General features: G+C 44.8%; 1 protein-coding gene across 17 annotated transcripts; it reads right to left on the bottom strand.

Moving 5' to 3' along the window:
• Positions 1-29,121: 29,121 nt before the first annotated feature.
• On the bottom strand, positions 29,122-108,072 carry LOC142566859 (uncharacterized). Of its 17 annotated transcripts, none has more exons than XM_075677767.1 (10): positions 107,505-108,072; positions 63,726-63,774; positions 61,382-61,402; positions 53,341-53,406; positions 46,257-46,286; positions 41,249-41,281; positions 36,788-36,808; positions 35,212-35,232; positions 33,054-33,095; positions 29,122-29,245 (listed from the first exon to the last, which is right to left on the bottom strand). In XM_075677767.1, the coding sequence occupies exons 1-9, from the start codon at positions 107,628-107,630 to the stop codon at positions 33,067-33,069; spliced, it is 396 nt and encodes a 131-aa protein (XP_075533882.1). In that variant the 5' UTR covers positions 107,631-108,072; the 3' UTR covers positions 29,122-29,245; positions 33,054-33,066. The 17 variants fall into 17 exon arrangements, with proteins under 17 accessions (XP_075533882.1, XP_075533881.1, XP_075533885.1 ...); XM_075677766.1 differs by having other exon boundaries at positions 33,062-33,095; XM_075677770.1 differs by having other exon boundaries at positions 36,788-36,805.
• Positions 108,073-144,179: the final 36,107 nt, after the last annotated feature.

Here is a 144,179-nt window from a genome sequence, read left to right as displayed (position 1 = left end):
GTGAAAGACATCCAGCGCAAATATCTCCGCGCAATTACGGCAAATGACGAGCGCACAAGCGCACACAACACAGCGACAACTTCGGAACTTTGCAAATTCGAACGTGCCGAGGGTAACACTGAGCTTAGTGTCACACATTACTTTCCCCCCTCCTCTGGCTTCTGGATTGGATTGGCGCGGCTCGCTACGTGCTTGCGCGCGCTTTTCCGAGCGCAGATTGCTGTGCGCCTGGTTTCTGCACTAGGCTCTTATACAGTTGCTTTTTCGAGCGCAGGTCGGTGTGCGTCTGGTTTTTACACTAGGCTTTTATACGAACGCTTGTGGCTGCTTTCCATTCGTCGCGGCTTGGTACAGGCGCACAGACTTGGTGCGCGCCTGCTTTTTGCACTAGTCTTTGAACACATCGCTCGCTGCTCGCACTTATATTTAAATACGAAGTGAGCAAAGTGAGCGTCGCTTAGCGCGGAAGTGCTGCGCCGCGGGCGTACCGTATGTAAGCGCGCAGCAATGCCGGGAAACACTCATGCAAAAGTAAAGGGTCAGAAAACTGCGCTTTCTTTTCCATTACTTTGTCATGTACCTTCACACTGGGTAGCGCGTAGCGATCGCTTGTAACAAACGCAGAAATGAAAACTGCGCTTTGTTTTCCATTACTTTGTCATGTACCTTCACACTGGGTAGCGCCGAGCGATCGCTTCTAACAAACGCAGAAATGAGTCTTTGCAGCGCGTGTGGCCATTAATTGACTCCCACCCCACAGCCATGTGAGGTGCGACTCCAGCAGCGGTGCAGTTACTCTGCAGCCGGCGGAGAGGAGGTGGCGCTTCACTTTCTGCCAATAACTCTCTTTTTTTTTTGCGTGTGCACGCCCGTGATAGCTCGTGAGGTTGTGCGGGATGAGCTGCTGGCGCGACCCCCACTCGGTGGCCCCGGGAGGATTGTGCAAATTGATAAATGCCTCCTTCGCGGCAAGCGAAAATACAATCGAGGCCGCCTGATGACGGGCGACAACGTTCCGCCGAGCCGCCAAAATCACGGCGGCATTGCAGATCGTGGACCATGGGTATTCGGCATGATCTGCGTGACCACCGGGCTGCTCCGACTATTCAAGTTCGACAGACGAGACGCGGCGACGCTAGGCCCCATTATTGCAGCCTACGTTGAACGGGGGACCACCATCCACAGTGAATACAACTGCATGCCGAACTTAGTGGATGCTAACGGAGCGAGCCTCAATCTGCAATGGGAAACTAAACCACAGCGTGAACTTTGTGGACCCAATCACGGGCGTTGACACGCAAAAAAATGGAATGTTATTGACATGCAGAAACTGAAGCGCCACCTCCTCTCAGCCGGCTGCAGGGTAACTGCACCGCTGCTGGAGTCGCACCTCGCATGGCTGTGGGGTGGGAGTCAATTAATGGCCACACGCGCTGCAAAGACTTATTTCTGCGTTTGTTGCGATCGCTCGGCGCTACGCAGTGTGCAGGTACATGACAAAGTAATGGAAAACAAAGCGCAGTTTCCTGACCCTTTGCTTTTGCATGAATGTTTCCCGGCATTGCTGCGTGCTTACATACAAGGTACGCCCGCGGCGCCGCACTTCCGCGCTAAGCGACGCTCACTTTGCTCACTTCGTAATTATATATAAGTGCGAGCGGCGAGCGATGTGCTCAAAGACCAGTGCAAAAAGCAGGCGCGCACCAAGTCTGTGCGCCTGCACCAAGCAGCGACAAGCGATCATATAAAAGCCTAGTGCAAAAACCAGACGCACACCGATCTGCGCTCGAAAAAGCAACTGTACAAAAGCCTAGTGCAGAAACCAGGCGCACAGCAATCTGCGCTCGGAAAAGCGCGCGCAAGCACGTAGCGAGCCGCGCCAATCCAATCCAGAAGCCAGAAAAGGGGGGGGGAGTAATGTGTGACACTAAGCTCAGTGTTAAGCCTGTTTCACATGATGCGATTTTCGTCGCACCGGAAGTGCGATTTCCGTCGTTTGCGATGAAAATCGCAGTCGCAGTGCCGACCCCCCGATTTTCGGCTGCGACCAACCGGTTGGTCGCACAGTCGCACCGTCGCACCGATCGCTGCGATTTTCCGTCGAAATTGCGCGGAGATCTGTCAACGGAGCTATTTCGCCGGTTTGTTTTGGAAAATGGCGTCTTGCAGGACAAGTGCAATGCGCGGAGAGGTGGATCGTCGAATTCGGTACGTACGCGAAGGGAGAATAAAAAACTTGTACCGCAAATTACATTCTCCGATTTCTATGCGTTCGTTGACACGCTACACCGCAAATGAAGCGCATTTTCACGTTTGCTTCGTACGCCTTTGCGAGTTGTCAGTGCTAGGAGGTGTTCGATCCCCAGCAGACGACAAGGTCGTCACAATGTTCTTTTGTTGAGTAGCATGCAAAAATCGCGCTTACGGAGCAGCTTGAATTATTTCAACCTCGGCAAGGGCAAATGACAAGACAGCAAAGTACCCGAAGTTTCAACGTTGCGCTGAACGCGGTACCGTTCAGTTGCATTTTCTTGTCGGTTTTCAAGCATGAATTTCCCGATGCATCTTGGAAGCTTATCTTTTCTCTTATTAAATTTCACAGAGCACAAGTGTAGGCTATCGTAATGAATTTGCTACGATAGCATTAAATCCGTGGCTTGAATAAAATATTACATGCACGTTAAGTTGCAACTCCAGAGAAATTCTCCAGAGAAGAGGTGCACGCACCTCTTCTCAGGAGAATTTTTTTTCTTGCACAGAAACCAATATACATTGACTATGTTGCGGACTTTGTATCCTTACTGCATCTGTCTGAACACTTGCTCTGCAAGGCAATTAACTGTACAGCTAGTATATTAAGTAAACTGCTTGCTATAGTGGCACAGTGACAACGTACCCTCCTGCACAATCATGTAGAACTCGTGCAACAATGCGAAAAGCAGACGAACGGCCTGTTCTTGTGGGGATAAAACAGTATAAAACGACACGCTGAAGAAAAGTAAATCAAAACTGCGCAGTGAAGTCAGCCAGTAAAAGCAGTTCTTGCACGTTCACAGCTGATCAAGTATGCAGAAACATTCATGCCTTACATGTTTCTAGTAAGTTTCTAATAAGTTTCTGATCACATATATTAGTGTGTAAACCCATATAACGATATCCGCTGCGATTACTATCTTTATAAGTAATGAAATACCATGCTACTTGCAAGAACATATATCACCCGACGATTTTAGAACAAATTTCTGCATTTCAACTACACACAATATGTGGTTTATTCAATAAAAGACAACAAACTGGGCTTTTTTGCAATGACAAACTTATTCCAAACTTTACTTACATACAGGTGAGAAAAAGGAATTATAGACAGAAATATTGTTTTTCAATTTGTTCTCCTGCCACTGTGGCTATAGCATTCTGCTGCTAACACAAGGCGAGGGGTTGATTTGCCAGCCATGGAAGTTGCATTTCGATGGGAGTCGTAGGTGAAAAAAAAAGCTCTTGCACTTAGATTTAGTTCAGCACCTTTTATTGAACCCTTCCACTTCAAAATACTATTGCATAGGGGGGCATGCTTATGCAAAATTTAACACCAATAGAAAAGCAATAGAAAGCAAAGGGCAGAATTGTAAAACAACCATCTTTCGTGATAATTCGAGTGTTCGAGTGATAATTCATTGCATCAATATGTATTGTTCAACAGCACTGCACAAATAAGCATGATCAGGTACAGCAAGTACTCTGTCAGGAAGCTGGTTCTACAGATGTGTAAATCTCAAGGCATGAATGCTCATACTACGTCGCACACATGGTACAAAGAAAACCTTTTTCAAGAGCTGTCCCTTCTGGCAGATATGAGTGGGCCATAAGCAGCAGAAACTTTATTGCAGGACATTGTGTAATACCGCTTTTGAAAGAATGAAGAGAGTGAAGAGGCTTTTAACAGCAGTACCTCATGCTGCTCTAATAAGAGGAACGATGAGCAAAAACATTTCTGGTAGAGCACTTAAACAGTAACTTTCTGAAAGAGAGAAAATTCCAGGTGAGAGTTGGAGGTACATTTGGCCCACACACACCAACAACACGGGCATACTACAAGAAACACTACAGCCTATGGTGTATTACAGTCTATGTGAAAGCTATCTTATACAGAAATCAAGAATGATGCAACAAGCCCTCGACAACACTGCAGACTTTCTTGGCCAGTCTGCCCTCTCGCTTTCTGATAAGCCAGCTCATATCGACGTCGGAAAAAAAGAAAGACTAGAATCAAGAACTACCCCAGATTGCACATTGTGATCCACATAGCTGGACAAATATGCCCGCAAGTCAACATCCACAAATCCTCAGCTAGTGTAAGCCCATGATGGCAGAGCTAGCACGTGGGTGAAACAATTATGCAATGCCTGGACGTAACTTCCACACCTGGTGAAAAGAATAATCTCAAAACAATGGGTGTGGACGAGTGGATAGTATAGAAAATCGCAGATGCTGTGCTTGTGTCCAAGGTATGGTACGGTATGAATTACCAACAGCACATAAAGACAAATTATCGAATACAGGCATCGGGTAGTAATAACAGGTCTTTCCAACTTTACCATGCTTGAAGACCTCTATGAGAAAGAGCTAACAAACAAGCACCTAGACAGAGTAGAGTTGCAGCCTGCAGCACAAATTCTTTGTCTCAGGAGCTCAGAACCTCGTCCCAAGATACTATGCCAGCTAGCATATGAGATGCAAAGACGACTACCCCTCCCTTCCGAAACACAACCTCGGGAGTACCTGAACTTGAAACACAACAGGCCCATACCGTGAAATATGGGGGCAAACAATTAGGCCAGGAGACTATATGCAACTGCCAAACGCACAGAGGAGGTTGCTAATCATGAAGATGCAAGCAAACATAAGGCACATATGGTACACTGATCTGGCAATAGCAGTGTAACAGTAGTATGACTACATAAAACAAAACCCCATATAAGTGAGTACCATTCCAGGTCATCCTACACCTAGAAAAGTTGAAATGAAAGCAATCAAAGCAGCACTTGTAGTGCAGATTACACCCTGCACAACACCCTGCATGGATTCACCAGAAACTGTATGGGCCTGCACATCATACAAGATTGTCAGGAAAATCAGGAGATTGACACGCGACTTGCAAGCACATGGCCAGAAATTAAATTGCAGGATACATAGCCATGCAGATATTCCAGGACAAGTGGGCTTAAAAGCCCGACATAATAACTGAAAACTAGATGAGTTTGTGTGTATTCATTATTAACTAAAGCGCAACAGATAGACAACAGACAAGAACGAAGCAGTCTATGTGTTCACTTCGTTCCTCTCCATCGCATTTCTGTTGCACTAGAGTTAATGAATTCATAAGGCTGCACAGGAGAAGAACGATACCTTTGCCCAAGGGCCCGATCTCACATCCAAATCCACGCGTGTGCACACACACAGACACACAAATGTTGCAAGAGTGCATAGCATGAAGCAGTATCAACAGGATGACACTACATATGGATGAGGACTAACTTTCAACTGAGGTTCATTTGTAAAAATGTGGCGAGTATATAAATTACCAGAAAAAAAAACGGACGATGAGCAAAACGAGAACAAGGTGAAAGCAGGAGCCAACGTTTCGACAAGTGGACTTGTCTTCTTCAAGGTCCACTTGTGGAAACGTTGGCTCCTACTTTCACCTTGTTCTCATGTTGCTCATCGTCTTGAATTTCCATCTCCCGCCTTCCCCGAGTTTTCCCCAGAAAAAGAAAGACATCTTTGAAGGATAGATAAAAATTGGTGCTTTATGCAGCCAAACATAAATAAAAATGCTACAGAAAGAAAATAGAGAAAAATTCCAAGTGCAGGAAAAAAATCATTACAATTGCCAATCCTGCATGTCAGCACCTTTCAAGAAACACTGTTGTTATTCCAATAGACAGACGGACAGCTTGCTTATGCAAGCACATTCTTCCAGTTCCATGCCATTGGGAAAAAAATGAGTTTCCTGGAAGGTAGCCACATGCACACTTGGTGATCACAATGTTTTTTTCCCCTGGACTTGTATATCTATATGTCTTTTCTCCCTTTCCTGCTTTTATGTTTGGTTTCATCAAGCACTAGTCTTTATCAGGTTTTATTGCTGTACTACTTTCTGGTAACCTTTATAGATCACTGCATTTTCACAATAAACCTTCTGATTAGAAGTTAGCGTACCCTATTCTTACTGCTTCACACTATACATTCTTGCTACATTGGCCAAATAAAAGATTTTATAAGGTACACAGAAGCATCATAAGGGCTATTAAAGTGACTTGTTGAAGACTAAAAAAAATGAATAGCCTGGCTGCAAATGGCACCAGCGAACACATAGGACGAACAAGAAAACCGAGATGATCTAACAACCAAAAGTTTACTGTACACACTGAGTAAATGCTCGCTCACAATAGACTGAACATACACAAAAAGGAGAAGCAAAAATTCATGTGTGTTTCCTGACAGGAAATGCATCCATTTCTAATGGAGGCCGTGCTGACAAGATTAACCCAGCATTTTTAGATCTACAGCTTCCGTAATTTCTCTAGGCAGCCGATCTGCACGGAATGCTAGCTTGTTCCTCTACAATGCAGGCTCAGATGTGGAGAGTGCATTGTAGAGGAAGAAGCTAGCATTCTGTGGAGATCGGCTGCCTAGAGAAATTATGGAAGCTGTAGATGCAAAGGCACTGGGAGAATCTTGTGTCAGCATGGCCTCTGTTACACTTTCAGAGATGGATGCGTTTCTTGTTGGGATCTGTATGGACACACATCAGATCGTGCTTCTGCTTTTTGTGTAAATTCGATTTATTGCTTGTCGACCAGCATTTACTCGGCATGCTCAATAAACTTTCACTTGTTAATACACCTCATAATTGTCTTGGTCTCTAGCAGAAAGGTGTTCATTCTTTTTACATTGAAGCTGTATATGCCTATGCGAAACACTCATGGTCCGATCACAAAAACCCTAGTGTGGGGGTCTGAGCCATTGTTTAAGGGGGTGTGAGCCATTGCATTCGTCTTGCATGATGGACGGAGAAATTTCTTGTTGGGTAGACATAGAAATGCTTATGCATTTCAAACATACATTTATTTACGTATTATTGTAGGGAAGGGACACAGAGGGTGATGGGGTTAAGACAAGATCATGATGTCATTATTATCTCGCAGCAAAGGGGTGGTGGGCCATTCACTAGACCGATAGTCACGTCGTTTCTCTCTATCAGCAGAGCGAGCGTGCAACAGTCTCTCTCCGACTTCCCAATAGGTTCAAAAATGTGTCCTTGTATTTAATTAAATGAAATGTGCAGCCCGGGTACGTCACTTGGTAACTACAGTGCATAACTGAGTCATAAACATTATGATTAACGCATTACAAAACACAAGTGCGTAACATAATTCAGAAATACTTTGATGGACTCGCTGGATTAACACAATGAACCACTCATTGCACTTTCCATGATGGTGATCTTGCAAAGTGCGATGTGTGGCATTCCAAATAAACAATGTGATAAAGCCAAGCCAAACATGTGCATAACCTCATTAAGAAACACAGACATAACCAATAATATAGAAAGACTTGAATAAACCATTGGAATTAACACAGTGATAAACACCGGGGCCGCATATTTCAGCTTCGCTGGTTTACCGTCTGTACAGGGTGCATGGGCAGTAACTTTTTCTGTTATTGTTTGTTAAGTATTGTATAATGTTGTCCCAGTAAAACATGTTGGGCTAGTTGGTGCAATGTATTGGTACTGCTTTTTTTGCTGTTTTTTTTCTCAATGTTGTGCCCTTCTTCCTTTTGTAACAACGTTTTTATTCTCCCTTGCATAATACTCCAACCTTGCAGCCTGCGAGGTATATAAATAATTAAGTACATACGCACACCATTCATTCATCTGCATACACCTCGCACCATTCCTTGCTCAACAAATGTCACTCTGTTGATGTCTCGCAGCCTGCATCTACATTAAGAGCCATTTGCGTTTGCGTATGGTTTGTGAACAGTGTAATGCATAAAGATTACATGACATTAAGGTTGTGACTTATGTGGTGCATAAGCAAACCTTGCAGAAGATGACATGTTGGATTATAAAAAGTAAGACAAATTTTATATATCGCGGTTACTTTAACAGCATTTAATTGACCACTTGACAAAAAACCTCACTTCGCATAGATTCCAACACGTACACTGAATCTGCAGTTTTTTGTTTTTTTTTTGCTTATTAATGTAGTTGTTACTGCATTGCCACATTGTAGATTTGAAAACAAAGTTAAATAAATTTGTTTGTTGCAATATAACAATATGTGTAGATCATTGCGATTGTAACACCAGAACTTGATACAAACGTGCACACTATAGGATGCAGGCAAATGCTCAGGACAAACTCCAGAATGTTTGCATCCTGATACTTATGAAAGTGAACGGTTTTATTCCATGGCTGTCAAAAGAGGGAGAGAGAAAACTTAATTGTGTTTGTGGAACAAAAACGCATTGATAAGCTTAGATATATAGTCATTGCTTAACACTTTCGAAATGAATAATTATAGCTTGCTATCGACATTGAAGCAGCCTTTCGACAGCAAGAAAAGGAATCAGTTTCTCCAGCTCTGAACATTGAATTGCAGGAAATGCAAGCAGGCATAAAATTCTGCCAGTATAATCTGTTTAGGAATACCAAATTCGAATAAACATTGAGACTTGCATTTGTACTTTCTCTGGCTCAGCAATCTAGTTTGAAATGACTCCCATAAGCACGTCGTAACAATGTTTATCTAATACAGGTTAAATGCATGACTAGCTTAAGAAATCTGGATGATTGCTGTAAATTACTGTGAAGAAACTATAATATCTAATAACATTAATAATATAATAATAATATTTATTTCCACAAAACAGGCTAACCGGGAGAGAAGTGCGAGGCTGAGCAGAAAGTTGAAAAATTCTGCGGCAAGTGCGCCTGCCGTGGGCCTACGATCCTGCATTATGAATAGCGCGTATTGATATGGTCTTGTTAGAAGTTCCGAGTATACTGCCAGCGTGAGACACAGGACAACAAAGTGGACGAGAAGCGTGTCTTTTAGAATGATATGTCACAACGTACAGGTTTCTACAAAAGTGACGGTAACTGCTCGAAACATTTGATGCGTCGGCTTTTGCACCTTTAGAAATATTTAGAGAGAGCTCCCATACATATATTCGCAGCGCAAGCACGGCGATGGACGAACCAGGATAGCGCTAAGGTTGAATTTCACAACACAATTTTCATTCCACGTCGTAATCACACAGATCATTTGAGGCTTCGTTCAGTGGCACACGCGTGCTTTCGGGTTGGTGCTTCTTGTTGCGTTTGGCGTGAGAATATGGCTAGTAGCAGGCACCACATATGCGCAATCACGGGCAATATACACGCATCATTTCTTCAGAAGCTGACGCTGAGCACGGGTAGCGCGAGGATCTTGTTGGGCTGACACGACGACTTCGTGGCAGCCGAATTCCGAATACTGCATATGCGGTGAGGGTAGCTATATGAAATGGTCGATAGGTCATCTTGTAGATTGTTGTAGCGCAGGCAGAACGAAACGGTCATAGAAGGCAGATGAGACAACACACGGCGCAGAACCACCTGCGAACAGCTGTTTACGTGCGCCATGTCGCACTGAACTACCGAAACCGCCGTCGCGCACTCGAAGACAAATTTAAATTAGTAAATGTATATTATTTGCTTCTAATCAAGAAAAGTCAATAATATTATACTGAAACGTTCTATTCATTACAATAAAAGGATTATGCAGCGTGTGCCACGAAACCTGGCAGTAAGCAGCCCTGATAGTCGCACCAGTCGCATTGTTGAAATCGCAATCATGTGAAATGAGCCCTCTAAAAATCGCATTGCGACGCCTGCGACAGCACCGATTTTCGTCGTTGCAGTCGCAGCATGTGAAACAGCCTTTACCCGTACCGAGACCCAAGCAGCGTAACCATCCATCGTTTCTGTTCTTCGCTCCCGATGCGTCAATCTCTCTTCCTTGGGGTCTTGTTCCACTCTTGAGTACAAACCAAGAGATATTTGCGGCAAATTAACAACTTTTACAACACGGCACGAAAAATTCCGGCTGACTACACATGTGCAGCTCCGTCTGCCACTCCTAACGGACGCTCAGCGCGCGCTGCCCCCTGGTGCCGCACTCTGTGAGCGCGGAGAAAAGAACAGAATCGGTTTCGTTTTCGCATTTGTGCTCTAGCTACTGCAACTGCAATATAATTGCTTGACAATTAATTGAATTCTAAAAGAGGAGAACCCTTTCTCTCCCAGAAGTTAGTGCGTTTTATACAAAGGGAGAGAGAATGCAAGAAGCAGAAAGGCAGGGAGGTCAACCAAAGCGTTGGCTACTGGGGTTAGCAAATCCCTGTGCTGCAATGAAGTGCAAAGCAATGCACTGTGATGCGTCCATAAGCTCTAGTATTGGCCTCGAGCTCCACCACTGGAAAAGCTGGCGCCACCGTCGGCGTGACGTGCTAGGAGGGATCACGTAGACATAGCGGCCGCGTCGGCTGCTTCGGGAGCGCCGAAGCGAGCTGAAAACGAGTATGAATTCCCTCATACGCTGCGGTCCTCATTTAGTGGCGAAATTTTCCCGCTTCGAATGTCTCCTTTACAACGCTTGAAAGCACTACAATAGGTAGTGGCTGCCTTTGAAGGCGCGCAACATGGTAGGCTACTGCTCGGTGACGCAGGGCCGGACGCACGTAACGGAGGCCGGTGTCAGCCTTATTCACACGTAGCCGCAGGACAAGAAGCTGCGTGTAGCTTGGCTCGCGAAACATAGAACAGGCAAACAGTCATCGGCTACAACTCGGGTATGCAGCAAGCACAGACGCGAGGAAGATTTCTGCTACGGCGCCCGGTCTGCGATGTTCTGAAAACGAGCACTGAGACGCTCGCCCGAGTCTGCTGCACGACTAATGTTATGACGGTTTGGTCTATCAACTTGTCGATGCTATAGATACTAGCAAGTTCAGTGGAGTGGAAAGGTAGCGGTAAGAAGCGCACTTAAAAAAAGCATGGCATAGGGTCATGTTTGTGTTATGAATTAATGCACTGGATTACAAAAAAGGAGCAGCGGGAAATTGCACGCTGAGAACACCGATAAACATACAGTGCGACGCAACTCGAAAAATAATATTGAAAAGTCAAAGAATTTAGAAGGAAAAAAAAAAGATTGAATCGTCGCGACGGCACATCACAGTGCCCGTAGGCGTCGAAGTCTCTACAATGAAGTTATTTTTGAACAGCTCTCATAGCTCCCATGCAACAATGGTTGCTTCTATACTGTCAAATGCTCATATTCTGTGGCCTAAAGCTCATGGCACGGTGCGAAAACGCGCACGCGGAGAAAGCGAAACAGTGCGCGGACAAGCATGCAGACGCGCAGTCGGTCGTTGCGAATCTGCGCGATCGCTGTATTGAGGCTTCGTTCTGTTACGCTCCATTTAGTTATACAAACACTATAAGAACGTATTTCACATAGCTTGCTCTCAGCGTTTACCTACCTTTCACGCAAGAAGCTGGTTCGGGAGACTCCATCGCGGCGACCGCGCGCAGTGGCGTTCACTGTACGTATTCGGTAAAGCGATAGCGTCTGTAAACGATTGTGTGCTTTCAGTTGGCCCAACGTTATTATTTAGACAGTAAAAAACTTCTCTCGTTTCGAAAGTACTTACAGAAATGTCCGGGAGAGCTCGCGCGTGGTGTTTTCAGTGAGCGCTGACAGCAAAACCTATGAGGAGCGCGCCGCGTGATCCCTCATACTACCCCAGCGAGGCGCTTCCGATAGATGGCGACTCCGTAACTCCTCGCCGCCAATAGTGATAATTTGGGCTCGTTGGTGCATGTAATGAACCGGTAAATAATGAGTTGTGTCATAACACTACCCATATATAAAGCTCATGGATCTAATGGTGTTGCATTCTAGGTCAAAAGAAATAAAGCTTGAATCGTGACATCTCGGCACTGGGCATTCTTTCTTTCCGTGCTGTTTTTTTCTTCTTTTTGAAAGTACACACAGTACTAGCACGGTAATAGGTCCTTCATCTTCAGTCATCTTCCAGTAGTTTACACACATGTCGGTGCATGTTCGCGCTCTTCATTCTACCGTACAAGAACGAGCGCGCTTACCGGTCTTGTTTCAAGATGAAGCGCATAATGTTTGCGATTACATCTTATCGCAAGAATCAACACATGAACAGTGAAGATTATGCGTAATCGATTTGTCTCAATGAATGGGCAGTTATTGTCAGAGACGAGATATTTTGTAAATATTATTGGAATGAGATAAACCAACTACATTGCAGTTGAGCAAGGCAGTTTGACACTTGGGTTAATTGCTTGCCGCATTTGAAAATTTCATCCGACCGTTGTACTTGGATCTATAGGCCGCCAGTCCCCTTCGAGACCATTTGCTGCAAAATTTAAACGCAGTTACGGTCATTATACCACTCCCTGCGTTTCGGTACTGATTTAGAGTGCGCACAATTTTTGGCGTATAAAGCACCAATGTCATTCCCTGTGCACCAGCACCTGAATGCTGCGTATGTTCACGACTCTTCATTCACTTAAACATATATGCTGTGTTATTAACTACAAAGCGCTTAATTTGAGAACATTGCGAGAACACGCATATATTTGCGCATGTGATCAGCGTTACAAGGCCCATATGCGCGGCAAACTGCGACCGCAATATATATAGAAGATGCGTATATATATCTATACGATCTGTTATTGCAGCTTTTGGTAGAAGGCTAGCTCTCACATTTTGTACACATCTTCATAATGCGTGCAGTGTGCGTGTTCAATAAAATATTGTTAACTGAAACTTTATGAGTACGAGCGCTCATTCAGACAGCTTAAATTCTCTCACAATAATACGGATGTTCGCATAACAAAAATACGCAATTCTGTCTGTTTCGTCCAAAACAGTGTATAGCCGTTATATGATTACAGTGAAAATGTCCGTAAAGCTTAAAACGGAGAGCACTTTCCGTATATTAACGGCAGATTTTGCCGTATTTTTGAAATATGACATATTTTCCGTATATTTACCGGCAGTTCTCCGTATAATGACGGAAATCCTCCGTATAATGACGGAAAATTTTCACAGTGTAGCGTTAGCATCTCGCGCCTTTGCAAGCGAAATGCAGGTTGCAAAAGTGGCTGTCATTCACAAAGGTGGTGCTACCTCGGATATGGCTAGTTACAGGCCTATTTCAATTCTTCCTATATTATCCAAAGGTCTGTAAAAGATTATTTGCGTGAGAATTCAAAATTTTCTAGCGAAACATTTAGTTTTATTAGACAGTCAATTTGGTTTCAGAAAACAAAGGTCCACGGAAATGGCACTAATTAAGCAAAAAGAGATAATAATAAATGCGTTTGCGGAAAAGCTCCTTGTACTCGGAATATTTGTTGATTTTTCAAAAGCATTTGACATCCTTAATCATGATTTACTGCTACATAAACTCAATTACTATGACAATATAGGAACGAGCTTATCTCTAATTCAATCATGTTTGAAATATCGTAAGCAAATGGTCTCCCTTAATCACGCTATATCAATCTCACAACCTATCTTCTCTGGTGTATGCCAAAGCAGCATTCTGGGGCCGCTATTATTTAATATGTACATTATTGACATATTTTGTGCTCCTCTTCCTGTACACATATTAGCGCATAATAGACGACCTCGCAATGCTTGCCTCAAGTAATAGAGAAACTGACCTACTAATACTCGGCAATCTGTTATTAGAATTCCTGCGTCAATGGTCCTTTAAGAATTTCCTAAAAGTAAACATTACCAAGACGAAAGCAATGTTATTCCGAGCTTAAAAGAGAACGGCGCGTGCAATTCTCGACCTTTGGTTAGCAAACAAAAAAATTTAGGTCGTGCCAGTTGTGAAATATCTTGGTGTTGCTTTGACCGAGTCTCTTAATTGCGATAAACATATTGAGAATGTCTGCGCTAAAATAAACAGAATAATTGGCATCCTATGTCGCCAGAAACACTCTTCCCACTAAAGTGAAACTATTAATGGACAATGCATTTATATTGCCAGATATAACTTATTGTCTCATGGTCTGGGGGAGAACCAAGCAGAACCAAATGAGAATTCTAAGTGCTCAAAAACGAGCAATTAGAATAATAGCTAATGTCTCGTGATGTACCCATACGGGTACCTACTTTGCAAGGTTTAATATCATGACAATATCAAAGTTGTTCCCATGCAAGTTAATCTCTCTGTATAAAAACGCTGTTTCCACTAAGAATGAGTTCCTTTTATCAAGTGTCAACCTGACTGGTTGGATTCTATCCTACAATACACGGAACGAAATGTCATGGTGTGTACCTTTCGGCCGCACAACATACGGTAAGCAGTCACTGACCTATAATTTGTCTCATTATCTCAATTTTCAGCAAAAGAACAGCATCATACTTGAAGAGACTGGCGTAAATTAGTCAAACTTATTGCCATGTTTGAATGTATATAGCTCGTGATTAGAACATATATATAGATTCGTGTACCTTCATTTTACGTGCATTGTATCTCGGTTGATTGTAAATGAGTTTCCTGTGATTAGAATATGTGGAGTGGTTTTTCTGAAATAACGTCCAGTGATAGTAGAGGCGTAGCTTCATGAAAATATCAGATGTAGATATTTTGTGGCTGTATTTTCTTGCGAGTGCGCTCTTCCACTGCTGTTGTGATCAGCTGCTGGGCCATACACACCCCGGCAGAGGATGCAGGGTGGCTCTCAAGCTGCAACAACGCAGCTTTTTGCCTTGCGTCCTCTCTCCGTTGTTGCCGACGTAACCTTGAGAGAGCAAATAAAATATGTTGTATATTGTAAATATCCTTTGTGTATAGTCTCCAGTCCTTAATTCTTCGTTCGCGTAACAATCTACACACACACACACACACACACACACATGTATATATATATATATATATATATATATATATATATATATATATATATATATATATATATATATGTGTGTGTGTGTGTATGTGTGTGTGTGTATGTGTGTGTGTGTGTGTGTGTGTGTGTGTGTGTCCAGCACTCCACTGGCTTCTGCTGCTCGCCTGACCTAGCCGGGAAGTGCTAGTTGTGCCTCTCGGTCTTCGCTCTCGAGCCGAGTCTCCCGCTACTCCCGGTCAAAGATGTTTCTCCGCAGGACAGGTTCGTTGATTTTGGGGGCCGAGTCCAACTCCCACAAGATGTGGGCGAGAGCGGGCCTGTCTCCGTACGACGGGCGGATATAGGGGTAGGCCGTTCCGTGTAGGGGACATGGACTGTAGTCGACGTACATTTGGATATGTGTCTAGATTCTTCGCAAATTGTGGGAGTCGCTGCCATCCAGATCTGGATGGGGAAGCGCGCACTGCCGTTGCTCGCGACGCTGGTGTTCTAGGATGTCACGCCGTCTGTCGGGAAACTGATATTGGGATTGGGGTGGAGGCAGAATAGCCGCTTGGTAGTTAAGTTAGGGAGGTGCGCTAGCCGCTCCTCTCGTTACCTGCCAGACCCTCATGATCTGGGCGCCAAATTAGTTTGTGCTTGTGAGCTATCTTACCCGCTAGGATTTTCTGAACGCAGCGGGGGACACTCCCCATCATAAATAGCCAGCATGCTACCTGAGAATCTGTGACTGCTATCGAGGGTGAGCCTAACATGCCTTTGGTACGGAAAGTGCCAGGGCCATCGTCATCGCCTCTGCCGTGTCCTGCGAATAAGTGGTTGAAGTTGCGCAGGTTGTGAGACCAGCTTCGCTGTCGCTACCTACTGCCGCCAGTGCGTATCTGTGTTTCCCACAGCATGCCTGCCGTCGGCGAAGACCACCTCGGAATTATTCGCTTACCGTTTTTGTAGATTCTGCACTCGCGTTTGTCGGCGGCCTCGATGGATATTGGGGACTCATGTTTTTGGGGGCGGCAGCAACTGCTATGTTCTCCCGCACTTCATTTGGTAGGTGTGTTAAGTCTTCTTTTGTGTACGGCGGATGTAGGGGGAAGCCCAGCCTGCTTAATATTACTCTGCCGCAGTTGCGGATGCTCACGGTTAACAAGGAGACCTGGCTTCTTTGCCACTGCATCCAAATTTCGCTTGGTTAGCGGGGGGGGGGGGGGGGGAGGGGGCCTCCCACGCAGCTGTGTTGTGGAGATGAAAGGACGAGGAAAAGCTGTGACCACAGAGTGAAGAAGTTTGGAGAGAAAGGACTTGCGCAGTAGGGCTGGTTTACATCGCATATAGCGTTTGTATTTTGTTCAATGTGAACCCAAAGCACATTTACTGACTGCTCGATTGGGAGGTGCAATCAATCATAACACTAGGTGTGCAAACGCGTTATATGCCAAGCGTTACATTTCTCACATCTCGGCACACACAACATTGGATGTAAATATACTTGCACCGCGAGACGAGCGGTGCCTGTGTCGTGAAAGTTTGATGGAAGCTGTCGCGGGTATAAATATGATCGAGCGTGAAAGAGTGACGATAATTTCACTTCTTTCATGGAACAAAGTGAACTTAATTTTCGTGTATTGCATCAACAAAAACAATATCATTACATGCGTGACAACCACATATACATATAGCGTCTACATACCGAGAAATAGCGGATCTGCATACGTTACATGGTATCTACAGTAATGTAACATCCCATATGTCAACACATTCCAGCATTAACAGGAACATCCCCAAAAAACGTTTCGCGTCCACCGATTGTCCGAGCTGTGGATACGCATAGTATTTTCGCCTGAGCTCGTGATATATTTCAAGCAAACAAATATTTCTTTTTCAAGCAACGGTGTAGCCAAGGGGAGGCGGCACAATGGAAACGTGCCCACCCCTTCCCCTCGTCACCCCGCCTTGAAATTGTGAATTACGATGCTACCTGCCGGTAGTCCCCCAACACTGACCCCTAAGTCTAGTGTGTGCCGTTCCCCGCCTCCCCACACTAACGCCTAAAAAAAAAGTATTGCTACCTCACGGCTGTGAAGTCTTGCGGTATGGCTCGTACTGAGCGTAGTAGCTGTTGGCATGTGAGATCAGCTCAAGAGTGATGTATACTCTGTAGTCGGCACTGTTTTGGCGGCTGTCTACTGCACATTTCAGTGCGAGTGAACTTTGGCACATCTTATATACTGCACGGCGGAGTCACCCGACAGCAGATTGTTCTCGGTGGATGTCAGAGAGGTATGGAAATTGTTTGATCAGACGACCTTCGTGATATTCGTGATCATCGCAATGCTCTATGGGTACGTTTGAGTGATTGCGCAGGTACACCCGTTATTCTTGAAGGCTATACAAGCCCCAAGTACTTGGCTCCAGTGGCAACTTCAGATGCTCGACACCTGCTTAGGCCGGGCCATGGAACACAGTCAATCAGACTTAAGATCTTAACAAAGATCTTGGCGCTTCTCGGTCTCTATCCTTCTTAGTGTTTCCGTGCTTCATACTTTTCGGCTTTGCGCCGGGAACAATATGACTACTGAGTCTAAGCGCCAACTTGCCCAAGAACAAGTTCTTTTTGATCTCAACACAGGCTCCACTGAAGCCAGATGTACCTGAAAACTGTACCCGTTGGGTGACAGACAATAAGTACGCACATACATTTGCAGTTTCTACATAATGCAGAGTTGCCAGCTTTTATTTGATTTTCATTTATCATCATTATCGCCAACATCACGGTTATCATCATCATATCTTTATGTCCACTGGAGGAGGAAGCCTTATTGAGCAATCTCCAATTACCCCTGTCTTACGCTAGCTGATTCTAACTTGAGCCTACAAATTTCGTGCGCCTGCACGACTAGTAGAAGTACTCACGCTATTAGAGTGGGAGGGCTTGGGAGTTAGGATCAACGGCGAATATCTCAGCAACTTTCGGTTTGCAGATTACATTTTCATGCTTAGCAACACTCAGGATGAATTGCAACAAGTGATTGAAGACTTCAACTGAGAAATTGTAAGAGTAGGGTTGAATATTAATATGCATAAGACATAGGTAATGTTCGACAGCCTAGCAAGGAACAAGAATTCATGATTTGTAGTGAGGCTCTAGAGTATGTGCAGGAGGACATCTATCAATGTCAATAACTCGCAGAGGACCCTTATAACGAGAACAAAATTTACAGAATAAAAATGGATTGGAATCCATACGGCAGGCATTGTCATTACTGAATCCTGACGGGGAGCTTACCATTGTGGTTGAAGTGAAAATTTTACAGTCATTGCAACCTACCGGTGCTAACATATGGCGCATAAGCTTTGAGGTTAACAGAGAAGCTCGAGAACATGTTAAACACTGCACAATGGGCGGTGGAACGAAGAATGCTAGGCGTAACGTTAAGAGACAGGAAGAGGACGGTGTGGATCAGGGAGAAAGGGGATAGCCGATTTCCGGTTGTCATTAGGAGAGAAAAAAAATGGAGCCGGGCAATCCCTGTAAAGAGTAGGGCAGATAACCAGTGGAGCATTAGAGTTACAGAATGGGTGCCACTGGAAGGGAAGCGCAGTCGAGGATGGGAAAAAAGTTATGTGGAGGGATGAAATAAGGAAATCACCCATGTACTTTGCGGCAACCTCTCTCCCCCAACAGCACGAAGAAACATTATAGGCTTATTTGTTTTACGTGTTTATAGTCAGAAGTGACCATTCCACCTACTAAAATCACGCCAGAACGAACTAGTTGGGGCTCACCAAAATAACAACACATCTGTGTCTCGCCTCCTGGCGAAACACACATGCGCTTGTGTATGTCGCCTCCTCTGTGCTTTACTTGGTTTGCGCATGCAAACCAAGTTAATGAAGATTCAGCGCCGCATTGATGCACTACAATGTCAAAGATGGAAACTGGGCGGCAGCGAGACTACAGGAGAGAACGCAGAATTGAGCGTGCATCTACTTTTTCGCCCTCCAGATAAGTCCGGAACGGAATCCACCCGTGGACCATTGTGGCCTGCGACTGCCTTGAACTTCGCAGCGTGCTACCGTCGTTGCCTTCGCGGGGGGCGTGTGCCTTCACTCAACGCTTCTGCGTCTGCGCCGGGAGCCAACTGAGACTACAAAAGCCGTAGTCGTCGTTGGAAGCGGTCACTTGGCGGCAGCGAAACGACAGGAGAGAGCGCAGAATTGAGCGTGCATCTACTTTTTCGCCCTTCAGGTTGGTTGGTTTTCATAGTTCAAAGCTTGTCCGAATGTTTCTTTCCCTTTCGCACTCGCTGCTGCCAATAATTTCTATCGTGTTTGGCTGGTGCTGCATGTGAAACGCCATGACTTCGCGTTTTGAAGAAATAAGATAGGAGTACCGAAAGAAAATGAAGAAATTCAAGAGTAAGCTTGAACGCGATGTGCGAAAAGAACTTCGCGACTTTGTGAAAAGCCTTGAGAATTTTAACGGGAAGTTTGAAGTGGTCACGAAAAAGAATGAAACCCTAGAAAAGGAAGACCTAAAAGGTAAAGAAAACCAACGACACTCTCATGACCGAATGCACTAAAAGGAAAAAGGAACTAGAGGAGCAACAGCTCAGGATTACAGCTGATGAGCAATACTTCCGGAACGGCAACGTCGAAATCAAGGGACTGGAGGAGAGCAAAAGTGAAAACCTTGTACAAATAGTGTGCCAAATCGGAACGTCTGTTCCGCATGAGGTTAAACCGGATGACATTGAAGTCGTGCCCACGGTGAAAACCCACAACGACCAGGCGCCAGCTAACATTGTCGTGCGGTCCGCTGCAAGCGTGACGCCTTTCTTGAAAAGGAGAAGAAGACAAGGCTTACCATGAACCACCTTGGCCACTCCTCAGATGAGGCCATTTTTGTCAACGAACATTTGTGCCCACCATTGAAGCGGCTCCTGGGCATGGCCATCGAGAAAAAGAGAGCGTCCTACTGGAAGTTGGTGTGGGTCAAAAATGGTAATATTCTCGCGCGTAAAGATGAACATAAAGACTCCCGAGTTGTTCCAGTGACATGTGCACGGGACATTGATAAGATTCAGTAAGCCTACATAACTGCATTTCTTTACTCGGTTCACAAAGGATTGGCCGTTCCACCCGATGACGTAAATAAAATATTTGTGTTAGAACATATTAAAGGATCCACATGTTTCCATTTGAATGTAATGTCGCTACGAAACAAAGAAGATCAGTTATGTATTCTGTTAAAACAGTTTCAATTTTAGGTTCCACTTCATATTACTAACTGAAACATGGCTTACTTCAGAATGTGACACTCCAAAACATGAAAATTCCGGCAGTTTTTTTAAAAACAGGAATAACCGAAATGGTGGGGGATTGCTTATGTATGTGAAAATTGTCAGATGCGATTTAACGGAAAACTTTTCGCTAATGACGAATGACGTAGAGAGCCTTGTTGGGCAGTCCTGTGATCATATGTTTGCTGTCGTGCACCGCGTGCCTGATGGGAATTTACTCAATTTTGTTGCCTACCTTGAAGATACGTTCATGTATGTAAACCAAAATGAACTGACACTTGTCCTTGGCGAAGATTTTATTATTAACAAGTTGGACACATCCACCCCGCGGCACACGTTCCAGACGCTTTTAGATTCGAATGGTTTTCACTGCACTGTTAACACGGCAACACGCATTACATCGGCCACAAGCACATTAATCGATCTATTCATTACTAATTTAGCACCGCATGATAATGTGGTGTTCTCGCCTCCCATATTAGCGATCACTTACCTATATTGCTGCTTATTAGGGCGCCGCACCAGAGAATTGCCACACAACTTTCAGATAATCGGAAAATTCAAAACATTAATCGAATCACGCTTCAAACATTTCGCTCTAAGCTAAAAAGTATAGATTGGGACCCTATATAACACGCGGATACAGTTGATGAAGCGTAGGATCCATTCTTATGTTTGTTTAAAGAAGCCTACCATGAGTCTTTTCCTTTAATTACTATAAAAAAAATCCAGCCGATCGCGCAAACCTTCGATTTCAAACTTCTGCCTTAAACTGATAAATAAGAAAGGCAAACTTCATAGAAAGTTCTTGTCCACGAGTAGCCCTGATGACTGGGAACAATTTAGGCAACATAGAAACAACACAACCGCCTTCCTTCGTAACGCGAAAAGGGAATACTTGTTTACATTTTTCAATTTCGATTGTAATGCAGAGGCATATGTAGTATGGAAAACGATAAATGAATTATTGAATAGTTCACCTGCGGCTCAAAGTGCTCTAGAGTTAAGCGTAAATGGTGTGCCTTTGAAGGGCAGCCAATTCGCTGAAGCATTCAATAATTTTTTGTCAATCTAGTCAACACTTCGCACTATCCTGAGACTGTTAATCAAAACCAGAGTAATAAAAATAGTATATATCTGAACCCTACGAGTGTGAATGAGGTTATAACGTCATTTAACCTGCTTAAATATAGTAATGTCTGTGATGTGGATAACGTGCAATTAAAACCTGTTACGTATACCATTTGACAACATTAACTCTAAAATATTAAAAAACACTGCATCAATTTCCAGTCAAATTCTTTGCCTCCGTTTCCAACATTCACTATCATCTGTCTTGCTCCCTACCGACTGGAAAATTGCCAAAGCCGTCCCTATGTTTAAAAGCGGTAACAGAAATTCACCCGAAAACTATCGTCCCATTTCACTGACACGCATTTGCTGTAAATTACTCGAACACATTATCGCTTCGTGCATTTAGGGTCACCTCGAAGATAACTCCTTCCTTTTTCCTGAACAGCACGCCTTCCGAAAAGGATTTTCTTGTGATACTCAACTGCTAGAATTCACGATTGATTTGCATTTTAACATGGACGCTAACCTACAAACTGACTGCATTTTTTTTAGATTTTGCTAAAGCTTTCGACCGCGTTGCACATTCCCGTTTGTTTTCAAAATTATCTGCTATTTGCCTACATTCTTTTACACTGTCATGGATTTGTAACTTTCTTTCTTTCCGCCAACAGTTTAGAACAGTTAGCAATTTTACTTCATCACTCTGTGACGTAACTTCAGGTGTACCTCAAGGCATCGTTCTTGGCCCTTTATTGTTTCTCATATACATTAACGACCTGCCTGCTAACATATATTCTCGTCTACGACTCTTAGCTGATCACTGCATCATTTACCGCTCCATTAATTCCATGGATGATCATCTCGCCCTCCAAAGTGACCTTAACCTAATTTCCACTTGGTGTTATCAATGGCAAATGACACTTCACTGGAATAAATGCAAGGTTATCGCTTTCAGCCGCAAGCGTACCAATTCTAACTTCTCGTATCTCATAGATAGCATGGTATTGTCTGAGGCGTGATCATACAAGTATTTAGGTATTCATCTCACGCGTAATCTTTCATGGGCCACGCATGTCAACACCATTCGTGCGAAAGGTTCCAGGAATCTGGGGTATCTGCGCCGGTACCTGCGGAATTCTCCTAACATGTTCGAAAACTGGCCTATCTAACACCTGTGGGGCCACAGCTAGAATATACAGCATCCATATGGTCCCCCATATCAAAACTATTTAATAAACTTGCTAGAATCCATACAAAATAGAGCCGTTCGCTTCATTTCACATAACTACAGTCCCCTTTCGAGCGTAACACAGATAAAACTTGATATCTCTCTTGAGCCATTACATATTCGTCGTTCAATCGCTCTTTTATGCTTATTTCATCAATACCGCCACTGCACCAGGCAATCTGCGTTACCTCTACAAGCGCCGTCACGCATTTCGAGCCATTTACATAATGATAGCAGCATCAAGCGCATATACGGAAGAACACAAGCCTTCAATTCATCGGCCCTTCCACGTGCCATCGTTCTTTGGAATGATCTTCCCGATAATATTGCATCCATATGCAACCATCAATCATTCCATGATCAGCTGCACGAATACTTTCAAGTGACATCCTGACGTTAAACCTTCTCTTGTATAAAATATCGCACTTTTTGGTTATTGTGTTTCTGTTAACCCCTGCTTTATTTTTTTTTTTCTTGAGCCATGTGTCAGACATTTCTGCTGTACTTATATACTTCAATTATTTTGTGTACTTTGCTCCTATGTTTGTTGCTGCTTTTTAGTACTAGCCCTGTGCAATGCTTTCCCTTTTCCTTTTTTGACCTGCATAGTTTGCGTTTCTTATAAATACCTTGTTCGTTTCCCTTACTCAATGGCCTCTGGGTACTGTAAGGTATTGTAAATAAATAAATAATCAGTGTGTACACGTCATATCAGATTGGGAGCTATTGTGGTTTTCGTGACGTCGCGTGACAGGCAGGTGAAATGGGGTGGTGCACAAAACTTTTTGACCAATCGCGAAGGGCTGCTTGCAGAATTGGAATAGAAAATTTTAGAATAGCTTTACGTTACAGCACCCCTGGTAAATCACCGTTAGATACGTCATCGTACCGCCCCATCACCCTGGCTAGTTGCATAGGGAAAGTAATCGAAAGAATGATTTTGACGCCCCTGAAATGGCACCTGGAAAATTACAACGTGTACCCAGGCGCTATGGCTGGCTTCCGGCGTGGGCGCTCATCCATAGAAAATGTCATCGATTTGGTCACGTTTGTTTCACATCAAAAACGTCTCAAACGACTCGCTATGGCATTATTCCTTGACATAAAAGGCGCCTGTGATAATGTAGCACATTATCCATTATAGAGGCTCTGATTGAAGCCGGAATCAGTGGCTGTGCAATTTTTTGACCGACAGACATTTCTTCGTGATGACCGAGGATGGCGACACGACTCAATACCAAACACTCCGTGGAGTACCGCAAGGCGGAGTTTTCAGCCCGACGCTATTCAACCTAGTGCTCCTTGGCCTAGTCAGATGCTTGCCCAACACAGTCCAATCTATGCTGACGACATCTGCATTTGGGCGTCTGCTGTAACACGACTGCAGGTACGAGCAAGACTACGAAAGCTAGCTACGTTAACATCACTGTACTTGCGAAAACGGAACTTAGAGCGGTCTTCAGAGCAATGCTGCCTTGTTACATTCATTCGGAAGGCAATGAAGCTTTACTCTGCATGTGTCAATGGGCAAGCAATTGCAAACGCACGGAAGCACAGCTTTTTAGGGGTAATTATCGAACGTGACCTATCATGGGCCCCGCACGTTTCATACCTAAAGAAGAGGTTAGTGACAATAATGCATCTCCTCAAATTTGTCGGTGGAAAGCCATGGGGCACATCGGTGCGGTCAATGCTGCAGCTTTATAGCGCCTTGTTCCTCGTTTTCGCAAGATACAGCCTCCCTGTGCTTGGTAACACCTGCCAAATAACTCTACGTGTACTCCAGGGACTACAAGCGCATGCCCTAAAGGCCTGTCTCAGTCTTCCGAAGTGTGCGTCTACAGCGGCAACGATTGTCATAGCTCGAGATCACCCGAGATCACCCACGCAGTGAAAAAACTTTCCGCACTTGCGCGTAACGTAACATTAGTTGAATAGAATTCATCCGAGTTGACAAGTGCACGCCTTCATACCTGGACCCTAATTTACAGCTCCGTATTGCGCCCGACCTTGAACGACGTAAAGGCGTAAAGGCACCCTTCTAGTCCATCCATGGCTTGGAGTCGCATTTTCAAATGCGTACCGTTTTCTTACCGCAATGACCGACAGCCCACTTTGTGGCTTCTACGGGTACAATAAAACAAGCGTGCACCTTTTTTTGTGAGTGCCCTCGTTTCACGCCTCAAACGTTCTCAGCCACCCTAGACAAACTGGACAAGCGCCCAATAACAGAAAACAACATCCTTGGAAACTGGCCTACGCGAACATCAGCGCGATCCGCCATGAAGGCGCTGCTGCGGTACTTAAAAGACACAGGACTTTGTGACAGCTTGTGACTGTACGCTCTGTGACGTAGGATTAGACGGTGACACGGCGTAACACTAGGAAAGGCTTCGCAGACAGCGTGACAGTGCCCACACACAGAAACAGTTCGTCTGTACCGTGTGTACGTGTGTGTGTGTATGTTTTTGGGATTTTTCTTTCTTTCTTTTTCTTTTTTTTCTCTCACCTATAGCATTCCTTTGCCCCTCCACCAGTAGGTGGTAGCCAACCGGAGTTAATATCTCGTTAACCTCCCTGTCTCTCCTTTGCCTTTCGCTGTCTGTGTCTCTCGCTCTGTTTCTTCCTTTACGAACGAGCCCAGTGTCCTCTGGTCAAGTTTTCAGCTTTCTATAGTGACAACACGTTATCTATACAAAATGCGAACACACCTACAAGGCAGAAAATTATAACACATTGCAAAATATTTTATTTTAACAGCTACAGCAATTGTCTTCGGACAGGATGCCCTGAGGCCGACTTTCTACTTTTTACACACACAGACGCACGCACGCACCAATCCATCCACCTACTGTCTCCCTCTCTATCTCTCTCTCTCACACACACATACACACATAAGCACATACACGCACGCACGCACGCACGCATGTGATTGCGTTCTGCTAGCAAGTAGTCATATTAAAATAGGGGGTCAGTGCTTTATGCTATAGTCGACTCTGCATATCACCGGCTTTCCATTTTCGCTAGGCTTGTCATTGCTACATACGTATTTGGTGCCTCTGCATACCCCTCACATACACACTTTCTCTCCTATACGCATCACATGTTGACTTCCTATTGCAGGCTCTAAATGCATTCTTGCTTTGATTTTAGAGCAAAAACTTTTATTTCTCACCTACGTAATAATGTTGTTTCGCTATATTGGTCCGAGATTAGCAGTACGGAGCTTCTTTGCAGCTGAACAACGTCAAAATGCCAGATGTACCAAAATGTATAGTTCTGGCCCTTCGTCCTGCGTTTGGTCACTATAGCGCGACTTACACTACAATGAGCTTTAGTAATCGCTGCTTTAAAGTCACTGCCGAAGTAATTTTTGCATTTTCGAACAAGTCCTGCCTCCTAACTAACGGTACACGTAGCCTTCTCAAGTTACTACTAAGCGTTTGAGGCGACCACGGGAGTTGCATTAAATTGCTCGCATTAGTGCACAACTGAATAGAACAAATTTTGAGCACATCTATTCGATCATTAAACCGATATGTCCGGAATCTACATGTTGAGATACCTCACTGCCTCAAATAGAAGGCCAGTCGTAGTGGTGATATGGACTAAAAAACTGAGGCCGTGTTCAGACACAAAAAGGAATTACATTACAGAAAGAGAGAGAGAGAAGGAAAATGAAAAGCAGGGAGGTTAAGAAAGTTGTGCTTGGTTCGCTACCCTACACCGGTGAAGGAAAAGTAAGAAGAAAAAGAAAAAAAAGGAAAGGGAAAAGAGGTGATGTGGGCTCACACAAGCAAACGCAACATGTAGCGTTCACCGTACCATTAAAGGCCGTTGCACAGCCCAGTCGTCATTCAAAAAGTGCAGCAGGATCTGATGGCGTTCCGTGCGGTTGACCATAGAGTCCATTTGGATCCAATGTATTTTTCTCCCGCGAATCCTTTACCTTCAAGTCGGCTTAAAGCAGCATGCGAAGACTGACTTTCATTATCAAAAAATATTAGTAGACTAGAATATGTACTCTGTATTACTGATGTACAATTACGCTAGAAGTGTTTGTAAATGTAAGTGCCAGCCACTCGTGATGTTGGACATGTTACCAGCAACGGCGGCCGGCCAACGGAAAACATCTCTTACGACTTAGGGAATTCGGTCCCGGCAGAACTGCTCGGTGCGCAACAAACAATCAGCTTCTCTAATACAAGCTTGCGCCGTCACAGAGAGAGCATTGGAAATATTCGTCTCGCATTACATTAGGACGCAGTGTCTTGCAGTTTGCCTTTATAGCAGATAATAGGCTTTCGTGCACTGGAGTTGCTACATAATTCAGCTTATTGATATGTTTGCCTTCACGCTTAAGGAGAGTGCGTAACAAGAACTCTTTGGGAGCAGTCGGCATATGATGATGGCCGCCGCGGCCGTAAGGGATTTTGGCATATTGCCACGTATAAATATAGTATTCTGCACAAATGCACAATAAAGTGCCCGAGAGGAGAGCCGCGGCCGTATAGCTTAATTGCTAGAGCGTCGCACGGCTATAGCGAAGCACGTGGATTCAGCTCACACCGGCGAAAAGTTATTATTAACACCCACTTTCACATCTCTTATATAATTTCTAAATTTGCATTCGAAGCAACAGTTAATTTCACCTATGTTTTCCTTGGCGGAATTGTTTGTTGGGTTGTTGAAAGTGTTGAAGTGAATGTCTCGTTCTTCGCGAATCTTCGGCGCGCCCAATATACGGACTGTGTAGTTTATAGGCCGTATTTTTGATGCTCGTTAGGCGAATAGTTGCTTTGTGCTTGCTAATCACGGCCACAGCGAGATTTTAACCATGCCGTCAGAAAAAATAAACAGTGCCTTTCTTGCAAAGCGTGCGAGTTTGTGAGCCTTAGCAGAAACAACAGCCTTCTGCCTGCGATAATCACCATATAACTGCATGTTCGTTTATGTGCCCTCACAATTTAGTAACCACGGGATGAGTTTCATTCATTCATTCATTGTATTTGTTCTTCACAACATGACGTAGACATTGTGAAAGGGACCAAGAATAAAAGCCGTTCCATTACGGCTTCAAAAAAGAAATCTTTGTCCCCTTGGCATTGACGGAAACGAGGCAACACAGGCCAGAACGGCAAAATGAAAACAATAATAACATGAAATTTTTTCTAATGGCACGGGGCAAGGTTGAGAACAGAACGGAAATAACACATTCAACACAGAGACTTTTCTGATGAAGCAGTGGTATCGACAGGGCCTTTTGTTTGTGAAATATATATATGCTGTATTTTAGGAGCATCCGCATGTGAGATAATAAAACAACGAGTTCATTCTACGTACGTTTACCTCTGGAACATCTGTTTCTGCTTTGATGTGTGCATTTAGCAGTCGAGGCACGTTATTCCTCAGCACCTGAAATCCCTAATCATTGCGACATTTTTAAACTTTACAGCAATCAATTTGTCTTGTGTTATAGGCCGCCTTGCCTAATAATTATGGGTCAAAAATATGTCTGAAAATAGCTTGCAATTTTCCCTAATGGTGAGTTTATATTCAGGCAAGAGTTTACATTGGTACATATTAGTTACTGGAATTACCTTTACGTTTCTGAAAATTTGTTCAGTGGAATGAAGTGTGGGCAGATCACTTACGATTTGAAAAATCATTTTACAGATAAGCTCTTAAGGGCTACTTTCCCCACTGTGGTGTCCGTGTGTAGAAAAAAATCCCGAAAATGTGCAATGCCGACCCGTGGCGGAGGTGCAGTTCGGCATTGAGGGGCCCACATACTCGCTGGTCATCCTTCTTCACAGAGTGGAGGGGCACTGACTTATTTTTCTTTTTGCATTCTTAAAAGTCTAGTAATGTTTTTGTCAGTCGCTGTGCGCCGAAATAAATTAGAATAATTTATGTAGGACCAAAATAAGGCATACTAGATAGCTAGTTTTGCAGACATCGGAAAGGCATAACAATTTCGTTTAAGTGTACCTATTATGGAAATTTTTTTCTTGGAGATATTGTTTACGAAGTCTGCAACGTCTTAGAGGAGTTGCACTTCGTTACAGGACTCATAAGTGCACGGTGAAGCCTATATTGAATGACAGTGGTGGGAATAACGCTTACTTAAAAAAAACCCACACTTAACTTAACAGGGGTTGTCCGTAAGTATCCTTTCCCGATGTCTGGCGGTCTTCGATAATAACATGTCCAATTAGGATTGACTGGCATTTTCTCTTGCGAACAATTCTGACGTAGAAGGTTTTCGCAAACACGGACCCAGAGATTTCGTACACTGTAATACATTCTTCGGAGCCAACCATGAGGGGATCTCGTAAGCCGCTCCGAAATAATGCGAAACAAACTGGAAAACGCTCTCACCTTTGTGAGATCGAAATTGAACGCCGGAAAAGTGCCACATAGGCTGGTGACAGCTATAATTTTTTTCTTGGGATTGTTAGTATGGGAACAGAGGACTGAAATGAACTCTCATGCACTGATCATTTTCCCATCCACCTTTATTTATTGACTTGAAAGAATATGACGGCTTATCCCAATGGAGCCTGAAAATGTAAAATTTCCAAAACGCTTGACAGCTCTGGTGCAATTGTCGTCTATGTGTGCCTGAAAAAGATAAAAAACAGTGTCTTAGGAGAACTTGTTGCTGCGGGCCGTGACGTGAGCATGCTCCGGTGTTCATGTTTTATACGACACGTGTGACCCTGCACTCTGTTAAAACAAGGCCGCTGTGACGTCATGGTTTCTGCCGCTCTAAGCCGTTCCTTTCTTCCGCCCTTCGTGCGCGGCCGATCCTGGCGTTAAAGGTGGGACGAAGCACGGAAAGGAATTGCGACGAAATCGTAACAATAAAGTTTGCCATTACATGCTACATTTTCTCTGCACAAAACATGCGGTGCAGTGGCGTCTGTGATGGACAACTGCCAGCTTGAGTGCTGAGTATTTTAATGAGAAACGACTGAAACATACGCGGCTCGGCTGATCGATTGGATTCGAAAGCGTGCAATGCCGGTTCCACCTCTCCGCCTGAATAAAATTTCGTTTCCTATCTTATATCTGCAATACGCGATGCGAACTTTCACTCGCTGTCACGCAACAATAGTGAGCACAAAATTGCGCTGGGCATTCGCGATAGCGCCAAATGAGAGTAGCCAAGGTGCCACCAAACGATAAGCACTGCTCAGTCAACTTTTTTACAGTGAAGTTGTATATGCCTAGGTTCTTGAAAAAGCTGCGTGCGTCTATCGAGCCGTGTAGCTTGACAATTTCTCCGCATACGTGGGCCGATCCTAAAGACAGTGCAATACAAGGCCCACCCGCGGCGGAGGTGAAGCAGTGCGTGCCCTCCGAGTGCGGTGAGATGTTCTACGTGCCGGGATTCGCCAATCAATGGTGTCCTGCCGCACTTTGCAACAATACACGGGTATGTATGCCTCTCGATGCCTCGTCATCTTCGGAGGCTCAACATCGTGGAGGAGCGGCTATAGTCGCGCCTCGTGTCCTATTTATGTGCATACGGCGTTTGACGCACGGCAATGGACGCCAGTAAGGGGTCTGCATACACAGGCTCGCTGGTCATCTGCCTTCACAGAGTGGAATGGCACTGAATTTTTTTTCCTCTCTGGTTCTAGATACGTAATCAAAATGTATATGCCTTAGGCCAGAGCAGCAACAGCACGCTGCATTATTTGGGATATACGTATAAATGGCAGCGGCTACTCTGCTGAACTATGGCCAGGCGCACGAAGCATGCAGAATAGATCAGAACAACCTGGTCAGTGTCTTGAGGGCTGTAATATTATGCCAACAAGGAAGCGCTTGGATTTCGTCGTAGGAAGACAAGGACCTATTTTCGCGGCTTTATTGTATATAGCTCGTGACTGCCATAAAATTCGACGTGTATTTCCCCGCTGTGCGCTTGACATTCGAGAGCACCTGACTTTAGTGCGGTTGCAGGTGACGTCTCAGGGATCCAGCAGCGCCTTTGCACGAAGGCATCTTGACAAAGGATAGGTTTCACCACTCCCATGCGTCCGACAACAGTGAATTTAAGCGTGTGTTTCTATGTGGGCACGAAATGTAGTTAAATGGTGAGAAAAACGCGAGTAACGGCTGGTTATACGCCCATCATTTTAAGGCATAGTTGATGCAAGGTCAAGTGGTTCTCAATATTTGACCCACCGCTTCACGATTTACGTATAGAAATAAATGATAAAAGGTCATGGTTTTCCATAACCGGCGAGAGCACAAATAACACATACGCATTATGTTACACTCGGACACTGGCGTAGAATCGGTGGCGCCACTACGCCACAGTTATGGACGTGGCGTCTCCGTTCTTGTCAAAATTACACGGTAAGGGAATTAGCAGTCTGTTGTGTGCAATACAAACGGTACCGTCAGCATGACACTTGGTCACAGGGAAGACATAGAACATAAGCCATAGGCATGAAACACAGCTCTCATATGACTTTTTCCAGCGTGCGAAAATATTAACAAATAGTAAAGGACATGGGTAGTGGAAGGAAAGTAAGCGCATTAACGAGATGGTTACGTAGGCGCGCGTCTTCGATCAGGGCGTAGTGCTTGATTTCTAATAGCGGTAGGCTTTCTACACTTAAGCCAACGCGGCCCAATGCGAAACTAAATGGTGTTGGATCTGCTACGTTAGTTAATTCCTGCGATGATACCACCAAGCGACGCCTCTGTCTTGTTTTTATTTATTTCTTCTATGAATACTTCGTGAACCAGCGGCGCCAATAAAAGAAAAACAGAAAGCACCGGCGACTCTTTTCCGCGTCATCAAATTTGAGACGCAGGACTAATATGGCCGGTAAGTAGGCCGCATTTGCAACTGCGACGAAATTTGTAGAGAAAAGTAGTCCTGATTGCTTCGTGAATGGAATCAGTACATTGGCGTTTACAATAAAGTTAACAGGCGCTAGTATAAAAGTTTAAACAGTCAGTTTAGCAATCTTATACGATAAATTGTATACAGCGCCACGTAACTTTTCAAGGGGTAGCATGACTATATAGCAGACTAACAGCAAGAATTCAGCGACGATTAGCATCAAAGCGTCACAGATATGACACAAATTTTGTGTTTATGATTTTGCCTCGCGTACGGGCCCTCAGGAACCTTCAAGGGGCATTTCCCTTTTTTCGGCCAGGTGTGTCCTCTATCATATTGCAAATAAAATTGTGATTATTTGATTGATTGTTTGATTTGTGTAGCTGCGTCTATCACTTTCACGTGAAATGATTTTGGAAGGGATTTTTTTAAAATTACAGTCTTCCTGCAGCTGCCAAAAGTGTGCATAATAAGTGGGCGGTCCAAGTTTTTCGAGTGACATAGCGCACCACAAGCGCAGTGCGTCGTGTGCACCGTGCTGTGCTCGCGCGCTCAACTCTCGTGAGATTCGTTTTTAAAACGCTGACTGTGGCGCTGCGATGTTCTTGGTTTTCAGTTCTGCACCCAAGTTTCCGCCACCTGAACATATAATAAGCCGATGTCCTCCATCTTCACTCTTTCTTCCACGTTTTTTTGGACAAAAGGTACAAGTAAAACTGGCAAACGCGTTGATCTTGAGAGCACCGCTACATCGAGGCTATTCTCCCTCGCGAGGAGTGCCATCTCAGGTGGGGTCAGCCTATTTTGGCTAGAGTGAGCTACCAATGACATAGCTGATTAGTTGTATTATTCCATAATGCAGTTTAACGCCTAAAAGCAACTGTGGGTCTAAGAGAGGCACAGATAGCGGAGCGCTCCGAATTATGTTTTTAGCCTTCTGGGATTCTTCAACACGTACCTTCAATATGTGAGCGTAGAACTGACTGCAGCGCAGTGCCAGATCTATCAATACCATCGCTTATGATGAGAAGCGCTATGGTAGTCATACTGCATGATTTTCAACGCGCAGGCTCTTTTCTGCGAGCCGAAATATCAACACACGGGTGTTTCTGCAGCTCAGCCTCATACGCCGCTGTCGGGATTCGCACCTGCAATCTTGCGCTTAGGAGTAAAATGTTGTCCTTGCTCAGCAGCTGAGCGTCCCTTATGTATAGCATATGCTTCTACTTTCACACTTACACCGTATTCATTTGCAGTATTAAGTAGCGTATCCTTGTGGCCAAGTGTTATCTTGACGTTGTCACTATCCTAACTGTGGACAAGTGGTTATGAAGTTGTTAGCATTTATATTTTTTCCATGTTTTCTGTATTAAAGTGCGAATGCAAGCAAGTAAAAGAATGAATAAACAAAATAATAAGCTGCGTTGAGGATCATTGCTAATGGCCACTTTATTTAGTTTTTTTTAAATGTCACCTCAGCTGCTCATCACTGCTCAGCGATCATCAGTGCTGATCCAACTCAACCAAGTATTAGAGGGAGCGCGAGTTCAACGGCGTACAAACCTCCATACCTCGCTCAAGCCTTGGGAGCCGCCGTGACATTCGCTGCAACAGATAATAAAGCGACACTATTAAATTATGGGATTTTACGTGCCAAAACCACTTGCTGATTATGAGGCACGCCGTATTGAAAGACTCAGAAAATTTCGACCACCTGGGGTTCTTTAACGTGCACCTAAATCTAAGTACACAGGTGTGTTCGCATTTCGCACCCACCTCGTGCTCCGCAGCCCAACACCATAACCACGGAGCAACCACGGTGGGTTATAAAGTGGTACAAAAAATTAGGCCGTCCAAAGGACGAGTAACGCAGTACGGAGAAACAAAATAGAAGAGGAAGCGCGGGGATAACTTACAATTAAGACCATTTTTTTTTCGCGCACCAAATGACCAAACGAACGCTGTTTATTTTATTCAAGGCACGAGGTATAACTGCTATAACTGGAACGTGGTATAAAGAAGCACTTGCAAGTAATTTTATTTTATTTACGTTGCTGATATATTTTATTGCGTCACCGCCACGTATTTCTTAGCGCGTATGACATTTTACTTTGGGATGCAATTGGTTACTCGCTTCTATTTCAGTGCTCTTCGCGGAACGTCGCGGCAAGAATCTGCCACCAATTGCTGATCATCGCCACGTGACTCGCCAACACCACCGACTCACTGCGCCTGTTTTGCGCCCGGCGTATGGCGACGCGCGCACTTCTGCAGCCGGATGCGTTGTGCAAACTGCGTAGATTATAGATACTTGTACCGTCCGTAGAAAGAAACGAGCAAACCAAAATAAATAACTGCACTGGTTTTTTACTCCACATCCGCCATTACTTCAATACGACTCCGATATGAACGTACGCTTACGAAATACACCACTGCTGTAGAGAAGATACGCCGCCGGGAAGGCGCTCCGCGAGTTAAACGCGATACCGCATGGCGGCGGCTCCATGCTGAGCACAATGCGCACAAAGGCAGGAAAAGGGTCCCCACCGGTGGCTCCACGAGTGCCACGCGGTCCGAATAATGCGGTTCAGTTGCGCTGACAGCGCAACGCACCGTTAGCGCCGGCGTGTAAAATGGCACCTATTCTACACAATTGCTTCCGCGCCAATTTTCAATTTATTTACAACAGCTCTGGGTAGTAGTGGAGCTGGTGGGACGCACGCGTGAGTCAAGCGTGCAGTGCGGTTCGCTGTTAAAGGCAACACGCTAATATGCGGCTCCCATTTATGCTGGCACTCCTGCAGAGTTGAGCCGAGCATTGGAGTGTTCCGAACTCCATAGACTGAATATAGGGCCCAGAAAGGTTCCCAGTGTCACCAACCACAAGTAAGCTGATAAGAAGCAGCAGATTTCTTGTGGTTACATTACTTGTGGAAATAATGCGATTCCCACGGGTTTACATTACTTTTTTTTTCGGTTGCACTTGCACTGATATTTTGTCTCTCTCTTTTTTGAGGTTTCTTTCCAAAGTCGTGGTTTTCTTGCGATTGTTGTCTAAGTTGATAGGTAGTTCAGACACCGCTCACTAGAAGACGACGGAGTGTGAAAGCAACGTTGATTACTTCAGTTGCTCTTAGGACGTCTTAGCAGTAGCTCGATCACACACCCTTGATGTAGCGCAGAAAGCTCGTTTCTGCAGGTACAAGTGTTTATCTTATATTTATCTCAACTTTATTGAGTTCTGGTTATTATCTATAAAGTTAGTTTACTACATGCCTATGTCCAATACTTTCGTATTTCCAGCCCGTGTACAGGAATATTCTCGAAAATGGAGCTAAATATAAGGCGAACAGCTATGCTCGCCAAAAAATTTGCCACCAGTGCCTGTTTTGTATTTAGCGAGGAGGAAATAAAGAGAGAAGGCAGGAATGTTAACTAGAAATGCGTCAGATTGGCTACCCTACTCCGAGGGACGGGAAAGAAGGACGAAGAAATGCATTATTAATAACAGGCTAACGAACGGCACTGGTCTCTAAAGTTAGGGAACTGATATTTCTAACTTAAGAGAGCACGTCCAAAGTGTCTCGATGGTCTGAAAAACAACAAGAAAACTAGAAAAAAAAATCTAACGAGTGTAACGCACACTTTCAGATAACGACGGGTTGTCTATGGAAATATATATATGGATACGGCAGCTGGTTTGAGGATCAGTAATACTCACCAGCAGCAGCCTTTGGCGCCACTGGGGGAAATTGAAAAAGAGAAAGCAAACGTTTTAAATAACGCTACATGAGACACAATACTGTTAAGCCGGGGTCACGCTTGGATGGAGGGCGCTACTTCGTATTTATAAGAGAGGCAGCAACATTGAATATGAACATTCAGCGCATCTGGTGCTCCCGAGTCGGCAAAAGGCGCTGGGTATGTCCATTAACACAAGCAGAGAAATAGAATTTTAACCTTTGCAATTTTGAGGCTGTATATATCGCACGTGCGAGTTGAAGCTTAGCCACCATCTTCGTATATACATTTGATTCGAAGAAAAATGGCCTCGTGTGTATTATATGTAGCCTCATATGTATTTCGTCCTCTTAAAATTTCTGTCGGCAAAATTATTGAGAAACGCTTGCGGAGATGCCACTTGTGGGTGTGGTAAAATCGTCATATATCGCGCCGGTAGAATGATGTGCATGGAAGTATGGAATCAAGCAGAACTTTGAAGTCGTTGTAAGAGAGTTTTGGTGTTGTGTTCTGAAAAATTTTTGAATAGTGCGCCCGAAGAAAGGGTCGATATGCAACTATGCGAATCGTATGTTTTAAAGCACAGTCACGGAAAATAGCAATTTTGTAAGCAGGAATATTGCCTCGCCAAGAAGTGCCTGTGAAAGTGGTTGCCGAGTGGTTTCGACTACCGCAATATCTTGCTTTTCAATAAGGATAATGTCCATTCGTTAGTTGAGTTTCTGCCATCGGTGATTTGCTCTTCTGCCGCCTCGTTTATTAGTTCGCCCGTTGATTACACGCACTGACCCGCAGCAATTTTTGTATGTGGCGTTCTCATTTCTTCCAGCACTCCAGATTGTGTTCAACGAAGGGGCCTAGATATTGAGTATGAAATGAGAAATCCAGGCCTATCTAGATTCGATCGCCAGCTTGTGCTGGAGCTCTTCAGCATGTGGATCATGCCAGGAAAATAAAGACTATTTCAGGTGCCTTTATTTTTTTCATACACAAGTAACAAAGTTAAAGGTAACGCCTTTAAGAGAACGAAAAAAGTTTCTTATTCATGCTGCGGCTGTGCGACCACGCCCTTCATCGCCGTCGACCAATATGGCTGCCGCGTTAGCACGGCTGCGATGCCGGTCGTGTAGAGGAGGATAGCGCGTCTGAGTGGCGGCGCCAAGCTGCCGCTCTCCGGGGCCTTGAGCGGCCAGCCTCAAGGGCTGCTGTGACCGCACAATCTTTCGCCACAGCGTGACTGCCAGTGACTGTTGAGTGAGGGAAACTCGTCAGAGTGATTCGGCATGTTATATCGCCGAGAAAGTTATGCCCCAAAAATGAACAATCGGTATGACGAACTTCTTAGTCGGGAACTCCGCAAATAGCGTGCACAAGATCACTCAAGTCACCTGATGACGCCTTATGTGCGATACTGTACAAAGCAATGCGACAGAAAAAGATTCTCTCAGCAGCAAATCTTCCAGTAAGCAAGAAAAATGATTTTGGCAGGCTGTAAATGTTCACTGTTTTCGAGTTAGCACCAGGAAATGAGGCAAAGGTCCCTAATAATAACATACCTGATGCCGTACCATTTACTGCTGGAAGAAACGAAAGAAAGTGTGATCAAGTGCGTTATGGATAGAGGCACTCACTTGTAGATATGTTCCAAGCGCCTAAAGCATGCAGGCAGTGATTGCAATAAGCAACCAGATTCGTAATGGGGTGAAACGTACCCGTAGGGGTGCGAAAAATCTGCGTGATAAATGCTTAACAAAGAGCGCGACGGGCAGCAACAACGTAGTACGGAAATAAGTACGTGCAGAACGGACGACCAGGCACAGTTGATTGTGCAGAGGAACAACGGCACATCATTGCTGTTAGTAAGGGCACCGTAGAACGTCGTCAGCAGCGTGACGAGGTTTTGCGGCAGTCACTGTCAATACTGTCCGAAGAACGTCCACAAAACGGTTTCTGCGTACTTTCATACTCCGCCAACGTGTTTCGGAGTCAGGCCTTTGAGGCGTATAAAATGTTCCTGCACCTTCCTATCAAATCAACGCCAAGCCACCTACTTCTTATTCGCAGAGACTGAATCAGTTGGCTGCCTTGTAAAAGAAAAGCTTCTTATAAATTAGTCTTTCTTGTTTGGTTGCTTTGCTTGCTGCGCACGCCTCTATATACAGTGTGTGCCTTTTCTTTTCTAGGCTAATAGAGAATTTGTGAAAATCACCAGCGGCAGGTAGTATAATTGTAGACATTGAACTGTTTTACTCCAAGAGGCGGCATTACTTGCATGAGAAATCGAAAAGCATAATCCCCTAATTGAGAAAAAATATCTCTAAACATATTTATTAAAGGGACACTAAAGGTTACCAGAAAGTCAAGTTAAAGCGATAAAGCAACGCTCTAGAACGTCTAAGGCGTCAATATAATCGCGAACAGAGCTTTAGTAACCGAGAAATTGAGGTAAATGCACGACACGATTGGAGACCCCCCACCGACATTCCGGTACTAGTCTGATGACGAAAGCACTCCTCATCATATTTTATGTCACTAGTACTCAGCTACTCGTATTAAAAAGATCGTTTCATTAGAATAAAAGACGGAAGAAAATGCTACTTGTCTACTTCTATTCGGTTCTAAGAAAAAAGAATTACGTTGCCCTTGAGTAGTATGGGTGATCGAAAGGTTTCGTTTTCGCTTGACTCTGCGCGCTCGACTTTACCCCGCGCGCGCTTTGGAATTTCAGTTGTTTCTTTATCGAGTCGTCCTTGTTCCAATGCAAATTAAACTTGCATTGGAACAAGCAGCGAGTCCATGTGATGTCGTGGGATGCGCGAACGGTCCGCGGAACTTGGCCAAGGGCAGTTGCAGCGGCGAATCCAACGTTACTTATCACTGTGTGCCAACGAGTGAACCTCTCCGTTCGGAGTAGTTAAGTGCCGTACCTGTCACAGCGCACTGGCAAAGAGCCGAAAAGTCACGTAGTGTGCTCGCTGCACTTTCGCCCAGAGAATTACGAGTTCAACGCCGACTTACTGAAGTCGCGTGAAGTGCCTTTCAAAGCTCGCCGTCGTCGTAGTAGTGCGCAACGACGCCGGCAGCGCGAGCCCTCAACAGCAGGTCACGTTCATCAGTGCTTAAATCGCTGAACTCGAGCCCAGCATCGCAATCTAATGTGTCGTTGTCAAGGTCATCCATTGCAACGAGCGTCGAAGTTGGCGTCATAAAATAAAGAACCAGCTTATCATCGTGCGCTTTCCCTTCCGCTAGCCACCATAGTTCCGCTTTCGCGCTGCTGTCGTCTCTGTGTTGGTTCTGTTTCTGGCCGAGCGTTTGCGTTTTGTGCAGAAAAGCCGTAGCGCCGTCTGCGGGAGCCGTTTTACTCACCGATGGCGCAACGTCACTATGAGACCATGACGTCAATACTCCTCGATCGGAGGGCGGGGGATTTGAACGGCGCTAGAGCTACGCGGACGCTTCAGAACGTATTTTCTCTTAAAATAAGTCTCTTCTTCGCACGAAACAAGCGTTTCGAGGTTTCTGGGGTGGTATTTCAACAGTCCACGTTGACTTAATGTTAACCTTTAGTGTGCCTTTAATTATTTCATGGCGCATGTTGCAATTTATGAATTACAGCCGGTGAGTTCGCAAGTCCACTTAGAACGAATTTTAATAATAATAATATTTGGGGTTTTACGTGCCAAAACCACTTTCCGATTATGAGGCACGCCGTAGTGGAGGACTCCGGAAATTTTGACCACCTGGGGTTCTTTAACGCGCACCTAAATCTAAGCACACGGGTGTTTTCGCATTTCGACCCATCGTAATGCGGCCGCCGTGGCCGGGATTCGATCCCGCGACCTCGTGCTCAGCAGCCCAACACCATAGCCACTGAGCAACCACGGCGGGTAGAACGAATTTTCAGGATGGTACCAGTCTCGCGGTATTTACTGATGAAATACATGGGCATTCCAGTTACTTTTGAGCGAGAATGCATAAAAGAGCATTTTGTTAACAAAGTGGAGAAATAGTGCGTTTTTACCGCAAGCATCGCGGCGCATATCTCGAAACGCCTGCGATCCTTAGAATTCGCTCCAAGTGGATATGCCTTGCAATTTCACGGGCTACAAATGCGCCCTGTAATAAATAATGAGAAAGTAATGAATGTTTATTAATTGTTTGATTATACATTTTGATTTCTCGTGCCAGTAATGTCCGCCGCTTTGGATAATCGGGCTCAATGACTACAATTAAGCTATCTGCCGCAGGCGATCTATAAGATGTCTGTATTGTATATATATATATATATATATATATATATATATATATATATATATATATATATAGACATACGTGAAACACCTTGTCTATAGAGGGTGTTTCAGCAAGCAGTTTCAAAAATTCCTAAAGGTTGCATGTAGCAGATAATTCTACTTCATGAGGTGCTCTACTCAAAGCAGCGGACACTACTTGTAAAAAAAAAATTGATGTGTCTAATTGACTAATAACCAAAATTGGCTAATTCAGTATTTATTAGTTACCTTATGGTCCACATTGCAATTTACTCATTCTAGCCGTGGAGTTCGCAAGGGGGATCGCATACGCTTGGAACGAATTCTCAGGATTACACCCGTTTCGGGACATTAATTCCCAATATTTGCGGAGAAATGAATCGCCATTCCAGTTAGTTTCTTAACAAAATGTCGTATTATGCATTCGAACACGAAAGTAACTGGAGTGCCAGTGCATTTCTCCGCAAAGTTCGCTGAGTAATCTCTCGAAAGTGGTGTCATCCTGAGAATTCGTTCCAAGTGGATCCGATCCGCCTTGCGAACTCCACGGCTCGAATTAGTAAATTGCAATGTGGGCCATAAGGTAATCATATAAAAGCTTCATTGGTGAAGTTTTGTTAATTAGCGGATTAAGCATTTCAATTTTTGTGCGCCTCTTCGGGTAGACAAGCTCATTAACCACAATTGTGCTATCTGCGGCAGGCAAGCTTTAAGAAATTTCGAAAATGTGAAAGTGCTCGCTAAAACACCCGGTGCAGCATTTGCACAATGAATAGGCATAGCTGGAAGTGCCGTGCGGGCCTTACTGTGTCGCCTTCTCTCGTGCATTGTTCGCCTTGCCATAGCCTCTGCATTCTGAGTAGTGGCATTATGGAAGTTTACCGATGTCTGACAGTCAAATTAAATCTGCAGCGCACGACAAGCGGAGGCTGGAGCACTCATGCTTGCACATGCTGCGCATGCGTCAGAATGAAAACATCGATCCATGTGCGTTCCCGCGGCCGCAAAACACTGGCTGTCGTTCATAGGCGGTGCTGCTTCGTAACACATGCCTGATCACATGAAATGTCGCGCTCAATATGAACTGCAACAAGCGAGCCGTGGCAGCGATGCGAGAGAGGGTGTCGCCATTTGACCAATGCTTTCCGCCGTCTGTTTTCTTCGTGGAGCGCTAATCCATTGTCCCCCCGAGCAGTTACCGCTATAAAAAATTTAAAAGAAAAGGATAAAAAATTTAAAAGAAAAGAAAACAAACAAGAATTGCTACGAAGCAAGGGCAGCGTGCGCCATGACGAAGCACGTTACGCTAAGCGCTTATGGGCTGCTCTGTGAGCCACTGTAGCACCGCAAAGATTGCATGCGGGTATGCGCATTCCTGGAAGTCTCCGCCACTGTTTTTTTTTTATTTTTTTGCTGTGGTGATGTGCTGCTAAGCACGAGGTCGCAGGATTGAATCTCGGCCACGGCGGCCGCATTTCGATGGGGGCGAAATGCGGAAACACCCGTTTACTTAGACTTAGGTGCTCGTTAAAAAATCCCAACTGGTCCAAATTTCCGCAGTCACCCACTACGGCGTGCCTCATAATCAGATCGTGGTTTTGGCACTTAAAACCCCATTATTCTTTTTCTCCACTTTTTTTCTCGAAAGCGTAGCTGCTGCCACAGCTCGCGTGTTGCAGCTCATATTGAGCGTGATAGTACGTCAGCACGAAACTCGTTCACTTGATCAATGCACCAGCGTACCACTAGCGGCGGCTCCTGCAGCTGGTACCAGCCCTGGAAAAAAAAAAAGAGTATGAAGTGTAGAATTAAAAAAACATCAGCACAGATGACTGAAAACTTATAAGCGCGTGCTGAGCCCTTTGTCTGAGCCGGCGTGGCGTTGAGCGCCAGAGAAGAGCTTTCAAATATTTGTTTCAGCTGCGCCAAACATTAACTTTTGCCTAAAAGAGGACGCAGTGCACCATTTAAATATACTACGAAGCAATACTGACTGCCGAATGCCATGTCTAAACAAAATTTTAATACGAGTGATCGTGTTTACCTTGAAAAGTCTGGCTGTCAGGGCGAGGTAGCGTGCTCTAGAATTTCATGTCCGCTGTGCATGGGATCAAACTTAGCAAGTACATTCTTTTATTTAATGTCGCACTCGATCCATTACAGTCGACGACGTTAAGTATTCGAAAAGTATTCAGTTTTTCGAGCGGTAACTATTCGATTCGAGGACTAAATAGAATAGGACAATATGTGATTCGCTATTTGAAAGGTTCCAGTAATCGCGAAACTCCACAGAAAAGTAGATACAAGACAAACGCTAACACACAAGTTAGTGGGTTGGCGCTTGAGTCTACTTCCCTGTCACTTCTAACTTTTAAAACACCACGCCCATACCGTTGTAACGCCCATACCGAACCATGCCCAAACCGTTGTTGCGGATTGTATTATGGCATTGTGCAATGTAAAAAGACAGACGTTCTCGCGATCATATGTTGTCAGGGCAAAATCAGATTTGGCCAAAAAGCTGTTTAAGCACTGGCGACCGTAGGGCACAGCGCTGAGTGGCGAAGATATATTTAAGCGAGTTGGGTAGATCGTTCTAGGCCGTCGTCGGTATTGTGCTTAGTCATTCCTTGGCAGCGAGGACGCATGGGAACGTCGAGGTCGGATAGCTTGCCTTAAGACGAAGCTTTAGCTCGGGCCCAACTCCGACGCGGCCTATTCAAAAACATGTAAAACGCAAAAACATTTTTATGAGATAACCCCTGGACAGATTTTGAAGAAATTTGTCGCATTTGAAAGAAAAAGTTAAATTCTAGTGACTGTTGGAAGCGGAATTTCGATTTAGGGCTTGAATTTTCTTAAAACGATTTTCAAATATTTGACCGTTAGAAAAAAATAGAATAACGAAGTTTACAAATTCATAGCTTTGCATCAAGAACTGATATCGCGGTTCTGTAAACGACATTCATTAGATCATTCAAAGCGGACAAATTCAGTATGTCATTTTACATCTTACCTGAATTTCTTAAGTTGGTTACAACGGTTTTGCAAAAGTTGTATTTCCCTATGATTAATTTTTTTTATATTCATGTGTAACATATCAATTTTTTCCGCTTTAGATGTACTATTAGATGCAATTCACAGAATTGTATTATCGTTTTTAGTGGTTAAGTTACAGAGTTGTAAACTTGATAGTTTCGTTTTCTGAAAATTTCCGATTTTTGCCAATTTTTAATAAAAAATTTACAATCTAATTCAAAACTTCGAAACGAACAGTCACTACATTTTAAGTTTGTCTTTTAAATGCAACAAACCTCGTCAAATTTGGTGCAGTGGTTGCCGAGAAAAACGAATTCTCCTTTTACATGTATTTAGATAGGAGCACTCGAGCTAAAGCTTCCTCTTAAGCCGTGGTCTGTCCAGAGTGACGCAGTTACGAGGCATGCTTTGGGAGATCTGCCATCGCCCTGCATTATACCTCGGGCCAGACTGAAAGTTCACGGCGGTTTAAGTGGATTAGCACCCTTTACGCCTTAGCGAAAGCAATAGATCACGCCCTCCATCTGCCCTTGCTTGCCTCAATTCCCTGTCGCTCAAGAAATGCTCGCACCAAGTTCGCATCAGATGCTGTCGTGAACGGGAGACTGTCGCCACGTCCTGCGCCGGCCTCTCGTGAGGGAAACTAGTCGAGTGGCGACGGTCTGGCATGGAGAAACCACGTGCCACCGTGAAGGGATCTAATCTGCCGTTACTTTGAAGCATCGCGCCCGCGGTTCTAAAATTTTTCTATAGGGATGCCCATTCCATGCGTTTGCGACATTTATTTTCACGTTTAGTTCGCGTGCCACCTGAGGTGCAGTTAGGAGAAAGCTCGCTCCGGCTTTCAAATTTCACCCGCGCGCGATTCCACAATAGAGCTAACGACGCAGACAATGCGGGACATTCGCTTGTGTTCGTCGACAAAGTCTCTTGACTTGGTTCGCATGGTCTGCAGTTTTCAAGAGAGAAGGAACACCTGGAATGATTCTGAGTCTTTATTCCGCCTACGACAAGGTGACTTGGCTAACAAACGAAATTGTTCTAAAAAACGGGCACATATGGAAACTAACAGAGAGTAAACAAGGCGAAAACGTGTTGGTACAAATCTGTTTTATATATAACGATTTCAGAGAAGACATGCCACGCTCCCGCGGGTCTCACGACGTGAATCGCGACAAGGTTTTTACACGCATTAGCTAAGCTGTCGCATTGGCGCTTGCCCACGACATGGCTGCTCGCTTGCACATGTATGACACATTTCAGTTAGTTAGCAGCACGGGATAAAATGGGAATTTAAGTTGGTCGTGTCTCTTCTCCAAGAGAGATATTCAGACGATGCTTGTTAACCTTATCAAGCCAAATGTAAACGTGTTTTCTATTGTAACTGTGGAAATGTTGTTTGTGAAACGGTCTCCGAGACGTGTTCGGGCCGAAAACTTGGTCGGACAAGGGCTCACGGCAACCTCGGGGCACTTTCGCGTGGACGCTTACGAATACGAGCTGCTCGTACTTAGTTGCTACGAGAAAATCATTGTCCTCAAGTGCTCATGCCGATCTCGGTGGGGTCATCAATGCTTGCGCGAGACTTTGTGAGAGTGGTCTGCGAGCACTTGTCACTTATTTTCCTTTCGGAATGGGGCAGTCTCCAGCCATTTCGAAACAAATTCAATTCCTTTCGGGATATTATTACATCTTTAATGCATACACGTAACTTTGACGCGATGAAATTACGCGGTTTTGTGACGTCGCGTGACAGACTGGCGAAGTGGACGCAGGCCAGAAGCGTTTAACCTATAGTGGAGAGGTATGCCTCAAAAGGTGTAGAATAAGAAATAATTATTTTCTTTTCTTTGATCTGATCATTCGTAGTCAGCCTGTACACATCATATTAGATGGTGACTTTTGACGGTTTGGTGACGTCGCGTGACAGGCAGGTGGCCTGGAATAAGCTTGACGGATCGGCGAGCGCTGACTGCAGAAATGGAAACAGCTTGGAATAGCTTTAGCTTATAGCGTCCCATGGGCCAACTCTGCAAAGCGATTCGTTCGGAAATGTGGCTTTCCATTGGCCGGCTGCCTTCGCTAATACTATGTCCTTCATCAGGATTGGCTGGCGTTTGCTCTTAAGAAAAAGCTTTAGCTCGGGCCCAACTCCGACGCGGCCTATTCAAAAACATGTAAAACGCAAAAACATTTTTATGAGATAACCCCTGGACAGATTTTGAAGAAATTTGTCGCATTTGAAAGAAAAAGTTAAATTCTAGTGACTGTTGGAAGCGGAATTTCGATTTAGGGCTTGAATTTTCTTAAAACGATTTTCAAATATTTGACCGTTAGAAAAAAATAGAATCACGAAGTTTACAAATTCATAGCTTTGCATCAAGAACTGATATCGCGGTTCTGTAAACGACATTCATTAGATCATTCAAAGCGGACAAATTCAGTATGTCATTTTACATCTTACGTGAATTTGTTAAGTTGGTTACAACGGTTTTGCAAAAGTTGTATTTCCCTATGATTAATTTTTTTTATATTCATGTGTAACATATCAATTTTTTCCGCTTTAGATGTACTATTAGATGCAATTCACAGAATTGTATTATCCTTTTTAGTGGTTAAGTTACAGAGTTGTAAACTTGATAGTTTCGTTTTCTGAAAATTTCGGATTTTTGCCAATTTTTAATAAAAAATTTACAATCTAATTCAAACATTCGAAACGAACAGTCACTACATTTTAAGTTTGTCTTTTAAATGCAACAAACCTCGTCAAATTTGGTGCAGTGGTTGCCGAGAAAAACGAATTCTCCTTTTACATGTATTTAGATAGGAGCACTCGAGCTAAAGCTTCCTCTTAAGAATAATTTCAGCGTTAGAGCTATTTGCGAATATGGGTCCAGGTGGTCAAGCGGCTGGGCGATAGCTGCTAGATAACAGCATACCTGCTTGCTGTGATGCTTGACACCATGCGCGAATTGAGAAGATCGAATCGGTAATGTGATTTGGAAAGAAAACGTGATTAGTTCTATGCGTGGCCAGCACCGTCATCGTTCTTCGTGGTGCCATGGATCAAAGCGCGCAGGCCTTGTAGCATCTACGCGATGCCGGACTGGGCATTAGGCGAAGACAAAGTATAGTTGGGCGCCAAAAAAAAGTTGCGCAAATGTCAAGTATGATGAACATGTGTAAGAGACATAAGACAAGCTTTAGGCGTGATCTCGCGTTATGACTGAAATTTCGAGTTTTCGTAACTTTGTTCTGAGTATACGTAAGACGTTTAAAGCGACTTTGGTGATCTCTAGAGAATTCAACGCCAGTGAAATCGTGTAATAACGCTCTATGCTAAAGTACGGTATATATCTTCCCGGTTTCAAATCTTATATAATTATTTTGAATGCCACCAACGGCCCTTGTAGTGGGTATCATGTCCGACGTTTTATTTACGAAAAATAGGGAATTCATAATTTGGGAGGTCGCTTTATTCTGAGTCAATAAAACGATTTTCTAAATTGGGAAATTTCGCTTATAATGCAAGAATCGTTACGGTGTGGCTTTATTTTTCTTTCTTATTTTACTTTGGAACAACTTCAAGATCAGATACCCAGTTGGATTCAGGCAAGTGGGCACTGGTTCGCAGATATCCCTGCGTACAATTGGAGACGACTAAGGTGTATTGCTAACTACGCCCTGATTGAGGAACTTTCAAGAAAACTACCTTTCGGGTTGCACGCTGCGGCGTCAACGGCTGTAACGAGAAGAAAAACAGCGAAGAGCATCATCATCATCAGCAGCAGCAGCACCACCACCACCACCACCAGCAGCCTATTTAGGTCCACTGCAGGACAAAGGCATCTCCCTGCGATCTCCTATAACTTCTGTCCTGCGCCAACCGATTCTACCTATCGCCCGCGAATTTGCTGATTTCGTCGCATTACCTAGCCTTCTGCCGTCCTCTACTGCACTTCCTTTCTCTTGGTACCCATTCTGTCACCCTAATGGTCCAACGGTTATCTAATCTGCGCATTACAGGACCTGCCCAGCTTCATTTATTTCTCCTAATGTCTATTAGAATATCGTCTATACTTGTTTGCTATCTGATCCAAACCGCTCTCTTTCTGTCTCTTAATGTTATGCCTAGCAATCTTCGTTCCATCGCTCTTTACGTGGTCCCTAACTTGTTCTCAAGCTTCTTTGTCAGTCTCCAAGTCTCTGCCCCATATGTCAGCGATGGTATAATGCACTGATTGTACACCTTCCTTTTCGATGGTAATGGTAAGCTTCAAGTTAGGAGCTGGCAGTTTCTGCCGTATATGACCAAACCCTTTTTTATTCTTATGTGAATTTGATTCTCATGGTCAGAGTTCCCTGTGATTAATTGACCTAGGTAAACATACTCCTTCACAGACTCAAGAGGCTGACTTGCGATCTTGAACTCTTGTTCTCTTACCCGGTTATTTATCATTATCTTTGTTTTTTTTCGTAATAAACTTCAGCCCCACTCTTACCCTCCCCCTGTCGAGGTCCTCGATCATTTGTTGTAACTCGTCCACAGTGTTGCTGAATAGAACAATGTCATCGGCAAACTGAAGGTTGCTGAGGTATTTTCCGTCGATCCTTACTCCTAAACCTTCCCAGTCTAATAGCTTGAATATTTCTTCTAAACATGCAGTGAATAGCATTGGATAGATTGTGCCTCCTTGTCTGACCACTTTCTTCATAGGTATCTTCCTACTTTTCTTGTGTAGAATTAAGGTGGCTGTGGAATCTCTGTAGATATTTTCCACAGTATTTATGTAAGCGGTCTGTACTCCTTGATAGCGCAATGACTTTATGACTGCTGGTATGTCTACTGAATCAAATGCTTTTTCGTAATCTATGAAAGCCATATAGAGAGGCTTATTGTACTCTGCGGATTTCCTGATAACCTGATTAATGACATGGATGTGATTCATTGTAGAGTATCTCTTCCTGAATCCAGCCTGCTCCTTTGGTTGACTAAAGTCCAATGTTGCCCTTATTCTATTGGAGATAATTTTGGTAAATATTTTATATAATACAGGGAGTAAGCTAATGGGCCCACAATTTTTCAGTTCTTTAACGTCACCGTTTTTGTGGATTACTTTAATATTTGCATTCTTCCAGTTTTCTGGGACCCTTGCAGTCGATAGACACTTTCTATAGAGAGCCGCCAACTTTCCTAGCATTAGGTCTCCTCCATCTTTGATTAAATCGGCTGTTATTCCATTAGCGCAAGCTCTTGGGCCAGTTGGTGCATGATGAACTTGAAAAAGGGGGGTACCGGCGAAACACAAAGGACGCGCACACAAGGAAAAGGCGTTAGACACGGTTATTGACTATGTTAGATGTTATCCCATCCCCGTTTCATGCTTTGCAATGCCCTTCAGACCTCATATATAGTTATAGGAGGAGTCTCCGTATACTGTTCATTATTGTTTCTTATAGAGCATTCCTGAGTCATTTGGGTACTGTACAGGTCAGTATAGAGTTCTTCCGCTGCTTTTATTATACCTTCGAGATTGCTGATGCTATTACCCTCCTTATCTTTCAGTGCATACATCTTGGTTTGTCCTATGTCAAGTTTCCTTCTCACTGATTGCAGGCTGTGTCCATTTTTTACGGCTTCTTCAGTCTTTCTCACGTTATAATTTCTAATATCGCTTATTTCCGCTTTGTTGATCAGTTTTGACAGTTCCGCGAGATCTATCTTATCTCTTGAGTTGGACACTTTCATTCTTTGTCGTTTCTTTATTAGGTCCTTTGTTACTTGGGAGAGCTTGCCTACTGGTTGCCTTGGTGCCTTGCCTCCGACTTCAATTGCTGCCTCTGAAGGCAGCCTCCTTACGGTTTCATGCATTACCTCTATGTCATGACCATGATCATCTCTCTGTTTTAAGGCTGCACATTTCTTTGCAAGTACCAGCCTAAATTTGTCTTCTTTTACCATTACTGCCTATAAGTTGATCTGTTCTTTCTTGATCAATTTTACACTTTCTCTGCTTAAATTGAGGTGAATCCTGGCCCTCACTAACCTATGATCCCTGCACTTTACCCTGCCTATCACTTCTACATCCTGCACTATGCTGGGATCGGCAGAATTTTCGAAATCAATTTCATTCCTTGTTTCACCATTAGGGCTTTTCCAGTCAGGTTGAAGTTAAAGAAAAAAAGTAAGGTTTTACTTATGAACCTCGGGCCTCACGGGAAAGAAGGAGGAACATTATTATTGCCCAAACCGTTGCGCGGTTTATTCCTGGGTGGTTCTCTCTGACAGGGCTTCACTGGCGATCGCGGCTCGCCGGGCCTGGTCGAGGGTCGCCAGTTAGCTTCCCAGGTCCAGTTCGGACAGTCGCGCCTCCCAAGACCACGTAGTGAGTGTGTGTGCTGTGCCTCGTGGGGAAATTGCGTCGCCCGGACGGTCGGTGCATTCGTGTGTTATATGCGTGAGTGTCGCTGCGTGGTCGCTACACCAGGAACATGTCCGGGACGTATAACTGTCTGGGGAGATTGCGTGTAGACGAGACAAGTGTGGGTATGTGTAAGTTTGCAGGCGGCGCCAGTCCCTTGCCTGGAGTTTATTGAGAGCTTTGGGTGGGGGAGCGTATTTTGTTCTTCCGAGACGTTGATCCTGCAGTATTTGTTGACTTGTCGTTAATAACTCGTGGGTCACTGGTCGGTCTGTCGGGGTCTGAAGAACGGTGTGGTCTGCCGCTTGGCTAGTGAGACCTAGAGCTGCGCAATCCGCCTCTTCGTTGCCCCGCAGGCCTTCGTGCCCTGGGCACCAGACGATACCTTGGGTCCATTCCAGTGAGCGCCCCAGGATTCGAATGGCTTGTATAGGGAGTGTTCCATTCATGTATAAACGACACGCCGCTTGTGAGTCCGTGAGGACGCCGGCGGACCTTCCTTTGCTCTCGGCGTCGCGAAGTGCGAGAGCGATCGCTGCTGCTTCTGCTGCTTCTGCTGCTTCTGCTGCTGTGCTGCATGTGGCGCGGATTGAGGCAGAGGCTACCAGACTCCCCTGATTGAGAACGGCGATTGTGTATTTGTGGCCGCAACGTGACGACGAGGGATACGGGCTAGCGTCCGTGTAGTATGTATCTGGGTCTCTGAAACAGAGTTTGTGCAACATGCGGGCATGCGCTGCTCTTCTCTCTTGATTCTGGGTGGGGTGCATGCTCTTGGGGATAGGGTCTACTCCAATGTTCTCTCTAATGTAGTTAGGCAAGAGCTGTGTTTCTTCTTTGCAGTACTGACGTGTCAGCGGTACCCTAGCCATTGAAGAAGGTGTCTTCCCTGTTGAGTCTAGTTGAGGCGCTCCCTCTGCTCTATGAGCGTGACACTTGCTAGCTCCTCAAAGATGTTGTATACGCCTAGCGCTGGTAATTTCTTTGTGCTTGTGCTTGACGATAGCTGTAAGGCCGTTTTTTACGCCGTTCTTATAAGAGTGTCCATGCGCTCTGTCTCGCTTTTTTTTTTGCTTGACTTGATACAGGAGTGCGTACGTGACACGGCTGATGACGAGGGCTTGTACCAGTCTTAAGGTTTTGCGCTCTTTGAAACCATCTTTGCTGCACGCTACTCTGGCGATGATTGATGCGATGCTTCTTATAACGCGAGTTAATTTCTCTGAGGCTATCTTTATGCCGTTGTTCTCCTGGACGTGCATACCTAGTAAGCGTGCGGTCGGGACGCGCTTTATAGGTTGCCCGGCAATCTCGAGATGTATTGGCGGGGCTCGTCGTTCCTTAGTTTGCTTGGGCTGGACTTGAAGGTACTCCGACTTGTGTGGGGCACACCTCATTCCTGCTGTGGTTAGGTATGATTCGATGTGTCCGATAGCTGTGAGTAATGTGTTTTCTCTGTCGCCGTATGAACCCTTGGTTGCCCATAGGGTGATATCGTCGGCATAGAAGGCACATCCGAGTTTCGGGATGTTTTCCAGTTTAAAGCAAGTTTTCGAAGTCCGATTTTGAAGAGGAAAGGAGATATTATTAATCCTTGTGGAGTACCCTTCTGCGGTAGATCATATATGTCTGATTGTAGGCCTGCTATGCCAATGTGGGGTTTGCGGTGGCTGAGAAAAGCCACGGTATAATGGTATACTCGCTCTCTGCATCCTATGGCGGCGAGGCAATCTAGGATGGTTCGTGTGTTATATTATCAAATGCTTTTTCCACGTCGAGGGCTAGGTGTATGTTGTTGTTGCTGCCCGGTTGTGGGTTGAGGACCTCTTCCATGAGGAGGAGGAAGACATCCTGTGCTGAAATGCCTTTCCGAAATCCATACATGCAATTTGAGTGTAGTCCATGTCCTTCCATGTGTTGTTCTATTCGAGTCAGTAAAATTCGTTCAAGAAGCTTGCCCAGGCAAGACGTGAACGAGATCGGTCGTAATTGATCGAGCCAGCGCGGTTTTCCCGGTTTGGGTATAAGGACTATGTGAGCTGTAGTCCATTCCTCGGGTAATGTTCAGCCCGGTGTCCATATTTCTTCGTTCAGCTGCTTCGTAAAGGCTCGCAGGGTTTCATCGCTTAGGTTTCTCAAGATGGCGTTGGTGACCCCGTCAGGACCCGGTGCCGTGTTTTCTTGAAGCTCTGTGCTGCCGCGTATACCTCCGCATACGTGATGGGTGCATCATGTATCTCGTTCGGAGGTCCCGGATATTGAGGGTATGGTTTCGGATGCCCGGTCCGGATTCCCGTGTACGTTTGCTGGAATTCCTGTATGAGTTCATCCTGGGCTCCCGGATATTCGCCAACGAGTTTTTGTAGGGTTGTGTTCGTTTCTGTTTTTGTTTTTGAAGGATCGATGATCCTACGGAGTATGTTCCACGTCTTTTTGGTGCTTAGCGTCCCTTTAAGCGAATCGCAGAACGTGCGCCAATTGTCCCTGTGAACCTTCAGGGCATAATTGCTGGCCTGTTTAGTGACGTTTGAAATCCTAAGTCTAAGTTAGAGATTTAGCTTCTGTTTGCGCCATCTTTTTCTGAGGCCTCTACATGCTTCCCATAAGTGTATGAGATCGTTGTCGATTGCCGGCGTGTCGGTATCGGTTTGATACACTTTAGTGTTGGCGTCATATAGTTCTTTGATGCGTTGTGACCACTGCTTAATCGTGGTTAAGGGGTCTTGATGTTCCGGGAAGGGCGTTGTATCTTAGTCGAGCTGTTGCCTCTCCCTAAACTTAGGCCAATTTGTAATTGTGGCCTTCCCTAGGGGTCGGCGTAGTTTGGCCGAGGCGCTGGTGATTTCTATAATGTAGTGATCACTACCCAGGGAGTCGTCTAGGACCCTCCAGCTTGTTCCCACGGTATCGTTGGTGATGGTGAGATAAGGGGTCGTGTCCCTGCTGGCGCTGTTTCCTATTCCAGTAGGCGTACCTGGTAGAGTAATTAGTGTGTATTCGTGGCGCTCTATGGCTTCTAGGAGCTTGGTGCACTTGGTGTCTGCTTTCGAGTAGCCCCACGTGTTGTGCTTTGCTTTGAAATCTACGGTTATAATTTGGCGATCGTGGTGTTCCAGCATTCCCTGTAGGTACCGGAACAATGACGCGAACATTTTTCCTTAAAGTCGGCGTTGGAAGATCAAAATGGACATCACAGTGGCATTTTAGACCTGAAATGAGAGGGCTGACTTACGGAAAGCTGGCGAATCGGGCATTATCGGTTGTCCGTTAAGCATGCTCCTGTATGGCTTTGTTACCATAATAGCAGTAACCAGCTGTCTGAGCAAAATACTGTCTGTACATACAATGCGGTGCGCGACCATGTAGACAATGCCAGACTGACTGGACGCGCACATAAGTGTTGTAAATGGTATAAGCCATTAGAATGTTCGGTGATAGCACGGTTGTTGCTGTTTGATTCGCTCAGTTTTTCACACCGCTTTTCACACGTAGCCGCTCCTCCATTATGTGGCTCGCGTCATAAGTGTCAGCTGCACCATATAGTCACATATAGTTGAAGAAAAGACTTAGCGGCACAGCTTACGTGCCACGTTTCTTGGAATCGCTTTCAGTAGTGCGATTCTTGCACCTTTGCCACGTGCAGTGACTATACCGGTTTCGTGATTTACTTATTTTCGCGACATCGGAAATGATGGTAGCAATGTCAAAATGCGCATACACGATCAAAAATTGCTAAATCACTAAACAAAGAATTGTGGTGTGAGGTGACATAGTAACTGGGTGCATGACGTTGTGTTCATACGGTTACGTCGGCGTGATAAATCAAGGACTGATTTCTTTTCTGTTCACGCTTTTTTTTTTCTTCGAGGTGTTCTTGATTAATTGCTGAATAACGTTATAAAGAAAAGTACTGGAGGCTTGGAAGCTATACTTCAGACCTTCTGTTTTCTGCTTTCATGTGAGTTCCGCATTTTTAGCTTTTTTCTCCGCTTTTGCATGTGCGCATAGAGCACAGTTCTTAGCGCTCGTAGGACGCAGATATTCGTTGCTGAGGGCTGCAGGAACAGGCGCGGGACAGGGCTCGGCCTGTTCGTATAGCATTCTCGCTTCCAGTGTTCGCTCGCGATCAGTTGTCCCGTCATCAAACCGACAGTCCGCACCAGCACGTGTTGACTGGGGTCGAGATTATAAATACCCTAAGCGCAGGTGTGAGAGCATTATTGTCAGTATGTCCCGCAGACTGCCCGTGGTTGTACGAAAGGGTCCACACTAATGCGCACAGGTTGATGGCAGTAGGAGCCTTTTCGTATGCAACTTGTTTTATTATAAGATGTGTACAAGTTAAAGTACAGAAAGAAGGACTCCATTCCTTACCGGCCTTCCCCGCTGGAACCGCAGACGCATTTGCTGCAGCGGCGGACGGCGCCGTTACGTTTGTCGCTGTAAAGAAACAGCAAAAAAAAACAGAATTAGGGGGAATATTGAGGCGGAATATAACGTTATTGTCCGGTGGCAAGTTCTTTCCACTCCTCAGCGAAAGCAATAAAAATGAATTTTCCGAGCCAGGTGCCTAAAATGGTCCCCAGAATTTCACCGGAAAAAAACGCGATTAGGTGCCACCGAAGGGAGGATCTAGGCAAGTAAGTGCACGGCAGACTCACATTACACAGCTTTACCTCGCCCATAAACGCGTTAAGTTTCACGAAATACCAGTTTACCGGGGAGGTGTATGACACCAACCACGCCGGTAGCGACACCTTGTAACGCAGACTTGAACAGGAGTGCACGCAAAACTACCACTGCAGTGACGGACTATATTTTATTTAACTGCTGGTGTTAATCGCCGATAGCGACACGATTGTTACGTGCAGCCCTTTTGTGATTTACCTTACACGGGAGCACTTACGCGACAAAATTTTTTTTTCAAATGCATTGTAGTTGCATAAAGCAGCACAAGATGTCGCTACAAGCTTCGCTACTCTCGTCCCCGGCTCCAGTAACTTGGTAATCCGTAAACTGTAAGAATTTCACGGTTTAGCTCAAGCTTTCTAGCAGGCCCGGAAGTGTAGTACTTACTATGTGTCCCCCCCCCCCCTATATATACCACATCACGAAATAAATCGCCTGAGCCAGCCCCTCATTTCGTACCCCGAAGAAGACGATAGGCACGTGAAAGGGGTACGAGCAATTCGCCAGGAAAACTATTATCTTTACCACTAAAGTCACCTGAAGAGCTTATACCTATATATATCTCAGTTTAGAAGGGTGAAGTGTTCTCAGAGTAAATGATAAAGAAAGCGATGCTGGGTCACCATTGGATGAGCATTTGACCGTTACCGGCAACTTCGAAGTGCGCGTCTTTCTGCTTCGTACCTTTATTATGGCGCATACAATTTGTTAAGAAGCTCGAACAATTTTTGTAATATTTATTAGGAACTTCATTTTCATTGCGTCTTGAACAAGTCCTAAAGGCTGTCATAAATTTTCCTTTGTTTCTTTGTAGTTCACTGATACCTTCTTTTTTCCTATGTATAAAAGCCGTGCTCCCTTGTGTGCCCTGTAATCCCAATACCGTCATCATTAGCGCTTTTATCATTCCGCGAAGCTTGCCCTGTGGGTTTCTGTAGCAGAACTTTCGCAGGCTCAGGACACAGAGGTGGATGCGGTGGCCGAAAAGAGTGCGAATTGACCAATCTCTAAACTTTGGCTTAAGTGAACACAAAGCGCCATATTTCATAAAACTGAGCATGTAGCCACGGTATGAGTCTTTGTTTATACAATAGAATTGTGGTAGAAGCGCTTATGTAGGGGCAAGCGAAGGGTTTCGATAAGGAATACCATTAAAGAAAGTCGAGAAAATCAGCGGGATTCCCTGTTCATAACATCCCGAGCTCGGGTAGCTTATGAATAGCAATTGGATGTCACCTTGGATTGGATGTCTCAGATATCACTTATGCACTACCACACTAACATGTTATGTGATCTTGAAATAGCCCAGTTCCCTTTGCTTTTTGAAAAAAAAAAAGAAGAATCGATATTTGGTTAATTCAGTTTCCTGTAATGTGTTTCTGCACTGGGTGCTTCATTTAGCTGCTATTTTTAATACCTGTCTGACGTTTTTCTTCCTATGCGCTGGTTGGATTCTGGTTTACACTTGCTTAATATAAATGATAAATGACATCTCCAATAGTTCTTGCGGGCGCATTCTTTTTATTTGCGCAATTGCTGATGTTAGTGTTCATCTAATACCAAAGAGTTGCATTATAGGGCGCTAATCAATTTATCGTGTGTGCGTTAACATTGCTACGAAAACATATACTTTATGGGTTTATGTTTACCTTCAAACTAACGATACTAGTGCTGTTTCATCGCTATGAGCCAGCACCACCTTTACCAGTCATCAAAAGAAAATAAAAGGAGCTGAGCCACACTTATTTCTCTTGTAAAGACGCTCGAAGTTCGCCCTGTATCTCCTCGATTCCCAGAGGCGCAACACTTGTCAGTCATCTTGGTGATCCACGAGGACAGCGCTGCATCTCTCGTTATCTTGCTAAGTGGTTGCACAGTTAGGGATTCTTTTCTATCTGAAACTTAAAAATCAAGTGGTAGCAGGCAGCGTTCTTCAAATTTTCATTTGCAAATAAACTCTGCGCAGAAAGCTCTAGATGTGCTGCTCAATTTTCGGCAGTGCATAATAGACGAACCCTGAAATCGCAAAGCCGCCAGTTTGAAATCGAGCGACCTGCAAGGAGACAAAATATCAATGCATGACCTCAGCGTGGTCACTAAGAGAGACCGGTGAGGGCTACGCCGTTGATAGCACTGTAGTGACATTGTATTTATAGTACCTCAGCCTCGGTGACGGTGGACCTAGACATCGTTCTCCTCAGTTCTTTTAGCGAGTTGTCGTGGTGCGCCACCGGTGTTGATGCGACTTCTGCCTCAATTAGATGGGAGTTTCGAAGGAACGAGCTGCATGCAAAAAGTGACGCTGTGAATGGTGCGTGTGTCCGCACTTTTCTGTCCGTGCGATACAGCGCCCGACAGGGGGGGGGGGGGGGGGTGCGTACCGCTCCTGCGAACGCCGTACAGCCAGCCCCAAGAGCCGCCTCATTTAATTGATGTCTCGTTGTTCAGCATCTCGAGTGACTATACGTGCCACAGCAGAAGGGGGAAGGAAAAAAAAGAAAGCTTCGTCCTTCCGTTCTGGGCGACGGGCGCATGCTGTGCGGGGCGGTGCTCGTTGCGCCGTCGACGTCTTCGCCGGGAGACAGGCAGCCAACGCTCCAACAGGCACCGCAAAGTCTGCGTGGCCCGGCTCGCATGAGATGCGCCCGGAAAGATTCACATCAGCCGTGGCCAGAGCGCTGCGCCGCAGCTTCAGTGTCCGGCAGAAGGCAGTTGGCGGCGGCCTTCTGTCCGTGGCGTCCACAAAAGAAGGGTTCGGCGGTGGGCCCTTTGAAGTCTGGCCGGGGCAGCTGTGGACGGAGCCGCGGGGAAAGCGCTGCGTAGCAATCAACGCGCTGCACTTGGCTCGGCGGCGCCCGCCGATGTCTTGCCGGCGTGGCCGACAGGCAGTTAGTTCAACGCGTTGCCGACGCGGCAGCAGCAGATGTTGCAAGAAACACGAGGCCAAGGTGGCTCCCAGCGCTTTTTTTTCTTCTTTTTTGGTCTTCCAGTCTCTGTTGCGGTTTTCTCGGATTGCCTTCGAGCCGATTGAACGAGCGCTTTTGTTTCTTGGGCGGCGGCAACAATGTCTGGCAGCCCGGTTGTTGCGCCTCGTTTCTCAGGGCGAGACATTCAATGCCTCCAGAAGGCGGCTCGGCGTTTGAAGGCGCGAAGCCAAAGCGGGTGTCGAGCACGTGCGCTCTTGAAACAAGAACCGGCCGCCTGACGTGACAAGCACTAATTTCTGCTTGGATTTCTTCAACCTGCCATTCACGCTGTCGGCTTGGGTTGTTGAGAGCGCCATTACTCGAACATTAGCGAGAGGAATTACGCGCTGTTCTCTGTGCATGAAGGCGGCGCTACGTCGCGTTCTTAAGGGCAGCGGCGTCCTTGTGTGCACCTAAAGAAAAGGTACACTAAAGGGACTTTTAAATGCTATTCAAAGTTCGCCACTTGATGCCGAACGTGTGCGCGTGAAACCCTAGAAACTTTCATCAATGAAAAATCCCGTTACCAACATTAATGAGGTGACCGGTGCTTAGTACCATGACACCTCCTGCGTGTGAACTTTGCAGAAAGGTTAACGGTAATCACACTCATAATAATAACAATAAATCCGCTGTACAGTACCTTCTCGCGCCAGACAAATGCAGAGGTAATGAATGAAGGCATGTTTTTGGTTGACAGGCCATCCTGAGTTATGTTGCTGCGGAACGTTAGCCTGACGCAAGCCCATTTCTTGAATTTATAGCGCCTCCTTATATGTCTCTCTTTCTCAAGGAACTGTTGTGACGAGTTGTATGCGTTTGAAATGAGCCACAGTGTAATATTTTTTTTAACGGGTTGACTTGGTGCAAGATGTGCGATGTCCACGATCACAGGATCACCGTCAAGTGATGCGCAACTAATCGAATTCTTCTAAGAGATAAATGTTGTAGTATGTTCCTAGGTGCCGTTGTGGCGATGTCGTTTGGCTTTGTAGAGGACGCGACTACCGTATTCGACGAATTTAGCGCGATGACAAATAAGTGCAAGACATTTCAGGATCCAATAAATCTTGCAAACATATTATATTATGAATGTGAGACCAACACCCGATGCGGAGTGAAATCGTATGAACGGGCATGGGATAGAAACACATTCTATCGGCGCACTATCCACCTCTCTTGATTACGCGTAGTCCTGCGCCTGTGGCATTGCTCCACCTTGCTACATGTCATTCTAAAGTTGTCTTTTTCGCACGACGGGATCGCGTAATGGCTCAGCCAACCACGTTTTGAGAAACGAAATTGGGAAAGACAATTCTATTGTATTTGAGGATAGCTGAGAATATAACGCTAGATACTTAGTGAGGCTGCATATTGCGAAAGAAAAAAGACTCGTTATTTTCGCGAAAACGTAGTAACTGCGGCGCGATCACTTCCACGTATTGTGGAATTTTTAAAAATCGCTTCGGGCAGATAATTTCATAATCATTGATCTGAATTATTCCGAGAAGTGGACATTATTAGCAAGAAAAATCAAAACACATATTCAACTAATTATCAAAAGTTCACTAATTAACTTCCTAATTACTTGACGACGTCAATTGAAATCCTTGAATTGTACCCGGTGAGTTCGCAAGGCGTATTCGCTTGGAATCAATTTACAGAATGACACCAGTTTGGAGACATGCACCATCCAGAACGCCCGACAACTTGACGGTTGTTCCACTTATACTTCTTTAACAAAACAGTTTTTTATGCATTGAAGTATAACAATGTTATGAAGCTTGATCCGACCACTCTAAATGACAACGCTGCGGCGGCACGGACTGCTGCGGACGGCGGCGCAAGGTGATGACGCAAGAAAATATTTAGGTGGTGGAGCAAGGTGTGATGATGATGTACCGATCATTATAAGCCGTTATCGCTCTTTGATGCCTTATTCATCCGCGTCGAACAATTGTGAACTGTGATCAAGCGAACTCCGGCGGTGGCTGCGCATGGCGCGGGCCCCATCTTGGCAGCGACGGGGACAGAGAAACTGCTGATAGCTTCGCGTGCGCTGTATTCTCGGATCGCGTTGAAGCCAGAAGCCCTTTCTTGAAGGCGATGTGATAGCGGCAGAGTGCGGCGAGTGTTGATAGCTTCGTGAACAATAGGACCTAGTAGCTTAGTACGGGCTGAAGCGAGAGGCAGCACGAAGGTGAATTTGCTCGCTGCTGCGAGGCTTATCGTGAAAGCGATCGCCTTAGGCGACGGACGGATGGGCGGACTGACGGACGGACGGTTTCCCTCGTTCTTTAAGCAGAGAAATGCTTACGCATTTAAAATCGAACGAAAACGCATTTCTACTCAGGGAAATAATGTGTCTAATTTGGTGTCATCCTAGAGATTTATTCAAAGCGAAAACGTCTTGCAAACTCCTCGGCTACAATTAGTAAATTGCAATATCTGCCGGGAAGTAATCAACAAAAATATATTTAGGTGATTCTGGCTAATTAGCTGAGTCTGTGTTTCGATTTCTCGTTCTAGTAATGACCACTCTGGAATAATCTGGCTCAAGGACATGAATTTGGTTATCTGTCACAGGCTTAAAAATTTGACTCGCCATCCCGGCCCTGCGAAAGTGGATCTCCAGCGAAGCTATTGAAAGCACCACTACAACTTCTGACAGGGGGAGCGGTGTTTGCAATGCTTTATTGCTCAATTCCTCTTCCTGCGTATTATTCAGCCACATGAGAATGGGGACGCGGGGACTTGCCTTGAGCGAGCTTGAATTCGATGGCAATACGGCCAGCTGCAGCACTGCGCCGCTGGTCATATTGCTGTTTCTTTTCCCTTTGTCGCTGCTCGTAGTTACGCTACTCATCGGGAGTCCGAACTATCCGTTGCCTACTCATAGCGGGGCTGCAACAACAATACAATCGCTTGCTAGGCTGGTCCTTATATATATATATGACAGGCTAGTGACGTCAATCCCGTCGCAGCGGCAGCTTGCACAACAGTGATCTTTACCGACAAACTTGTGTGGGGAGCGTCACGTGCTTCGTATAGTCACCAGGAGCGCCTTCTCATCAATCATTAAGCTTGCATGCTTGTATTGAGCTTGTTCTTTTTGAAACCGATGCTGTACTGCATGCTATGTCCGTGACACTAAACAATGTGTGAACTTTTCGCTTCAATTCGCTCAAGTCTCTCTTTTTTATCGCTGAAGTCATCTTTTTCCTGCGAGGACTATGCCGAGAAAAATGCGGACGAACTAGAGGCTAATAGCCTGGCTGTAAAATGATCAGCCCGGAGCTCATTTCAGCGGCGCCTCTCTATACAATGCTATTATTTGTCAAAAAAGAATAGCCCACCTTTAATTCTAAGTCAGTCAAAGAAAGCATTAGCTTTTGTTGTAGCAAATAGAAACACCTTTCTTTGGCCACCAGACAGGTTTTTCGCATCTAAGTGAGCAACGTCACACAAGGAACTGAGCCGCTCAAATTGGTGTACACGGTCTCGGTAGTGTACACCAATTAGTACACCGGTAGTACACGGTTGTCGTAGTGTCAGTAGTGGAGCGAAAGCAAGTTGCTGGAGAAGGAGGGTGGAGCGTGCTCCTCCGAGTTGTCCGGGATGCCCTGACGTCATGCCGCCGTCACAATGGCATGTGAGGAGGGTGGCTCCGTAGCGGGGCTGGTGCTGTGTCACATTAATCCGCGGCTCTAGCTGCGTTCGCTCCCGAACACCAACTAGTTTTTTTAGAAGCACGGGGGGGGGGGGGGGGGGGGTGATTAGCCGCTTCGCGCTTCTCCGCCGCTTTGCCTGACAGTTGCCCGGCTCGTTCGTCCGCGCAATCCGTTGCGCGTCTCTTGTCGAGGGGCGCCCGTACGTCTTGCCGACTCACCACAGCTTCGCTTCGCCCAACTATTACAGTACGTGGCATCTCGATTATTTTAAACCCAATGGTCGGATAAGTACGTGGCCTCCATGCAGTGAACGAGCGGACAAGGAAACGCTCTTGTCGGGCAGTTGTAATGCCGTCGTCGTCGCGTTTTTGTTGTTCCGTTGTTGTCATGCCGCTGTCGTCATCACCTTGTCGTTCCGTACACCAGAGCATGTGGACGATAATTTGTGCCGCCAACACCAAACACTGTTATCGAGGTTGGCAGTAAACAAGGACGTACTGCTGCGTGTCCATTTGATTCTGTCATCTGCAGAAGCTATTCGCCTACTTTGAGAACGTCTTCAATAGTGTGTTCACAATTTTTGTTCGTCCTAACCTGTATTGCTCCTTCTGAGTTTGATTTCCTGTCAGTGTTATGGCGTTCCAAAAAAAGTAAATGGAGGAGGGAGAACGCTGACATTGACTAAATCTGTTTAGCTTGCAACTAATGTTTCATAGTAGAAACCTTATATGGCTGCGGCTCATCAGCATTTTCTTTTTACTCACTGAACATCAAGTGACGTTTGACCAACATGCAAGATAAATGTGTTTATTCGTTCAGGCTAAAAAAATATGAAGTCGAAATTATAAAGCTCAGCTGAAAAGATTTGCATACGCTCTGATAATTCCATACAATTTTTTATTAGTCGCATAAGCATGACATGCTATGTATAGATTCTGCGTGCCTTTAGCACGAATACGGAAGAATAATGTACCATACGAAATTACCTGTGAAAGGCGTACGGACAGTACGAGCTCAATGTTTTTATGTTGGGCCAGGTTTTTAGGAATTAGGCCTCAGGTATTTTGTCAGTTGCATTTAGACCCTTACCTGCTGCTGCATTGGTTCTTTCTGAAAAGAAAAAAAGAAATACGGTGCTAAGATTACCACTACACTTCAACTTTGCGAATAGTAAAATGTCATAACAGGAACTAAAAGATCAAACAGTAGGAATGTTAGTGGAGGGACAATTAAACTCACAATGGCTTCCCGTATAAATATGGCTACACGAATCGAAGGCGTGAGAGAAGGCGGTTTCCAACCATGACAGCGAGGTTCTGCCTTGACGACTTATCAATCAGATCGTGTTGTCCAATTGTAGACTGCTGACACAGTTTGCTCTTACATTCAACGTTCGCGCGCAGGAAATCCCTTTAGCTAACTATATGATGTGCCCATGTTTACAAATACTGTATGTGCGGTGCATTTTCAGGAATATCACATGTTTCTGCATAAGGCATGAAACAAAAAGTAAAGCCCAACAAATACACACACACACACACACACACACACACACACACACACACACACACACACACACACACACACACACACACACACACACACACACACACACACACACACGCACACACAGACACGCACGCACAAGAAAAGAAACTAACAAAAACAACCGCGCGTGCTTGCTTTTTGCGACGGGATCGTCATCTGAGTTCTACAACTCACGCAAAGTACCCTAAAAACTATGCTTTTTCTTATAAAAATACAAAAAAGAAAGGAAACGGGCACGTACGTTGGGTACCCGTGAAACGATAGCGAGTTGCAGAAATAACCCGCGCTAACCGCTTAGCGTACACAAGAAGAATGACTGTGCGCACACGCGAAATCTAAAGTCGTCTTGGTTACTTTTATACTCAGTTTATATATTGGCAGTACTGACGTTCCAGACAGAGAGCATAACAGGGGGGCATATTGGGCGTACATAGTAAAATATACTTTTGCAGAAATATGGAAATGCTAGACACATATTCAACACGTACATAAAAAAATTAAATTATGGGGTTTTACGTGCCAAGACCACTCTCTCATTATGAGGCACGCCGCAGTGGAGGACTACGGAAATTTCAACCACCTGGGCTTCTTCAACGTGCACCTAAATTTAAGTACACGGGTGTTCTCGCATTTCGCCCCCGAAATGCGGCCGCCGCGGCCAGGATTCGATCCCACGATCTCGTGTTTAGCAGCCTAACACCATAGCAACCGAGCAACCACGGCGGCTCAATACATATTAACATGACAGCGTTAAGAAGCTCGTGTCACAAAAAATCCGGCGTCGTCGGCGGCGTTGGTCATAAGCGAAAAATCCCGGAAGGCGATTCATAAATAAAAACAATTTGCAAGACGGGCTGGGTGGGAATCAAACCAAGGTCTCCGGAGTGTGAGACGGAGACGCTACCACTCCGCCATGAGTTCAATGGTTCAAAGCGCGACAAAAGCGCCTTTAGTGGATGCGGTGTTGCCTTAGAAACGGGTCGTAGAAAGTTATACTGCGGTGTATATCGGTAATTATGAGCCTGTAAATTACAGAAGTCGAAGTTCAACGAGTAGCTAAGTAGGTTTCCGCTAGATTTCTTCTGCGCTTGGCGCACACGCAGAGCCATCTTGCGGCAAACACAGAAGACCCCCTCCTCGCAATGCACGGCGCTGCCCCGACAGGTGGCGCGCCACTCGCCCGCTTCTCCCCTTCGTCTCGTTTGAGCGCATTGGGGCCGTTCGGGGAGCGGTGCGAGGACGCCCCAATACCCTTGCGTTTAATAAGTTTTCTCGCTCTCTCCCCTTCCAACTTCCAGCGTGCGTATAACTGGTTCCATTTTCGTATTGCAGAGAGAAAAAAGAAAATGAGTGCTCAAACGCGTCTACAAATCACGTAATACAGCCCAAGAAATATGCCCTTCCTTATAAGAAATACAAAATATACAGGAAATAGGCGCGTACGTTTGTACTCGGGACTGATAACGCGCGCTCACAATGCGCCCTATATTTCCCATTCTCTCGGAAAAAACTCACGTTGTCGTCCCCTGTCATTCAACCTGACAAATACCGAACGGCTGAACAACGCAGCCCTAATAAAATTCTGCGACGTTAAGCCTCGGTGTTTTCTGTTAAACAAAATGCAAATCAATCCATTTTAGACCACGTAGCTCTACACTTTTAAACTTTTTTTCTTTTCGAAATGTACTCTTAATATGCTGAAACTTGCTGAGGGGGCAGAATTTCTTGAGATTTAGCCGGTTCATTCGAATCCAACCAAGGGTAAATTGGTAGCCGAGAACATGTAAGCAATGAAACACCCTGGAATACTAGAATGACCATAATTTTCTTGCAGTGCGTTGATTCTTTGAAAAGGGCAATACGTAAGAAAACAAAGTTAACTTACGTGACAGGCAGAGTACCAGGAGAGTGATGAGTGCAAGCTTCAAAGATTCCTGAAAGTAAGGAAAGTGTCGATTTATACCTGCTCTCTCGAAAGTTACGAAAATTTGTTCGAATACACCAAAGACACCGTAAAAAGTGGAATAGGCAGGAAAAGACATCCTGATTGAGGAGTTTGCAAATTGCTTATTACATCTGATCAAACATGGCTAATTTTTGATGAATAAACAGTAGGTAGGAACAACTCCAAAGAAGAAGACAAAGAAAACGCTAATGTACACGCTTCAAAACACATAATGCCATTAGAAAGTGTACATCTGTCTCGGGAATACCAGCAAAAGTTAGCCCCAATTTGCGCCGGTCAGGAGGACGGAAAAAATTGCAGTTTCGCTCATAACGCTGACCAGTAATGCTATAGCTGGCACAATATAGAGCGTAGTAAGCCCTACACTGTTTCGTGCTTTTTCTAGGGGTGAACATTTGCAGGTGCGAGCGAGGGATCTCCTTTCGAGAAGTTAAAATGTGAGTCATATTTGTTTGCAGAAGTTGCGCCTCTCGGTGCGGAAGGCGCAAGACTCGGCCTCTCTTCCCCCTATCACTTATGCGGACTAAACTAGCCACTTGTCTGTACTGAAGATAATACTTGAGCTTTCTTACTGCCGTATTCATTCGGCACTTCTCAAAAATATGTTTGAGCTACAACAATAATAGGCCTCAGGCTACCCTTGAAGAGAACAAGATGACATTGGCGCCACTCAGTAAGCGCAAGAAGTGGAGCTCTAGAAGAAGACTAATGAAGACCCAAGGGATGGAAACAACTTTGTTTTAAATTCGGCAAAGTTTGACGACCCCGGCTCAGGTCTCCCCTTAGGGGACTTCCAGGCCTTGCGTCGTCACCGCCTCTCAGGCCTGCTGGACAGCCCACTCTTGCGTCTTGAGGTTGGAGCTGTGTAGAGCGGCGGCCCACTTCGACGCAAAAGCCTCCGGAGCTACTGCCATTGTAGCTGATGTAACGAGACACTCCCAAACAAGTGTGAAAGCGTCGCTCTAGTTTACCGACATAATTTGCAAAAAGCAGTCCGGTAGTGAACGGGGAAAATGTGCCGCAATCGAACTGGACTGGGGAAGATTTGTGTTTGCAATTGTCGCCAGATGACTGCCTGCCGACGTTTGAGCATCGGGTGAGGTGGGGGCAGTAACGGCCTGCCTAGCTGGTAGTGCTTGGTGATATCATCGTACCAGACCAAGCGTTCTCGCATGTTTTGAACTCGAACTCAAAGGGGCGGTCTCCGATACTGCGCGGCGGGTCAATTCTCGCGCAGAACGGTGTGCTACCTCGTTCAAGTTAGGGGGGCCCTAATCGGTGGGGTTGGCGACGTGCGCGCGAAACCACATGACCGCGGTGCTATCGAAGTGCTGTCCACAAGCTTTCCTTAGAACCTAGAGTTTCGGAAGAAATGAGCCCCGGCGCCTAGTTGCGAACTGCGGATTGTGAATTGCTAAAAACTACCTCGCAGAGGGGTTCGGTAAGCGCTAGCGCAATCGCTACCTCTTCCGCTGTTTCTGGGTGTTCCATTGCGACACTACACGCGTGCGTATGCCGGGAGTTAACGTCTGCGACTACCGCCGTCAACCAGTGTTCTCGTGTGTATTCAGCCCCGTCTACGAAGCCTGCCGTCCTCTTTCCACCCAAGCAGACACGCTTAATTACTGTCATTATCTCCTTGATTATAAGTTTTTCTAGAATTTTCCTTCAGTTAGTCGGACTGTTCGCTCTAAATCTATTTTAGTTATTACGGCATTTCGTTTTGTTTTTCCTTTTAATTTAGTTTCCACTCTTTAAATAAGCATTATCGGAAGGCACCAGATGGCGCCCAATTCTTAGCCTATGCCCCAAATGGGTACGCGTCATGAAACAGGAACATAGTAATCATCATCATCACTATACGCAGAAGCAGAAAACTTAATTTAGGACGACTTGCACATCAGTGAAGGCGACGTGCTAGAATACAAAGGTGCGGACGCCAGCCATATGCAGTGTACAGATGTTTATAGGGCGTCGGTCAGTCAAGGCAGCATTCTCCAATGCTGTTGAATCGGCACAGTGGCGATCCTGGATTGCCACACTGTTGTTTGTGAATAAATCGAAATCCTCGGGCCACAACGACAATTTTCCTTGCTTTGTAATTTTCTCGCAGATGATTTTGGGATTGCATCGACGACATTGCTGGGCATAAGAAGGACCAGGGCAGTGAACAAATAACAGCTACCATTGTAATAAATTGGAAACGCCGAGCGCACAAGTTGTCGAACGTAAGCTTGGTTGTTTTTTCTTATGAATGATTGAAAATTATCTTTAATCAAAAATCTTAGTTGATTTTTTTTTTCGTTTAACAATGAGGGCTTTCAGGACCGCGATGTACCTCTGGCTTCTGCTTTGAAACCACAGCCTCACGCAGAATATTTTTAATTCCATATGGAATATTACCATTACCATGCCGGAATTATTGCCCCTTTCTTCGTTATGCTTATTTTTGTTATGTTTATTTGAGTCTGCAACGTCGCGTCTTTTCTGCACTGGCCCTGAAGGGGCCAGTGCATCAGAAGCCACGGCCTCTCCGATGCACCAACGTGAATTCGACTCCCTTCATTGTGTCCTCATCTTTCAAAAAAGTTCTGCAAGTTCTGTATTCTACAGATTCAGTTTTATCCATTTTCAGGAAATAATGGTATCGCATTAACCACGTCATTTGTTTTCTTTGGCTTGGAATATATTGCTATAGTATGGATGGGTCCACACCACTCTGGCAATTGCTTTCTTTATGAGCGTGTTGGGTAGGGCCAGCTTTGCCGAGAAAAAAGAAAGCTAAACAAACACAAGCGCAGAGAAAAGAGGCGTGGAAGGGGGGTTGTTTTTAGAAGAGTGTTGGTGTGGTAATAAAATATATTGTAAGGAAGATGACGAACGTGCGCACAGTCAGCAGCATCGGCAGCATCAAGCGCGCAGCAGAGGCTCGAGCTCGGGGGACTGTGCTCGATGCATCGTAGAACCGGCGGTCGCTAGGAACCCCAATAAGTCTTCTTTATAATATATATATATATATATATATATATATATATATATATATATATATATATATATATATATATATATATATATAAAGAAAACGACCACAAAATGCACACTCTAAAACAAAGAGAGTTCCGGGCACTCTCTTTGAGGGAGTAGCGGCTTGTCCCATATTTCACTCTCTTGAGAGTAGATCGACCCTCTTTGAGAGAGCGTAGATCAACCCCTGTTCCCAGAGTTTTGTTACTCCAACGCAAGGGATTGCTAGTGCTCTTCCGCAGAGTGATAATACTCTTCCGACAGGGAGTGCTAGTACTCTTCCACAGAGTGGTAATACTCTCACCGCAGCGGTAATGGCATTCCACCAGACCGAGTACTTCTACTCCCCCAGAGTGCCAGTACTCTTCCCAATACCCTCTTAGCGAAGTCCTGGCCACGCATGCAGGCAGGAAATCAGATCAAATTAGGGCCGCTGTATACCTTTCCCTAGGCGGCTCCTCAGAGTCAGTGGCCCAATTCCACGCAGCCTTCAGAATAGTTGTGAGCAAAGTTATGCAGGATTGTAAAGTCATTTTTCCTGGCTATTTGCTGTCTACCATGAGGCGTGACTGCTCGGAATCGGCCTATGCGTATGCGTCCCGAACGCCACTGCGGAGAAAAAAAAGCTAATTAACAGTTTACCCGCGATTATTTTCGCAAATTTCATAATTAGGAGTCACATAATCTACTTAGAATACAATAGTCAAGGGAATCGCATACTTATGAAGAACCACATTGCTCTATACATCACGTGGATTCGAACCCGCGTACACTCGCATCTATACGATTCAAAGCACACATCTTAACCATTACACCACAGAGCCACCACGCCAAGTCGTGTTCTTTTAGAGGTTATATATATAACAAATGTATTTGAGGAATCGGCTGCGGTGGGTGGAGTTTCTCTGCAGTGTGCTGTGCTGTTGTATACTGGAATAAGTTTGCGTTTGCATCATTTCCATTCCTTGCTACGACTAACGAAGGACTACAACGTAGACGACAACCTGAGGACTATTCACGACTTGTCGTTACCCCAGGAAAATAACAAATGTGCCGTTCAGCTCACGATCGAGTGCTTTTCCAGTCCATGCATTATATGTTCTCCGAAAATACGCGGATACAAAGTATCATGCCAACCATCCACGTATGTGAATTTAATTCGCGCGTATACTGGTGAGCATTTCTGTTTATTTTTTCCGCCAGTTCCATTCGTATGTGGTCAACTGCGACGCCAGTACCAGGCATTTCGACGTTGCTCACGCTGCCGTGTAGGCGTTCTTTTCAAGCGCATTAGTTTAGAGTTTGGTTTAGTCTGCTGTGAGCTGTTGTCCTGCATTAGCAGTGGATCGTTAGCGTTTTGAAGAGCATGCATTCCAGCATTTGGAGACTGCTTATGCCGATAGACACGTCACATGCATTGGCACGCATGTTTAAATGACTAATGTGTCCACTTGTTACGCGTGCACTGCTCGTATCCTATGGCAGTGCTCGTTCTAAAAGCTTCGAAGACCATCTACACTCATACGTGTGTTCAATATATATGCACAGGATGGACTTGCCGGCTAGTTGGTTGAGCATTTTAGAAGAAACAGCGCAACACAAGGACGACGCAAAAACATCGACCACACCACGAAGCGCTGGTGTGGCTGATGCTTTTTTTCGTCCTGGTGTTTGCGCTGTTTCTTCTTGCACGATACACGCACACCACAGGTACGCGAAAGTTTAGAAGCATAGGGCGTTAACTTTGTTTTCCCAGTTTCCTCTTAGTGTCAATGGCACAATGCGTTGCCCGGAATTGCGCACGCTTACCCCCATATTCAGACATCATAACTTGAAGCCCATGCTTGACTTGATCTAAATGACGCAAGTCGTGAACGCACCAAAAGAAAGGCAGTGAGCGTCTGGGGGACGTTCGCACCAGGCGTCGTCTATACAAAGTCAAGCATGAGCTTTGCATTAAGATACATTTCTGAATACGGTGGTTAGTCATCTACTTCTCACAGAAAATGTCGAAGAAACGCCCACCAAAACCAGGCACACTCGTAAACTTAACTAGGCAATACGAAGCTCCATAGAAAAAGAGTGGTATTAAAAGCTTTCAGTATTTTTCTTTACTCCAAAATGGTTGCCCTCTCGTGCCTTCAATGTACAGAGATAGTGCAGCGTTAGCTAAAAAGCATGAATTTCCGAACTCCATGCCAAAATAAGCTTGTAAAATTACTTAGGTGCTAGAATCCAGGGTTTGTAGCGATCCTTGAAAACCCTTTATTTCTAAAATGCCTTTTTCAAGGCATTGAAAACCCTGGAATTTTTAGAAGTACTGGAAAGTCCTTAAATTTTTACACTTGGCTAGACTTAGCAGACATTGCCAAGCGTTTTTTTCCCTTCTGTGACACTCTTCGTATGTCACAGAGAATTGTCTGTGGAGGTAATAGAAGGAAAGCGACATCCTTAAAGTTGAAATTATAAAGGAGCTGCAGATAGCAGATTTAGGCACATGGAACCGGCGACAAATGTACTTGGAGGAGGAGAAGCAGGAAGCTCAACAGTTGAGGCATTCAAAGAAAAGCCGTGATGAATAAATTGAGAGCTACAGACACAATAAAAGGAAATTACAAATGACTATTGCTTATTTGGTGGTGAAAAGCTGAGGCAACAGATGAACAGATGACATCCCATACACTGTCAAACCAAACAGTATTCAAAAACTGCAAATGTTGCAGGTCCAAGTAGTTAATTGTGCTATTGCAGAAAAACTGCTTTCTTGAAATGCTTCCTTGTGTGCGTTTAGTGATGGGCGGTGAAAGGCAAATTAGCAGTCTTTCAAATGTTTGAAATCAGTGAAATGCGATTTGTTTTGTTTTCTTTTGTTTGCATTAAAGTTAACGATGTTGTTGAACAAGTTATTGCCTGTCCAAACTACTAAAAAGATCGCACGAGGTCCTTGAAGTTACTGTGTCGGGGCCTCGAAAGTTCTTGAAGACCATTGATTTTTTTCTTCAATATTGCTACGAACCCAGTAGAACAACTGTCATGGAGTAAAAACCTTAGCTGAACAGGGACTTATACGAAGAGCACAGGAAGACTAGAAATGCAGTAGTAACATAAACGCAACATTACCAACTCCAGTGTGGGGCAGTCCTTCAGCCAGTGCAGAACTCTTTCTGTACATCCCTGTCAGCTCTGTCATTTTTGAAGCATTGTATTGCAAGATTTGTTAAACCGGTTTCGCAGAATATGAGCAGTATACTCTTAAATTAGCTGTTTATTTGTATGCACAAGTTCAGGTCCTCAGTTTGGTTGCATGACAAATTGCCATACCTCAATAGATACAAGAAACAATCTTATTAGAGTTTAATAAAATCCAAACAGTAATAATCACAACAATATAATGACATACATTTCTTTTGGTACGTATACAGTCCATGTCTTGGCACTGTATAAATTCAACTATACATCGCAGGTACTGTGTCCTGACCACTATTATTCACATGTGTAAAACCGTCACAGCAATTCTTAAACAAATGTCACAGTGATTAGTGACATACACTTTGTAACTGCTTTAGATGAGCATAATGTATACAAATGGTCCCTGTGTACCTACACATGACTAGTGCCACCCGAGTAGTATTACTCACAGGTGTAAAACCAACAAAGCAGTTCTTTAAATATATCACAGCGCTTAGTGATGTACATGCTGTAACTCCCTTGTAAAAGCTTAATATAAACACGTGAGCACACAGAAAGCTAGCAGTGGGCCTACATGGAAATACCACCGCCTCAATACTAATTCCCAAGTGTAAAACCAACCAAGCAGTTCTTTAAAGAATATCACAATGCTTAGTGACATACATTTTGTAACTAGCTTATATAAGCTTTATACAAACATGAGAACATACACAAAGCTATCGGTGCACCTACGTAGAAGTGCGGCCATCTGAACACTATTATTTGCAAGTGTAAGCTCAACAGAACAGTTCGTTATAGTGACGCACATTTTGTAACTGCCTTATACAAGCTTAGTGCAAGCACAAGAATGCGGAAAAAATAAATTAAAAACTTGCTCTATGAATACACAAACAGATCAACACAAATGGTAAACACCGCTTTGAAGACACGTGACCGTGACAAAGCACAGTGCTGTGCCGGTTGAAACTGCCATCCACAAAAGTATTGAGCAATGCTTAAACCACACGCAATAAAGTGCTGAAAGACTGCGTCTCTAACGTACCTATTTTAATTCAAATTTGTTGAATATAGGGCTCTCTTGCAGATAAGGCATCTGATCCAACTGACCTGATTTTACACCTGCTAAATGCATACAATGCACTCAGATATAACTGGTAATAATAATTATAAAAGGCATTTAAGAACTTGATAGTATGATGAAGATGCATGACTAGAAAAGTTCTGTCCCCCTCATACTTGTTAAAAAGGTGTAAGTACGACACATGTTCTTTTTTTCCCGCAATTTTTGCATTAACGGACACCCGGGAACCTCGAACCCACAAAAAAAAAGAAGATAATGCTGTGTTAATAGTGTTATGAATAATTTTTTGTGAAAGCTTTTTACAGACAAGTTGCAGTCCCGTTTCTGGAGGTTGAGCTGTATCATGCAAAATAACATGGAAAGTGGTCACATGGGAGCATGGCACTATGCAATAATGTTCGTTTCAGTTGACTCTCTTGCCCTACAAGTCACTGCTCACTGTGACCAGTGATGGAACAGCAGTGTCTGTGTGATTTTCACCACACTTCTGTCCTCTGCCATCCTTACCAGAGTTGGCGGCTCATAGATACCCAAATTTCGATAGTGTTGCTTTCTCAGGTGGTTGTTTTTGATTTGCTCAATATCAGTTTGCAATTCAGCTGCATAAAACTTCTTTTTTACCTCTTCAACAACAACAACAACAACAATCTTATGACACCTGTGTTGTCCTCCTAGTTGCCTATAAAGACCAGTTAATCTAGCAACAACACTGACAGTCTTTACTATCTTCTAATGGGGAAGAGGTGTGTCCCACCATGTGTTCCACATTGTTGTCGTTATGTGGGCTGGCTGGGGAGGCAACAACGGTAATATGTTTGCATATCTTAATAGGCATGACAACATAGTAACATACACAGGCAAGAGGCTGGGGGAAGTTGGCTGGACCGTAAAAGTCGAGCCCCGATACAGAACAGACCAGGGCGTTAGAATTCCAGATCTGGTTCTCAAAAGGGAGAGCCAGACGGTGGTACTCGAGGCTCAGGTCGTCGGTACCAGGATACCCCTCTCAGACGCTCACAATGCTAAATGCAGTAAATATAACGATCCATCTCTCCTCAAACAGATATCCACCGTGATGGGGCAGCCTCCTATAGTTTCCTCAATAACATTAAACTTCAGGGGGGTGTGGGCAAAAGAAAGCTTTAGAACTTTAATAGAATTAGGCCTGAATCGAAATGACATAAAGATATTAACTATCCGGTGTCTACAGGGGGGACTACGTTGCTTCCGCGCGCACCACCGTATGACGACCATCATATGATGGGTGAAGTTAGCGTTCGAGCGTCGCCACCTCTCCTCCTATCAAGCTGTTAACAGCATCGGTAGTACTGCCCCGAAACAGTACTCAGTTCTTGTGGTGGTATCTGTCGGCTGGATGGTGCCCTGTTGCCAGGCACTGGATCCCGTTCATCCGGGCTGGCCTTACGTCCTAGCCGGCAAGCCACCACAAGATTGAAAAAAAAATGATGCTTGTACTGTGTTATAACACCTTAGTCTTGCACTTGCTGCACAAGAACACTGGCTCACAGTCGTGGTGAAAAGCTTTTGTATGTTGAGCAAATGAGTTGTATGCACTACAAAAAAAGTCACAGTGATAGCACACATGTTGCTCTACCAGGCCTGGTGCGGTCCCTTCTGACACTGCTGCTGATGCTGACACACTGCTGCTTGCCTCGTACACTGTTGCAGCTGCAGTAGACATGGCCGTCTCTGTATCTATTGCTGCCGTGTCACCTGTCATGGTAACTTCAGGTGGTATCGGGCTCACTTCTGCAACAGAAATGTCGTGTGCCCCTTGAGGGCTCTCGTCATCAGGGCCAATAATTTCGTAGGCATTGTCTCCTGCATCGAAGAACCAATAAGAACAGCCGGAATTAACATAGCTCTAAAAAGTACGGACATCAAAACTTAACCACAAGCTTTGCACATCAGTGACCACGCTTAATGAATAATACTTGCAGGAGGAGTTCCACAATTGTTTGTGTACATTACAGTTAAGCCTCATTAGAAGAGATACTCAAGAGGCACGGGAAACATGTCTCTCGAAACCAAAAATTTTAAAACACTGAGGAGCCAGACTAGATCACTTTATTATGCATCATCACTAAAGTATGTTTAGATATATCTGAAGGAATAATTGCTCAGGGTGGCTTAAAGGGCCCCTCAACTACTTCTCGACATTTTTTTAACATTTCAAGTAAACAGGCACATCAAAATCAGAATGCCGTCACAACTGACGATGCCGAACGCCAGAGTGCGTAGCACTGTGGGAGCACCACAATGTGAAGAAAACGACCCCGTGCGCCTCTATGGACCTATCCTGCACCCCCCAGTTTGTCCTGACATCACCAGGCTGTCTCTGATGATGTCACCAGTTTCCGGTGCTATCGATTGGTCGAACGAAAGTGTACGACTGCCGGCAAGGCCTGCAAGCAAATACATACTCCTTCTTCCTCGTCGCGTTGCTCGCGATGCCATTGTGGGCAGCCAATGGGGCCAAAGAACAGAAACGCCAACAGAAAGGTTTCCCTATGAGGCTCTTCAACTAGAGTCACCAACCAGTTCCATTGTATTGGCGAGCTCATTAGCGCCACCCCTCGCAGGACGGGCCTGCGTGGCAGCAACAGAGCTCGTTGGTGATGGCCTGTCCCGTAACATTTGGAGGTGTACTAGGCGAGGAAAAGACGATACTGTCCAGATGGCGTGTACCAGATGAAAGAGTAAAATGAGCGGGGACTATCTTTCGATAATCAAACACACGTAGCTCCACTATTACTGCACCATTTCGAAAAATTCTCGCGGCTAAGTGCTCGTTGCCTTAACATGTACAACTGCAACACCGCAACTAAATTTCAACCTCGGTAGTTTAGGGGCCCTTTAAAGAAGACATTCTAAACTTTTTAGTGACTGTAGATTGTGTTAGCTTCTTTCCTAACTTCTGGAAGTTAAATACTTCACTTTGCAAGCCTTGTTGCTCGCAGGACCTTTGAGGTGCTCTTAGATGCTCGTCAGCTTCAACTGCCGAGACTTTCTGCCCTGCACTGTCCTCGTAGCCCTCCTTTTCAAGTTCATGCTTAAAGAGACATGCGGAATTGCCTTGTGTGAGGATTGCGTGATCTTTACGCCCTTCGGAGCACACAAGGTGCATGAAGTGAATGTGTCAGGGTTGTGTCCCTTCGAAGTAGTGAATACTTAAAAAGTCGTTAGTAACAAAGGTGTCTCTTGTGTACAGTGTTGTTAATGTGGCAAACATCAGAAAACCAAACAAACCATTTTCACATGTCTCTTACAACCAAGTGTATCTTGTAATGAGATTCTACTGTACTGAATATTTTTCATCTATGGATCATCTGCATGTACATATGGTCACAAAGACATGTTGTGTGGAATGGCGAATCAGGAAAAAGCTCGTACTCTTACTTTCTGTCCCTAACATAAGCAGCTGATAACAATATGATAAAAAATCAGGTAATGAGGCTAGCATGGAACATAATCCTTCAGCTCTAAACAGTTTTTTGGGCCCACATCATTCCCTCATATGACATAAGGAAACAACTTGATTGCAGTAATGGCTGCATGTGATCTGAGTTGATTGAAACAAACAATACGTAAGGTTGTCCTGTATGTAATTTTCTCAGAGTGCTTTTTAGATGTTTTGCTGGCGATCCTGGCTGCACGATGTTTCTCATGCTTTTTGGCACGATTCCTTTCTTTGCCACTCCACTCTTTCTTCTGGTTTTCTCCCCTTTCCCTTCCCCCTTGCGTAAAATAGCACACCTGAAGTATCAAATCTGTTGAATTATTGTGTATATCAAACCTGTTAACATGCGGGCTTCTCTGTGGTCTGTGTTGTATTTTTGCGCTCTACAAGTCAATTCAAGATGAAAGATGGAATTTCCCTGCCTTTAGTTTAACTGTATATATATATATATATATATATATATATATATATATATATTATGTTTTGAAATATATGTACATTCAGGAGTGCCTGTATGCTCTTCTCCCCTGCTCCAGTGACGAAAAGGAGAGCCTTTTTATGTACCACAGTAAAACATTCACAGGTTTTCGTTGTGACCATTACATCACTTATCATATTGATCTGTCACAATACAGAGTAGCAGTGGTCCATAATACTAGCCCATCCCGACATAACTATAAATTAGCACATACCGACATACTGTGAAACAGCTGTTGCAAAGCCGCTGGTGCTGGCAATTTCCGCAGCACTGCAGTGATACAGGCGAGTGCCACCTGTATAGTGACAAATGCATATGCATGTTAGCAACTCAGTACTTGCTGATGGTTTCATAAGCTTTACACTACACAATAAAGTAATCTAGACAACTTTGTTGGAACAAATACACGTAATTAGGACACCATTTAAACACTAACACGATTAATTGCCCCCAATCTCTCACTCACTAAGGGATAATACTACTGAAACATCGGTGGAGAGCTCAGATTAACACAGCCCGTAAAGGACAAGCTTCCTTTGAGGAAAACAGCTATAACAGCGGTTAGTTTTCTTGATCATTTTATGTGCTAGCTTTGATTTAAATGTCATGCTGTACTATAAAATATGAAGTGCCCCATTTCTAGCAGCAGAAGGCGTCGTCAGCCTCATGGTACAACTGATTTTTGCACTGTTTGCGTCAGTGAGCCAACACATACAAAGAAAACCGAATTCACACATACATATACAGTGCCAAGTGCACTCCTCCTTCTGAAAACGCAGCCACCAGTTCCAATGCTGCTGAAAGGACAGGTTATATAGAGTGTGAGACTGCATGGAACTACCACTTATGACTGTAAGTGTATGATCTGCTGATTGGAGAGGTAGTCACATGCTATTTCTAGTCTCTTTTAGAAGCATTACTAAAGGATGAATTAAAATCTATTCATAAGTCACGAATTTCACGCATCCACAGTTTGATAAAATAACTTGTGAGAAAAAGACATGTTTACCTGGAATAGCAACCTTTTTTCCTGCTGCAAAACTTTCCTTCGAAATAATGAAATAACTTTACAGCGTCATAATATATTGTGTTTCTCGCAACTACTTGCCGGCAGTGGCGAGTTACAGTGTTTATATCTGACTCATTGGGCGACAATACTGCCAAACACAAATGCTTCACAAACACGAAAACACGTCCCTCGCAGAGAATAGCAACCATATATGCCTCTGTGAGACATGATCTCACCTTTGTGGTCAAAATCTACATTAGAACGAAACCATTATCTCATTTAAAAAAAGGCTCAGTACAAGGCAGCAGCCAACTGCATAATGTGAAATTGCAACTGATGTCCACTTACTGGTGGCCTGTGTTTGAGTCACTTCTGGCAGTTGACTGGGTGCTGAGAAATGCACGTCCTGGGTTGTCCCTACAAAACATACAGGGTTATGTCAAATGTTGAAAATATATATACACCGGCATTTCATAAGTTGCAAAACAAATGAGTAAACTAATAAACAACTGTAATGTAAACAGAGTACACATGATAAGATAGGCTGTCAACTGGTAATGCATTACGCGAAAAACCTAATGCATTGGAAAGACTATATGTATACACACGAAGCTGACACACAATTTAATTCGCTCTAGGTTTTCCCGTGCAGTATATTCAAATTATTATGTCTCGTGGTTAGAGCAAAATTAGTGTAAATTACGCACTAAATTATGTACCCTGGAAAACTTCTCTTCAATATGCACCTGTGCGCGCTTCGAATGAGTAGCGTTCTAAAATTTACGTACATGGCATTTAACATAGTTGCTGAACACGGATTTCCTTTGCCCTGTGTCGTGTACAGTGAGCTACATATATCTGCCCCCCCCCCTTTTTGTACTAGCCATACTGCGTGCAATTGCACCTATACGCACGTCAATAAACCTCACGACACAGAAATTTAAAAAAGCGCCAATCACCCATGCCTGCATGTTTTAGTGGGCCTAACCTAACCAAGCATGGGCTGTTGCTTTTTATAGTAAACACAGGCACCGTGCTCATTGCAAGTATGTATCATGTCACTAAGCAAATATGCAATTTCATTGTACCACTATTTTTTTATCACATGGATATATCTGTTGAGAGGCAAGACAAAAAGCAGTCACTTCTCAAAACTAATCAGTTTTTTAAAACACATTTCTAACTTTTCAATGACACTTGCTGCTATGTGTTTGTCTCCAGAGAGCATACTTGATTTGACTTTCCAATCAGAGACATTACATAAATATACCATGTTAAGATGACTGCTTGGAGCACGTCAGAATTTTCATCTTCATGTAACATACTGTATCTTGATTTTGTTGACATTTGATCAAATGGTACACCCAATATACACACATACTAGTTTTCTTGTCCAAATTCCACGCCAATGTATTTTGATTTTTTGGCATTGGCTCCTCTGCACTACGTGAAGTCGCGCTGCACTGGCTCTTTCACATCCTCGTGTCCTTGCAGCTGCCTTCTTGCGTTATATAAAGCGGGTGCCTGAAAAATATCGTATGCAAAAGTCAACACAAGGGCATGGTGCAAAACAACATCAAGACAGTCAAGACCATGGCAATAAAAGAAAGTCTTAGCTCTTAGTCTTCCTAGTGAAATGCATGCAAAACATCCAAATGACTGCAGCAGTCAACTGCTAAACTAACTTCAATTTTTAGATTTAAGCAAAAAAACTAATAACCAACAGTTCATCCTTGTTTCTCACGAATGTTAGAATGCTCTTGCTAATGAATAGAATATTGGTCATTTTCAGACGTCATAGGTCTGTCATGAGTCTGGTGTATCGCAAACACCACTTGTGACACATCCTAAGCACGTGCCCAGTGTGCCCCCCGCACCACCCCTGGTTGTGCCACTGCTGAAGCCATAATTTTAGGATTATAGCTGCAAACATGATGCTCAGTAGGTATGAAAATATTGTCCTTCAGTTCAATGGATATATGGATGTGCCTATAAAAAAGGGCAACAAGGCTTGTTATGGCAAGCTTACCCACATTTCAATATTAACAAGAAAGTTCACTGCGGCCTGCATCTAAGCTTACTAAAAGGCATGAACTTATTTTCATGCATGAGGTGCGCAATAGAGTTCATTTTTGACAGACCCGACTACTGCTGCAGTTTGAAATCTAGCATTTTAGATTCTTGAAGGCATGTAAAAGTTGCAGTTAAGCCGCAGTTATTAGTTTATTACACCAGCCTATTCTGTGTACGACAGACTGGTAACACGGAATTAAAGCAACATTTTATTTTGATATTTTATTTCTCTACTAAAAATATTTAAGCGATAAACACATTTTGATCTGCCATGCAATAGCAAAATGCACACATTACGCTTGTAACCCCCAGAGGAAGGCTGATTTAGCTGTTCATATGACATAACTCGGACACTCCAACTCATATTAGCAAATGCACAGGCATGTCCAAAACAATAAGCGTATGCAAAGCGCCTCTGCAATTGTAATTCCACAGAACAGCCGTTATATTCGATGCCGATGCATCACTAGCTGCTCGACAATTGACCGAGTTCGTAGACATAAGCATCCTTTCAGTTTCGCACCGTGCACGAAAACCGCAACAGGAGACAAAACCAGACCTACCTATAATCACACCATTTCAATACATGAGCAAAAACAGTTCAGTCTTAGGGATAAACACTGTGAGAGCGATTTAGTGCGCGACGGCGACGAGCGATGGCTTCGAGCGACAAAACGGGCCGTCGCTTGAACAGATGGCTCGGTTCTGGAAATTTAGAAATCGTCGCTCGTCGCCCGGAAGTGCTATGAGCGACTAGCCAATAGCGCGAAGCCGGAACTGGATGTACATCGCTCAAATACTACCGATTGTCGCGCGGAACGAGCAAATGATTCAATTTTTATACGTGCAAGGATAAGAACCTACTCCAAGACCTCCGGAAATATTTTATGCTACTTTTTATAGCAAAATACATCAACGTAAATTACTGAAGCACGCGTCACGCGTGATTGCAGCCCTCATGCCGGCAACACCGGGGAGGCGTCGCTCAAAATCGTCGCTCGCACGGAGTACGACTTGTAGGCGACGAGCGAACGCGACAGCCATCTCCATCGCGTCGCTTGTAGCTGCCGCACGCAAGATCGCTTATATGGGGTTTATACTTTTTTCAGCATAAAACATAGATTCCTCATGCGTTTTCAGTAAGTTCAAGATAACGCGCCCAACTGACCTCTTGCAGCATGCAGCTGAATGCCTGCGGCAAAGTTTCTAACTAGCACTGGTGCTGCACGTAACTTCAGTGGTCGCAGATTCCCCCTGCGCGAGACACCGTCAAGCGCGCGGTTTATTTATAAAGAAAGCATGCTGCCAGCAAAATGACGCCTTCTGTTATGTGATTCCTTAGTTCAACAGCGTTCCGTACACAGTAGACTGACAAACTGAATAAATTCAAACACACAGAACGCACGCTAATCACGCTCCGCATAGGCTCGGAATCACGGGCTGGTGAACGAACCATTTTAAGCGTCCTCTCGCCTGGCGTCTTATTGAACATACCATAGTTCTGGCAGCGTTTGCGATTTTTGAAGCTCTTACGGACAACGGCAAAGTGATAAAATCACATGCAGTTATCGCGACGACTGGCTTTTTCGATTGACATCGAGAGACAGCGCGTATGCCTAGTCCTTTGTCAATCGCGTCGGCTAAGCGCAGCGACGACTTCCTGGCGATAGCACGACATATACGGAGAATGTGCACCTAAGTTAGAATTCACTTACCGTGGAGGATTTGTTGTTATATCCAAGGCATGACGAACGACTGTCGTGTTTTCGTGGCGACGCGAGATGGCTGAAACACGATCTCCCTCGGCTGGCCTTTGCTCGCTGGACGGTTCACCTTTCTCCGGTGCTGTGTTGTTCCGCGATCTTGAGCGCGCGCGCGCGCGTGGTGGAGCAACTCCGAGTGAAAAAGTAGAGCGCTCGCTACGCGTTCCTTTGAACTGCGGCGGCCTGTTCTCTTAGAAGCAAAACGATGTGTTCTTTGCTCAGCGTGCATGAATGATACATTGCCATGTTCGGGGCCAGCCACTTACAGTTGAAGCAGAAGGTTACGCTACGTTTTGTTCTCTATTGCCGCAAGAGTAGAACGGGCATTCTACTCTCTCTCTGAAGGGGAGAGTGAAAACCACATTTCACTCTCTCATTGGTGACAGAGTGAACAATGCATTTCACTCTCCTCGACATTTTGTGAGAGTAAAACGACGCTTTGAAGAGTGAGCCGGCCGCTTCACTCCTGCGATACCCTTCCTATTTTTTAGAGTGCAGTGACAATACGCCCAGTACAATTTCGTATGATTCAAAGTTATGCAAAGGTTTGTATGTAAAATTCAGTACACTTGTCGATCACGTCGTCCCGAGTGGCGGGGCGGCAGGAGAACCTGCGCGTCGCGGCTGGTCAAGCGGACGCGACAAGCCACCCACGGCGAATGATTGCTGAGAAGACGAATCAGCGAGAAACGGATGCTCTCCGACTAGGAGAGAAGCAATAATGTGAAAGGATGGAATACTGCGTATTTCAAAACTCCAGTGAAGAGTTTAAGAGGGTATATGAACGGAAGGCGCTTGCGGGAGACAACTCAGCTGTCTAGCATGTATATGAATTCCGAAGCTGGCGTTTGAAATGTAGCTGTATACTGAGCAAATTTAGAAAGGACCGCAAAACCGGCAAATCTCGTGCCGGTGTGTGGGTCCAGCCAGTGCCCGGCGTGAGTGAACAACAGGCTGTGTCGTTAGAAAATTGGCACGGTGGCCACGCCATGTGTGCCTTAGCGTGGAAAGCGGGTTGGCACAAACCCTGCGCGCGAACGCCGTCTGCGCGTCAGGTGGACAGGGGGGTGGCCGGCCCATTTTAACTGGTCTTTTGAGAGGCGTCATCAGAGCTCCCCGACGGTCCTGTAAAGCGAAAACGAAAATGCATGACGCAGGCAAAAGGTCCTTAGTAGCATTAGTCTGACTTTGTTGATACTTTGAGAGCAATGCGTATTGCTCCGATAAAGCCTAATTGCTCTGTTAAACGACCCTTGAAGCTGAGCTGCTCGGCAACGCCCAGCTGAATGCGAGTAAGAGTTGCTGCTGGTCACACGTGTGCTGCTTGATTGTTTTCAAGACCTCCGTCTGCCTTCTATGGGAACTTATTTTTTGCTTAGCTTGTGTTTACTAAAAGGCATAATTAGCCCGAAAAAAAACATAGACAAGAAACAGGGAAAAACAAAGACGCTGTGTCGTTCTCATTCCTCTCTGTGTTTGCTCCAAGTTGTAGCTGTAATTAAGTCCATTAGTGTATTCCATTACCTACAGTCGGGTAGCAGCAAACCTTTGCCTGCAAACGACTAGCTCATGCTCCACACCTTAATAATGCCGTTACAGATGAGAGGGATTTATTAACATTGTGAAGGGGTCAAAAAAACATGGCGTCGATGGAACCTCCCTACACGGCGCTTTTCTGCAGTGTCCAGCAGGAGGCGACACAAGTTTATGCTAGCGCTCGTATGGGCGGCAGCTTGCAAGCCCAGAAACGAAGGCGACGTTCCATTTCTTTTTTTTTCTAAACTAGGCAAACAGGTGTGCTAAGTATTATCCCGAACGACGCAGCCTCCGAAATGTGATCTTCAGTTAGACTGAATAGCTCTTTAATTACTTAATTCACGGCACATATTTCAATTGGCGAATTGTAGCCGGTGAGTTCGCAAGGCACTTGGAACAAATTCGCAGGGCTGCGCCGAGGTAATAATTTTGAAAGTGTCCAACAAAAGGCATACGCGTTACACTTACATATGTGCTTCAACGCATAAAACAGGTCTTCTTCTCCTTCTTAAAAAAAAGAAAGCGGCACAAAAGTGAATTTTTACTGAAAATTTTACGGCGCATATGCCGAAATGGGTGCCACCCTCAGAATTCGTTCTAACCCTTAGGACTCGTTCTAAATCGATATGCTTTGCATGCTCACTAGCTAGAATTCGGAGAATGAGATATGCGCCGTAATGTAGTTAATTAAATATGTAATTAGCGTTATCCGGAAGCTAACGACATTCCTTCGCTTGAACAGAGAAGACAGAATCACAGGCTAGATTTTTTACACAATCTAATTAGTCACAAATTGGCTATATGTATTACTATATGTAATACATAAAGTAATTACTATATGTAAGTCACCTCTCCACAAGGTATACACGACACCATCGTACGGATACACTGACACCTATCTATGCTAGGACAAACAGCTATAAGTTCTTCTTTCCCCGGACTATTTCTGAATGGAATTCACCGCCCGCCCCTTACAACATGTGACTGTGTTTTATGTAAGCTCTTATTGTCTTTTTTGTTTTTGCATAGAATCTGTTCTCCTTGATGTTGAATGAGCAAGGCGAATCCTCGACTCACCCTTGCGTTTGATGTGCAATTCCCTTGCTTTGTTACATTGTTCTGTTTGCACCATGGATTGATTTAGGTATTGTGTTTTGATATTTTCACTAAGTGTTTCTGTGAGCATTATATCCTTGTGAAGTCTATATATTTTATGAATGTATACGGACGTATCTTGTATATGCATTGTACTAATCGTCTGCCCGTCCTGCAAGGACCACAATGTGGTCTGCAGTATGTACTAAATAAATAAATAAATAAATAATGGGCGCCTCATCGAGTAAGTGAGGTCGAGGGTGAGAAATGTGGTTTCTGCCACAGGTAATTTTTTTAAAACTTGGTGCAGGCAAAAAAAAAAAAAAACCCCGCCGTAACATCCGCAATACCACTCCGCCGAAATGCCCAGCGGAAAGAGGCCCGCCAAAGCCGGGAAAGCAGGCAAATAAATCTCTTGAAAAGGAGATGCTGCTACGTCCGCCGCATGACGCTCGACATATTCGCACTTCCGCCTGGCACAACTTGTCGGCGGCGCTTCAGAAATGGCGCCTTTTTTCCAAACTCGTCATGGCAAGCAGAGCGCTGAGAGATGGCGAGCTTAAATATTGGGCCTGGAGGAAGCGAAGCGCGATTATGTCGGGTTTCATGGGCGCTCGCAACTGCCGCTCCGCCGCACGACTCTGTGGCCGCCGATGCCCGGAGCGGTCATTCCGGCGCCGTGAGTGCCTGCTTTGCGACAGCAGCGAAAATGAATACGGCTCGTGGCTTCTCGTGGCTTCCGCGGCTGCCGCTTCTCGCCTGCGCGACGGAAATGAGGCCGGGTTCCTGCAGCTGCTCCTCAAAAATGACAAAGAAAGGCGACCGTAAATTTTGACGCCCCAGCAACACCTCCGACCGTGGCGGGGTCTCGTTGTCGCGCACCGTTGTGCGGGGTCCCGCTGCACGAGTAAAGCGCTTCTTCTCGTTGGTTTTCCGCGCGATAAACCAACGCCCTTCGGCCCAGATCCTTCTTTCTCCGCTCCCGAGAGACCATTTGAGCCCATTGTCGTGGAACAGAATGGCAGGCATTTTCGGTGCCGGATGTTGCGCCGTGGCAGAGGCCGCGCCGTGGGTCCCGATCGCTATAACAAGCTTCGAGGCATTTTGGCAGGTGTGATTGCGTACTTTCTGTTGGTTGTGATTAAGCTAGTTTTGGTTTTCCTCTCTGTTTACCCCTGTGCACATGCGTGTCTGTGTGTGTGTATGTGCTTTGGGTCTGTGTCTTTGCGTATAAAGCGGCGCATAGAGAGTTTGTTGCATTAAACACAAAGCCTGCTCACGGAAACCAATGCAAAAAAGGATACCGGTCAGGTTCCTCGAAACGTACGCATGCTTCGCGGATTCAAGTTTTGACAAGTATCAGTGCGATGACCGCAAGTGACTGGTATTTGTGTCCCTGTCAATGTTTACAACCGTTTCAATTCTGCACCGCACCGAGCAATAAAGATATGTGGCTCAAAGTATACAGAACTACTTAGCCTGAATTTATAAAGTAAACTACTAAACATTTCTTTCATTCGCAGTGATAACAATAAGCTGCATTGCTAATACTTGCAATGATAGATGCACTGGCAACGAAATGCTGCAAACATTTTCCAACCTGTCGCTACTAACGGTGTAGGGTCGTTAGTACAAGGTTGAATACAGGCCGTGCTATTTATGACATCACTCACTCTGAATAAACATAATTTATGTCGAAAAATAGGCAAAACGCTTTCCACCAAGATCTTGGATTTTAACTTCCTGTAGAATTTAGTTCTTACTGCACAATGCTCACCGACAATGGAATGAAGTGAGGCAGAAAACTGTTGCAAGCATATCCTGAAGTCCATGACATATAACTAGCGCTACCGAATCTAGAATGGTTGATCAGCTCTGTACCACCTTGCCATTTTGTCTGTTCGCTGTTATTCAATATTTACTTCTTTTCCTGCTAAGTTCACTCGGCGGAAAGTGCCAGATGTGGTCCTGAATAATGTCCAGCTCAGCAATGAGCAGCGGGGACAAATACTTTATTTCGTTTTTTCTTCTTCAGCAGCCCGAGAGCTTTGAAACAGAGGCAAGCCGATTTCATGGATGTGTTTGCATAAGTGGTGCTCTTACAATATCCAAGAACAGAGGAAATTGCGCTCCATCATTGCTGTATCCTGTATTCCGCTAAAATAATGCGGATGTCTCGCTTTTAGTTTGCTTCTGGTCGCGCTAACTTGCGTCGACCACAACGGATCAATAGCTGATGCGGTGAAATTCCTGTACATGTATGTATGTATGTATGTATGTATGTATGTATGTATATATGTATGTATGTTTGTATGTATGTATGTATGTATGTATGTATGTATGTATGTATGTATGTATGTATGTATGTATGTATGTATGTATGTATGTATGTATGTACGTACGAGTATGCAGCCCTATGTTGTGAGCTCAATGAATCAAATAGTGCTCTAATTTTGCTCACGCTTCATGGGTAAGCGCGAAGACGTGAAAACCCGCTTATGTCATGTTACGTACAAACAATTGATATCGGCTTACGGTGACAGCGTGGTTAAATAATTTCCACTGATAACTATAAAGCAGAAGTTGCTAGTCTCATTAGGACATTTGACTGCACACCAAAGGATTCCATCCATCGAAGATTTGCGTTAGTGAAAACAATTTTTTTCTACTTTTAAGTTTAAGCAATACTTACTTTTATTCCGAATTAGCACGCATGGTATTGTAATGCGAACAAATCGTTAGCGAAGACGTCTTATTGCTTTACAAGAATATTCGGGCTTAATCTCAAATAATATTCCATGATTAGTTAGAATTAACTATTTGAAGTTGCAACATTTTAGCTTTTTAATAAACATTATTTTTTTTAACTATTGCCACTGCAACCCTTAGTTATTGCATCAGCCTATTGCCACGAGCGGAGCAGCAGCAGCTGCATGTCGGCTTGGAATGGTGGCACGCGTGAAGTAAGCTGGTCTCAGTAGTAAGTAAAATGGAACGCTTCATGCGGGGATGCCAGTCTGGCTACTACATTTTGACCATCAATTCAACAAAATTGCAGTTGGTTTATGTAGAGTTCCAGCATAGCACAAGTGGGCTGATGCTTCTGATAGCCCGCGGTGTGCCATTATTGATTTGCGGTCCCTGCTGCTACCAATCACCATATAAAGGGGTAGAGTATGTACTAAACACGCCTGAAAGCTTCCACTGTGTGAGTGGAGTTGTTAGCCTGGTTTTTCATGAGCCTAGGGTGTTTACTATTATGATAAGGTGTATCCACAATCTGGAACGACCTACTCAACTTGTGGAGCGGGTCTAGATTGTGTGCATGAGTGCAGTAGTTTGCCTGGCTCTATTAATTTGATTGGGCAGAGCGGAGCTGATATTGGTTATTAAACCCTTTACCAAGCGCTTGACTCCATCTTTTTGTGTTACATAAATAAATAAACTTTAAAAATACTTAATTCCTGAAGGAGCCCTGCAGCACTTTCTCAACAGAGAAAATAAACCTGCGGATACACTACGTAACATTGAGTGAAATGTTGTTTTTGTACATGCCGCATAGGGATCCGCAGTTTATCCCGGAAACTTACCTCACCTTTCTAAAACTAAATCACCTTTTTTTTACATTTGCGCAAGAGAAAAAGCGATGGCAACGTGAAGGCTTTCTTCGAGCATGCCTGCGACAAAAGCCACAGAGAAGTTTCGTGATGATAATATGATGATCAGAGACCATTCCCATTGTAACGGGTGCGTAGACTGATGGGGCAGTGGCACCATCTCATTGCGGAGAACGATACCTCCTTGCCAGTACCATCGTCTCTGAGATGGGCAACATGACGGAGTGTCGTGCCTCTGGATCTCTAGGTCCTGCCAGTACAAACGTTTGCCGCGGCGATGTCATGCTCGAACGCGACGCACGGCTTAGTGGAGAGAGAGGAATGCCGCAGAGGCACCCGTCCTTCGTTTCCTGGCGCTTCAAGAAATATTTCCCTTACGCATGCCATTGGCACAAAGGGGTGGTGCCTTGATTGCGCAGTAGGAATGAGGACGCCTCACTGGCACACCGCAAGCAGAAATGGTGAAGATCGCCAAGAGAAGGGAGGGAAAGAAAGGTATACGGATCCCGCACAAATGTGCGAATCGTTTTTGTGTTGTTGCCACAAATCATGGCTCGTAGCCACGAGAGGGATTGACCACATTGAATTGATTCAAAAGGACACCCAACAACATGCAAAAAAGGCAAACATTCCAAACGAAGCATTATGCAACTATTTGATAACAAAAAATTTTGAGAGGGCCTATAAATAAACTTAAGAAAAAGAAAGTGCCCCACGGTGCGTATCCTAGCAGCGTAACCTTTAGGACGCTTCAATCAACAACAGCGGAGCAGTAATAATCGACCCATGGCTTGGGCTTAATTGAAAGACAGCAAGGGACAAAATGTTTGGTGTTGTAAGTGCTAAACCGAGATTATCATTCTCAAATATGTGTATGAAACATACTGCGGATTGAGAAGAACCGGCGGAAAGGACGAAAGGAATGGTCGATAGATTACGGTTCATTCCAAAAAGACCAGAGCGCATAAACCAGATCTATGAAAGTAAAACCATAAGCGAGGAACTCTGCAACAACAGCAGCTTGATAACGCCACCTCGCATTGTAGCGAATGTATACTGCAAATTGTTCACTTGGTCTTCTTCACTCCGTATAGCTGAGCGCTCGCCACCCAATACACGCTGTTCCCATTGTGTCCCCATAGCCAGTGGCTGTCACGAGCTGATGTAGAAGAAGAAAAGAAGAGAGAGAAGAAGGCAGACGCGGCCTGCAAGTAGCGAGGTGGGAAATGGCAGAACAGCGCTAGAGGAGAAGGAACAAGTGGGCTGGAACACTGGGCGAAGAAGGCACTGAACAAGGACGTCGAGATTGAAGAGTTGAGCAGGAGGAGAACACCGGAGGCTCTGCACAGCCGGGTTTGATCCTCCACGCCAGCAGCTGTGCACCGTGGTCGCCAGCAAAGGCTTGGTCCGACGACAACGGCCCCGTCCTATGCTACGGGGACAACCCCGCCCTCGCCGTCGACAACGCTCGACAAGCCAGGCTTAGTCTACGGAGACAACCCTCAGCACAGATGCCAGTAGTCCACCGAGCAATGCGGAAGAACTACACCGACTCAGACATGTAAGCGCCACACCGCACATGACTTATTAGGACGTGAGAACTTGTGAAACGATTTACGAACTCGGGAAAAATATTAGTGTAAAGGAGAGAGGTCAAACTCAGTGCAAGCATTGTTGCGGATGTATGTAAATTTGACGAGCACTTATCGGTGTGATACATTAAAAATGTTTGGTGTGTCGGTTGAGATTCAAGTCCCGTGCGCCGGTAACCGTGGCAAAATAGTGGCGAGCCTCCCCGGATACTCATCATTGCGGTTGTCGAGGAATGCGGATCTTGGATTCGGACAAGTTATCTAACGGGGCGGAAAAGACAGGTCTCAAGGGTGAAGAACTCGCTAACTTCTTGCGTGATGAGAGGGTAGCGTCACGTGAGATGGTGCGCGAAGAACATGAGAGGGCCAAATGACGAGTACAGCTAGATAAGGAAAAGCACAGATAGAAAAGAGATATTGGAACTGAAGTTACGACTAGTTGAATCAAATGCATAGAACTCAGCTGATGAGATACGTTCGATATCGTCAGAAACAGGGTCGACCCGAGCGAAAGAAATATGCCCTAGAAAACTAATGGCGCCTTTTGATGACAAGAGGGCGACATCGATGCGTACCCACGACGATTCGAACGGATAGCTCTCGGTCAGGATTGGAACATGAATGAATGGGCAACTGCGTTAAGTCTTTGTCAGGAGAAGCACTGAGCGTGTATAGCAGAATGCCAGCATCAGAATCATTGGACTATGACGGTGAAAAACACCCTATTACGGCGGTTTAGATTGACAGCGGAGGGATTTAGGGATAAGTTCAGAAGTAGAGAACTATATGATGCGGAAACGGCGAAGCAGTTCTCATCGCGTATAGCTAACTACTTCGACAGGTGGATAGAGATGTCAAACACAGAAAAAAGCATACGAGGGAGTAAGAGCAAAAGGATAGACAGTTGGGCGAGTTGGTACGGTAACATTATCTTGGCTTGTAGCGCGAAGTGAACACGGACACAGAAAGGAGCAGACAGGACGAGCGCTAACTCTCAACTAAATTTTTATTAAAACGAAGAACATATATATAGGTGATTGCAAAAACCGCTGCGTAAGAACATGACAAGGTAAAAAACATCAGTTAAACATATCAGGAGGTATGGAAGTCAAAGATGGAAACAAAAAGAAAAGATTAATTCAGATTAGTACACGTATTGCGAAGGTACTGAAATTCGCAATCTAACAGAGACAACGATGTATGGCTAACGCAAGTGTCTCCTAATCTTTTGATGTGGATTGCCTCGTTAATTTCCCGTGTGGTTTGGCATTTGTGTCTGGAAAGAATTTTTATGTCTTCAAAGAAAGATTTACAACCACAATTGAAACAATGTGACGCTAAATGTGATGCATTAGGGTTGTTTAGTGAATGTTTGTGTTCTTTTAGTCTAATGTTAATGCACCTGCCGCTCTGTCCAATGTAAGCTTTCCCGCACTCGAGTGGAATCTGATAAACTATACCGGTGCTGCAAGGCACTAAAGCGTTAGCCATGCATCGTTGTCTCGGTTAGATTGCGAATTTCAGTATCTTCGCAATACGTGTACTAATCTGGAGCAAGATATTGTGTAGTAACGGAGCAGTTCCGGACGTGCTGTAGTTCCAAGTTGGCAATCTTTCTGAAGGAACGTAACCTAAAGACGATAGGGGAATACGCGACATTTGCCGACCAGTTCATAGAAGCACAAGGCTTTAAAAACTTTATGAGAATGGTGGATGATCGTTACGAGGCGCAAGTGTTCCCTTGCCAAGGAAGGGCTTCCGGTGTCGAGACAAGGCCGCCTCAAAGGTGTTTCCTCTGCAACCGGCTTTGCCATCGAGCTGCGGACTGCAATGGCGTGGCTGATTGCGGACAAGCCCAAGATATCAGATATACCACAGGAAAGGACACAGGACTGACGTGTGCAGAGCATATCAAGACAAGACAGGTTGTGCCATATATCTAAAGGACCAAAAGGACGGCCTGTAAGCTTGTTTGTATGATTGAAAGGGAAAAAGTATTGAGGTCAAGCAAGAACACAGGACAGATAAAGCAGGGTCGCATATGCCAGTAGTTGATGGCGAGATAAAAAGAAGACGAGTGTCGGTACTGATAGTGACAGAAATACAGTTCTGCTAAGAAGAAGCTTAGTGGATGATGCCGAATTTACTGGCGAGCAAACATCGGTAGTCCTTGCGGAAGGAACAAGTAGGTGGCTCGCAGAGGCCAGGGTTTTCTTGGCAACACCGTACTATACGGTTCTGGCGACAGCAAAATGCCCGGAAGAACCACTATATGACCTTATATTAGGGAACGTGCCTGGAGTAAGGCGCGTTGATGATCCTGACCCCAGTGGCCGCTAGTAAGGTCAACTAGACATGCATGGTCAATGATCAGCAATGAGACCACGGAAGCTGATCATGACGACGGGAACAATTATACGCCCCAAGGACGTACATGCACCAGAAATAAGAAATATGACATAGTTGCATTAGCGGTGCAGACGAGAGTCGCAAGGGCAAGCCGACCTCTACGGCCGTTGAAGGTACCTGATATGCAAATCCTAGACGTCACTCCTGCTGACCTTGGCAAGAAAGAGAAAGAAGACGAATCTATACGAAGCTGTTTTGAAAAGGTGCGGATCCCATTCAAAAGAAAGGGAAGTCGCACTTCATTTTAGTTTCAGATGCATGATGGGATATTACTTAGACGTCTATTCACGTCTGCAAGAGAATGCTTACAATTGCAAGTAGTGCCTAAAATTATGTGGACCGCTGTCTTGAACCTTGCAGACGTTCCTATTATATCTGGGCACCAAAGAGGGAAAAGAACGACAGCAAGAATAACAGAAGAGTTTTTTTTGGCCAGGATTGCACAGCGGCACTAAGAGATATGTAAGGTCATGCGACCAATGTCAAAGAACCATACCGAAAGCTAGAGTAGGACAAGTACCGTTGGGAAAAATGCCAGCTATCGACACACCGTTTCAGAGGATTGCCATTGATATTGTAGGACCTATTACCCCCATGTCTACCAAAGGCAACAGATACGTGCTCACGATGGTAGATATGGCCACAAGATATCGGGATAAGTTTCCCTTCAGAACTTTCGACACAGTGCAGGTAGCTGAAGCTTTAATGGAAATGTTCTCCAGATATGGGCTACCGAAAGATATACTCAGTGACAGAGGGTCAAACTATACATTGGATTTAATGAAAGAGATAAATGGAATGATGTGTCCGTCAGTTGTTTCCAACAACCTATTATCCCATGGCCAACGGATTTGGAGAAAAGTTCAATGGCACGTTCAAATCAATGATACGGAAAATGTGCCAAGAAAGACCGGCGGACTGGGACAGATATCTATCTACCTGCACTGCTCTTTGCGTACCGCGAAGTACCGCAGACAAGCCTGGGATTCTCGCCCTTCGAAATGATATATGGTAGACCAGTGAGGGGGCGATTAGAAGTACTCAAGGGGCCCTGGAGTAACGAGACCATGGCAGCGGAGCCGAAAATGACGTACACTTAACTTCTGGACTTAAAGGGAGAAGCTCGAAGAAACCTGCAAAATCGCTCATGAAGATCTAGACAGAGCCAAAATGTGCTACAAAGAGAACTTTGATAGGAAAACAATCGACAAATGCTTAAAGGAGGGAGATAAACCGTTGATTTGGCTTCCCAACGACAACAATAAACTGATGATGCAGTTGAAGGGACCATTCGTAGTGACGCAACGAAGGAACGAAGTCGATCATGATCTATTGATAAACGGGAAAAGAAAGTGTTCCATGCCAATATGTTTAAGAGGTATGAAGAAAGAAGTAGGCAAGAGGGAATGAAAACTTCATGTATGGTGATAGTTGGAGAAACGAAAGAGGAAGAACTACCGGTGCATAACGCACAAAGAAGTGTGGGTTGCGAGAAAGTGACCATAAATCGCCTTTTGGATGAGAACAAGATAACACAAGTAGAGAGCTTGTTACGAAGATATGGGGATATCTTTTCAGACAAGCCTGGGCAAACCAAAGACATTGAATGCCGGTTGCAACTAACTACTGATAGGCTGGTAAATATCAAGCAATACCCATTACCAATAGCTCTACAAGAGTCCATTGACAAAGAAATCCAAGACATGCTAGAAATGGGAATTATCGAAAGATCAAATTCGGCATACCATGCACCACTAGTAGTTGTGAAAAAGCCAGACGGTTCAAGCCGGGTGTGTGTTGCTTTCAGGAGACCGAATAATGGGTTGGTAGCGGATTCAGAACCCACCCCTAAAGTATATGTGATGTTTGCTATAAGGTAGCCAACAAGAAGCTTTTCTCAAAACTGGATTTAGCAAAGGGATATTGGCAAATCCCCCTGGAGGAGTGACCAAAAGCGAAGATAGCGTTTGCATGTTGCAAGCGGTTTTTCCAGTTCAAGTTCATGCCGTTTGGACTAAACATGGTAGCTGCATGGTTCAGAAAATTGATGAGAGAGGTACAATAGGGATTGCCTAACGTCGAGCACTACATAGAGGACATTCTAATCGCAACGGAAAATTGGCCGGAGCATTTGGCTACTCTGGAAGCGTTGTTTCAGAAAATAAGGAATGCAGGACTTACAGTGAAACCCACTCAGTACGAAATGGGTTTCGAGACAGTTTCTTTCCTTGGACATAAGTAAGGGATGGAGCATATTGCAACAAAGAAGGAGGTTATGAATAAAATACAAGCGGCAAAGCGGCTATCTACAAAGAAAGAGGTCCAATCATTTTGGGGATTAGCCGGATATTACAGAGACTTCATTCCTGATTATGCAGCCCTGGTAGATCCATTAGTACAACTGACAAAAAAAGGAGCAGCTAACGATGTCAGCTGGACAGCAGTGCACGAAAACGCATTCGCTCTTCTGAAACAACGGATGTCAGAACATCTTATGCTGTTAGCGCCAAACATGGAAACGGAGTTTGTGCTGCTTACAGACCCATTCAGTACGGCAGTCGGAGCAGTTATGGGGCAAGACGAAGGTGGAATAACGCATCCGGTATGCTATGCTAGCAAAAGAATAAGTGAAGCGGAAAGAAATTACTCGACTATCGAGAAGGAATGTCTGGCGGTAGTGTGGGCAGTGAAAAAATTCCATATATATCTCTACGGACGACATTTTCGGGTACAGACACACCACCAACCCTTAGAATATCTCACGAAAGCCAATTTCACAAATAGCAGGCTGATGCATTGGAGTTTAAGACTGCAGGAGTATAGCTTCCAGGTACAATACATAAAAGGCAGAGATAACGTGGGAGCGGATTCCTTAAGTCGCCTGATGTAAAGACAGCAATACGAAATGCTTCGAACGTATTTATGACCTGTGACGAAAGTGAAAAGTAGATGAGTTAAAAGTTAACCGAACTATATTATGTGGTGTGTTGATTATGCGCATGTACATGAAAGATGGGTATTTGGTGACGCAGACGGATTATAAGCTCATCCGTACAGACGTTTAAAGGAGAAAGGAAACTGTCTTATGTAGATGATTGTAATATTGGACATGTGAAGTGCAAGTGCAATGTGAAAGTGATGAGTTCGGTGTGGTCTGGTGGTCATGGTGATTATTACAACGGTGATTACTAGGACATTATCTGAAACATGGATGGAGAAGCACTTTTATGGGGAAAATGCTCTTTTAATGTAGGCGCATTTTCACGAGCTGATGTAAAAGAAGAAAAAGAAGAGAGAGGAGAAGGCTGACGCGGCCTGCAAGGAGCGAGGTCGGAAATGGCAGAACAGCGCTAGAGGAGGAGGAATAAGTGGGCTGGAACATTGGGCGAAGAAGGCACTGAACAAGGACGTCGAGATTGAAGAGTTGAGCAGGAGGAGAACACTGGAGGCTCTGCACCATCCAGGTTTGATCCTCCACGCCTGCGGCTGTGCATCGTGGTCGCCAGCAAAGGCTTGGTCCGAGGACAACGGCCCCGTCCTATGCTACGGGGACAACCGCGCCTTCACCGTCGACAACGCGGGACAAGCCAGGCCTAGTCTACGGAGACAACCCTCAGCACAGATGCCAGTAGTACACCGAGCAATGCGGAAGAACTACACCAACTCGCACATGTAAGCGCCACACCGCACATGACTTATTAGGACGTGAGAACTTGTGAGACGATTTACGAACTCGGGAAAAATATTAGTGTAAATGAGAGAGGTCAAACTCAGTGCAACCATTGTTGCGGATGTATGTAAATTTCACGAGGACTTATCGGTGTGATACATTAAAAATGGGTTTGGTGTGTCAGTCTAGATTCAAGTCTCGTGCGCCGGTAAACATGAAAGTGGCCAAAGTTGTAGTGAAACAGTTTTATACTCGGCAAGCAGCCAGCGCCCGCAAAGACACAAATGAATCTTCGTTTGATCATTCCGCTCCCAGCACAAACAGGTCGTCTGCATAGGTCATCACGTGGAGGATTTCATTTTGCTGACCTTTGCCACAAAGTAGCTCCTCGCCAATAGTTCTCCACTCGCCGCGCCTACATTTTGTAAAAAGGTATTTCGTGGCCCCAATTAACAGAAATATTTCACAGCTTTGCGTTTTGCTGTGGCACGAATGAGAGCTGGATACCTCGAATCTTGCTTGAAGAAATTTAGCTGCAGTGACTTCTTTGTTAGTGAAGAAAAAAATATTGAGGTATCGCGGTTCCGGTTGCAGTCGCTGCCATTATATATCTTCACTGCATTTTAAGTAGATGTGAATAACACTCCAACTGACATTGATTGACTTTCGTCATTTCTCAACAATTTTCCTAGAAAACGGGATACTTCACCCGATTACTAGAAATGACTTCTAATACTACAATGTATTAACTATGAAATTGGTACTATCATATTAAGATTCCACTGCGTGGACATATGCTCACGGACGGAAACTTTCAAATAAGCCTTTTTGGGATTAACGTTCCAGACACAACAAGATGAGGCATAATATATTTGCGCGACAAGACATAGGTACCAAAGCTTAACATCCAATGTATTTGGCACCGAACATAAAAAAAATGAACAGCTGAAAATAAAAGGTACTTTTACTCTTACTTGCTGCAGCCATCACACTTCTGGGAAGCACTCAACCTTTTCTGTTCATTGGCTTTTTTGTGCCTTGTTCACAATGTGGTTTCCCTTATCAACCCATCAAACTGTATATACTGTCGTTTCTCGGACATCGTATGCGTGGCGATTACTGATCAATGTTGCAGGCGTAGCTGAAGACAAACACACCGACTCCCGCGAGAAAAACGATTCAAAGTTATTGAATTCCTTATAAAAGTACCCCCTTGTGTGTGTCATTATGATTCATGTTTTTGTGAACGTCTTTTTTCCAAGTGCGCCGCTTCCGCAAAATCGTGCACAACCAGCTGGCCCATCAGCACCTACTAAATCAAAGCTGTGGAACGCAGAAGTTGCAGCTGAGGAGTCCCTTCGGGCCATGCGAGTTAATTGGAGCACAAATGCTTTAAATAGCGCAAGTATTCTACAGTAGGCCAGGAAACCGAACATTCTGTGTGGCGAATTATAGATAGAGCTTCTTGATGCTCGACATTTTCCACGGAACGCTTAGAGAGCAAATGCCGGGCTATAAGAACAATGTTACTACTACAGCAACCCTTTGTGCGCTACTAACTGCTGGTCCCATAATTAATTTACTTTCCAGAGCACGCTTCCGCTAAAATGAATTGCATGCACTGAGATTTGGCGTAAGCAGCGTGTGGGAACTACTGAAACTACAGCTAAATGTGGGAACACTGTATATTGCTCATGAAAAATGTTTCGCTCACTCTATTGTGTTTAATGAATACGATGGAGCTAGAACTAAGAAGGTCACGGTAGCTTAAACAGTGGTTGCTTTCGCAACGTGCATCAGCTGCATTTCTTTCAGATGATTACGCCTGTTTCCCGACGTGTTCGCATGACTGATGACGCTCCTTGTCGAATGTGACTCTCATAAGCGCCTTGAAGCACACACTTTTTTTTTTGCTACGAAGTGCTACTTTGAAATGAACAGTGACACTCATCACTGTGAAGAGCCGATGTCATTGGCAAAATCACTCAGACTAGGAAGAATACAGTAGCATGTTTTGGCACAAAATATTCACAACCTTTTAAGAAGTACGCTTCGCCATATGCAGAGGCAACAGACATGAGACTTACTTCGCAAGTAAGACTTCTACGCAAATGGCGGTTATACACAACTGCCACTTGACATCAGGCATGCGTTCATCGTTGGCGTTTAGCACGAAACTTTCAAATTTAGTGTGCTTCATTTTTCAGACTTTTGTCTTGTTTGTGGCAAACCGCGACGGCGGCTGTCCTTTTCAAGCCCGTCACGACGGCAAAGAGACATTTAGGGCGCCAAAGAGAACCGTATAGGAGGTGCGAATAAAATAACATCAACTCGGCAAGCAAGAACCTCGTAATGTTCTGCGATCTGCTGGTCGGTTCCCGAAGCTAACCCAATTGCCACGATGGGTCATCACCCGGTATTGGATGGATGTCCACGCCGCAGCGAACAGCTGGTGAGACAGGAGGTGCACGCAGGCAGGCCTGTGATGGTGTTGCAAACAACAATGCGTCCGCGTTAATCACGCGGTGGCGGTTTTGCGTGCAAAGTGTAACACCACTGGTCTCTGTGAGAACAGATGAAAAATTAAACAAAATCCCGGACACCAGCTTTCTTAGCCGATCTCTTCGTCAGTAAAGACGTCATGACAACCACCCCCCTCTCACGGGTTACGCCTTCAGTGCAGGAATTGACAAGAGCATGGAGATCAGCCCTGCCATGAAATGTCAAGCTCAAAAAACGGTGGCGGGAGATGCAGGGTGCGTCAAGAAGAAAGGATTGGAAAAGAGCCCGAGAGAGCAAAAGAGGATAAAGAAAGAAATCTAGGGTCATTGTACAGACGTCACGTGGGAACGCGCGCGCCACAGGATAGTAGCCAGCGGGCGCTGGTCCAGCCAATGGGAGAAGGCCCTAGCTGAGGGGAGAGTAGCCAGCCTCTTCGCACCATCATTTCAACGACAACTAATTCGCTTATGTATCCGCTATTACTAAACTCGTTGAAAATTTTGTGTGGTTGAATGCTCCCTGGACGGCTTTTTACGAGTTCAAATCTATATGGCTAAAATATTTGAAAGAGCCTGGCGAGGGGCACTTTAAAGTTAAAGATGAAGTAAAGTTCTTGATGCTTGCTGTAAAAATGAATATGTACTTATTTACGCTCTTAATTTCATTCAACGCACTGAAACACTTTTTTTTTCTTTAACAGAAATGAAAACAGAAATTCAACAAATGTCGTGAACGTACTATTATATGTATGAAAAGTATAAATTTGGATGAGCATACATATTCTCCAAAATAACTGAGTCCAGTCCACTGAATACGTCTGATCCGAGCACACTACGCAAAGTTAGCGAGATCCAGCTGTGCTGAATACGCGATTGATGTGATTAGGACATCGGCTTCACGCGCCAGATGGTCCCCTTGCGCGAAATTCTGAGTTGTACATTAAGGGTTTTTTCGGCACGAATAATGACTGATACTCACTTTAACTGCACCGCAGTACACACAACGTGTAATTTCATCAGGAAAAGGGTGGCTTAGTGAATTGTGCATTTTCAACATCCCCATCACACGTTCCTGTTCATGGATTTATAAGATAAGAAACTTTGTATACAGCTGGCAGGTAGTTCAAGAGATTAAAAATAATTTATAATAATATTTGGGGTTTTACGTGCCAAAACCACTTTCTGATTATGAGGCACGCCGTAGTGGAGGACTCCGGAAATTTTGACCAGCTGGGGTTCTTTAACGTGCACCTAAATCTAAGCACACGGGTGTTTTCGCATTTCGCCCCCACCGAAATGCGGCCGCCGTGGCCGGGATTCGATCCCGCGACCTCGTGCTCAGCAGCCCAACACCATAGCCACTGACGTTCAAGAGATTGTAAATGACAATGGCAGGTTGCTAGATTTCTTGTATGCTAGTGGGAAGCATTCTCTACCGCTCATACCAAAAACTTTGCTGCGGTATGTAAGTAGGTTAGATAGGCATGTAGATTCCTGTCAGGTCTGATTCTGGGCATATTCAATGAAAACAAAATGTGGGTCCGAATATTGGTATCAAACCATGATCCCCTAGCACGAAAGCTCGATGTCTTACCCATTAGGCCGCAAATACTTTTTGCCATCTTTTCCGCGTAGGAGCAAGAAAGATCTCTACGAGTGCTAAGCGTCTAGTACACACATGGTTAAAATGCTCAGGCAGGTAGATACATAAGTCTAACAAAGACGTTCATTCAGCGCGTATCTGCTGAACAACGTACTACTACGTACACACGCCACCAGTTCCCCAAAAACTATTTCTTCTATCGCGGAGTTACAGAATGCTTATCAAATCATACTTTTAGAGGGGCTATGGAGAGCAATTAGTACAAACATATCGTATGTAGGTTGTGCGGGATATTTAAAGCCAAAAAAAGGAATTAAGGGGGGTGCTATGTCAGCGTCCTTCCCGAGGGTTTTACAGCGTAGCTGCATATGTGCAGCCGATTCGTCCATCCGTCCGTCTGTCGGTCGCCTGTACGCCGAAAACTCCTGCGCAACCGCATGTGCACGCGCGAAAAAAAAAAAGAGAGAGGCGCGCGACTGGCTGCTCCAGCAGTGTCGTCATTGCTTTCCGACGCAGCCGAGCGCGCGCGCAACAGTTTCTCTCAGTCTCCGAAATAGGTAGGCCACGCGTCATGCATACCTCTTTGAAGCAGGCAGCTGCCGATTAGCAACGCCGCGAGCAGAATTGGGAATTGCCTACGCCGTGCTGCAGCCCGAACACAACAGGCTCGTGCAGACGAGCGCATGCAGCGCGCCGAGGATCCGGCAGACCACCAAGCCGTCGTTTAATGAGCCATTGTTGTTGCCCCTGTGATAAACACCGGGGCCACACGTTTCAGCTTCGGTGGTGAACCATGTGTACGAAGTGCTTGGGTGGGGATTATTTTCTAATACAGTGCCAAAAAATGCACTTTTTTGGAGGACGGCACAGAAAAAGTGTCCCTGCAATGTGTGAAGCAGTGCTCTATTGTCTGTTCATACCCGACGTAGTGGCTTTGGTGTTGCGCTGCTAAGCCCGAGGTGGCTGGATCAGCATTTCGATGGAGGCGAAATGCGAAAACGCCAGTGGGCATTGGGTGCACAGTAAAGAACCCTAGGGGGTATAAATCAAGTCACCCGCTATGGCGTGCCTCACAATCATATCGTGGTTTTGCCACGTAAAACCTTAGAATTCAATTTTAATTGTCTCCTCATGGGTGCGCATAAGTGACACTTTGTTGACCATAGTACACAGCCCCTCATGTACAACCATGCCATCCATGACTGGCGGGGGTTACTCTGCGCAGTTTCAAGATGAAAAAAAAAAAACGCCTGGTGGCAGTTACACGTGGCGGACGCGTCACGACGCGTGCATAACTTCTGTCGTTAAAAAGCCGACAATGCCGGCAAGAACGCGACGCCACTATAGCAGAAATCGGAAGACTGAAAGAAACATGCAGCTTTTGGTGAAGCCTACAAATAGGCGTACGAACGTCCGTATCCAACAAGTTTGCAACAGCTTCAACAAGACGAAATAGGCTCCAACAGGTAATAACAGTGGGATCTTTAAGATACGCTGCACGTCAGATGCCGGGCAGATCCCTCCTGGCTGCTACGCACAGTGCCGACGTCTCTGCATAATGCATACAGTATTATGTATAGGCGATCTGCGGCGTGTTTCGTGAAGCCATGGCGACACATCGGAGCAAGGCTTTACATGGGATGTCCACTGTGCAAGCTCTCATTAGGGGCAATCTGCGCCGTTCACTATAAGTTGTCCGGTTGATCGAGTGAAAGAAATTGGCTAAATTCAGCTTTCTCTGAAGATACTTGGGGAGGAGGACATTTTCAGGTGTCTACTTAACACAGCTTCGAAGCAGGAAATGTACAAGAGTATGCGAAAGTCCCTTCAAATAGGTTCTTTTTCTTTTCATCGTGAAAAAGATTGCATCGTCGTTCATCGGCTTTACATGGTACGTTAAACTACATGAAAATGAGAAAGTAAATGATAGATAGATAGATAGATAGATAGATAGATAGATAGATAGATAGATAGATAGATAGATAGATAGATAGATAGATAGATAGATAGATAGATAGATAGATAGATAGATAGATAGATAGATAGATAGATAGATAGATAGATAGATAGATAGATAGATAGATAGATAGATAGATAGATAGATAGATAGATAGATAGATAGATAGATAGATAGATAGTGCTGCGCATGCTGCTGCAATATGGAGTCGAAGAAAGGAAATAACCTGTACTAGAATGTATGGCCTATAAAATGCAATAAAAATTCGCAGTTGACGCCACTTCCTGGCGATTGACATAAGAGTATTAAAGGCGGTATGATCATAGCAGGAGATATCAACTGCTCCTCCAGTGCACGGATGAAAAAGCGTCCCAGCAGATCTTAAAATGGGCCAAGCTTCGGCCTGTGTGCGAAGATGCGCAATTCTGGCACCAAATGAATACGAGCGCTTCGGTGCAATAAATTATATTAACACATACGAAAAATCTTGAGCCTTTCCAGTCTGTGCAGGTGTTTGACAAGCGAAGCTGTGCGGCACACGACAAAGAGGTGACGCAGAATCTTGAACAAAGGTACGAACATATTTATTGTCATGAGCGATGGTCATCGTGACGGAAGCTACGGCACAAATTTATTTTTTACACATCCGCATCCATTCGTGTTATACATTCGTTATGCACATTTGTGTTTTGATTTCGCTACATACTGAAGCAATGAATTTGCGACCGAACTCACCGCACCGGCTGGCAGTGGGCCAGCGCCTTCGCAAATGGAGGGGCAGTATGGGAACGCTGATGAGCGGCAATGGAGCCAGCTGTGGAAGACGACGACGAACGCGTGAGCCACTGGTGATAGTTTTTGCTCACACAGATTTCTTGACGGACACGAAAAAGGCACGGTATCCCAGCCACAAACAGTTTCGCTGCAAAAGAATATGATAGCATCGTATGGTATCCTCGACCAGTCGCAGCGGGGCGCCGTTTCCTCCAGTCTTCGTCGCACCGGTGCGACTTGTCGAGGATGCCATTAGTCAAAACGCGGCAACTCGAGAATGAGGCGTAGCGCACGCCATCAGGATCAAGCACCGTGGAAGGTGTCCGCCGCTAGAGAGCACGAAGCTGATCAGGGAGCAATCGAGGGGGAAGGGGGCGACGGCGATGCGCTGGCGCCCTTTATGGCAGGCTGAAACACATGTGCGCATTGCCAAGGTTAATTTTCCACACGCGGTTCGGCCTTGCGCCAACTCTCGTACTTTATACTTTGGTGCGCCGTTAGCTTCGCAGCGTATCTGACACGTGCCGGCTCGTTACTCTGACATTAGCCATTTGTCTGCTGCGCGCGACTGTCACGTCACTCCCGACGCGGCGCTGTACGTAACCATCGATAAGCGGAAGGCGGCTAAGCAGCAGCAGCAGCAGCCGAGTCTTTGAAGCGTTCCGAAACCATCGAGTGGGGTTAATAGGCTTGTTTTTCCTGACTCAACTAGCTCAAGACACGATTCGGCGATCTATTCACGACGATGATATTGAAGATGCGTCGTGCAACCGCGCGCAAAATGTTGTACGCGGTGGGTGTAACACTCTTAACGTGGTAATGTCATACACAAGGTAAAATAATTAAGTCAACGAAGGACACAATAATCACGAAGGACACACTAATGAAAAAGCCTGTCAAACAGCTCATCTGATCCCCGTATGAGCGTTGTTTTGCCGGTGAAGTGACGCAACGCGACGTTTTATCGACGGTACATTGCTTGTTTTTTATGCTTTGTATTTTCACTTAGCTCCAGCATCGAGCAACGATTGACTTCGTCGTCTCGGTTACTGTATTAATTGTCTCGGGTTGAAATTTCTTTCGAGCTCAGATGGGTTTTCATTTCAGAGCTTCTGCTGCAACATCGCGTCCCACCGTCCATAACGGAAGTGACGTCATGCATCGTACACACATGAGTAACTCGGATCCTGATCTTCGCACACACGAAAGAGCAGGGCACGCCATGGAAGCTCTCATTAGCCGTAGAGTCTGCGTTCACCTAGCGTAATGCTGAAGCAAGAATCCATATGTCTCTCTGAGTTTGGTCCATGTAACACAACAGAATTCACCCGCATCTTGTAGGGCCTGAGGTATTAAACTCTCAATAAAAAAATAAAATAAAAAAGAAGTGAAGGAAATATTTTTATTTATTTATTCAGAGATACCCCGCTTTGCTTGGGGCCGTGCAAGCAGGGGGGTTACAACTTCGAAAAAAAAAAACACATCTTCACTGGCACAGCACACTTGGTCACAAGGTAATCGATTCCACTCTGTTACAGTTTGGGCAAAAAATTAATTAGCATAACGGTTCGTTCTAGTTCGGTATTCTCGAATTTTAAACTCATGATTTCTTCTCTTGGATAAAAAGTGCGGTGGTTTAAAATAAGTGTCTCTATTATTTCCGGTTTTGTTATTATATATGCTAATTAGGAATTAGCCTAACAGTTACCTCTAATCAGTTCTTCCGACTTTTCCCACGTTTCTACCTCGTCATCTTTAACACCGTAAAAAACAAGATTAGTCCTTTGAATTCTATTCTCAAGGTCGACACTTTTTGTTTGCAGTTCCTTAACTTCCTTTGTGAGCTGTTCAACTGCATTTTTATGCTGTACTACTGCCTCGGAGAGAGTTGCAATCTGTCCTTCGGCTGTTCACAATGTGCCACTAATTTCTGCGAGCATAGCTTCATGTTTTGCAAATTTCGCCTCGATGGCATCCAGCTTGTTCACGATGGTGCTCTGGCCGGGATGTAAACTTTTGAGTAATTCTAATTCTGTATCGCTGAGTGGCCCCGGATTGAGCTCAACGTCACCAGAAAATAATAATAGGAAAACCAGAAGCAGCACCCCGTCAGCAAAAAAAACGAGACCGTCTACGGAGAGACTGCTCTCCCAAGTATTTCTTTTTTTTTAGACGCAGTCTTCTTCGGCGGGACGAGAGCGCTTCCCATCCGAACTCACTTTTCATTGCAGTGCTGCTCTCCTCTCGCTTGTATCGCCCAAGAACGAACCTTGCCGCTCTGTTATGTATTCTCTCGATTTGGTCGATGAAGGTTTTCTGGCGAGGGTCCCAAACACAACACGCATACTCCAAGATCAGACGAACGTATGAAATATAAGCAGCATTTTTTAGGGCAAAAGGTGAAGATTTCAAATTTCGCTGAATAAAATTTAGCGCTCTGGCGGCATTTGCAAATACATTACTCGCATGTACGTTCCAAGAACAATGACTTGAAAACGTCACACCCAAATATTTTACATAGATCGCTGGCCAATAATATCAGTGTTAAAAAGATAACGGGTTGCTATTATTTTCTTTTTTTTCGTGAAAGACACATGAAGACATTTTTTTTGTATTTAGCTGCATTTTCCACTTCTCACACCATGAGACAATGTCAGTAAGATCATCCTGCATATCGATGGAGTCCTGTTCATTTATTATTTTTCTATACACTATGGAGTCGTCGGCAAACAAGCGTAAACGCGAAGATACCCAGGCAGGCATATTGGTCGTGTAAACTAAAAACAATAGCGGCCCTAAAACAGACCCTTGAGGAACACCCGATGTGACCTCGACCGAAGAAGTAGCGCCGTTGAGTATTACGCATTGCCGAAGCAGAGACAAGTAATTGGCAATCCAGTTCCACACTTCTTGATTAACACTTGCCTCATGAAGTTTTTGAAGGAGAAATCCGTGACAAACCGCGTCAAACGCCTTTCTAAAATCTAACAAGACACAATCTGTTTGCCCGTTCTCATCCACCTCAGCCACTAGGTCGTGATAGAATTCAATTAGCTGTGTTGTACAGGACATTCCCTTGCGAAAAGCATGTTGATTATCAATTAATAATCTGTGTTGTAATACATGTTTCATTATTTCTTTGTACAAAATATGCTCTAATATTTTACAGGAAATGGATGTTACAGATATCGGCCTATAATTGTTTGTGTATATTTTGGACTACCCTTATGAACCGGAACTGCATGTGTGATTTTCCAGTCCTCCGGCAACACTGCAGTAGAAACAGATTTAGTGTAGATCAGATAGAGGTAGGATGCGATTGGCCAGGCACAGCGCTTCAATATGCAAGGAGAAGTACCGTCTGGGCCGGGGGCCTTAGTTTCATCAATACTTTGTAACAATGATTCGATACCACCAACACTGAGTACGACAGGTTGCATCAATGACTCACCTCTCACATGAAATTTTCCAAAGGTTGTTTCGGGCAAGAATACAGAATGAAAAAAGTCATTAAAGCAAGCTGCCTTAGCTGTATCATAGGAGAGTACATTATATGATGAACAATTTCATTTACTCCCGTTGAAAAAAAAATTGCGGGGTTTTACGTGCTAAAACCACTTTCTGATTATGAGGCACGCCGTAGTGGAGCACTCCGGAAATCTCGACCACCTGGGGGGTTCTTTAAGGTGCACCTAAATCTAAGTACACGGGTGTTTTCACCTTTCGCCTCCGTGGAAATGCGGCCGCCGTGGCGGGATTCGATACCGCGACCTCGTGCTCAGCAGCCTAACACCATAGCCACTCAGGAACCAGGGCGGGTTACTCCCGTTGAGTCAGATCCGCATCATACGTATTTCCAAAAAAGCTTTGGATTTGTTTTCATATTAACATTAAGTCGATTGAAGTACTGATCCTTTGCAATGTAAACTTTAGTTTTATATTCGTTCGTTACTTCGACCAGCTTGTTAAACTGATAAATGCTTTGTGTTCTTTTAAATGCGTTATACAGTGATACAGTGAACTCTCACTTGAGTGAACTTCAAGAAACCGAATGAAATAGTTCACTTAACTGAAAATTCACTAAACTGAATATTCATTAGACCAACATAAAACATGACATACAGAGCCAAAAGTTTGAAGTGCAATTCATGGAGCAAAATACATGGCATCCATAGCGTCAGAAATGTGTGAAACGGACTTTGTACATATCAACAAGTGCAAGGTTCATAACAGTTATAATGCAAGGTTCATAACAGTTATAATGCTGCCTTTCTCACTTAGAAAAAAAATCTGTAATCTTCTTCTGCACTTGCACTTTTAAAGCACAGGAAGTAACAAAACTGTCCAAAGAGTCAATGTTTTTGTACACTTCTTCTGGAACAGCTTGCTGTTGAGACACAAAGTCTCTCCACTTTCCAATGTACCCTACAACCTCAGCTAGAGTTATAGGGCTTGAAACTGGCTCTGAAGTTGCCTCTTCTTCGTCTCTTCTTTGTCTTCTTCGCCTCTTCTTCGAAAGAAAGAGACGACGACCGTGCCATGACTAGCGGGTTGGAAAAAAAATACACCCCACGTGCTTTATGGTGTGACAGATCGCCGCTTTGCTCTGGCGGTGTTGTAAGCGCCAGCGATGTTACTTTATTCATGACCTCCAAGATTACATGCTTGCAAGTTTTGTGCGGGCGATCTCGGAGGCCATGCCTCGTTGCCGTTCGTTTTCCGCACTGCCGCTTTGCCCCAGGGACGCTGTAGCGCCAGCAACGTTACATTGCCGCAGGAGCGGCAGTTTGATGAGGGCGGGCATCGGTTCTGATCGTAAAAATAAGCCTTGGTCCTCTGAGTAAGTTCGTTAAACTGAAATATTGACTGTTCCGAAATTCGTTTAAGTGAAAAATTTTTGCATAGCATCTATAAGAAAACTGCCGGGGATTTTTAAAAAGTTCGTTATTCTGAAATATTCGCTAAACTAGCGTTCGCACAACTGAGAGTTTACTATAAACTTGTCTTCTTTTCCTTATTAACCTCAGAATACTAGGCTTCACCCATGGTCTCTTACAGTTTTTCGGCCCCACTGAATGGACACTCGGTACGTACTTTTTCGTCAGTTCTGTAACTTTTGTTCTAAAAAGAGACCACATTTGTGCAACATCAGAATTCTCGCAAGGACAGTCGAAAACACATAAATGAGCAAATAATTCCCGTGAAATGGCAGAATAATCATCTTCATCAAAGAAAAATACCTTGCTCGATTGGTGGGGCTTGGATCATTTGATTGCGTGTTTAATGTTAGCCACGACAACGAGATGGTCACTGTTACCCGAATGCAAGTAACAGATTCTACAACATTAGGTGAGTTACAGAGAAACAGGTCTAAAATGTTATTGTTGCGTGCAGGCGCACTCACATATTGAGTAAAGCCAAATGTATCAACGAAGTTTCTCATTTCCAAATTTTCACGACAGCCAGTCATAGTATTACAATCTGCATTGGACCAGTTCAAGTCTGCAAGGTTGAAATCGCCGGCAAGAATTATTTGGTCCGATGTTGCAGAGACAATCTCATGCAGTTGCTGGAGCGTAGTCGTATCGGAACTTGCGGACGATAAAATGCACCGGCAATAAATGAGGTACTATCAGCAAGGGTCACTTTGCTCCAGACGGATTCTACGCCATCGTGTCCAATATCAAGCAAAGTTGACCATAAGTAAAAACGAACTAACAAGAACACACCTCCGCCCGTTCGTGCCCTATCGTTTCGATAAGTGGTAAAGTCGTTAGGAAACACCTCATTATCACCGATGGACGGGATCAGCCACGATTCTGTCCCAAATACACGTCAGCTTTCAAGGATTCAATCAGGCCCGGGAATTCATCTACTTTGTTCACAATGCTTCTGCAGTCTACTGCAATGGCTGTTAGATTGCGTGAGGCCGGGGCCATCTTGCGGACAGGGTGTCACTTCTGTAGGACTGGGATAACTTTCTTTTTGTTTTTGTCCCAGGTGAAGGCGTTACCGGCAACAATCAGCTTGCCAAAATTTACCTTAACCTTACTTTTGGTGTCTGTTATTATTGTTTTAGCATACTTCTATAACTGTTCCCTGATATCACGTGTTTCTGGTGCATAGTCCTGGTCAACACTGTATTCAAACCGCTTGAATTTTTTTGCGTTTTTGAGGATATTCATTTTTCCATGTCAGAGGAAAAACTAAACAATCGGTCGTTTAAACTTTTTGTTGTATCGATCGACACGGTGGGCTCTTTGCACTTTCTTCAGTTCTGTTGCAAGGTGGGCCTAACAGTTACCTCTAATCAGTTCTTCCGACTTTTCCCACGTTTCTACCTCGTCATCTTTAACACCATAAAAAACAAGATTAGTCCTTTGACTTCTATTCTCAAGGTCGACACTTTTTGTTTGCAGTTCCTTAACTTCCTTTGTGAGCTGTTCAACTGCACTTGTACGCTGTACTACTGCCTCGGAAAGAGTTACAATCTGTCCTTCGGCTGTTCACAATGTGCCACCAATTTCTGCGAGCATAGCTTCATGTTTTGCAAATTTCGCCTCGATGTCGTCCAGATTGTTCACGATGGTGCTCTGGCCGGCCTGTAAACTTTTAAGTAATTCAAATTCTGTATCTCTCAGTGGCCCCGGATTGAGCTCAACGCCACCAGAAAATAATAATAGGAAAACCAGAAGCAGCCCCCCGTCAGCAAAAAAAACGAAACCGTCTACGGAGAGACTGATCTCCCAATCATTTACTACAGTCAGAGGCAAGACATGCCGTCGTGGGAGGAGCCGGCAATGCACAAAGTAACCTACGTACTCAAAAGGGATGGCATTCACTAACCTGCAGTACCAACAGACGCATGTGGGCCAGCGTGCCGGCTCCAAATCCCACGAAGGTATGTAGCTGCGCGCTTAAGTAAGGTTGGCCGTGGTCACATGGGCTCTGATGTTCGTTGTTCTCTGGCATATCAGTCGGGGTGCAGTCGGTATCGCTAAGATGCCTTTCGTCGGTGACGGCTGGCGGTGCATCCAGGCAGTTCCTCGTAGGCGGGTAACATGACGCTGCTGCAAGCGCCTTTGGAAGAAACAGGACAACCGCCCCTTGACCGATCGTAGCGATATCGGCGTGGCTCAAAATGCGGCAGCAACCTGCAGTAGCAACAGAGGCATGAGCTGCATGTGGGACAGCGTGTCGGCTCCAAATCCCACGAAGGTATGTAGCTGCGCGCTTAAGTAAGGTTGGCCGTGGTCACATGGGCTCTGATGTTCGTTGTTCTCTGGCATATCAGTCGGGGTGCAGTCGGTATCGCTAAGATGCCTTTCGTCGGTGACGGCTGGCGGTGCATCCAGGCAGTTCCTCGTAGGCGGGTAACATGACGCTGCTGCAAGCGCCTTTGGAAGAAACAGGACAACCGCCCCTTGACCGATCATAGCGAAATCCGTCGCGGCTCGAAATGCGGCAGCAACCTGCAGTACCAACAGAGGCATGAGCTTCATGTCGTCCAGCGTAACGGCTCCAACTTCCCTCCAAATTGCAGCACCAAATTGCAGCACCAAATTGCAGCACCAAATTGCAGCACCACTTTACTCAGGTAGTGCAGGTAGTAAAGCTAGGCGACGCTACTGTTGTCTTTCATTACTCAGTTGGGCTTCGCAAATGACCTTACGCCTAATAGCACGTGCTTCACAGCACAGCAACGGGTGATGTCTAGCTTCGGGTGTAATGCGGTAACCAGAGATCTGGCAAGGACAGGGTCTGCACGTGGTGGAATGCCACCTCAAGCTACTAAACCTGAGGGAATGTGCACGACGAGGTTGAAAGGCTCTATTCACATGGGGCTTTAAAACTGATTGAAAATGATATAACTAATGCCGACCGTTTCTTGAGTAACTTCACTGAGCATCGTCCAACGCCGCCAAACAGCCTAAGATGGAATTATCCAATGCTACGCAAACATGTCTATTGCCGTTGGCGTCCATGTGAATGCGCTATTGGAATTATGCGCATTATGGGACATCCGCAATAAATGTAGACATCCTGATCAGTTCTCCCATTCCATCACTGTGCAACGCGTCGCGACCCACCATTTGGTTATTACTCAGAAATTCTAACTTATAAGCGGAATACCATAGGTGCCTACGGGAGGCACGTACCCAGGGGGGCGCCCTCACCCAGGCGACCCTCACCCAGGCCACCACTCCACACACACACTTTTAAAGCGCCGCCAAGTCAATCTTGAGACTTGACAGCTTTTTGGCGGTCAACATTTTTCTGCGTTCTTCACTCGTTTCGGATAGCGGCAGTTATCGGCATTTCCTGGGGTGTGAAGGCGACTTTTCTCATCGATTCAGTGCCCGCGCGATTAACTCGAGATGAGTTCAGTTGTCACCATCTATGGAGATGGTCACGCGCATTGCTGTTGCTTTGTTAGTTCAACCTTCTTTGTTTAGACTGATCCAGTGACCAGGAAAGGTATTCAGTTTGTAGTTACCTAGGGCCCTATAACGTAAAACTATTCCAATGTGTTTTTATTCCAATCTCCTCACGTCAAATATGGATAACCGCCGACGCAAGCTTCGGGCGGTGACCCGCAGGGTTGTCTGAACAGACCAATCAAACGCTCTCCTCGTTCATAGGAGGTCCGTTTCTTTGCTTGAAAAACGAATACCATTGCCTACACTGAGCAGCTTGTCTTATCTAATTGGCTGACAAGAGGCGAGGAGCACGCTCAAGTGGAGAGGGATTCAATGGGACCGAGCCAGTGCACTGAAAATCGATGACCGCATGAAGACGGTGGTGCCGGCGTTTGCGATTGGTCCGCTCTCCCTTACTTAGCTTGCGGTGGCTGGTCGAAAATCGCGGCGGCATGCAACGGAAGCTTAAGAATGACGCTAAAACGGATTCTCAGCAAAGAAGAGTTGGCAGAACGAGGTTGTAAACGTGCTGAAAGTGCTCGAAAACGTTACGCGACCACGGAAAAAGTTTTATTATACGCAAGTAAACGCATGCACTCCGGCAGGTGCGCGTAGCTAGTGCCTGAGCGATCGGCGGAAGCCACATTTTATTCCTGTCGGTACGGGGCAGCCTGCGGCTATTCAGAAGAAAATTCAGTTTTCTTCGACATATTAATGCATCTTTAGCGCGTACGCGTCACTTTGACGCGGTGAGCTTTCCAGGTTTTCTGACGTCGCGTGACAGGCAGGAGAAGGGGGTGCAGCCCGAAAACTTTTGACCAATAGGCGAGGGCTAGTGGCTAAAAGGCGTCGAATCATAAATAGCTATTTTTCTTTTGTTCAGTCAAATGAAGCATAATCAGTGTGTAGACCTCATATTAGATGGGTAGCTATCGCGGTTTTCGTGACGTCGCGTGACAGACAGGTGAAGCGGGGGCGGTCTAAGAAAGTTTTTTACCAATCGTGGAGGTCTGATTGTAGAATTGGAATAGAAAATCTTGGAATAGTTTTACGTTATAGCGTCGAAGGTGGAAAATAAAATTGTGCGAAACAGCGGCCATCCTCAAAAACTACAATAACCATTAAACCCATAAGTAATATGAATACCACCCTTTATCTCGTCTGGTTTTTCCCTAATTGTACAGCACTTGCAAAATTGGCAATTGGAAACCAGAGGTGCGATCTTGTACGCGTTCCAAAATACAACGGAGGTGGTCCGTTCCACCGAGCCGCACACGGTTGGTCAGATTGAACGGTGACGAACGCCATGACGTCAATTGTGAAGAGATATCTGCTGTCAATCATTCCGTGTCCACTGCTATCGGACGAACGCAACGGAACGGACCGCCAATTTCGCGACGGGAAGAACGGACCACCTCCGTTCGATTTTGGAACGCGTACAAGATCGCACTCCAGAGTCGCATGGAGTTGAGAAATTGAGCGATCTACGAAGGGAAAGAGCCGAGGCAACAGCCAGACGGGAAGGAAAGGCGAAAACTAACAAATTTAACCGTTGTTTGTGAAAGTATTTATGAATCATCATAGTTTTATTTAATAAAGGAAGTAGAAGAGACGCCTCCGGAAATGGAGAAGGTTTTGAATGACGGTTCTACCGTTATCAGTCTAACCGCCTGACGTAGCCACTTCTTTCCTGTGCTTATGTCGGTGTTTTCCTAACCTTCCGCGGTGGGCGTACTACGTCCAGAACCGCAGCGTCCTGCGCTCTATGCGGTTGTACGGGACTGACGGCCACGCATTGTTACGCAACTTCTCAAATAAGAATACGAGTCGGTTTTGGCAGTTAACTTGGTAGAGCAGTAAACAAGGGATCCAAAAGAACTGTGGCTGTTCCACAAATATATATTTCTCTATAGTTCTTCTAGAGCTAACTAAAAAAAAACGCTACTAAAAGTCTTTACTTCCCACTTTCGCGTACTTACTTATTCTTGGCAGTGTTCTTCCTGCGCCTCTTTCCTGCGCGAGTCTAGTTGATGTGGTTCCTCGTTTGCCAAGTGAAGGAGTGTTGTATGTCACAGGCGTATGCCTGTGAGATACACCTTATTTCATTTCTCTTTTGTGGGTTTACGCGTCTTTAGTTATGGCAAATGGTGGGCAGTATTCACATTTGTACTAATAAAGGTACCTCCGCCCCCCTTCATTTGCACAGAAAGCATAGCCAATATGCGCAAATGTGACAACTCATATAAAAAACTAAAAGGCAACGTTTTAATGTCGCCCTCTCTGCACGATAGAAAAAATTTTGCTACGCACTCAACAGCAAAATACAGAATGCAAGGAAGAGCTACCTTGAGCGCTAACTTGGTCAGTCTGGCAGCAACTCAAGACAAAAGTGGCAAGTTTTAAATTCTTTTTTTCACTGAAATGAACAACTCTCCTTTATCGATATCATCACAAACGATCACATTACATATGATCAACCATTTGAGACAGCAAGAGCGTTCAGTGATGCCTTTTTCCCGGACAGACCAGTCATCAGTAGCTGTCCTTTGTCACTGAATTGTGTGTCCGCATTCATTTTTTTCTTTGCCCTACAACTCCCCATGAGGTTCTTGATGTCATTCGCACGCTGAAAGTAACCATACCGGTCTGGATAATATTCATCCTAGTAATATAAAACTGGTTGCTCATCTCATATGTGATGTTTTATGCTTTATTATCAATTTAATATTCAGGACCGGCATTTTTCCATAAGAGCTGAAACGAGCAAAGGAAATTCCAGTTTTTAAGAGAGGCGATCGTTCTTTAGTAACAGATTACCACCGAATATGTATACTGCCATTTTTAGTGAAGTGATTGAAAAGTTGACTGTTACTCGATTAACCAATTACGTGTCTAAATTTAATATTCTTTCCGATTCTCAGTATGGTTGTAGTCCTGGCTATTCGACCGACCTTGCTCTTATCTCCCTAACGGATCGCTTAAAGGAAGATACTGATAAAGAATGTTTTGCCGGTTCAGTTTTTATTGATCTTACGGAGACTTTTGACACTATTAACCGTCACATTTCTTTTTGAATTTGTAAGCTATAGGCATAACTGGGCCAGCACTAATGTTACTACGAACCTATTTGCAGGATAGACATAACATAATTAAAATTTGTTATGTTCTTTTTCCGAAGCCAAGGTTACTGACCTAGGGCTACCGCGGGGTTCTATTCTCAGACGTTTATTATTTTTAATTTACATTAACGATCTGCCGGACTGTCTAACATCCTCACACTGTGTATTGTACGCCGACGGCACAACCATTAATAACTACGATAAAATATTTCGTCCTCGGTTACTAAACTTAATATTGACTTAGCCAAGGTTACAAACTGATGTATCAATAATAATCTTGTTATTAATCCCTCGAAAACCATTTTATTTATTCAATTCACCCCAGAAACCATCTTGGTCAGTTCCATTGCTGAATCTTGGTTCTCATTTATTCCCTTCTAGCACTCATTGCTCATTCTTAGGGGTAGAACTAGACGCTAACCTCAAATTTCATTATCATGTGTGGAATATTAAAAAAAGAAAGTTGCTTACGGCATTCGGTTACTGATTAGTGCCCGCCAATTCTTTACCCGTTCTACACTTTTCTCCCTCTATTACGCTTTTATATACTCACACATTAACTACTCGTGAATATGTTGGGAAAATACATATAATACTCACCGCAGTTCACTTCAAACTTTACAAAACCAAGTAGTTAGAATAGTCACCTCTATTCCCTATAATACTAGCGCTCTCCCCATTACTACACTCTAATAACATTCTGTCTGTCAAAGAAACTGCGTTCTATAATTGGGGTATATTTATTTTCAAGTGTTTGAATAATCAAGTTCCTGCTGTATAATTCCTGAAACATGCCTGATAAACGTTAATATCACTATATTTCCTTTAAACCATAATCTCATTCTACCTCAGGTGCGCACCAACTATAGCAAACAATCAGTTCATTTTTCAGCTTTTTCATTTTGGAATTCCATACGACTTTGGGTCAAAACTTCGCGTTCAACATCCATATGTAAAAAAAGAAAACACCTAAAAATTTCTTCTAAGAGAAAATATTTAACATTAATTTTTTTTTCTCTTTTTTTTCACCGTTATAACTTCAAATATTCCGCTCTTCTGGAACCTTTCTTTTTTATTAATGGTCATGTATATTTTGAAGTTCTTTTTGTTGTTGTTGTTTGTATTGCATATGTTTTGGTAAGTTTTTTTGTCCGTTACTGTCAATTTCATTTAGTTCATTTAGTTTTGCTGCATTTCCTCCTTGCGATTGTAAAATTTCCTTCGTTAGATTTATTTTAACTCCTAATCTTGTTTTGAATTCTCCAGTACTTACTTCCTTCCATGTTTCCTTATATGTGATTTTATTGTAGTGCTCCTCGTTGCTTTACAAAACGCATATATAGAAATAACAGGATGTCACGATACAGTCTTTGACTATGGGACCTCCTTCTGTATATTATTCTTCTTTATAACCTGTAATCTATATTGAATAAATCAATTTCAATTTCAAAAGTAGTGAAGTAACGGCATTACTGGTCATGCCGTGGGTTTACAAATCATCATTAAGTTGAGTTCTTCCCAATGTCAGTAGTCGCGTACTTAGCGTCAACCAAGACAAATACAAAGCGGAATCTTCTAAAAACGGCATCCGGGATCTTTGGCTCTCTTGGGCTACCCCTCAACCATCCCCCCCCGCCCCCCCCCCCCCCATTCGCCTCCACCTTCAGAGTGACTACGAAGTTCACTAGGGTTGAGGATTGGGCGAGTTCGAATTGCATTCTAGAACTGGTACAGCGCAACATACATAGGAAGAAACAAGCCGAGCCGACCAGATAAAGGAACAGAGCGCTCTGTTCCTTTATCTGGCCGGCTCGGCTTGTTTCTTCCTATGTATGTTGCGCTGTACCAGTTCTAGACTACGAAGCTTCTGTTTCGATTGTTGTGGGCTCTGGACGTGTTGCGGGTGGCGCGAGTTGCCCAACGAAATCAGCACACCAACAAAGGAACGGTGCACTGAGGCCATTGAACTTGGTACACTTAGTATTCCGCGCTGCGTGAGAAGTAGACTGAAAAGAATCACGGAGACGGCTGAACCTTTGTGTATGCTAGCTAAGTGGTGCGTGCGCATATCTAAAGGAAGCCAGCCTGCGAGGCATGTGCCACTACGCTCACAGCTGCCAAATGTGGAGTCACACCGATGAAATCACCAACGTTGCAGAGGCTGGAGTTAATGGGTGCTGTTCTCGGAGCATGACTGTTGAAGGGCATCCGATATTCGCGGGATTTCATATATTTTCCGGGTGTGATGTGGACTAACTTTACAATTAATCTCAGCTGGATACGAGGAATTGACGATAACTTGCACCAGCTTGCCAAGAACAGAGTAGGGGAAATTTCAACGGAAATTTCAATACTCGCCTAATAGTGTTAGTGTCCCGGACAAAAAAATCTAGCAGACAGGCCTATTTGCAAATACGCTTATGGAAAGTGGCATCTGGTGGCGGGGTCCAGAATGGCACACCCAGCTGATTTCAAAATGCCCCATAAAACCAGGAATGGCAACGGATGTAAAGGTTCAGCTGACTCTGAAGCCCAAACAATGAAACGTTCCTTCGATCGCTTCCTCACCTTCCTGACAGCAAAGGACCGATGGAGGAAGCAAGCGTACTCTGAAAGCTCCCTTCGCCCGTCCTCGTGTAAGGAGCGGTTGCCACATGCTTAGGCTCGAGATGATCTCTTAAGAGCTTTACGCGAACACCATTGCTTAATAAAAATATATCTATCGTCGCATAATTTTTAAATTGAAGAGCTAATACAGAGGCGCGTGGAGGCTTTCTTTTAGTTTTGTTTACTAATGGAAAAAAAGTACCACATTACAGTGCAAAACTTGATGTGCTCCAGCAAAGCTGGCACGCCGGCGTCGTGCAACGTCTAGCAACGCTTCCATGCCGGACGCGTAGCTGAAATGAACATGCCTGGCAAGACGTGCTCGCGCTTCTCCGAAGGTGGGCGACAGCGCGTATGCGCAAGCAAATGTCACGTGGCTAAGCAATGAGGTAAAGCGCTCGTTCAGGGCCAGGAGCGGCGTAGGGACGCATGAAGGTAGCTTTGGAGCTACCTTACGGTGAGGAAGCACCGAGAAAGCCTTCACCGAGGGCCCTTCAGTAAGGAAGCTTTCAGAGTGACATAAAGTGGCCTCACCGCAATGAAGGCTTCGTTACTGAGGTAAGGAAGATTGCATTGTTTGGCCCTGAGCCAACAGCGCCAAATGTCCTTCTAAGGCGCAAAATAAAGATTGCACGTTTATCAGCTCAACGAGACTCATCGAACCCTACAGGTTACTGCGTGTCGCTTGAGGCTATTTGGTATCACGGATAAATGTCATCGTACGCGAAAAGCAGCCAGGAAGCGATTTCCGCCGATGAAATTGACCAGGCTGAACAATGTTGGGTTCTTTGTGTTTAGAAAATTTTCCACGAAGATATTCGGCAATATTTGCGCCGACATGCTACTGCCAATCACACCATGGTGATAGATTTTTATTGCTTTCTTGGCCCTAAAGGAACACTAAAGGAAACGCTACGCTGGTCAGTCAGAGCGGTGTCTCAATGAACGTCTGAAAGAACACAACTATAGCGTTTAAAGAAAATAGGACGGTCATCTGGCCATTCACTGCAGCGATCGCTTTTGAAAACGGAATTTAATCGCATGTTAAATAGGCCGGAGCGAGTACAAATGCACTAGGAAAATCATCGAAGTCATGGCGATTAGGCAGGGGACGACTTCGTGAGCATGCCTTCCCTCTCACTTTCCTCGAACGAAATCGCTCACCTGGAGATTAGTGCGTAGTTTAAGTGCGCATATTATACCATGCCTTATGTATTAGCGCATGTTCGGTTTCAAAATGAATGGGTGTCATATGCTGAATGGGTGTCGTTTTACCTAACCATAATCTTGAGAAAATCCTTGGAAACCAGTTCACTAGCTCAAGATTGGCGCAGCGGTGTTGTGATTCCGGTTTTTAAATCCGGCAGTCAAAATCAAGTTAGCAACTATCGTCCCATATCGCTTACTTATGTGACTTGTAAGCTTACAGAGCATGCAGTAACAAATTATATCATTCTTTTCCTTGAAGCCAATAACTTTTTCTTTTCGTCACAACATGCATTCCGAAGTGGATTATCCACTATTTCGCAACTCATTGAGACGGTTCATGAATTTTATCTAGCTTTGGATGCCTGCGAACAAATTGACCATCATCTGCATAGATTTCGCAAATGCCTTTGGTAAGGTACCGCATTGTAAATTGCTTTTTAAAAATCCAGAACGCAGGTATTGCTCCAGACATTGTGAACTGGATTGCAGCCTATTTGAGTGGTTACCCGCCGTGGTTGCTCAGTGGCTATGGTGTTGGGCTGCTGAGCACGAGGTCGCGGGATCGAATCCCTGCCACGGCGGCCGCATTTCGATGGGGGCGAAATGCGAAAACACCCGTGTGCTTAGATTTAGGCGCACGTTAAAGAACCCCAGGTGGTCAGAATTTCCGGAGTCCTCCACTACGGCGTGCCTCATAATCAGAAAGTGGTTTTGACACGTAAAACCCCAAATATTATTATTATTATTTGAGTGGTCGTGTACGATCCGTCCACATTGAAAACATCATGTCGCATCCACTAGAAGTCTTGTCTGGGATTCCAAAGGGTGAGTATTGGGGCCGATATTGTTCTTGATTTACATCAAAGATATTTCCAGTGTTCTGGAATCACCTGGTAAAATAAAACTTTTTGCCGACGATTGTTTGCTTTATTCGACAGTGGCAGATAAAACCGACCAAAGGAAAATTAATCGATGCCTCCAAGGTTTACATGACTGGTGCATAAAATTCGGAAAAGAAATTATTTATTCGAGCTCCACGTTTTCTCATATAACAAGAAAGAAAACTTCGCCTTCCTTTGACTATAAAATTGGTGACAGCTCTTTTTTGAATGTACGTAGCTCTAGGTACTTAGGGGTGATCAATAATCATGACTTGTGCTGGCGCTTCCAAGTGGAGGAGGTCTGCTCTAGGGCTTACAGGAAACTATTCTTTTTGAGAAAAAAGTTTTCAGCATGCACCAACACATTTGAAGTTCATTGCGTACAAAACATTTCTCCGCCCGGTTTTGGAAGACGCCACCCCAGTTTGGAGCCCTCACCAACTGTGCTTGCGAGATAAACTCGAAAAAATGCAGAGAACCGCGGTGCGTTTAGTTTCTTCGCCTTAGCGGACAGCCGATTCTGTAACACACATATTGAAATTTTGCGACTTGGAACTGCTAGAAACACGACGACAAAAACAACAAATGAAATTCTTTTTCCAGATAACCAGAAATTAAATAAGAATAAACAAAGAAACATACATTCTGCCCCATTTAAAACACACTGCGCGTTTAAACCACAGTGCTAGTGTACAGCCTTAGAAAACACGCCTAGATGGTTTGCAATACTCGTGCTTCGTGTATTATTACATGGAATGGCCTTCCGGACTGCACGGTAACCGCACAAAATGTTAACGAATTTTATACTCTACTAGAATTGTATTACAGGCAACGGGATAATTAATAATTGATCATGCTTACTGTTATTCTGTGTACACTGTGTATACTTGTTAATCCTCCCTGTAATTTGTGTTTGACAATGCTTTATAACGTTGTATTGTTGTTGTTGTATTGTTGTGTTGAAATTTATTTTTTATTTTATTCCTCTCCTGTAATGGCCCTCAAGTGACGGCAACGGTATTCCTAAATAAAAATAAATAAATAAATAATATGTAGATAGCACTTCATCAGTCCTGTGCCCACTTTCATTGTCCGCGTCATTTAGTGCAATTATGATTTAGCAGTGCATTATTAACCAGCGCAAATAACCGCTTTGAGTGTAAGAACGGGCCTTGTACGTCTTCAATATCTCGTATTCTACTTGCTGACGTAAAAGGTGCCAAGACCCTCGCTGTGCAATGAACGAGAAAAAAAATGAAAGATGGGCTCAATTATTTGTTCGTTAAAACTACACGACGCCATTAGACAATGAGGTCGAGGAAAGCACCTAGGGAAACATTCATGAAGACACCATCATTGTTAATAGTTTTTTTTGGTTAGACAGACAGAAAGCAGCATTCTAACTTCTGCTCACCGATGATACTCTGATGACCGACGTCTTCCTGGTGTTTACGTGCACGAGATGCTGTGATGGGGCGTGTAATGGCCGAGCTACCGAGTTACTGCTGATGGTAACTAGCTGTAATTAGGAGTAATAAATTCTAAATTAAACCATATTTTGGCAACGACGAGATAATCTTGGTAAATATTGGTAATCTGTGATAAGCGCGATGTTTAAAATTGAAAGGCGTGAACTACAGTTCGGACATTTATTCGCATGAAATAGCCCAGCGTGTCATAGAATGAGAACTGCGAACCTGACGGAATTTTTTCCATTCAGGAAACTGTGAAGGGACGAGCGACTAAAAGTTGTTTTTGTAGGAGAAAGTCATTGCGACCTGGATAAACTCCTCAACGTACTTGTTCTCTTTCTCGGCTTTATATTAGAAGTGCAATATTTTAACAATATTAGGAAACTAAAAAATCACACTGCCAGCGCTAAAATGATCGTTACAAAAACCAACACAACTTAGTGTCAACCTTCTCTCACTGTTTTTTAACCAGCATTACTATAGGTGCCGTAAACGGCCATCAAGTCTTTAGTACCACCTGCAGGTTTGTAACTTGAGTTTGGCATAGCTTGCGTAATCGCTTTCACGATGTCACGCGTAACACACCAACTAGCTACTTCAGTAGGACCACAATTTTTAGGCGAACATTTTAGGCGCTGCGCCAAGATCATATTCTGCTTAAAACGCGTACTGCCAACACGGATATTTTCTACGTCCAGCCAAATTACTGTCCGTGGCCTTTCACTCTTCTTTTATTAATATATTTTTTACAGAGCCATAAGCGTTGAGCGCGGCTTTATTGCACCTGGTAATGTAGCTGATAGTTGGCCACTTCAAATCGGCACAGCTGGTGAAATCACTTTTACGGAATCAAGCACATGACACCAAACTAGCCACGGAAACAAGACGACAGCACATTTCACTTGGTAAGCCGCATTCATATTCTGCTTAGTCTATTGGAAGGTGGTATGCACGGAAGGCAACGGCAAATGATTTACGTTTTTTTTAAGCTGCGGAAACGTAGTCATGCAGAATTCAGAATAAAATTTTGCAGCGCACAAGGTTATAGAGGAAGTACCTCAGGATAGTGTCGTAAGCGCTTTTTGTTTGCGCGATGACGCGTTTGCCTCGATGACTGGCATCTGCTCGGGACTTTCCTCCTTGTACTGACGCCTATCGCTCAAATGTAAGTCACCTCCAAAAGACTTTACGCAATAAGATAGATGATGTTAGCTTCATGAAGAAAAGAAGAAAGCTGCACAGATGAAAACTGCAGTATCGTCGATCGCATGTAAAAGAAGTTGGAGAGCTTCCACCAGTCCTCAAAACAAAAACACTCAGAACAACGTCGGGTTCTTTATATGCAGTTCGCCAACAGTTATCGAAAGCCGCGCTTATAAAATCAATTGAACACCAAGTAAACAATATAATCATTAAACTTGGCAAACTTATAGGTATAGCGCGGAGTTGGTCATTGCCATCGATACACAGAGTTCACAACGCACTCGCAAGAGAAAACGTATCCCATTCTACAACAATTCTACACAGCCTTTCAAATGCCCCATAGGAGTGACTTTAGATGTTACTAGTAAAGAATCTAGGATAGCGTTTGGCGTGTGCAACCTCCAGTGCCCTTGCCATCGCGGATACGACAGCTCATATTGCCCATTATGCAAAATATCCAATTTGGCCGGCATGTGTTTTGCCTTATTACCCAACACGACAGAAGCATTGCGGGTACGTGCGCGGAACGGCAAGAGACAAACGTGCGTCCTGGTATCTCGATGACAACTGACTTTCTTTCTGCTGACGCCTTCTGGTCTCCCTGCATCTTCGGCTGGCTCGCGGTGCATTCAGGGTTTACCACAGCATTAAAGTAATGGAGAAAAACGTACTTTTCACAGGGTGTTTCAGCTCACTTGGGCCTAGTATTTAAAAAGGATAGGCACTACGCGTGTCGAATTGCCGCATTATTGTTCTGACACATATGGAGCACGTCATGATACTTTCTTTCAATCCGCCAAGCTCGGTAATTAAAAAAGATTGCTTGATTAACTTTTTAAATATTTACTCTAGCGAAATATCTTCAATACAAAAAATTGTAGAGCTTGTTCTGAAAGACCGGATTATTTCATCTATGCTAAGATAACAGCCCTGTTTAATTTTTGTACACTTTCTTTAAAGTGGGCGAATAAAAAAAGAAACTGCCGGCGCCGCGCTTTTAGTGCGCTGAAATGGAAGTTGAACGGATGAGCCAGGTCACACAGATCGGTGGAGCATGCGGTCGGTGACTGCGACGGATGTTAAGGGACAGAATGGGCGTTTTAAGACAGGAGTTGTTCAGCGAAAAAGCGGCCGCCAGGTGCGATATACGACCGGAGGCAGCATCTGGCGCAGCGCAGGCATTTTTCCGGACCAATTAAGAAACACGACGGAGGGGGTGACGCTGATAGTGTGATGAAATGCGGAGATGAAAACCATGCTGCCTTCCGTCTGTCGCAGTTCGTAGTTGTCTAATAAATTGCTATCGTTTCGGGTGAAACTTTAATACGAAGAAGATAGGCGGGTTCACTGGCGCAACTTTGCTGGTCAATATGATGTGCTCTATGAGCCGGTTCTCGGGGTGTTGCCGAGTGAGCCGTGTTTGCAAACGTATTTGCATGTCCGGGAATTTGGGACTATTAGCGCCATCCGTCGGTGGCGGATGCTGCTTGGTCGCGTCACTGAATGGCAAACAAATTCCAAGAATTTACAACAGAGCAACGCTTCTTTATACTAGTACACCCAGGTCTTTTCACTTAAATAATCTGTCATTTTCTCCCCATGTGCTAAGTTTGCCTTTAGTGCAATAACTTTCCTGTGTTCATTAGTCACTTTCTCGTGCCATTGGCAAGTCCGAAGCGATGTTTAAAAAATTCATACCAGGGAAATGCACCTTCATCAGCTCAAATCATTGAAAAGACGTAATTACTGTGCCTCACTCTTCGTACGTGTCAAGTTTCGACTAACTGCGCAAGGTTACTGAGGTTAAAATATAATTTTTGTAAAGCTCACTTCAGTGAAGTCACTATACGGATCCATGTGTCTGTTGTGAGAACGTAGGAAGCCCCAAAACGCATAAAACTTGCCGCACTTTTATCTAAAGTAGCATTTGTGATTGGTTAATACGTATCTGGAAAACACTACGGGGAAAACCACTTCTTTCAAGTAACATTCGCTTTCCTAAAACATTCCCATCCATTGAACCACAGGGCACTTGCGTAACACAGCGAAGAAGTGCAGAGGATGGAGCTGCGAACGGACGAGGCGAAGTATGTTTCTCGGCAAACAATGACATTAAAAAAAAAGGACTTTTCAGGCACGAACTAATAAAAGATATAATGACCACTACACAGGCGAAATCAAAATTTGGGTTACTTTTGTTGTGGGACATATGAAGTAAGCTCGATGTCCCAAACCCCTGCAAAACTTCGACTCTCACTTGTGCAACGTTCACGTATAGGAACTGTGGGCACAGAAATTTAGACATTTCAGGATAAAGTTTTACACCTATAATTAGTAAGCGCTTTTACAAAGTGAGAAACCATGTGGCATCAAAGATGGAAGCTTTAGGGAACAAGAGAAGAAACACAGGCCAGCTTCTTTTAACAAATAAAAATAAAAGATGTTGAAATATTCGGTGATCACAATTTAAAGCTGTAAATTAGACAGTGTCCATTTTCGAGGCTCCCTCATCAGCTACGATTGCTCTTGGATATCCTTGCGGGTCTGTATGACTGATCGATTTTAACAGCTGACCCGGTTCTTGATGCCTGGTCTTGTGCCCGATCTGCTAAAATATGCATTTCTCATTCCTTCACTAATAATGACCCTCGCGCAATCCGGCTCAAGTCTCACTACTACCGGAAAAACCGTTCCCGCGAGTACGGTTGTAATGCAGTTATGCTCCTCATAGCAGAGCGTCAAGAGTGAGTGCGCTGGTCACTGAAACCCGGAAACACACCGCGGAAGGCGTAGAAAAGACGCCACCACCCAGAACATGCTTCGTAAGCTTGCGTTCTTTCAGGGCTGCTGTGTTTTTCTCGGCTCTTACTATGGTGGACTCCTTTCCACATATCTGTTTCCGTTAGGACATTTTTTTTTTCAGTGAATCGATATCCTACTTTTATAGGGGTTACGAACAAAGTTCCTGTTATTTTTTCTTAAACTGCGTGAATATGCGAAGCAAAGCTCAATGCTGAAACTTTCAATCCATCGGTTGATTACGGGAACCCTTAGAGACTGGGAACAGTCTTTGATGTTCAAGGAAATGCTCGGCTCCTTTTCTGCGTATACCCTTATTGGCAGCATAATAAACAAATGAAATATCACCACGGCTGACAAGCAGGTGTGGTGGTTCCTATGCGAATCCTACATGGTGGCTTCCTGTAGCTAAAGAGGCATAAATAGCATGCCTGCATAGATTCGGGGATCTTAGAGAAAGCTCGTGCCACTGGTTGGAACATATGACTTGAAATTAGTAGTTTTATGGGTAGCCTAAATGTATGCGGACTTTACATATAACAAACTTTTTCTTTAAATTTCCGTTCACAGTGGCACTTCAGACGGAGAAAGATTGGGCTAAAGGTGTTTCGCAACACCTGACAGAGGCTCAGCCTCCCTTCCGTAGTTCAAGCACCCATTATGGAAGAGGAAATTGCTGCTATACTGGCGCACTCGAATTACGTCTACCTACGCTATGTGTAGGAACAATCATTTTACAGAAATAGCTCGTTCTGAAGCAGTTAGCGTTCCCTAATTCTTTCGCCCGTTTTCACGGTCAGTGAATGACGCTTCAAGGTTGCTGGTCGGAGGTTGGAACAAAGGCGGCGACTCAAAGACCACTGTGAGCCTCGTTTCCGGTCGGATGCCACCTTTCATAGCTCGGCAAGACGCACCTGCTTTCCACCTATAGCAGCGCTAAAAATGTGCTCGTTAAGGGCTCGGTTCTCTGCGTAATAACAACATGGAATAACGAATGCTATCTAAATATTCGAGTGCGCTGTGTTCTCCTGCATGGATCCTTTGTGGTTCCAAAGCTTTGTGAATTATCTTGTGTAAATACTACGAAGTAGTTCGATTCTGTTCCTACCTTGCCTTGGTCTCATCGAGGAATCAATGCAACTAACGGTGCTAATCCTGGCCTTGGCTAACTTCACTGTAATGTACGCCTACCTTCTGTAAATTTATCAGCTTATAAGAAGTGCCACTGACACCGAAGTTCGAGTATACCCTTGCGAATCTACGTCGTAAAAGGAGGAATGCTTCCCGAATACTCGCGTTAAAGTATTCGCACAGAATTGAAATTCATGTAACCACTTTCCAAACCAGGTACTTCGTTGAAACGTCTGACTTAGACCTTATCATAAATTTTATCATGCGTCCTTCCCCACCCGAGGCCTTAGCCCATCTCCGGCCACTCAAACCCTACCAATTATGCCCAAGTCATACCACCCCCACCGCAGCGCGCGTGTCCTGGCTTTCAGTGAAAACTTCGAAAGACTCGAATTGCCCCCCTATCGAGGCCTTCCTAGAGTGCACTAGAATGGAGGGAGTGGGTCCAACGGAAGCCACAGCAAGTGGCGAGAGTGAAGGAAAAACGCTGAAATTTGCGACGGCGCTGCCGTCGCCTTCTTCTGAAGTTCCAGCCAATCCGGTGCCCTGGCGGCCCGACGGAGCCGCGCGCACCGGTGGCGCCGAGCTGTCGTCTGCTCGACGTGCCGTCGTCTGCTCGACACACCGTTGTGCTTGCGTTTTTTTGTCCTTTTGTACTTGATTTTTTTACCTAGTACGTGCGCACAAAAATACAATAAGATTACTGCTTTGCCATGAATGGAGGTTCGTCGCTTGCGTTAAACCATGACGTTTGCATGATGTATACGCGCGCAGACGGCCCGCGCATATGTGCATGTCTAATATGTCTCGTTTCTGGTAACTCGGTAAATCGGCAGAGCGTTCGAAGGATGAGAGGTTAAACACGCCTAGTAAACCTCGGTGAAAGTACTGCTGCAAAATCATATACAGTAGCGTCGAAGGTCAGGCCAAGCTGTCGCTCTTCGCCCCTAAAGAGGAAGAAAGGCGCCGCGTAAGGGAGCGAAATCTTCAGCGCACCGATCGGCCCTTTCAAAGCCATCGACTCCATTTGTGAGCTGCACTTTGAGGCAAAGTACACACTGAGCCATTATATATATATTATTGAAGGCCAGGAAAGTCTGGGAAGTGGAAAGTCTGCGCTTCGGTCTGATACGGCACCCGCATTGTTGCCGCATCTTCCGGAGTATCTCTACAAGCAGCCCACACGCGAGTAGCCCACGCGAAAAAGGAATGCCTGGCAAGCAACTGATATATGCCGGTCATCAAAGCGAAGGATCCGCTATCAGTTGAACAGTCATCGACATTGGAGGCATGTGGCAACGAAAACCTGCGCGAGCTCGAAGACATAGACTACCTTTAACATGCTTCCTAATTCAAGCAAATATAAACAATATGTTTTGCTTTATTGACCCAGGGGACCTGGAAAACTTCGACGAAACTTTGACGACGAACTTTCATAACGCCCCACGCGGCTTTCTCGTGCCGGGCTGACCCGTCACCACCCTTGCACAAAATGCGTTCATAAGTAGCTGCAACTGCCTTGATGCGGTCACTTATAACCTGACCTTATAGATGTTCAGCGGCAGCCAGACTACTGCCATACAATAAAGGCATGCCATTCGACGGTCTGACTTCCTGGACGCTGCGTGTATCAACTGGAACAAAAACAAACTACGTCTCAGGAGTATGACGCATAAAAATAGGGAACTAAACCGCTATTCCGTAAATATTTTCAAAACACACAATTAACCTACAAAAAAGTGCTGTACCTAACGAATAATGTGGCCTACATTGTCAAATTGCTGTCGTTATTGTAGGGCGTCGGGGAAATTTTGTTAGCATTCGAAATGCCGCCTTGAGAAAGCCAGAAAACGAAGGTTTACCAATATTTATTTAACACCTAATTAAGCCACGGTGTTAATTAATTGTTGTACCTCATCCCATTCCTGTGACTTCCATTTCTTCGTAATATGAGTTGTGAATGTCGTTCCCTCATGACACAGTGAAAACACGCAGATAAGGTTTAAAAGGGAAAGCGAACTAGAAGTGCGATCCATCTGATTGCGTAGCTGTGACAGCTCCAGGCACAGTCACGCTCGAACGCAACTGCAACGCTGCTGTTCGGCCGTGCTGCCGGCGCGCGCGTTCTGGAGAAGGTGGCGCCATCTAGATTTTGCCATAGTGCGGTGCCCTCGCCCGACCCCCAATCTAGTACACTCTAGTCGTGCACCGCTCCAGCTTCACCCGCCACAAGGAATCCACCATTAGAAATGTGGCCAACCCATCCAGTAAAACAGCTAGACCATTTCATGTCAGAGAGAAAAGAACATCGATGCATGTAATGTAATGTTACTTAATGTAATGTCACTATTTAATGCTAGATACGTCATATTTTCTGACAGTGCTCTGCAGAAAGTTGACTGTTTTAATATTGTGGCTTCCTGGCTGTTTTCAACTTGTCATGAAATGTATCGATTTACACGTTTCATTTTCAGAGCAAGGGAACGCCCGTAGAAGAATGTAATTTTGAAGCAATGCCTGATTAGGGAGAACGCCTTGAGTCAAGGGGACATCTTCAGGGCATTTTAGTCTCAAGAATAGCATTACTTTTAAATCTGGAAAGCACAAGACAGCACGTTTCCTGCTGCATATTATGCATAGCGGAAAAACTTATTTAATGCTAATGAAAGGACTTTCTTCGATGCAAACAAGCACGTGCTTCACACAGGCGCTCTTAAGACTACAGGCGTTGTTTAATGAAACCCACTGGGCGTACGGAAATTCCTATTCGAGTATCTTGCTACAACCGAAACAATGTAAGGAAAGCGTCACCAAGTATTCCTGCAAATCTAAACTGACGCCTCAAATCGCTCGCCTTTCCTGTTCCTATATTCCGATGGCCGTTCTTTCAAGTCCGAACAGGGAAATCAACATCCAACACACTCTATTCTGCAGCCAAGCACTAGGGAAACTTAGCGAGTGCCTGAAAGCGTGCACGTTTGCGAAGGGAACGAATAACCTTCGGCTTAGCATCGCCACCAGAGCGAGTGCGGATGTGTCTCGTATTATCGTGTACGCCAAAGTGCACCGAAAACGGGGACAAAAACATATAGGCCAGTGCGTGCGTGGACACTCATTACGAAACGTTCAATTGATTGATTCATGGGATTTATCATTTTAAATCAGCAATATGGCTCCGAGAAATGCCTCATGGGAGGGCTTTGGAATAATTTTGATCATCTGGGCTTCTTTAACACACGCATAAGTCCAAGTGCATGAGTTTTTCGCAGTTTGCATGATGCCATTGCAATGCGGCTGGGAGTCGAAGCCGTGACCTCGTGCTTAACAGCAGAACATCATAGCCGCCGGGCATTACTAAATGTCTGTTATATCAACTCCCATACGAGTCATCATCTGACAAAGAATATGGCTACAGAAAGGGACATAGATAACTATGCAAAATATTATTTAAAACCGGTGCGTCAATCGGTACATGGCAAAATGAACATTGTTATTTCTCGTCTTGATCGACGCGTACCACTTTTATGTAGCTTTGACATATTTCACGAATCACGAACTACGTAATATCATAAATATTTCTTTCAGGGCAGACGTTGTCTGTGAAGTGTGAAGATATAGACCAAGTCATCTATAACGTAATACTATAGTCGACAGTCTGAAGGAAGCCTGTGAAATGCGAGAAATTGCATCACTACTCACTTGCGAGCCCATATCAGATTTTTAAGTGTTTTTTATTTCACGACGTATGCATGTAGGCCATAAAAACAAGTCGTTAGAAGTGCCCTAACCTCTTCCGGAATGTCGCGTGCGAGTGCGGTGGCGTTTTGGCTTAGCCGTGTCGGTGGCGTGGCCGCCAGGCTTGTCTTGCATGGATAGCCGAACGCTTTGTTGCAGCCTGCGTGCATGCTTCTTTTCTTAAAACCCGAGAACGCTACGTTCACTCGGTTTTATCGCGCTGTGGCGTCATTGTTCATTACTTCGGAAGCTTCACTGAAAGCCCAGAATAGGAGAACCAAGAGAAAATTTACCTAATGGATACCTGCTGTGTCCAGTTGTTTCTGAACGCATCCTGTAAATTCTCTCTAATACATACCTTAAGCGAATATGAAATTTTCTGTAGAACTTACAGCTAACTAACTGCACTTAGGTATTTTATCAGCTCAACAGACTCTCTCATTTGCTGTGTACCAATGTTAAACCTGTTGCACCCAGGAAAAAAGAAGAAATGAGGCGGAAACATGTTCGTCGGCTCATTTTCTATAAATTCAGTCGCCGGGAGCGGCTCACCCATGAAAGCCGATCTTGACTTGTGACACCGCCGACTAATTAACTGCCTAAAAGAGCATTTTTCCCCAGCTAGGGAACAGAACGATGCCTCGAAAGGCGCTTCCAAACTCGTGCCGCTGACCCAGAGGCAAAGGCTTGGTGCAGGAACTCTTCCGAAACTCTCCCGTGCACCTTGTTAGTTTTTTTTTCTGCGTATAACTTGAGAAGTACTGACAACTCAAGCTGTTCGCTTGCAGAGAGAGCTAAACGGGGTAAGAGAGAAGATGAAAAAAGAAAGAAAAACAACTGAACTAAACGAGGAAAGGGCGAAAAAAGAAATACTTTTACATCTCCATAAAATATTCCGTCCAACAGCTGTGAGACGCTTTCTTGCCCCGCCATGGCTCGCTTTGACTTCGCAGGACGGTGCGTGGCAGCCAGCCTTTCTTGCAGCTGTCCTGGCCAGTTGGCGAAACCAGTCCGGAGGAAGTTGAACAAAAGAAATATAGGCTCCCCGCCCCCTCAAAAAAAAAAAAAAAAGCGGAGGAACAAAAAAAAGTGTCAGAACAGCTGCAGTAGCGACGTTGAGAGAGCGACCGAAGAAGGAACGAGGAGGAGTTCCAACGGTGCAACAAGTGGCAGCGCACGCGGCGAACATTACACCCGTGTCAATAGAAAGAGCGTGAGAGAGGTGTCGCCAACGGTGACGCTGACAAGCTGAGGCTCGTTGCGACGCGACGTGCAGGCCGGAGGCAGCACGCGAGCGCTACAAGCGGACTCGGCGAAGAGCGGCCACTACGTTCGGACGACGCACGACTGACGAAGTGAAGGCTCTCCTCCGCTCCTCGGTCACCGCGGGCTGGAGTCGAGACACTGGGCTGACCGTGGCCGACGCGAGGCTTCGACGCCATTGCCGCTCGCCGCCGCGGTGTCACACCACCTGCGACAGGCGCCACGCGCGAACTCGTGCGGTACTAGCTGCGTGCCCAGGCAGAAAGCTTTTTTTCTTGTACTTTGCGGTTTCTGTCTTCTTGCGACGTTTTCTTCTGGTCACGTTTCCGCAGACGCCAACTTATTTTCGTGTCCGTGTTATATAGAATTTTTTTCCCGCTCTCTTCGCTGTCGTTATTTAAAGGCGTCGCGAGTCAATAAATTCAATGTGTAAATATACGCACCGCGGGAAGGCCGGCCATTCCACCGCTCGCCCCGACGGGTCGAGCACGCACCTGCTCCACTCTGACAAAAGAACTTGTGGCATTATTTCTTTAAAAAGTTATTCACGTGTTCTCGTCCACCCGCGGTTTGTAAGGCGTGTTCTGGTCCGAAGCACGCCACGACCAAGAACGCCGGTAAACGAGGTGTGCGCACGCCGGACGGTCGCGAGCGCAGGTGACTCGTCGTTTCTAGACTGCGGCGCAACTGTGCCGACATTGTTTGGCAAACTGAACGACAGCGGCTATCTTTCAGCTGAAACTACTACCGAGCTTATTAGAATGAATTCACCCTGACTTCGTGCTAAGGCGCATTTGTATGCGAAACTGAGGAGGTAAGATCTGCAGGCGGAGGAGACAATACGAACTATGCGTGGGCGTCTGTTTTTTCTTAGTAACCTGGACAGGCAAAGAATGCAAGCCCAGAAAGAAACACCACGGAAGTTAAAAAACAACAGGAAAGTTCGCCAGAGGTCGGAAAATTTTTTTCCTATTTTTATTCTCCATGGCTCATACAAAAACAAATCTAATGTTGAGCCAGAAAAACATTTAATGTTAAAAACTTCATACGATATCTAAATTCAGATTATTTGCCTTTCGGTTGCAGCTGGACATTCTCGTGCTTTTACCTTCGATTAAAGCAATAGGTGCAGGTGGCTAGGTGGTTCAAGTAGTACATCTGAGACACTATTGGAAAGAGCGTAGGCGCTAAACAGGTGGCATAAGTACACAGGAATGGGCAATTGTTTGCGAGTGAGATTGCAAATTCCCTAATCTCCGTCTAAAGCGCACCTTACATTGCGGACTGACACTGCATTGACCGAAAAGCGATGCGGCCCCTCACACGTGGTATATGCAGACGCACAAAAGCGGATTATAGCTGCCAGGAGAAGGGTGTACGAAATTTCGCGGGAATACTTCTCGTAGAGCCGTGCCGTCGGCAATAGCAAAAATATAGGCCTACGTAAGGCCTCAGAGATGGCTTGCGAAGCCTGCAGTTTTGTCAGCATCCCATTCGCAATTCGAGTGCACGTTCAATCACCAAGGGATCGGAAATGAAATAAAGAAACGATAAATTATTGGAAATTAAAGTGCATGGAAAAACAACTTGCCGCAGGTGGGAACCGAACCCACAAACTTCGCATTTCGCGTGCGATGCTCTACCAATTGAGCTACCGCGGCGCCGTTTTCCCATCCACTTTCTTGGGTATTTATGTGTCCTAGTAGAACCCTGGGACCGAACCCACAACCTTTGCGAAGTGCGAAGGCTGTGGGTTCGGTTCCCACCTGCTGCAAGTTGTTTTCCCATCCAGTTTAATTTCCACTAATTTATTGTTTCTCTATTTCCTTTATTAAGCACAAGCAATTTCCCCTATGTTGTCCTTGGTGTCAGTGTTTGTTGGCTTCTTATGATATGACTAATAAAACTCGGGCCCCTCGGTTAACCGCCTTTCTTCTAAGTGATCGGAAAGTAATTCGCCCCCCGCCCCCTTCACTGCGACGTTTCTCAAATCTTGCTTTGCAGCTTCTTTAAACTCCGCAATTTAATTTAGGCATTAACATCAAGCCTTAACAGTGCAACATACTTGACGGTCGGGGACATATTCGACTATATACGTTCAACTGCTCTTAACAAAGCCACTGTTTCGCTATACAGGCGAGGTTTTGATAGCGATAGCAAGGTTTTATCGTCCGTGTAAATTGCAGCAAGCATTGCCTTACTAAACAACGTTACAAGCATGGTGTCACGCGCTGCTCAACATGAACAGATCTCGCTCGATGACCGCGAGCACATGACATCACGACGTGATGGAGAGCACCGGTGGCTTCACCGGGTCTCCGAAACGTGCATTGCACGACTTCCAACGGTGGGCGCGCGCCTAGGCAGCGCACGCGAAGCCACCAAATTGCCTCCAAGGTGAGGCGTGCGGGCTGCGTGTGCGCTCAGCTTCCCGGAAACCCGTGCGCAGCCACGGCCAGACTGAAGGAGATGCCCGCTCACCTACTATAGCCCGAAACTCACTTCGAGTGTCATATAACTGCTATGGAAAAAAATAATTAGTTGCATCAGAAATTTGTTTAGGGAAATTTTCGCTGAGGGAGACAAACCACCGACTTACCGCTGTGGTAACGAACGCATTGACGTTTATTGCCAAGTCTCTCTCTCTTTCTTTAAGCGAAGCTGTCTTTATCTTGTTCCCGGAGTCTCGTGTTCATCGTTTCCTCAGCCGATGTATTTGTAGATACATATACGAATGCAATATGTGGTCCGTATGCAAGTATCAGCCAAGGGATTTATTAAATGTCCTGGGCTGACCGCCAAAGTAGGCTAAGCGGCCATCTGTTCTTCGTAATAAAAATAGTTTCCTACTATAAATGTGAATATATAATGTCAGCTCATAAGTATCTCTCAAGCACACCGCCCTCCCAATGGAAGAGCGTATTATGTCGAGTGACTTCTTTCATTTACTACGTGTTCCACGATTTATCTGTTCGGCATGCACCACTGGGTGTGTTCCCATTCTTGGCTAGTCGTCCGGAATTGGGCAGTGTTGCATAAGAGATATAGAAGCATTAAATGTATTTACATTTAATTTACAAATGTGACCGAAGGGATATACCGGGTGTTTTATTTTAACATTAACGAATGTTTCAAAGAACAAATGGACTTATTGGGCTGGAATAGTCGAAGAGGTATACGTTACTTACACACAAACTGATACGCATAATTCAGTAATTAACAACATGCTACTAATTAGTAGTTCAACTAAAATCTTTAGCGCACTTATTACAATACACCAAATGCGGCCAGTGATTTTATAAGACAAATTCACTAGGAAAGAATTTTGAAACTAGCACCAATTTTGAGGCAAGCACAGTCAAAGTTGCCATGAAAGTGGACGGTTGTTCCGCTTACTTTTTAAGAAAACGCCTTTTTATGCCTGCTGTGTGTTGCTGCAACGCCAGTGCATTTCGTCGCCCACTTTGGGATCGCATATCTCACAACTGGTGCCATCATCATAATTCAAGTGCATATGGCTTTTACAAGGGCCGGCTACAATACCTAAATTTCAATATGTGGCGTAATTAGTTTAAAAGTTATTTAACAAAGCTTTGTTAATGCGTCGCATACTCACGTTCATTTTTTCTGCAAATAATGTCTGCTCTAGGAGTAATCTAGATGAAGAAGTAGAATTTTGTTGCATATTGTTGGTGATTTTTCAAAATTTTCATAACGATAAAATAAGACACCCCGAATAAGTTCCGACATTTACGTTGCATGAACATAACAATTGCATGATAATACCGGTTGCACAGACTGAAAGTTAATAACATTAGCACATCGAATTAAGTTGTATGGCAATTATCTATGAGCTGCAATAAATCTTCGCTTCACATAGGCTCCAACATATGCGCTGAATCTGTAAAATTTATTTAACACGAAAGGAGCGTTATAAACGAATATTGAGGACCGAAGTTTCTCGACATGTATGCGGTGCGCTTTAAGCATCATTACTATTAATAATGAGCCTCACTGAGGCGTTACCTTTCCATGTACCGTACCTACCGTACCCTAAAGTGTACTTACCACCTTAAGGGATTGGAATTGCGAATGAGCTTGTAGTTTTAGTAGAAGCAGGCAAAATTTTTCGTAGAAACACTGCAGCTACGGGAACAACACTAGGTTCCATAACTTCCTCCTAAAAGCCACTCCGACCTTGAGATTTGCTATCCTCGTTCCGTCGGGACCGTGGCTGAAGTGGGAGGTACTGAATTATCTCCGTCTGCTGCGTATCTTTGTTAACATCTTAACATTCGACGTGTTGTCTTCTTTTCTCCCTTCATTGTCTTTACCCCTGTGTTTGTTTTCGTTAGCACTATTCTACACGATTACTTCGGTATGTACTTATGTCAACGACCTAAGTGCGATAATTAACAGCAAGTTTCACTAGGGCAAATTCAAGTCGTTCTTCTTAAGTGGCATTAACAGCGTGGCCTCACGAGCCGTCATGCTGCCTTCTTGAAGGTGGAACCGCGTGGCCCGCATTCAGGCGCGGTGGGCGCGCGGATGGCGGGACGCACGCCGCATTGTTGACGCGTGCGCCGCGTGAGCCGTCACCAAATCGCGCCGCCGCGCGCTGCTGGTCGGAGTAGAAAAAAAAAAAAAAACCGTCGCGCGGCGCGTCCGAAAAATCAGGGTTCAGGTAAGTCACGTGACATTTGGTGACGTGACATTTTGGTTTTTGGTTTTGCCACCAAATGGGCCTACTCTCTGAGCATCTCGACGGAACCTCTTTGGCGCAATTTTTTTTTTCTCGGCAGAACTGGCGCGTGCGTCAAAGAAAGCACGTGCTACCGTGATTTCGTTCGCGCATCGCATTCACCTAAAATGGACAAAGCAACCTTCAGTGAGGTCGTAATAACTCAAGTGGAGAAGCGTCGTGTCCTGTGGGACGTACGCGACCGCAATTACAAGACCAATATCAAACGTGACGAGGCTTGGCGAGCTCTAGCAGATACCCTCGGCATCCCCCTCAATAGTAGCAATCGCATCTTCTGCTCGGTAGTAAGCAGCCGACACTCTATTTTCTATGTGATGTTGTAAACGAGCAGTGGCCTCTCAGCATGCGGAAGGTACATATTCGCAGTTCCGCACACAATCTTGCTTCTTGAAATTAAGCTTGATAAATACACTTCGCACAAAAATGTAACTGTCTAATTACGCTAGGATTATTTTTATTGTAGTGTAGTTTTTATTGTATTGTAGTGTTCTGTAAGTTTAAGGGCATATTATATATGCGGTAACAGAGACAATTCATATTATTGGGAGTTATGCTGTCTGGCAACCCGGAAAACGCGACGCGAAAGCGCCGCTCTCTTTCTTCGTGCGGGTGCTCGCGCGTCGGCGGCAACGCGGGCGTACGCCGCGCCTCACGTTTTTCGCTCGCGGAAGACGCGCCATGTGGTTCCAGCTTAACACTGCCCCGCTCGCGCAGACTGCGCGAGGATTGAGTGATTTCAGTGCTGGCAGACGGTGTTAGCAGCATATGTACATCGAGCGTGTGGCACGGCAGATGAGCAACGCAATGTGTTCCTCGCGGAGCCTAGACATTGCAGCAGTTGTTCGTCCCATTTGAAAGCAATCACTACGAAGCGAGAAATACTGCCCCCGTGAAAGCATCGGCGATTTGAATCTTCCTCCATGATTTCGATGCCGCCGGGAAGCGCGGTGTGGTAGGTTGCTAGACTAGCCGGCGAGATCCGCGCACTTTTCCCTTCCAAGAGGGGACTGTATGCGCAGACGCAAAACGTGTCTGACCTTCTGGCGATGTCTGCGTCAACTCCTTGACCTCAAAAGAGGCATGATATTGTCACGTGATGCCCACTCTCCGCTGCGAAGTGAGGGATTACTCCCTCGTGTTAAAAATGCCGCTTTAGTGGCAGACACACTTCTACGCTTAAACTAGGAAATGGATGAGAACTGTTAATATTGTCTGAGTGCTACGAACAATGCAGAAGCTTACCGCATGGTGCCGAGAGAGGCATGGTTACGAGTCACAACCTGCTTTCTTTTTGGTGAATAAATAGAAAAACAAAAGCGAACCCCCCCCCCCAAAAAAAACCAAAGAATCCCAAACAGGTGATGTAAAAGAAAAGGCAATTTTGAACGGTATATGACGTGTAACTGTGTATGGCCAATTAGAGTTCGGATGTGACGTGAAACTCGTGCTAAAGAACCAGGAATATTTGGATACGGCGCTCTGTAATGGGGCAAGCAGAATGGCGGGAGCTTACACTCGGCTATAGGGGAAGAACAAGGAGAAGCATGAATACAAAGAAGCCAATTGAAAGTAAGTGACCGATAAACAAGAAACATAGCAAGCAATTGAGGAAAAAATAGAAAAGACAAGAGACTGGCATCATCGTAAGCTTAAGCGTACTGTGTTTCAAAAGATTAAATTACAGTAACATGATTTCTAGTGTAACGATAGGAGAAAAGCAAGTAGGTGATAGAATAAAAAAATAAAAGCGAGATGGAAGAATGGCGGAAAGCTGACAGAAAGCACACATGCGCAAAAAAGACACAACTGCCACAGTAGGAACATAAAATGCCAAATGTAGGGATGGGAGGATGGCGGTTGAAGCAACGGAGAACAGTACACTTAATTGCTTGGTATAGGGAATGCGTTGGAAATCAAAAGAGCGGGAAAAGTACCCCAACACCACGTCAAATCTCCGGGAAGAAAACAAAGTAGTTTCCAGGGGGAACACGCACCTAATTTCACCGCAAGAAATAGCCCAGTCGTTTAATAGCAATGACGCAGTGATGAACGAGGAAACAGAAGTGAGACTGACACAGAAAAGGAATTGGTTATGCACATTTCGAAGTTGAAATAGTTAGGAGAAAAAGCATTGAAACGCATGGTAAATGGACTGTGTTAAAGACCGTTGTAAGTATTGAATGAACTAAGGGTAAAAAGCAAAACAGTCATAATTAAAGCTGCTGGGAAAATCTTATACAACAATCACACTTAGTTGGTGATAGAGTAGAATGACCTAAGTTTAGAAAGAGCAACAAATAGAACAGCGATAAATCCTGGAGACCAATGACAATATCTTCGGAGACACTTTATCGTATCGCATGCATAGGCATGCATGGGCATAAAAGCATGACATATTGAGAGGACGGGGAAATGGCTTTTGTGTAGACAAGGACACAGAAAACCTGTTTGTAATCACGTAGGCACAGAAGAAAACAGACTATTGTATACTCTGCCTTCTTGGGCGTTAGCAGTGCAAAGATAATGTGGTGACAAATTTTGTTCAAAGTTCTTAAACATAAGGCACTGGGTGGAGAGCCCTCAAACTTACTGAAGGAAATGTATATGCGAAGAATTATTGGCGGGTACTCCAAAAATTTTCCATTATGCCCACTCGTATTTAAGATGTACGTGACAAACATGGGTAGGAGGCTGGAATCAAGTAAATTATGATATGCGCTCTCAAAAGGGAGGATAATATAAACAACTTAGCTACAAAACTAGCTCAAATCACGGGCACAGTAGTTCAGGTCAAATATCGGCTAACTACAAGAATAAAACCACCCGTGTACCATTCTTATCCTAATTATTGCCGAATTGCATGGCGGATAGGAACATCTTATAATTTGCAGCAAATTCTTCTGATATATATATATATATATATATATATATATATATATATATATATATATATATATATATATATATATATATATATATATGTGTGTGTGTGTGTGTGTGTGTGTGTGTGTGTGTGTGTGTGTCCGTCTTGTTTGTAATGAAGCACATGAAGCACCAAGCGCCTCGCTCTAATGTTTGGGATAATGAGCACAAATGATTTCGATAATTATTGAGCAAATGTATAGATTAAACTAGAGACGCAAGGAAATGCACACGATTTCAAACATCTTGCGCACACACAGCAAAATATATTGTGTCCTCAACAAGACACGTGGAGCCTTGAGTTACAGGAACGCACCTTGTCTGTATTCCACTAAATAGTGTCACTGCTTTACGTTGTCTTCTCTTCTTAAAGGCTGCGATACTAACAAGTTGAATATTTCGTAAAAGTACTGAAAGTAGGAAGAGTTCGGTAGCCATTGATTATGGAACTGCAGCACGCACGGCTAACGAGGCACAAAGCAAAGGCAACGCACAGGCGCATTTGTGTTACCTTTGCTTTGTGTCTGGTTCGTCGTGCGCGCTGGAGCTTGACAATGAATTTGATATATTTTTTTAAATCGTGGTCTACGTGAAATATACACATACTCTTGGTTAGTACACGCTAAGAATGACATTTTTAAGCTGAATTTCACATTTTGCCTAGCATTTTCGTTATCAGGGGCTGCGTGTGCTGTATTCCGCTGAGCAGCCGAATTGTGTCAGAAAGGGGCTCGTCAAGCTGCGTAGGTGCAGCTTTTGTCGGCAGTGTTGCCATTTCTTACATGGCGACAGATAAACTAATTTCACTTAATTCATACACAAGACGGTGTGGTTGTCGAGCAATTTCTTCCTGGTTTATTCTACGCAGAAGATGCGGTTACGTTAGGGGATAAATCGGAAAGGCATTTTCGGCAAATATTTAAACACACATACAAGCTTTAGGATTTCAATTCAGCGGAGAGAATCACTACAGTATTTAACGATACCCCTTATCTGGAGGTTACAATAAAGAAACATGAAGTACTGAAAGTAATATATTACTAACATCAAAGAGCATGACTTTAAGAGAGAAAAAATAACATAGAAAGGACGGGATCAGGCAATAAAATGAAAGGTAAGAGAAGTGCGGCTATTGAACGGTATGGGAGTAAGGCTAGAGAGAGAAGAGAATATTTAAAGAAAAACAGAGAGCCTTAGGTACAGGAGTAAGACTAGTATGATATAGTGCAAAGTGCGTTGGAAAGGAGTAATAGCTTGTGGAGCTAGATGTGGCTACCACTGTTCTATTTGACATTCAAAATTCAGTGGAGACTTGCGAATAATATTAAAGTATATCTTTACAAGACTAAATTTAATATAAATGCGTACGAGAAAGCTGCAAATGAGGCTGTACCGAGAGATGGGGGCGTCAGGGTGCGGAGGTCCAGAACAAAATATATTTACTTACTTGTATAGGAAAAGCAATTCCACAATACACCGAAAAGAACCAGAAAACTAACCACTAATCACTACCCTACGTGATGGAAAATGGGCGGAAAAAAACTGGTTTTAATCGAAAGTGTTGTCACGTAGTAGTGACGGTGAGGAAAGCAGCAATACTGGAAACGAGGAAACTAGCGTTTTATTGGGCGAACTTGTGCCCTCAAAAGCGCGCTATACTCAAACAACGGCGAGAGTGGCGAACACAGTCGGCGATCGTCGAAAATCTGAGCAGCGGGTCAAGCGCCTCGGCTTTTATACATCAGTCACCGAACGTCCCAGAGTTATCGCTGGGACCCGCGTGTCTTCCACAAAGTTCTACGCCATTCCCGTCGCGCGATGAAATCAGATTATACAGGGTACGGTGACAACAGACAGCACATATAACCATCGATAACGTTCGAGAAACTTCCGATACATGCAGGCGCGTCCTGCGCTGTGCGATAACATTTGTGAAACATGCTGACCTGATAACGATAAACAGGTACACGTGTCAGTATAATCGCAGCAGCAGTATAATGAATAGGGACGACGCAGGGGTACAGCAGGCTATGAAGGCTACGGAGCTACAACGATGAGAAATAATAAAATGAGACTGGAACAACGCTTACTATATAAAGTAAATGCAGCGCATCACTGTTCGAAGTCAGATTTGGGTGCCTCAGAATGTGAGCGTATGAGATAACATTAGCCCACGGCGACCATTATTAGGTAGTGTGTGGAAACAACAAAGAACCGGTTCAGGAAGGATGAAACATATTCACCATTAATGAACGTGATTCAGACTGGTGACAGGTTTGACAGCTTGCGTATAAGGGACGCTAGAATGATTCTTCTGGTGGAAGAGGTTCTTGGTATGCAAGGCACTGACATCAGATGCCCAATAAACAAAGAAAGAATGCTTTGCAAATTATGCTCGTACGCATACCCCACTGTTCTGCGAGCTTAAGCATAATTTCTTTCGGCACGCAGCCGCCAAATTCTCACGTGTACCCAGTGAGGTCAGAGTCGCCCGAAATGGCCCTGAGCTTGGAGCGTGCTAGTGACAAGATTTGCACAAGTAAATTTTGTGGTAGCTTGCTTTCTCACGAAAAGAACATCTCGTGATCACAGTGGCCAACATCGCCCCGAAATATGCATCCGGAATTTTTACTGAAGAAGAAAGTCCAGTATAGAAGTACTTCGGAATACATACGAGACGACGAAGTAATTAGGTACACAGACGCGGCGAGCTAAAGGCACAGAACACACGCCTTCCAGCGTAGTCGACAGAGGCGGTAGGGAGGCCACATCAGTCTCGGTGTCTACCAGAGAAACGGACACGTTGGAAGAGAGGGCAATAGCGCCAGCGACCACAACATACACGAATAAAGCACAAATAATCATCATTACAGACTCGCGAGAGGCTTGCATACATTACCGAATGGGCGCTGCGTTGCGCTCAACCTACTTAAGCAACGAACACAAATTTTACCGAACATTTTCGCGGACCTTGATGACCAACAATGCCTCATGGACAGAGCTGCCCGCGCGGACCACGACTTCCTATTCTAGGGACCCCCTTGGGCGAAGAAGCGCCGGCTCAAATTGCGTGAGTGAGAAAACTTTATTTCGAATCAGAACGATTCGCGTCCGGCGAGTTAGTGGGCTGGGGCACCCACCGAGGTTGCGGCCAAGAGTTCTTGCTTCTCGGCGGCTTCCTTGGCCCGCTGGACTGCCCAGAGTTGGTCTTCTAGGTTTGAGTTGAGCAGCGCGGCCTGCCATCGCGCGCGGAGGCTGTCGATGGAGGCTGCACTCGCATTGTCCTGTATTAGTTCCTGGCATTCCCATAGCATGTGTTGTAGCGTGGCTCTGGTGCCACACACTTTGCATCTATCTGTTGTGTATATATATGTGTGGATAAATAGCGTGCATATGTATCGGGCTCTTGTAGGATTTGGTTTGTAGTTTTCGCCACTGGACAGCTTGCGATCTAGTGAGTTGTGGATGGGGTGGGGGATAAGTGCATCTTTGCTTCTTGTAATGGTTGGTGATGTCGTGGAACCTGGTCAATCCGTCTTCCCATTCCAATACTTCGGAGGGCCCTTTCGAGGTGTCTACGTTCATCGCAGCTCGGAAAGTCAGTCCTCGAGCTACGTTGTGTGCACCCGCCGTGGTTGCTCAGTGGCTATGGTGTTGGGCTGCTGAGCACGAGGTCGCGGGATCGAATCCCGGCCACGGCGGCCGCATTTCGATGGGGGCGAAATGCGAAAACACCCGTGTGCTTAGATTTAGGTGCACGTTAAAGAACCCCAGGTGGTCAAAATTTCCGGAGTCCTCCACTACGGCGTGCCTCATAATCAGAAAGTGGTTTTGGCACGTAAAACCCCAAATATTATTATTATTATTACGTTGTGTGCCGCCGCGTTAAGGTTGTCCTCTCGCGTTGAGTCGGTGGTGTGGTCTGTTGTCCGTAGGATTTGGACGCACCTGTCTTTCCTTGTTGGTTTGCCTTTTCTGAGTATGTTTAGCGCCTCAGCTGAGATCCGGCCGTTCACGAAGTTGCGTACTGCCGGCTGGGAATCGCTGATTATATAGTATGCGTTGGTTGGTGCTATGGCTAGCGCTATAGCCGCTTCCTCCGCCGTTTCAATGCGTGTCGTATTTATAGTCACGCTTGTGCAGCATTGCCTGTTGTGGTTAAGTACTGCTGCGACAAAGCAGCGTTTGTGTTTGTAACGTGCAGCGTCTACAAAGGCCGCGTCCTTGTTCCTTCCGTAGTTCGTCGCTATGTTCTTGGCCCTGTTTTTTCTCCTGCCCTCGTGGTGCACAGGATGCATATTCTTCGGTGAGGGGGGTACCGTGAGTTTGACCCTTATTTCCTTAAATATGTCCTGTTTGTCTGCGTGTTGTGTGTGGTAGCGTATCCCTCATTTATCTATGATGTGTCTGCCCGCCGTCGTCTTGGAGAGGCGTTCGTATTGCGCTATACGTTGCGCTTCTATTAGCTCCTCTAGCGTGTTGTGCAGTCTCAGCTCTAGGAGTTCGCCGTGCTCGTGCTTAGCAAGAGTCGAATCGCTTGTTTATATGTCTTCCTAATCAGGCCGTCTAGCTCCTTCTTTTCTGCGGCGCCCCATCTGTGGTATGCCGCCACATAAGGGATCTGACTTATGACGAAAGCCTGGATGATTCTCATGACGCTTGCTTCTCTCATTCCCTCGTGCCTGTTGGTGATTCTCTTCATGAAACGCATCGTCTGTGAAACTTTGGCTTCGAATTTGCGAATAGTTTCGGCGTTGGTGCCCTTGGCCTCTATGATCATTCCCAACACCCTCATCTTCTCGACTTTGGTTATGGGTTGTCCATTTTGCGTCATGAGTTGTATGTCTTTGTAGGTTTGTGTGTTGTAGTACTTGGGGGTCTCCCCTTTAGCGTTGGTCTGTACAGCAACAGCTCAGATTTTTCAGCCGAGCATGTTAGACTGGTGCCTTCCAGGTATTTCTCGACTGTTTCAACAGCTTCTTGTAGTCTCTGTTCAATCGATCCACCACTGCCATCGTTTATCCATAGCGTGATGTCTGCATAGATTGTGTGGTTAAGTCTTTCGATTCTTTGTAATTTTTACCGGCTCAACTTGTCGAATAAAGTTTAGTTTCTTTATCTCAACGTTTAAAGCGGAGGGCTTGAATTGAAGAAGCTTTCAATTCCTAAGTCCTGTTTTCCGTTGGCCGGCCACCATATGATCGTGATGAAGCCTAGGTACACAGTGCAAGTACCTAGGCTATGAACCTAGCCCCGAATCTTTCTCGGTCCTCACATTTACTTCTATCTGTGATGACGCATCGAGGTCATTCGGTGGTTTACGCCCTAACCTGCATAATTTTTGTGCCGTGTACGTAAACTGGCTTACGCAGCTTAAATTCGTTCTAAACTTGAGTTTGTCTACTCAGTTTGCTCATCGTATGAACAAGGTCTTATGAACACCTTAGATGTCATTCAGAACAGAGGCAGTTGATTAATTGGGCATAATTACAGCCAGTAATCTAGCATAACAGAAATTAAACATGACCTTGCTCTTGAGCCATTACCTGCTCGTCATGATATTTATCTTTTAATACTATTACCCAAATCCTTCAAACAATTGTGACATCGTCCGTAAACGTCAGCCTCGCTTATTCAACTTGATGCAGACCGCATAGCACCTTTCGCTTACCGCACGTGTAAGGTGCTAATGACGCTTTTAATTTATCGGCTGTTCTATATGCTATTCATTTGTAACATGACCTTCCAACAACGTTATATCAGAGGGAGGTCACGGAAAATTTTGCGATAATCTTAAAGAATATCTATGCTCGAAAATCTAATATTTTGTATTTGCCGCATTCAGTATTCTCCTTGCCTATAGCACTGTTGCCAGTATGTCAATTTTTTGTGTTCTACGTACGTGAAAGGGATCTTTCGTGATTTCTTCTTTTAAATCTTTGTAGCCCCGTTTCCTCTGAGTTATACATCGAATTTTTGTTTATTGTTATTTATTTAGAATTTAATTACTATCGCTGCTCCCTTGCTTCTCTAGTGTATATTGTTAAGTTGCTGGGTTTGATGTAACCTTACTGGCGCCAAACTTTGTTTTGCTTCGTTAAAGTTTGTTGTATTTTGATGTCTAATGTGTGCATTTACTGCACTGACCACTTACACGAAGACCCATGAGAGCTCTGTAAGGTATCTGCAAATAAATAAATAACTAAATAAATATGCCCAGGAGACAGGTTGCTAGAATTTCATCTCAAAGAGAATTCTAATGTGATACATTTTTATTATTGCAGGCTCACACTATGGCACTTACTGTGCCAAGACTGCGAAATTTCACTGAAGAATATTAGTTCACCAATGCTTGAAATCTGCGCACACATAGTAGAAAAAAATAAAAGCAACTACGAGGGTGGTATTCTAAATATAGGTGCAGTAAAGGGAGCAAACAATTTGGTACACGGTATTAAAAACAACAATTTTTAACTCCAACAGTTCTCGAGCAAAACAGTTATGAAAATTGGCCAAAATACATGACAGCTATAGGGTGCCCATAGCATCCTCTTAAGCGTTTCATACAAAGTTACCGCGGCATTGCCTCCTTGATGCTAACCTCCTTCACTTGTCCAAAATTTGTTAAATATGCTAAACTAACATGTTGGCACCCTGGGCGGGTGTTAAGCGGTCAAAGTTTGTGCGAGTTGCACACTAACTGGTGCAGTGGTATACACTAACGTGCATGTCAGTCATTGCACATGGGCTGCAACAGCGATCCTAGAGTCAATGTGTCACATCACGAATGTTTGGGAAGCTCTGAGCATTCATTACATCCTCCCAATGTCATTATTGGATTAGAGGGACGTTAGATGCTGGCGTGCCGGTTTCTGCGACTGGCCATTTGCCGGAACACAAGGTTTTGGTTAACTACTGAAGATCTTCAATGTGCAGAAAAGTTTAATACACCATAATCAGCAATCGACGCAACAAAAACCTCCTCCTACGCAAAAAATATTCAAAAAAAGAAGAAAAGTTCAGCGTCGAACACAAAATAAACACTTTGCACACAAAACTCGATCTCAATACCTCCTGAAATAAACACGAAGGATTAACAAATTGCCAAATTGTGTGTATTCTTTATACATAGATAACAAAGCGAAATAGAAGCATACCTATAGCCACTTTATAATAAAGACAAACACCATGCATTCATTAAAGCATCCGCTCAAGCGGCTGCTCTTACGACGCATATGACAGACAGTATCGCGGAAAATTTTCTCTTGATACGGCGCATCCTCTACATGTCTGTCCCACATGGATTTCGCCATACTATGAAACCCCAATAAAATTCACGTGTGCTACCGAAGACCGCCGTGAAGAAAACAGATTGAATACGTTGTGATGTCCCAGGCCCAATGTACGGAGCTTCGGATTAATGGTTCAGCACGTCCCAGCTGCAACTATGGGAAGATCACGGGCAGTGTGCACCTCTGAGCGTCAGCGAGAGTTGGCTCGTGAACGGGCTCGTCGTCGCACAGGGTGCGCATACAGCGAAGCTCTTTATGCGGACCCTGTGCCGTCGTTGTCGGACATCACTAAATAGGGGCCACGTGACCAAGCTGAAGAGCTCAACAGCGGGAAGGGCGTTAGGCTGACCACTTTTCCTATGTGAGAATGCTATCTTATACGCGAATATTATACGGTTGTCACACGGTGGATTTTTGGCGATCGAGCCAGATCGGCATCGAATTTATCAACGATTGATTCCACCCTGCCGCGAAAGAAACAAATGTTATGCTGGCGTTTTGCGGCCAACAGACAGGGCCCAGTGATGGGCACTTCTTGGGCCAGCAACAAGTGCGGCCCGCCACGTCGTCAAACCAATCCCACCAATCGCGAGAACGATGGCAGCGCCCGCCTCTCCAGCGGTGGGCCCAATATACGGATTAGTGGTTCATCCCAGCTGCCACTATGGGAAGACCACGAGCAGCGTGCACCTTGGAGCTGCCTAGC

The sequence above is a fragment of the Dermacentor variabilis genome, unplaced genomic scaffold (genome assembly GCF_050947875.1).
Source record: "Dermacentor variabilis isolate Ectoservices unplaced genomic scaffold, ASM5094787v1 scaffold_13, whole genome shotgun sequence".
NCBI lineage: Eukaryota > Metazoa > Arthropoda > Arachnida > Ixodida > Ixodidae > Dermacentor > Dermacentor variabilis.
The sequence above is the reverse complement of the archived record's forward strand: the minus strand, read 5'-3'. Positions and strand labels throughout refer to the sequence as shown.

What these genes read in the sequence shown, in the direction of transcription:
- LOC142566859 (XM_075677767.1), bottom strand. Translation starts at nt 107,630, where the DNA reads ATGCCAGAGAACAACGAACATCAGAGCCCATGTGACCACGGCCAACCT. An exon ending in TGCAGGAGCCGCCGCTAGTG is followed by an intron (nt 36,809 to 41,248) that starts GTACGCTGGTGC and finishes CGTTTCTTCCAG; the next exon opens with CAGTAAATGGTACGGCATCA. An exon ending in AGTAAATGGTACGGCATCAG is followed by an intron (nt 35,233 to 36,787) that starts GTATGTTATTAT and finishes AATTTCCCCCAG; the next exon opens with TGGCGCCAAAGGCTGCTGCT.